We start from the raw sequence: 121,896 nt of genomic DNA on the forward strand, positions 1-121,896 counted from the left end.
AGAAGATTTCAGATGTTGGTAACTCAGTCACAAATGACATTGTCCTTTTGTTATTCTACAAATTCCAAGAAGAATATTTTAATCACATAGAAATGGTCGGTAAAATGGAAGAAGTACAGGAAATACAGGGGTATAATATTACTGAAATGTATATTGCATAATGTATTTTTAATCTCTTGCTGTTGCTACTTATTACCTAACCTCTTCTTCTTCTTCTTCTTCTTCTCTTGTACTCTTGTACCATGTAAGTATTTTAATAGCTTACCCTAAACAATGACACTGTTGTTGACTGAAGTCTAAATTAAAGCTTGAGGAGGAACTTGAAATAATATTACAGACCACAGCATCTGTAAAATTGCTTATTTAATGTTTAAAAGGAAGAAATGAATAACCCAAAAATCAAATGCAACAACTCGCAACTGTTCTTCACAGCCTGACTGGTAAACCACTGTGGATAATTACTGCAGATCAGATTTCTTAACCATATCAACCAGAGCAAAATCTGGTGCTTGTAGCCTATTAAAGGTGTTATTGATAACATTCAGCCACAACAACAGCGCTGTTGTTCGATTCACCTGCCCCCATAGTGGCTGCCAGTTTTTTGCACTTACTTGCTAATGCTAGCAAATATTAATATTGTCTAATCCTAACGCAAGGGCAGTACAGTGTGCTGGGCGCTTACTGAAAAACTCGGCCGTTTTTACGTTTTTTTCCCACAAACTGGCAACTACCAAGACTGTTGAGTGACTATGAGGAACTTTTAAGTGTTAATGAAACAGTCTTGTGATTCATCTGATGATTATAAATGACCTGGAACAGCAAACGAGACCAGCAGCGAAAAGACTGCTATTCTTTTAGTTGTTATTAATGCCTGTGCTCGGGTCTGATCACATATATCACATATAAAATCACATATAAATACAACCTCTTGTCTACTTCTCTTGTATTCAACCTTTTAAGAATGTGTATTACTTACCCTAAATAATTACACTGTCATTGACTGTAATCTAAATAGTTACCCATTAATATCCAAACAAAGCTTGAGGAAGAACTGAAAGAACGCAAAGTAGGATATAACTACTACCCTTTTCGATAAGAAAAAAAAAAAATCTTATCCAAATACAGCACCTGTGAAACTGATTATTTAAAGGGACATTATGTAGTTTTGGGGAAGAAATTCAAACATTATTTACAAAATTAATAAGATAATAAGACAGATAGAAAGGTGGCAGGGTCCACCAAATATAAACAAATTAAAACAGTATGAAATTGTGTTTTCCTTTACGGTCAGTTTGTTTATTCACTTTATTCAGTCATGAAAACAAAGAGACCCTAACTGCATGGCTAACTGAGCTAACAAGCTAACAGTCGTGACAGTCACGGATGGATAAACAGAATACAGTAACGACAGTTAGCAGCTCTGGTGAGATGCTGCCGCTGTAGTATAAATTCAACAGCTGGCCAATTCTTACATATTCTTACATCTTGCACCCTCCACTGTGAATAATATAATAATGTGGTACGCAGTGGGACAATAGGACAACATTCATTTTAACTATGAGATGCAGTGGCTCCACAGAGGTTGCTACAGTACCTACGTAGGTTGTTACGCTTTGTGTTCATTGTCTATGTCAATATTGGTTTAAGGAGACGAGGCCTGCGGGGAACTCAGCAGAAGCAGTTTTGAAACAAAAACAAAAGGAATTACAGGGTTGTCTTATTTTGATTCATCTCTGAGGAAACTTTGCTAAGTAAAATGTCACACTGGCCTCGGTGGCGTAAATAATCCAGTGACCATAAAAATGTCACTTCCCTCAAAGCTGCAATTTCCAGTCGTATCTATATCGTAAATGTGTCTGAAGACTTGCAACAAACAGCCGTCCCTCTCTGGGAAACAGGATTTTTAATGTCTACAGTGTGACTCTGAACTGACAGCTGGGCCTCCCCGCTGTACAAGGCGGGTGTAGACATTATTGTACTTCCTCTATTGTGACTCTCAGAGGTTCACTGCAGTCTGTTATTATCATGTTGATAGGTTTATGGGTCATGACAAACAAACCATTATATTTGCAAGAGATTGCGACAAGTTCATGTGATATGTATAAAATTGAAGGAAGTGCTAAGTTGACAATTCATGCAGCAGCGTGGCACGAGTGATAAGTGCTCATTTTTCATTCTGGACTCTTTTTTTTGAAAAAAAGCAGCAGTCATTCTGACACCGTGGTCCTGGGAACCACACGGGGTCCAATGAGGGTCTCAACAGCAAAATATAAATAATGATTCACCATTTGTCTGATGTAGTGTGAGTAAATATGTCACTGTTTTCTTCACACCTCCACTTTTTAAAGTCAGGCACTGTAGTTTTAATTTAGCTTGTAAAGACTTCTACTCGCCATTGACCTCTAAAATGTGCAATAATTCTACCATGAATCATTGATACCAATGTTGTCCATAACAACAGACCACAGAGACAAAGATCTGGTATTGATAATGAGTTCAGATGATAAGATATTAAATATCAACTGTTTTATGTAACTGATCAGGTATGTTCATTAAGCCACAGCTGTGCATTATATTTAGGCATGGAGTCCAGGATAGACAGGCAGTAACTTTTAAAAAGGTTAATCATGTCGTCAATTCTCAGATACCGTGCAGAGGGACACAACAAACACAGGCTTCAAAGGCTTAACAAAAAGGCCCTAACAGACTTCTAATAACAAACGCAGGATTTAAGAGGAGCGGAGGGCCTGAGATGAGACGGGAAAGCGAAGCATTAACCATAACCATATCTTTGTGGTTTGACACACAAAACATCAATTAATCCCACTTTTGGCTCGTACAAAGAGAGGCCTCATTCACAAACTTTGTCATATGAATTGCCTCAATAAGCCTGATGAAATCAGTGGAAAGATCGAGGCAGAGGCAACGAGCGTGAAGGTTGAAATCGTAAAGTAAAATCATGGTATCAAAGCGACAGGAGTTCTGAAAATTCAATTATAAAAGCACAGTCCTGTACTGGGTCATTGGTGTTGATTAAAAAACTTAAAACTTAGTGATATTTTTCTAAAGATGGGAGGAAATTTATGAACATTCTTGTGAAAGATGGCCAGACCACTGCCCCTCCTGGCTGGTCTGGGCAGGCTTAAAATAAACTGGGCTGGGCTTTAAATAAGAGAAATTAGGGGAAGTGGTTTCGATCAGAGGAACATTGTTAACATTTTAATAGAGGAAGTGACATGTGGATGTGGAGTGCCAGAGCAATGGATTGCACCGACTGCTTATGTTTCTAGGCAATCTGGATCAAGTTCGTCTTGATCGAGAAGAACACCTTCAGAATAAAACCAAAACAAACAAAACAAAACCACCATCGATATCACTGAGCAAGCCAAAGAGGTGGGAAAAAGTCATCTTTCGTCAGTTCAGATTTCTGAGCAGCACTGTCATTAGTGCCGACACGCACGATTGGCAACGGGAGTGAAGCCAAGAGTCTGGGAAGCTTTTTCAGCATGTCAGGTGTGGTAGCTCCAGGAATGCACCGTCTAATCACATGAAAGAAGCACTTATGTCTAATTATGGAATCTCCAACTATCAACTGAGTAGGAGGGGTGAGAGGAGGCAGAGTGGATGGTCATGCAGAGAGCCGGTTTGATTTAATGTTTCTGACTAAAAGATCCATCTTATTTTCCAATTTTCTTCTGAAGAATTCAGTCAACAGCTACTTAAAGCAAAACAAGAAAGGTCTATAGCCATGTTAGCAGCTCGTTTAAGGTTGTACTTAGTACAGAGTGCTCAAGCACAGTGGCTAAAAGCTAATATATTTACTATAAAATGTTAAGCAGTAAAGCTAAAGTGTTAAACATGAATGTTTGTGGCTAATGTTGCCTAACTTCAGGGATGCTATGTAACTGATTACTGGGTTATTTCACATCATTCATTTATCATTGTGCTTGACTTGTGCTACAATTACGCTTCGTTGTAGGAACCCAATCGCCAGAATAAGTATTGGTACTGTACTTTTTCTCAAACCACGCAACTTGAAATTGTCCTTTCTTTACATTTAGACGCTCCGTTTGGTTAGGTTTAGGGTTAAAAACCACTTGGTTAGGGTTAGGAAAGGATCTTGAATGACTTAAAAATATCTGATTTTGTCACCACGTCTCACTTACAATACCCAGCTTGTTGCCACAAATGGCTGTAAAAATACTCGGTTGTGTTGGTGAAATGATCTCGAACAGAGGTCTCTTGCTAGTTGCATATAATGTGAACATAATATGATACATATTGTATGAAATGCACAATACGCATGCAGAACCACACAATGGCCACATTTTATTCAGGCAGCTGAGCTGGTTGTAGCATCTACCATTATTCTGTGACTTGTAGCCACAGTGGCTGTTTCAGGAAAAGTTACATATGCTCACTTTAATAAACCTATTGACCTTATAGTGTCTCTGCTGTTTTTATTCCAATATGCTTCTAAACACGTTTCTATGTGTGATTTCTGGTTTAGGTCCTTTCTGATTGTTTTAACTGCGGCCAAGATTCCATCAGTTCTTACAGGAAAAGTAATTAATAAGGTTTTATATAGCCAATATCTTCTTTTGTTTGTACTCCAAGGCAAAACTCCCACCATACTCCACCCAGTCTCCATGTCAGTTTCTTTCTTTATTTCATCAACATTGTATGCACCAAATGTATTTAACTTCCATTGCTTTGTTTTTCATGTCTCTGTGTGTGTCAGGGTTTGTTCTCTATTACTGTGTCCTTTTGTCAACCAGGATGTGCCTGTACCCTAACACAACACTTCCATGCTTTATTTGTGCCCTAAAGTTGAATTACAGGCAATTCTGTAGCTAGAGTGCCCCCGAAATGACCTTTCGGTCGGCCCAAAGGCCCTGTTGATTGTCTAAATGCCACTCTGTGGCGACCTTTGGCAAAAATGAAACTCTAATCCCGTCATATCCTGCGAACAATAGATATGCTCCTTTTCTTTAGTCAGCACTTTATTTTTTTTCTATCCTTTTCTTCACACCATATCAGGATCAGAAAAGGAAACACAATGTTTAACAAGATTTTTTGGCTTGACAGACAATAGGTGATTTCAGTAGATTTAAGTTATGTCTGCATCAATATTCATAAGGGTTTTAAATGAGCTTGTTAGCTTGCTAAAAGTCTTTAGTTTGTTTCTCTCATAATCGTATTTTTATACATTTAATTTGCAAAGTTTCGCAAATTTTCCAAGGACAGTTGTGTCATGTGATTAATCACTATTCGGTGTCTCCTATAGGGCCAGATGACAAGCTAGCAAGGCTACTGAAAAGCCTAGTGGCGTCCATCTACCTTAGACTTAAAGCTATCTTACTGACAGTACTAGCTAACCACGCTGTTTCTTCACAGGTCTCTTCTCTGGCATCTTAGCTTTGGGATTTAGTCCTAAACTACTCTCCTTATTCATCTTTAACAGATCAAAGGGTCCCTATTTTCTAATCCACAGGCCGTTGACATGTTGATGAAGTCCTGTCCTTACTCGCAAGTTAATTGAAAACAATGCTCACACGCACAGTGCTTCGGCCCAGGCTGAGGGAGCTGTTAGCCTAGGGCTGAGGATAGCCTTGAGCTAAGAATGTGCAGTGTGAAAAGCCCTTATTCATACTGTTTAATTTTGAACAGAGATTATGAGAACTAATATTACCCTTACAAAGGATGCACACATCCATTTATGCAGCCACTTGGGGGGTTTGGGTGAGAAAAGAGGTCAGAACAGCACCAGAAGTCTGAGGGTGGGCACGAATCAAAGGGGCACTTTTACAAGACTTCAATTGTGAAGAAGCTGCAGGCATGTGATTTACATGGAAGTGTTTAGTTTAGCCAGAGGTCTGAATCTAGATTTTTCCCCCAATTTTTTTCCCTTTTCAAAAACATGGCAGACATAGTAGGCTACATAGTGTGCATCTGCGTCCTCTTAGCAGGAAACAGAATTTATTGTCAATGTTAGAAATGCTAGGCAGCCGAGCATAACTTAACCAACAGCAATAGAAAGGAATGAACATTTTACAGCAGATGCAAGCAGCCGCTGTGTCTGGCTCCGGCCAGCAAATGACAACACCTTTGAGTTGGGTTGTAAACTGTACTAAAACACAGTTGATTGAATTTATATATATTGTGCAAGAATGAAACGTAAAGGATAAGTTCACCCAGGAATAAAAAAACAAAATTCAGTCATTATACTCACCCTCATGCTGAAGGAAAGTCAGGTTTTTTGTAGTCCACAAAAAATTTCTCGAGCTTCACAGCAAAACTGTTGCAGCATTCTCCTAAACAACTGAAGTAGATAGAGACTTGTTTTAAGACGTAAAAATCAATGGCTCCATTGGAGTAATTAAAATCTGTGGAAGCCCAAGATCCCAAATTGATTTGAAAGATGGTATTTACACCTTTTCTAAGCTGAAATCTTCACTGTAGCTGCCAAGCTATAAGTGTTAGCATGCACCTTGTCTGAAATGAGTGCACAAGCTCAACCCTGCCAACCAGTTGTTTAGGAGAATGCTCCAACACTGTTTTGCTGTGAAGCTCCAGAAATGTTTTGTGGGCTACAAAACTTCACCTGACTTTCCATCGCCATGAGGGGTGAGTACATAATGACTGAATTTTCATTTTTGGATTAATAGGCTATGTTCTGCTGTCTGCATGTGCCTCCTCTCTCTGTTTTAGTGTTGCTTGTGAGCTTCCGTAAAGCCTGCCTGTTGTCAGTTTTGTAACATTAATTAGTTGATAGATCCATGTTTCAAACTATGCAACGTTGGGCCCTTGAATTTGAGGGTACTTGGCCTGGAAAGTCCTTGAAAAAGATATTAAATTTGATGATTCAGAAGGTGTGGGAGCCTTGCTTATGACATAAAAGCTGCAGGCCTCCCCAACAATATACTGGAAAACACACTAGTTGTGTCAAGTATGTGTCTCCCCTTATATCACATGGCATCACCTACCTATTTTATTAGTTTTGACAGACGTGGGGTTGCAGGGCAAGTCATATGTTTACAATATGGAGAAATAAGGTAACATCATCCTTCAAATAAGAAACAAAGACAAGTTGTCAGACTCCACAACAGTTATCGGTTATCGCCCAAAACACATGCACAAGTTTCAACATGCCTCAGTTCCCTCATCCCTCCATCCATGCATCTCCACTTATTTAGTGGTGCATAGACCTGCATCCACCTTTAAGTCACCATCCCTGAATAGCCTGAAGCAACGTTGGTGAGACAACTTTATCAAAACTGACAGCTACTCATGTGCACTGTGCACTCGGAGTCTGTTGCTCATAAATGGGCAGGAACAGACTTAGACAAACATTATTTAGCATGTTGACAGGTATCATGTTCCTACTTCCCTCTTCTGGGATCCCTGTACCTCCCCCTGACTCTTTTTCCAGTAAACCTATCAGAGGAAGTGTTTTGGACAGAGAAACAGTAAGAGCTTTGTTTTGGAGGTTTTGTGGGGACAGCGGTACCTCCTGCTATCTGAGCACGGCATCGCCAGAACATTGTAACTCCGCAATCGTGCATTTGTGGGCGGAGATGTCACTCGAGCTGTAGAGGAAATAAACATAAGGTAGCTCGGTGTACGTACGTTATTTACAGCATGTTGAGACTCTAACAGAACATGTACGCTTCTCCATATTTATGAGATAGTGGACTACGTCTATTTCCTTTTGTAGATGAACATGGACAAGGTTCAAAAGTTTCTTGTTTGCTTGCGTTCACATATTCACTAACTCAGAGCTTTACATTGCTTCGACATCAGCCATTAATCTCAGTTCTTTGGGCTGCAGGAAGCTGCTCCGTCTTCATTAAAGAGGCACTGTGTAGTTGGTTGGAGAAAAAATTCAAACTCAGAATTTTATTATTTACAATATGAATGAGGTAATAATACAAACTCAGAAATATTTATTTTTTCTTAGAAGTAAAAAAAGGTCCCCAGAACACTGTTTGAAGCTAGAAAGGTGGCAGGGTCCGCCACATATAAACAAAGGAAGGATTAAAATCTCTCCCCCAGAACTACATAGTACACCTTTAACGTGGGGGGTATACCATTCAGAGCAACTTGGGAATTATTTAATAAAATTTTCCAGTTAGTAACCATGCTGAATTTGAGCTGATTTAAAAAAGGTGATACTAAAAAAAAAACAAAAACAAAAAAAACCTTGTAACAAAATGCTTTCATTAGTGGATTTGACAACAATCCTATTTTCACATGTTGATCAGACAGAAGAATGGAATGGAAAAATCAATGTGTGATAATTGATGTGTCTTTTGCAGGAGTTAATGCTTCGAGGAAGTTAAATTAGAGATTTGGTTTCAGTGTGTGAGCCATTAGAGCCTGTAAGAGCGGTCGGTGGCTATGAGAAACGATCCTGGAAGATATTAAATGACAGAAAGAATCTATTCAGCCTTGAGTTTATGATTCAGAACTGAATGGTGTTAAGATATTTTTACAACAAGCATGTGTTTTACAAATGTACCGCTTAAGGGTCCGAAACTGTGGGATTATAAGAAGGCATCTCAGCACATAGAACAGGAACTTGTTATTTCAAACTCACTCATAACTAAACACACTAAAGTACATGAGCAGTTCATCAATCCAAGAAGAGTCTAGACCGCAAGTTTTGCTAAATGACACATGCATCGTCCACCGCATTTTATTTTAGCCACATTTGTTGGGTGTGATTGATTAACTGCGTATCAAATTTTGTTTGTTTAAACGAGCTGGCCATGACATTAATGGCCTCAGGTAAAAAATGGCACAGGAGAATCGTTTGTTGTCTCTTGTTGAACAAGTAGGCCAAACATCACATTAATCACACTGGGTGTTTTGGGTTGGTTTGGACCACACCCGCAGCCAAAGTCATTTGCATGTTTTTATAATATGTGTGTCTGTTTGTAGCCGACCAACATCAACGATCACATCAAATTATGCAAACTGTGGAAGCAATAAATAGAATACGTGCGTTTTACTGAGCCTGTTTTGAATCAGACCAAACAAATAGGCCGCATGTTACATTTAATGGCTTTTAAAGGGGCACTCCATCAATTTTATACATAACGGTCAGTTCACTCATTATGTCAAGGCTGTACCCACAAGATTCAGGGGGGGAGGACCAAATCTGTTAGCTATTGATTTATAAAATATGTTGTTTTACCTCGAAATATGGCCGAACGTCCCTCCAGACTTTTCATTATCTATCATCTTTTTAGTAGCTGAACAATCTGGAAGTGGTGAAACAACAATATGTGCCTGTAATTTGATTCCCTTCCTTTATATACTGCTGGAGCACAGTAGCACAACATCTTTACAGCATCTGCGCTTCTCACCCTGAGCATGACAGGAAAATGGCCGCTGTGTGAATATGGTCCAGTAGTACAACTCAGTAAACATTGAGCGATATTGCTGTTGGATCTGGAGGTCGCTGCCTAAGGTCTATGAAAACAAGTTATGCTTGAAGACTTCGTATGTTTGATAGGAAACCTGTGTAACAGTATAAACTGGTAATGACGTAGGCCGCGCGGTTTGAAAGATAAGGGATAGTGTCAGCAGGGAGGGGCCACATACAAGAAGACGTTATTGGGGTGCATTGTGGGGAAATGTAAGATCTGTGTTTTTTTTTGGAGATTCAGCCATTGTGAGGACTAAAAGTCAGGACATCTTAATTTTTAATTTATTTATTTTATCTTTCTTTCGCAAGTCTCCACAATTTCATGTAGGCAAAAAACTAAACCGCTGAAGTAGCTCCCTGAGGTCTTGTTGACCCTTAAAGCAACATTATGTAGAAATTGGCATTTTGTGCGCCCCCCACAGTTGCACAATACAAATCCCAGGTCCGTAACAGTTTGTCAGACATAGGTAATGTAGGTGCTAACTACAAACAAAACTCATTACATCATAGCAATGTTATGTGTTGAAGCAAACATGTATGTAATGCTGTGATCCTCCCCTCTCACTGAAGATACATAGTGCAGAAACAAGTAACGGGGGGGCGGAGTGGCTGAGACAGAGACGCCATTCACCTTATTACAAGACACTAAACCATCAACATGATTTTGAAGCTGTTATTTTGAGGTTTAAAAAAGTTACATAATGTTGCTTTAATAGTACCACTCCTGTTTGGAGCAATAGTCGTTTGAGCCGACTTGCTGAGAATTTCTTTTAGTTCACGGGGTTACGTAAGTTAAAGGGTCCCAGTCCTCGCTGCTCCTCACTGGTTATACCTGTGAGTGTTGGGATCTATTTTATGAAGCTTTAACTGCCTGTTTTTAAGGCCTTGAATGGTCTGGCCCCTGTCAGGGCCCCCCAGCTGTGGGACTGAGAATGTTAAGCACGCAAGCTCAGTATCCCCGTTTAAATCTCTTTTTAAAAGTCACTTTTATTGCATGGCTCTTTCTCAATTTAATCATTTAGGCCATTATTTAAAAAAAAAACAAAAACGTTTTGTCTTGTTTGCTAGCCTGTACTGTATGTTTTTATTGTAAAGCACTTTGAAACAAGTTATCATGTTTATTAAACCACTTAGAATTGTATGTGCATCAGTCTTTGGGAGAAATGACAGAAAAATCTAAATGCTAAAAAACATCATATGGCAAGATAAATGGAAACAGAACATTCAAAAATGCCTTGTCATTCATCTTCCATATGGTTTCCCCCCCCCAAAAAAAGTGGAGATCACAGTGTGGGGAAGAGACCAATTATGGGCAATTAAAGGATGTAGGGCCTACATAGCAGATTGCAGCAAACAACATTTTTTTATAAAAGATGGAGATGCTAATTGCGGTGAACATGATGCGCCATCAGAAAGCATTCATCATGGTGTGTGTGTTTGTCTGTCAATGGAAAATGGGGTCAACTGAGTCCGCCCTGTGAGAGCCTGCGAGGGCCCAGAAACTGTCATGTGTGTTATCAGGAAGCGGTTATGTGAAGACAAAGGGTCATTGTGTCTTTAATAAATTAAAGGGGCTCTATGTAGCAGGTATATTATTTACTTTATCAGCCATATGTGAGCAGATTGTAACGATGTAAAATAAATACATATATTAAAGCTCCTATTTGCACGATAGTGCTGAAGCTTCGGGTTGGTGACCGACCCGACCTACTGACCTCACAAACAGGAGCTTTAAAATAGCTTGTATGTTGTAAAGTTGTTCATTCTTGGATCATAAACCTTTGTTCACCATTGGCTGTATGACGTTCAAGAGACTTATTGCACAGAACTGGTAATGTGCAGATTCACTGGACGGTGATCTTTTCTGAACATGTTGGTCATGGAGAAGGCGCTCACAAACCTTGTACAGCTACAGTATAATAACAAAGAGCATTTTGGTCTGGTCCAAGGTTGTTGAACTGATCAAGATTCCGCTTTTTTCATGACTGGACTCCCAACTAACCTTGTGAGTTTGTAGTCCTGCAGCTCACCTCCATCACACCTCTGTTATGGTTGCAATTACTTCATTTTATTTCTTCTCTCTTTCGTTTTTTACTTATTTATTTAGCTCATGTTTCCTTTCCATTGTTGTAAAAACTTGGTAATTCTTGGTAACTGGACTGGATGTTTATCTTTGTCTTGATGTGTCAAACTATCTCTGCGCACAAGTGAAAAACAGGTCCCAAACACCTCCCTCCCTCTCTCTCTCTCTCTCTCTCTCTCTCTCTCTCTCTCTCTCTCTCTCTCTCTCTCTCTCTCTCTCTCTCTCTCTCTCTCCACCACTGGCTCATACAAACATGTTGTTGACGCCACAGTCAGTCAGTTGGCCAGTCAGTCAGTCAGAGACACCAGGTCGGGCCGCACCGTCCCCTCTGGCGCGCTCCAGGAGAACAGCATGTTTGCAGATAGGCGACGACTGCTGCTGCTGAGCATCTGTGCCTTTAAAGACTTGTAAGTGCGCCTCCGCCAGAGCCCGCAGTCAACTTCCCTCAACTCCGACGCGAGAAGAGTGGAGCTACCTTAAACCGTAAAGGCTCACCTTCACAGCTAGACCCATGGAATTATAACTATGGAATACCACTGGATACTGCTGTCTGTCTTTTTACACTTAACCTTCCATCCAGGTAAGACATTTGCGCCTGATGCGCCACTTTACGCACGCAACTTGTTGCTGCTCACTTCTCGGTCGTCTCTTAATGACTGCAGGTATGCAGTCAGTTCCTTTTAGCCCAGTAAGACAAAGATAATCCACATTGGGGTGAAGTAAATTGCTACACTTCGCCCCGCGTCGCCCTCATGATGCATTTCTCCACACTTTTCTTTGTTCTGGGAATCGGCGCAGCGGGAGCTGCGAGAGGCTGCCGATAAGACAACCTGAAGTCACTGAAACCTGATGAGGAAAGTGGATACTTCGGCTCATTATCTGGATGCGAGCGCGCTGCTTTAATAATGAATGTTTTATTCAGGGAACAGTTCGCCATTAACAAAAACAAAGTAATTAAAGAGCGGAGGTAAAGTAGGATGATGGATGATGATGGTTTTGATAGTGTGCAGGTTCATGCGGTTTTCCTCGACACTAAGCCGCACATAACCGTCATTATGGAAATATAACAGCAACTCCTGATTCCTGGGAAGCACGCAAACGAGCACCTGGTGTATCCAGGAGTGGTTGGCACGCTTACGCAATGACTCGCCTGTTGTAAGCTTTTGTAACGTGTGTGTGTGACTGTAACACTGAGAGGTTTACGACGTTGTCCTCGCAGTTTGATTTGGGTTGTTTGTGCTTATTCGCTCTGGGCTTGAATCTTGAAACCACACTGAGACCATTTATGGCGAAATCTTCAGAGTCTGGCTGCAGAGGTCAGAGAAGTCCATAAACACTTAATTGTATTATAACGAAAAAATATCCATGTCGTCTCGGTATGTTATTTTTTACTGGATGGCTATTTAAATGTTTGGTTATTTTACAACCTGTGATCTAAAGTCAACCATTTTGTTTTTATTATCTCGTCAGGAGTTTGGGATTTTCCCCAGAGATAGCTTGCAAATTTATGGAAAGCTGTACTGCCAGGCCACACACACACACACACACACACACACACTCCTAACAAGTGCTGCTGTTCAACTTTGCGCTCCCCGTCGGTGCGTCTCTCTCTGTTTTTACCTCCACTTCCATCTGTAGTTTATGGTGCGCCCATTAGAAGCCGTTGATGTTCACGCCTTGTTGATATCGTGAGGGAATATGACTGACTGTCACATCTCCAGGCAGGGTGCGCAGTCTGTGTCATGTGATCCAATGAGGGCACGCCGTGAAGTTTGCCTCGAGCGCGTTTACGCAGGCTACAGACTGAACTTCTGCCGTGTGTTGTCCTCTAAGGTCAGCTTGTTTATTCAGTAAAGAAAATGAAAAGAGATTTTGTTTATTTAGTTTGGTTAGGAATAAAAATGTAAAAAAAAATAAGTCAATAAAGATCTTTCTCTTCTGACCATACAGTGCACCTTTAAGGATTTCATAATTAAAGAAATATTTAATGAAACAATACCTCACATTGAGAACTTGTTGATGCTCCTTTTTATCTCCTTCCTTTCATGTCGACAACCAAACGTTGACGTTAGATTCCACAGTTGTTGCCAAATATTTAGGCATGTACTCTCTGCAAACCCTGCAGCCATCAGCATTATTAACATTCCCTAAATGCATCATGATACATTGCTGTTTGCTGTTCTGTGATTCAGTTAAGTGTTTCAGATGAGTCGGTGATGCCACCACACCCTTTCTATTGAAGTGCGGCCTGTGGGAATGTGGGACAATAAGTGATCTCAAAATCGAAATGTGTCTGGGAGGATGAGAGGGAGCATCTGTGTCCGCCTGTTTCACACTCCTACTGTCGTCTCACCAGTGGAAGCTGCAGCCGCAGTCCTGTTGTGTTTATCACAAGTGGTTTCACTAGAAGAGGTTGAGCGTTGGTTTTTCAGGAAACCAAACACATTACTCATTCACTTTCCCCGCCACCTGTTTTCACTTGGTGCTGCAGATTAAATCTTTGGGTTTGCCCAGTCCACAGTACAGTCAGTTCATGCTTCAGCTCACACATTTGTTTTGTCTCATGCCATCACCCGGAATTTTCAAAGAAGGGATATTTCATGTTTACTTGTGTGTGATACGATTTCATTTCTTTGAGCGATTACAGATTTCGGCTCAGACGTCAAGAGGCTGAGGTTTCAGTCCCCGTCGTTGCACCAAGTCTCTTTACCTGCATTGTGATGATGGTCAAAATTTAAAAGCGCTGTCTGTCGTTTCTTAACAATCCATCGTACAGGGAGAGCCACAGACATCATTAAAGTTGGAGCTGTGGGTGGAAAATAAGAATGTCTGTGTTTCTTTAACACAGTTGTTCCCAACTTGACCCCAGTAGAGTTTTTGTCTCTTAACCACCTTAAAACTAAGCAATTACAGAATGAAACAACTCCCTTGTTGAGCCACTCACAGTTCACAGTGAGGCCATAATCCATGTCAAAAGGTCACAGATAGTTTCTGCTTTGTTTTTAGGGCTCACAAGCCTTAAATGTTAAGGATTCACCGCTTTAACGTAACAATACGTAAATGTCGGTGCTGTCAAGCATTAATCTTTATATCAAAAGACCTCTCGATCAATTTGGGAATGAGAGCCAGTACAAATCCTGTGTGAACAGGATTTGTACTGGCTCTCATTTCAGAGTCTTCGATCCCGTTGTTTACTTGCGGATCAGGGATTGTGCCTTTAAGCTGTTCTAATGCATGTGGATCTTGTGGGGTTGTAGGTGTTGACACATCGTGACTTCGCAGCGGTGAGAAAATGTTTGCAACATTTCCCTCCTGCAGCGCAACCTAACTTTGTGGTTTTTAAAGTCGTAAAACAACAACTATCTCTCACAAATTCTCAGACTTGAGAGCGGGCACACTATGCTTATTTTCATATTCGTAAGTTTTATTTTGGGTCACAACTATAATAGGTTTACAGGCTTTACTGTTAAAAAAACCCATTAGTTTTCTCATACTGTCCAGTGCTGCAGCTCTGTGTTCCCCTGCTGTCTGAAACGTCTCTTTACAAATACCCAGTCTCCTCTGATTGGTCAGTTCGCACACACCTGAGCCAGCATTGCTAACAACAACAGAGCAGCTGTGCTCAATCAATTCTTACGTGCCAATCTAGCCGCTAGGCATAAATTATTCAAATGTGTGACAAGGTGACATAGTGTGATGTCACAAAGTCACTGAGTTACAGGTGGAGCTACTGACGGGGTGTTTCAGGAGCAGTGTTTTCTGTGGGAGAGAGGAGCTTCTGTTGGTGTGGACTTTTTAACTTTCAAGCTCTTTTACATGCACAAGAATCTATACGAATCTTTCACTGACGGAAAGGAGAAAAACGAAAAAGCATAATAGGTCTCCTTTAAAACAAATTTAATCTGTCAAGACTATACATTGCGCTGTTTGAAAGCACTTTTCTTAGCGTAACTATCAGCAATGTGGCCGTGATCGTGCATAATCTTTTCCTCCAAAGTGTGGTCAAAATGGGACTACCTGTGGGGGCTCCAGTGGCATGTTAGATATGCAGTTGATTTCTCTCTCTATCCCATTACAGGCAACACCAAGCCCACCATCACCCCTGCCGGCCCCCACATTGTCGTCTCACTCGGCGCACCCTTAGAGCTGCGTTGCCAGGGTGTGAAGGCGATGCAGTGGCAGCGGGAGGAGCGGCCAAAGGTGCGGGGAGAGAGAAAGGTGGACGGGATGTCCACGCTGCACATCCCCAGGGCTCAGCCTCTTCACATGGGCCGCTACATCTGCCTGGAGGAGAGCTCCCAGGAGACAGCCTCGGTTTACGTCTACGTGAAAGGTAGATGGAAGAAACTGTCGGTCTTTTTTTTTTATAGAACTGTGCAAATAAATTCAGCTTAACTGAAACTAGAGAGCTGAAAGAGAAGTGGAATCTAGATCAAGTGTAAACAGACTGCAGGGAAGAGCAGAGGAAATGTGCTGCAGTGACAGGGAGCAGTGTGTGTGGGTGTGTTTGCAGAGAAAGGTGTTTGTAACTTTGCCCAGGACAGGTACAGTAGATACTGCTGCTATTTATTGAGTGCATGACTGCTGAGCTCTACTGTATTTCCTCCTCTATGTGACTCCACATCCCCTTGGCCAGCTGCCATCTCTGCAGGCTTGTATCATGAGCTGATCACAATCCAAACATCGACATTTGAGGCAACAAGCTCTTTTTACATGAGAGGCTCAGATGTAGCCTTATTGGAAGATGTTCATCCCGCTGATGAACTTGTGCTTCGATTTATGCGATTGGACAGATCGAGATTTCACGACGTGCTGCCTCTGTAGGTAGAAATCACAGTTTAGATGGTTAAAGCTTTGATGAAACAGCTACAGCCAAATTTTCAGTTTGGCAGATCTGTCTTTGTGCCTGCTAAGTCTACGAATTTGGAAGATTTCAGTTTTTGGTTGATTTGGCGACACACTTGGTTACCGTGGCAACAGCAAGCAGAAATACAACAGAAGTAGGGAGGAACTGCTGTATCAGTTTACAGTGCAGTCAAATAAAACCCACATTGTGGTGATGTGTTGTCAAAAAATGACATGTTTGTTTTGTAGATGCATCCTGATGAATGATTGCGGTCAGATACATTGTGTTGCATGTGACACTTCACAATAAAAACCAAATGAGCACTTTTAATGTGACGCAGCAGCTTAGGAAATGTTCACTTTCGGTAATTTGCAGTAACTTCATACAGCTCTGTAAAGAGAGCGAACAGTAAACAGTGAGGCTTTCATCAGTAAGTGTGCTTCCACTTACCATGTTTTATGCAAACAATCAATTTATTCTTATAAAAAACGAGAGGAAATGCTGAAAATTTGGGGAAAATGTATTGATAACAAAAACATGCAACAAAAGACAGTGAAAACAGACATCATGAATAAATCACGACATACGTGAAGCATGCGGATCTCAGTAGCGGACGTCCGTCTTCTTACTGAAGAAGACAAATATAAGATATATTTTTAAGAAATATATTTCTAGTTTTAAGAAATATATTTAAAAAATGTATTTCTACACTTTCTGATAGAATCTTTTTTCTCCTCGCTTTCTCCACGGCATTTATGTGATTTTATACTGTTAACCAGTTACCACATAATGCACTATTACTGATTTAACAGCTACACTGTAGTTACAGTGTATTGCAAGGCACATATCTTTTAATTTCTATTTCCATTAGTACATATACTTCAAGATGTTTATATATACAGTATATGTATAGTAGTAGTATAAAAATATAGATACAAAGTTGTCACATATTATAGTTGTAAGTACATTTGTTTACAGTTATTTTACTTCTTTATTTTTTGTTTATATCTACAGTGTGATATGTATTATTCTAGACTTTAATAGCTCCAACTGGCCTGTCAGCTAGACGCCTTTTAAAAGAAAGACTCTGTATCTTACTTCTGTAAAGTCGTCCCACTCTCACATTTTCTGTCACAAATGAGGGCAATGTTGGTGTCGTTTACGCTGCTAATGCACAGCCTCTTTTCGCTACTCTACCTCTCCTGTCCCCAAACCTGTCTTTGCTAACTGCACAGCTGTGCTTCTCAACTTACCTGAGCAATGAATTATAATATCTGTCCATCAGAAAACTCCATAAACCACCGAAAGTTGAGACGGTTTCACCAAAATCAGTGAAAAAGGTTATAAAGTTGTTTTTTTAAATCATTACTGCAGCTGAATATACAAAAATCAACACAAAGAAGATCAACTTCCGCTGCTGAGATCACTCTTGTGCATGATCCAGGTCCCTCTCTCTCCTCCTGCAATGGTTTAAAGGTGCAGTATGTAAGAATTGGCTAATTGTTGAATTCATACTCCAAACAGATAGGGGGCAGCATATCATCAGAATACCCACGAACTGCTGCAACCCGTAGCAGCTTTTAGAAAGTAAGCTCAATTAGCCATGCAGCTAGCAGTTCTTAGCTGACTTTGCTGACTGGCAGCTCAGAGTACTCTGGAAGTGTTGCCATGCAGTGGCACCGGAGTGAGTACCATGAAGAGAGCGATGGTGGCACTGCAGCCTGGGACCAAACACAGCTTTCAAGACCAACAGAGGCCAGTTTGACGACAGGGAATACAGTTATGAGGGTGTTTACAGTGGCTCTGACAGGACTCTGACTCAGAGAATGAAGACACAGCGTGTTAAGGCAAAGGAGAGACATGAAGTGGGAGAGGTGTGAGAGGAAATCATAGTTGTCATACGGCAAGAAGTCACAATAACAAAAAAGTCATGTGAAATACTGTATGGTGAACAGTGTATCACAGTTGAGTCATGGCTGTCAAAAAAACAAAGCTTCCACCACTGCAGCCCTGCTCACAGCTCTGATACCTGCTTCTATGTGCAATCGCATTTTTCTTGGCAGATCCCGACAATCCTTTCAGAAAACCAATGGTGTTCAAAATTCTCACCCGTGAGGGAGACGCTGCTTCCATCCCCTGCCTGGCAACTGATCCGAGTCTGGACAACGTGAGCCTGGAAACATGTTCCAGTAGAGCTCTGGCCTCTGGTCTCCAGTTTTCTGCAAGCCTGGAGCAAGGCATCATCATCCACAACACACAAAAGGCCTACGAAGGTTGCTATGTGTGCACGGGAAGACTGAGGGAACAGCAAGTCAGATCACATGACTATTTCCTGACAGTAAAACCAGGTAACGTGCTGTAAATACACATGGGTGTGTGTATTCTTGCTCCCTAACACACATGAACATTGAGTCACATTTGTTTTTATTTCTTTTCAGTGCCCGTTGCTCCTCCTGTGATTGAGATGCAGGCACCCAAAAGAGTGATTCTTACCCGGGGTGAGGAGCTCTCCCTCACCTGCAACACGACCAACGTCAACGGAGATATCAACCTAAAGTGGGTCACCCCACCTGGCTCGGTGAGACTCTTCTGCCTTTGCTTTGCTGTGTGCTGCGCAGTTGGTGGCTGATTAATTAGAAAATGCTGCACATGTTTGTCGCTAGTGTTGTCAGTTTGTGAGATTTTAAAGGGCTTTGATCAGACTTAAAGGAGACCTATTATGCTTTTTTTCGTTTTTTACCTTTCCACCAGTGTTTCTTAAAGTCTGCACCAACAGAAGCTCCTCTTTCCCACAGAAAACACTGCTCCTGAAACGCCTCATCAGTAATCCTGCCTTTAACTCTGTGACTTTGTGACATCACGCTACATCACCATGTCACACATTTGCATAATTAATGCCTAGAGGCTGGTTTGGCACGTAAGAATGAATTGAGCACAGTTGCTCTGTATGTTGTTAGTGGTGCTGGCTCAGGCGTGAATGAGCTGACCAATCAGAGCAGGTGTTCATGAAGGGGGTCTTTAAAGAGACAGGAGCTAAAACAGAGCGTTTCAGACAGAGGGGGAATACAGCGCTGCAGCACTGAACAGTATAACTGATGTGTTTTTGAGCATTGAAGCATGTAAACTTACTCTGGTAGTAACCCAAAATAAAATTATGAACCGGAAATGAGCATAATATGTCTCCTTCAAAGTTGGGAAGAGTCAACCACAAAATATCTGCTCTCACTGAGATTCCTGCCCACAACCAGCGGGTTTTCTTTTAATCTATTGTTAAACAGTAGTTTATCATTCAATTTGTGCAGATTCATCATGATAACTACCTGCCAGCTGCATTGATTATCCTCTGAAAATTGGTCGCAATCTTTTATATTATTGAATTATTTGATTTTCTTTGTTTTTTCCAAAATTGGTGTTCTATTTTCTAGTTGGTTTTCTTCCTTTGCACCTGGTATCAGTGGTTATCTGTTCTCATGAATGACAGTAGCCATGTTTCCATGAAATGTCAAGCGAATTTTAAGCGAACTTTTGAAAGTTCACAAAAAATCAGAACAATCAAAATGTGAATCTGGTGCGTTTCCATAAACTGTTTTGATGTGGAAGTAAATGAAGGCTTGAGGTAAACAAACCATGAGACAAAATGGAAAGAGGTCTTCAGGAATTACTTTCGATGGGGCAAGTTGTAATTGTTCTTGCATGTCAGCTGATTCAATGATTATAATGCATGGAAACAGCTGATCAGTCATGTGTGTTGAAGGTTTGCATCGTCAGAGTTTATTTGGCAAATCTGTTTCCATCAAACATTTTGCGCATTAAGTCTGATTCGCAAAAGAGGAAATACACCTCAAGCGAGCGTAAACTTTTGTTTCCATAAAATTTCTAACGTGATATTCTTCAAAATGCGCATAAAAATGCTTTATGGAAACATGGCTAATGAAAGGGGTCAAAGTTCATGCTGTCTAAGCTTCAGGATCTCCGCTCTGTGTGTACAATGTGGACGACCGTGTGTGTGTGTGTGTGTACTCGCATGCAGGCAGTTGTGTGTCTGAGTCAGAATCTGTGTGCTTGGCGAGGATAGACACGCAGACGGGGTTAATCTCTAGAGATCTCTGGGCGTTGACAGGGTGCCGTCTGGTATCCACAGCAACCACCAAAGGTTGACGCTACTTCACATATCCAGACGGAGCACTACACCCGCGTGCGCATTGCCACATTGCACATCGAGGCGGTCCAACATCAAGATGCTGGGAGGTACCAGTGCGAAGCTGAGAACGAGAAAGGGGTCAGCACGCAGTCGGTGTGGCTCGATGTTTATGGTGAGTATGTGAAGAGAATTGCTGTTAGTTAAAGCTGCAGTTTGTAACTTGACTTACTTTGGAAGTCGTGTAAAAAATTAGAATCAAGTTTTTCCTCTTCTTCCCAAAAACGACGTAGTGCACCTTTAAGTCTCTGCCAGAATGTGAATTAGCGTTTTTCCCAAAATCTCAAACATTCTCTAAAGGCACATTTGGTGTGATTCAGTATGTGTTGTCTTGCCACATCTCTTTGGACTGTGAAGTCTTCATATGCATGCGTTGACTTGCCTGTAAGTCTCTGGACCAACACCACGTAAATCATTATGACAACATAAATATAAAATATGAATATTAATACACTTGTGCAAGTCTTGTAACATTATGTTATCTCGTTTCCTTGTTTTTCAGAAAAAGGATTCATCAACCTAACACCCACAAGCAACAGAACCATCCAGGTCCGTGCAGGTGAGAGTTTGCCCCTAAAAGTGGAAATGGAGGCTTATCCCAAGCCGCACACTTTCTCCTGGAGCTTCATGGACAAGGAGCTGAGGAACACCACCGACCATGTCATCACCACACACAGCCACGAGTACAGGTGAAACAACACACACTTGCCTCAAGCACCCCAGTTTTACCACCTAGATGAAAAGGCTCATTAACCTCGTTCAGTGGAATTTAACACCTTTGGTTCGGCTGCAGGTCAGCAGTGGTGCTGATACAACCGACCGCTGCACTTGTCACAGCTGCCTGAGAAAGTCAACTGTAATTCAAAAGATGCCTAGGGGGTTCTTGTGAAACGGGAACGAGAGATGTCTTTCAGGGGGAAAGAAACCATGAAAATCTGCAGTATTACCTTTCTGCTGCAGATAGAAATATTATGTAATATCATCCAAGGCTCATGTTTCGTGGTGCCTGTTTTTAATGTTGAAACGATACAACATTACCTTCAAGTCTCTGTTGGATGTGAATTGTTTATCCCTTTTTTATTATCTGAAAAATCAATAAATCCATGTCAACTGACAGAAAAACATGTAGCCATATGTAGCCTGGAGGATAACTGGAAATGATTTACATGTGCACACTATCTTAAAACAGATGTGCACACAAACACAATAAGACTGATTGTAATCTAAAAAGTAAATATGTGAGCAGCTCTTTCTCAGGCAGCATTGGCATGAGTGGAGGACAATCTGTTCTTTCCTTTCATTGCACAATTAAAACTAATTAAAACACATTTTTACAGATATTGTTTTTTTAATTTTAATTCAATCATGCTAAAGATTCAGTATCGTTATTTTTTTTTAGCTACACCAGTGAGCTGAGGCTGGTGCGACTCCAAACGTCAGAGAGTGGAGTTTACACCTTTCAAGCCTCCAACGGTAACGCATCAGTAAACCAGACCTTCACCATCTTTGTGATCAGTAAGTTGTAATTGTTTTTTTTTTAAAGGTTTCTTGGTCCCTTAAGCCAAATAATGAATTGCACTGCCCCACCTTGCATTAATATTGAGTAGCTGACATGTGGGAATAGGTTTCATGACCTTTTTCTTTGTGTGAAATGAGGTCTTGCTCTCCACCTCACGTCACCCTGTGTCATTCAGACTGCACTATGGTTTAATGCAACTGAATTAAAAACTCTCTCTGCTTGTTATTGTTCTCTTACCTGACATTTTCTGACATTAACTTGTGTTTGTTAGGTAAACCTGAGATTGTATCTCATGACGGCCCAGTGGATGGACAGGTACGCTGTGTGGCAGGGGGGTTCCCCGCTCCTCGGATCACCTGGTACTACTGTGAACAGATGTATGCAAGGTGAGACTTCTATAGACTTCAGGCTCCTCGTTTTTATTCTGGGTTACTACTAGAATAGGTTTACATGATCAAAAAACATATCAGTTTTCTCATTCTGTCCAGTGCTGCAGCTCTGTACTCATGCTCTGTCTGAAACACTCTGTTTTAGCTCCTGTCTCTTTAAGCCCCCACCTCAAATACCCAGTCTCTTCTGATTGGTCAGTTCACACAAGCCTGAGCCAGCACCTCTAACAACAACAGAGCGGCTGTGCTAGATTAATTCTTCATGCTAAACTAGCTTCTAGGCATAAATTATACAAATGTGTGACTCAGTGACTTAGTGTGATGTCACAAAGTCACAGAATTAAAGGTGAGACTATTGACGAGGCGTTTCAGGAGCAGTGTTTTCTGCGGGAGAGAGGAGCTTCTGTTGGTGTGGACTTAAGTGCACTCAACTTTTGAACTGCAGCCTGATGTAATTACGATGAGTGGAAACTGACTAATTTAACAAACCCTCTTCATTTTCATGACTGAATAAACGAACCGACCTTCAAGGACCTTAAACACAATTTCATACTGTTTTACTTTGTTTATATTTGGCGGACCCTGCCACCTCTCTAGCTTCAAACAGTGTTCTGGGGACCTTATTTTCCTCTGAGAACAGCTTGTTTATTCAGTTATGGAAAAAATAAATATTTCTGAGTTTGTTCTATTACCTCATTTATATTGTAAATATTACCTTTATGAGTTTCTGAATTTCTTTTCCAAAACTATATAGTGCCCCTTTAATTTAATTGATCTGCACTTTGTTTGTAATTTCACCTTCAAACTTTCACCAACACATATGAAGTGCAACTCGAGGGTCCTAAAGGTCAAACTAAAGACACATTGGATAGAGTCGGGAACAATGATGACGATGGACCGAGGGATTGTGAGATTTGAAGGGGCTGACTTGTGATTGGTTGACAGTGATAAGATGACCCCCATGTGACAGGGGATTGGAGCGCATTGACTTGTGATTGGTGGGGGCCCGGGTATCTGCCCGGATACAACTGGCCACGGCTCGTCTCGTGTCAAACGTAAAGTGTGTCGAAGGAGGGGCACCCGGTTGCTGTAGCAACGCCAATCCCAGGCAGCACAGGCGATGCATCATAAGTGATAATCCAAACTTTAATTATAATTAAATCCAATTAATGCTCATTAGATGCAGGCACGCAATTGTATGTACAGGAAGTAAGTGACCTGAGTGAACCTATGACAGGAGCAGTGTAGTGACACATGGAGCCCTGGGCCACTGTTTTACGTTTCACTTTGATTTCATGAGCGCAAAAGGAATTCCCCGCATACTCATTACATCTACTGAAACTAACTGCCGGCAATGTTCTGAAATATGAGGAGATTTGTCTGCGGTTCTGCATATTGTGTAAAGTTACTCAACCTCAGACAAGTTTATCCAAGAATCGGGAAAGGAATGTGTGTCTTGTTTTCAGAGATTTAAAGGGGGACAAGTGTCCTGACAAGTGACAATAGTTGAAAAGCTCTGTAATCCCTTCAGCTTTTGTCAACAGTGTATAATCTTCTGCCTTCAGGTGCTCCCAACAGGTGAATGCCACCGTGGAGGAGCAGAACGTCATCACCGTCACACTGGTCAGCCCAAGGTTCGGGAAGACTGAGGTGGAGAGTCGGGTGAATGTCAGCAGGGGACGGTTCAGTACTCTGGAGTGTGTGGCTACGGTGGAGGGCGAGCAGGCCTACACACTCTTTTCTATCAGTGGTGAGGTCCTATGGAGGTCGCGTGATATTGAAGGGGGGCGCCTGTCAGTCTCATGTTTTGTTGCTGAATTGGTGTAATCCTCTGCATGTGCTCACCTTCAGATTAGAATTAAGAGCAGCAGAGTCAACTGTACAAGAGAGGATGACATAGACGTGATCGTAAATCTTTTTTCTCCACCTGATGTTGGTTTCATTCAAACTTCCCAAGCACAGTTAAATATTCTCTCTCTGTGGACTCAGAAACAAAGTTATCAGGGCAGCTGTAAACCCCTAACACATTGGATTTAATCCTCAGCTCCAAATATTTACTAAAAGCACAATACTGCCGAGGATTAACCCATAAACGTGGTCTTACAACTAGCTTGTTCCTCTATAATCTGTTAGGTAAACATTAGGGAGGAGAGATACCTCGGACATGATAAGATGTTGTCGCTCACAGATAGGAATTAGCCTCAGTCCCTTGTTTACTTTATGACTCCAAATCCGCCCTGTTATAACGGCTTCCCCATCTGCTGCACTCTGTCCTCAAAGTGGTGCCAGTGCAGGAACTGAAAGCACAGCAAAGTTGCCTGAGCCCTGGGGACCTGGGGTTTATGCAGGACTCAGGGGGGCTCACTGTGGCTACAGCGGGTATGTGGGCGAGCATTATGATGATGGAGGAGAGTGTCTGTGGCCTGGCAGGACAGGCCTCAGGGAGCGTGTGCCCAGGATTTTTTTTTTTTTTTTTTTTTTTTGCGCTTCACAGAGTAGCAGCAGACCAGGCGGAGGCGCTGAGAGTGTGGAGCGCAGTAGGAGTCTTGGCGGTGCTGGGCATTCTGGGGCTGTGGGAGGCTTGGAGGTGTCAGTGAGCTGCAGCAGCAGAGAATACACAGGGCTTTAGAAACCACTGACAGGTTTACAGGGGATTAGTTCCTGCAGACTCTGCATTCTCAGATTTGAAGTGGAGAGAAAGCTTCTTATCTCTAAAGAGCTTATTACACCCCACTGTACAGAGGAGCAAAACAATAAGGCATCACAAACAGACAGACACAAAAGAACAGAGCCCTGATTACATATAATTACTCAGCGCCACAGCTGTAAAAGCAGCAACAATGCAGCAAAACACTGCATAATCAAAACTGATTGGAAGCGGTTAAACAAAAATAAAGTGCAGAATGTGCAAACAAAATGAAAAGTCTGACAGTATGTAGACATATATAATTGGATTAGTTTGCCGTGATTTGACCGGAGTGGGCTTCACTGTGACTTAGCCCTCCATGGCTTACCTTAATGCCCCTGTGCAATGTCATTTAGAGTGTAAACATGACAAACCATTGACTCTGTCTTTGCTGCTTCTCTTGTGTCTAACATGATCGTATCTGTGTCCCTGCAGAGAGAACTGTTCCTCATGATCTGTTCACCCCACTGCTAATTGGCTCTGTATCAGCAGCAGGCATCCTCTGCCTCGTCCTTATCATGCTCTTCTACAAGTACATGCAGGTAAAACGGCTCGGCTCCTTCTCCTGCATGGCACACCCTCTTTTATCGTAAAATAAGCGGAGCATGTTGAAACCCCATGTTTTGCTCTCTTTTTGCCTGCATCCATGACAGAAACCAAAATACCAGATCCAGTGGAAAGTTATCGAGGGCATCCATGGAAACAACTATGTGTACATTGACCCCACCCAGCTACCGTACGATCACCAGTGGGAGTTTCCTCGAAACAACTTGCGTTTTGGTGAGCGCCCCGCACAAAGTCATCTGCAGTGTGTGTGCCTACATGATATCATTATTTCTGGATCACTGAGATGCACGTCCTGGTTTTCATGTCTTAGGTGTAAATCAGAGTGATATGGAGAGAAATGGTGGTTTGCGCCAGTAATAAATCCTAACAGGGCAGTCTGCATTACATCACCACTGCACCCACAGGCACTTTCATGCTGATTGACAGACACTATGTTTTCTGTGTATATGGACAGAGCATTAAGGTTTTAAGCCACGTCTATGGTCATTACCAACCAACCAGTTCCAGCTCATTAGTGATAAAAACCCCACTCCCTCACTGCAAACACAATATTGTTGACATATTCTGGGTGCCGTTTTTAACAAACCTCCTCAAACAGGATCCTGCGTGTCCTGGTGCCTGCTTACACAGCCCGGGGGCTAAGACTGGTGTCCCAGGAACGCTGGCATGCTGGCTCGGGGCCAGTTTTGTGGGAGGGAAACAGGATGGGGAATAACATGGGTCTGTCTTCTCATCTGCAGGGAAGACGCTGGGATCTGGAGCGTTTGGAAAAGTGGTGGAAGCCACCGCATATGGACTCTCCAAAGCAGATTCTGTCATGACGGTGGCCGTGAAAATGCTCAAATGTAAGCGGCGTCAACACACTTGCAAATGAAGTGGGACAAAGACAGCTTAGCTATTTTGACTGACAAATGAGCATAGTAGCTGTGCACCCTTAAAGGGTTAGACCACCAATTTTACATGTGAAAGTGTGCTAACAGGGTTGGATAGTAGTACTGCATATGTAGTATAAAGCCTTTTGTGGCTCCAGAGGAAGCTGCATGTAATCTGATAAATTGCCCCCCCAGTGGTATCACTAAGTTGCATTGTGGGTAATGTAGGCAGCAGTTTTGAAAAGGAAGAAGAATGCATGGAATAATAAAGATTAAATGATGGAAAATCATTTGGTTTAAACTGTCCATACTGAGTCCAACAGTGTCATAGGAGTGCAATGCTAGGCCAGTGGACAGCTTTTCTAAACCTGGCGCTTACATTACCCACAATGCAACTTGAGTGCCATCAATGGAGGAAAATTATCAGATTACATGCAGGTTCCTCCGGAGCCATAAAAAGGATTTATACTAAGGTGCAATATTAAAAAATTGGCCATCCGTAAAATTCATCCTTCAAACAAATAGGGCAGAATATCACCAGAGTAACTGCTAACTTCTGCTTGCAGCTGCATTTAGCTAGTAAGCTTACTTAACCATGCAGCTAGCGGTCATAGTAGCTGAACTGGCCCGGACTGGGAGCTCGGAGCACCAGGGGGGTATTGGTGTTGTCGTTTACTATCAGACTATCACCCCTTGAAGTACAAACAGACTCGGGGCTAACTGTTCAGCATGCTAACTTCAATAGCTATTTCTGCAACACAATACATAGATGTGTCCGACATAACATCAAGTTTTATTTCTTCACATTCTTTTGATCATTTTGGTTAATTTTGGTTAATTAACCTTTATTATAAGCAGTAGTACTCTTCAAGACCTGTAAACACAATAGAATGTGTAAAATTGTTGGAGTTACCCTTCATAAATAAATAATTTGCCTGTAGGTGTGCAAGCAGGTGTTATTATATTGCTTTGCACAATACCTTTAATTTTTTTAGCCTCCAGAATCAACCGATTTTTTTAAATCTAGATCCCGAAATGTTATAATAGAGCTCAATTCATTCCCTGTGCACATGCTGATTATCTTCCAATTTTTTTACTCGCACAGCAAGCGCTCACTCCACAGAGAAGGAGGCACTGATGTCGGAGCTGAAAGTCCTCAGTTACTTGGGAAACCACATGAACATTGTCAACCTGCTGGGAGCCTGCACTGTTGGAGGTGTGGAAGCCATGTTGTCCTCAGCTATCACTTAAAGACTGTGGAGTGAAAAGAGACTTGTTTTGTTGTAGTGCTTTATTCCACCAAATAACTCTAAACTCTAATCTTTCTTTGTCTTCAGGCCCCACACTGGTGATCACGGAGTACTGCTGCTTCGGAGACCTCCTCAACTTTCTACGCAGAAAGAGGGAATCCTTCATGTGCTTCAAGCTTGAGGAAGACTGCTACTACCACAACGTCATGCCGCAAAGAGACGCAGCTGGGTCAGGTTCTTTTTTTGTGTGTAAAGAGAGGGTTATTGTGTGTGGTAGGAGACAAGAGAATACTAGTATTTACTATCCAGAACGTGCGTAGGATGAGGGTATTTGGACAGCAGCGTGCCTGTGTGTGGCTGTGCTCAGCTGAGACCAGACTGCTCCTTTCCTCTTCACAGTGACAGCTTGAATGGCTACATGACCATGAGGCCTTCTGCTGCTGGCAACCCGCCGTTCAGCTCATCTGAGAAGAGGCGCTCACTACGCAAAGGCAAGAATGCCAGCCATTCATCAAATTTCTCAGTCTTAAAAATACACAGACAAGCAAATTGAAGCAAGACTTAAACCACTTCAGAAAAATAATCATCATCCTGTTTGTCCTCCCAGGTGGCTCCTACGTCGAGGCGGATGCAGAGAGCGCGATGTTTGACGAGGACGGTCTGTCTCTAGACACAGAGGACCTGCTCAGCTTCTCGTACCAAGTGGCCAAAGGCATGGAGTTCTTGGCCTCCAAAAATGTGAGCATCCAATGGCAATGGTCACACTTGATTTTTGGATAAAACGCTGATGTGAATTTCTACAAAATGCAAAGCATGGATCATGTTTCCACAGCTGCTGTAGTAAACGGATCTAAAACGCATGTCGGAGCATGCTGTTGAAAAATGTATTAGTTGTGGAGGCAGGATACTGTCGCCAGTGAGCTCGTGTATCAGTGTCAGCGGTGGTGTGTTACAGATTCAAGTGTGGAAACTCCAAACCAAACTGCATTAGATATAGCACTTCATTCATGGCTCATGTTATATTATTGATTAGTCATGTATATAACATGTATCATTAGATATTAAAGGTGGCGGTGCATTTGTTTTTCAGTGTATCCACAGAGACCTGGCTGCCAGAAATATCCTTCTGACTCAAGGCAGAGTGGCAAAGATCTGTGATTTTGGCCTGGCACGAGACATCACCACGGACTCCAACTATGTGGTAAAAGGCAACGTAAGTCTGCGCTACAGATGTGCCGACCTTGTCTTAAATCAAACCCAGTTTTATGGTTTGGAACTGTCAAACCACCCAGTTTGTAAGATAATAAATTAGTTTGCTGGTTGACCCTGCAGAGTCCAACATGTCAGAGCTACTGTGTAAGCTAACTTCCTTCCTAGCGGCATTTCTAATTCATTGGAAAGCCATTTTTTTTTAATCTCTGTATGTGTTGAGATGAGTCATCCAATGAATAAACAATCTCTAGTCAAAGACAAACAGTTTGGTCTTGAAGGTGTTTTACAAGACATGTTCAAGACCAAAGAGCAAATCCGGTTGCCTCTCTTGGAAATGTTTAGCTAACGTTACTTCTGCTAAAGCCATGCGTCCATGAGCTACCTGGAAGTTCAAACTGAGACTGGTTATAAAAGTGTTTACAAAGTGTCACATTCACACCTGCAGTGTGGCAGGTGCAACTGTTGATTATGTAACTGACCCAACTGACAAAGTTAATGTTGCTGCTAACATGAAGAGTAAAAGAGAGTACAGATCATGGTTGTTTCTGATGTGGCACTTGTATTAAGTGTTTAATAGCAGTGTAAACTGTTAAATTACAGCAAAACAACACAGTATTGAAGTGTTGATGTTTATACCGCTAGCACAGGAGCTTTGTACAATTTACCTGTATGTAGGACGGTCTTACTATTGTTTGCAGTACAGCTTACCTCGAGGCTTATTTGTATTGTACATTTTCAAACAGAACTCATCTTACAACTTAAGATATATATATCATCAGTAAGACATAACTTACTACACCTTGAATCTAACAGTTATTGCGGCTCGTGGCAGGAAAGTAATATTTCTAAATGACTAATTGCATGACTAACTTTGACATGTGTGACAAGTGACGAGCAGACTGTGATCGGTCGCATGCCTGTGATGAGTGTATCTACATTTTTTCATATGTGTAAGGTATTGTACTGTATGGGTATCTCAGATGTGCTGACATGTGTTGTGAGATCCCCAGGGGAATAATGTGCATTCCTGACCCTGGGTACAGTCTGTTCATGCAGGAGTCGTCAGTCACAAACCTTTTTGAACGAGGGCAACTTTCCATCTGCTCACCGTGTGCTTTTCTTTCAGGCTCGTCTGCCAGTGAAGTGGATGTCTCCAGAAAGTATCTTTGAGTGCGTGTACACGTTTGAGAGTGACGTGTGGTCCTATGGCATCCTGCTTTGGGAAATCTTTTCACTAGGTACGTCTATCCATTATCGTGCTTGTGTGTGTGTGTGTGTGTTTGTCTGGCTGTCTGTGTGTTTTCAGAGGCGCATAATGTAACTGAATCTCCCTGCTGAATGTAGGAAACAGTCCGTATCCTGGTATGCCCGTGGACGCCAAGTTCTACAAACTAATAAAAGAAGGATACAGAATGGATGCTCCAGAGTTTGCACCCAGTGAAATGTGAGTTGTCGTTCAAGTAAAATATGACTGTGTGTAAGAAGTGTTGAAGTGAATTGGAAAGACGGAGGAGGTGAGACGATAAGGAATGCACTTTTCGGGAAATGTCAATAACTCTCATCCTGTTGCATTTGGCTTTCTCTGCGGAACAAAATCTGACATGTTAAAACTTTTAGGCATCTTTTGAGAAAACACTCTACACCCACAGAACAAGGAAGGGTGTGTAGTAGCTGTAGACAAATAAAAAGTGTTTGTGTGTTTGTATGCCGCTGTGCAGGTATCAGATTATGAGGTCCTGCTGGGATCCTGACCCCTTCAACAGACCCCCCTTCAGGAAGGTCGTGGAAAGGATTGAACAACAGCTGTCGGATGCCACTAAGCATGTAGGTTGCACCGCTTTGATATTATTTACTTCAACTGTAAAAGGTTCAGCATTCCATTCCTTAAAAATAATGGAGCGGGAAGGCTTCACAGGGCGCTCAGCAGGATTATGGGGTAGTGAAATAAGAGCGACTCCAGGGTAAAAGCTCATATGGTTCATGTGAGGCCTATGGCACAAACAAAAACCGAAAATGTGTGATAATGCTAACCGCTAATCCAAGACTAATGGACCCCAGGCTTATTTAACTGGGTAAAAGCTATGTGACATGGTTCATGTAACAGCTCTGACTCAATGTTTGAGTCTGCACAAAGAAAATACGAAAAAAGGATGCTAAGGCCAACTGCTAAACCAAGACTAATGGACACCAGGCTAATTTTAACTCTGAAATCATCTTAAAACGTGTTTAATTCTTTGTCTTTTTACACTTCAGGTGTTGTAATGTAAGACTGCGGCACCACTTCTTGTGGGAAAACAGTTTTTTAAAGTCCCCTCCACAGTGTCACACATGATTTAGGTAAAGGCCTCCCAGCATGAGCCGATGTGTTTGAACCCTCTCACCTACATTGTTCCATAACTGTCAAACCCCTACAGCTTTTTACAGTTTTCCATGAGCTTCAAAGGGATGTTTGGACATTTCTAGAGACTTAAGTCATTATCTTATTTGTTTTCTTGCTGAGAGTGAGATCAATAGAAGATCAATACCACCCTCATGTTTAATCAAAGTATGACTAAAGTGTTGAATCTGCCGCCAGGAGATTATTAACTCGCCTGGTTCCTTCCAAAGCACAGAAAAACAGCCTTTACCTCCCTTAAACCTCGAAAGCTTGCAGATTGACATGTTATATCTTGTTTATTTAATCCACAAAAAAATCGTACTGAATACGCAACAAGATGTGGTTTTAAGAGATCATGTGCTGGACTTTACTAAACCACAAATTTCATTTTAGTTCTTGTGCAGATGAAACAAACAAGATATAACAGGTTAGAGCGCCGGTAGGTGAATTAGTTTTCTTTGCTACACTGGCTTGGCTCTAAGGATGGCAGTGTCAGTAGGTCAGCCCGCCACCACCATCCATACTGAACCGTAAAAAGCTAAACTCACACTGAACACGTTAAACATAACACCTGCTAAATATCTGAATGTTAGTATTGTCACTGTTGCTGCTTGATGATGTTAGCATTTTGCTAAAAGAGTACAGCCTCATAGATCAGCTAACATGGCTGACTACTCACGCCTGTCAACCAGTTAACATGGGCGCCAAAATGAAAAGCAAGACGTCACGCCGCGCACAGGCGTTGCTCTTTTAACCAGTGTGTCGAGCCAGTAAAACTCTCATTTCACATAACTGCAGCTGTCAATATGGGCAGGCTTTATTTTTATTTATTACCCATTTTCACACTTTTCCTGTGCCAGGGTGAGAGCCATGTTGGTGTTGTGTGAGATGATGTAGTTCACTGAGCACTGTCACGCAGCACTAAATGGTACTATATTATCTTTACAATGAACTGCGACTTTCTTGACAAACGTCATATGTGTAATTCATGAGAAAATCTAAACAGGACCAAAATATTGTCTCAGATGAGTCAGTTCTGACGACAGCCTCAGGGGACAACCCGATACAAGCATTCACACACATACGGCTGGCACTGCACTTGGGAAAATACAGTTTAATTTGAGATGTTTGAAATGGCGCAACTGAAACAATATAAAACCCTAACCATCACAAACTGTGCTCCCCCTCTCCTCTTTCTCTCTCCCACTTCTTCCTTATCTTCAGATCTATCTGAACTTCAGCTCCAGGCTTCCTGTGACGCCCAGAGCCAGGGAGGAGCCCGGTTCTCAGAACGCGGCTTTTCACCATCTCAACTCAGCCGGCAGTAACAGCCCTCCGACCCAGCCCTTACTGGTCCAGCATGAGGTCTTCCTGGAGGGGACGACCCTCAGAGCCCAACGGGTGTAAGGACCCACCCGACCTGTCTGGCTGCCTCATAAAGTGCCTGTAATGTTCCGCCACAGACTGCCCAACCACTACACCCGCCCACCGCCCTGGTACTAGCAACGTTTGTTGTCACGTGTTGCAGACGGAACGGTAATCGTCAGATATCAGCAAACAAAACAACAAAGGAAGAACGGCTTTTATCACTGTTATCACTATTATTGCCTACTGATTACAGGGAGGACAGTTGGACTTATGCTCCCCTGCTCATAGCGAAGAAACTGTTGAGGCACCGGGGAGGGTGGAGGGACATCAACTGTTTCTATACAACTGTCATTACCTACATTAATACACTGTTATCTGTTCATTTCTTTTTTTTTTTCTTTTGAGTTTTTTCCTACACATTTCATAAAGGTTGTTTTGTTGTTTTTTTTAGCACTCCGTATGTTTCTTTCTATCTGTTGGAGACATTTTTATTTTCTTTATATTTTGTGTTTTGTTATTCCTTGTCGTTTCCCTGTCACAGATATTTATGTAGCGTTTAAATTTTTTTGGTTGGCTCTTGCAATTGTTGGAGGAAGATAAAAAAAAAAAAAAAAGCACTCGAGGCACTTGAACGTCACACCATTACACACACCACGTAATGCAGCTTTTGTTTCTTTTTTTGTTTTTATTCTTTTATTGTCAGTATTATTTCCGACTGTTCAGATCTATGTATATGAAGGAGATACTTTTCCGGGGGCCAATTTAAATTGAAATATGGAGACACTGGTATACAGAATAAGCTATTAGACGGCATTCATGCTTGAAGTCCATTAGTCGATTAGGAGATACATTTCCTCTCTTTTTATGTTGGATGTCACTACCTGTAGAGCAAGTGTCTTTATCTGTTAACACATAACATGGATCAGTCCATGATTACTTTACACACACAGTTGTCTTCAGAGATGGTACGCTAGCTTTTCCTTTATGTGCTTGTTGACTGTATATGTGTACATATCCATAGGTGATGACGTTAGTCATTGCTAAATGATTAGCTGGGAAGCGTCAGAGAAAGGAGACACTCTGAGAAGTCTTTAACTCTTAGCGTGCGTAGTAGCTTTGTTACATAGGCATGTAACGCGGGTGTATAGTTTCACTTTTGGACAGCTGGACTGCTGCAGAGTTCTCTTGTAAAGGTGTAAATAACTGTTCAGGTTTATATCGTCGCTCTCCTGCCACATCTAGTGTATGATCTTTGTTTACAAGCATGAGACAGGTACTGCCATTTCTGAGATGTGTTTTCTCTGCTGTTCAGCTTCTTCCCCTTCGTGAAGGACCAGGAACCTTTCTGTCTGTGTTTTCGCCCACGCCGTTGTACAGTATATATCATGGATGGATTCAGGGCGATGCTCATGTTAAAATGCCATTAAGTAGACCGCAGTGTTCCCTGAGGTGACAAGCCAGAGGAAAACGGAGGGTCATGAAGGCCTGGCTGCAGAGATGGTTGGTCATCTCATTGTTCCCCGACCAGTAGCTGGTTTCCTCGCCGTCCTTCTCTTCTTTGTATCCAGCTGTTTCCTCCATCAGAAGTGGGACTTTCAGCACCTCTCAGCCAGTAGTCTGTATCAGTCCAGACCATTATGATTCCCGTCTTCCCACTGGTGGATGTTGTTGTGAAAAGTACCAGGAAAGTGTCCTGCTTGTTTGTATGAACGTGTGTGTGTGTGTGTGTGTGTATGTGTGCGAGCGTGCACGTCTACTTGTCTCTGTGTGCGTGTCTGTATGAATGCAGAATTAAAAGAATTACTGTCAAGAGGTGCCACTACTTAAGATTCATGAAGTCGTTTAGGCTACTAAAAACCCCACCGTCTTACTGCTCTGTCTTTTTTGTAAATATAAATGTGCGTATATTGTAAAGTAATGTCGATGCTTTTGAAGATGTTTATCTTGATGAAGACGTGGTACATTGATACAGAATTTTATGATGCTGTATTTTCTTACGTGTGCGCAGATTTCTGGCTGTAGATTCAAGTGGAAAAGCTTCTTGTGTCTCTGTCACCGTGGTATCTTTCGCTGTGGATAAAGGTGCAATATGTAAGAACTGAATTCATACGCAAATAGGGGGCAGCATGTTACCAAAGTAACCGCTAACTCCCACCCGCTGCAGTAAGGTAGCTAGCTCAGTTAGCTGTGCAGCTAGCAGTTGGGACTGGGAGCTCGGAGCAACGGGGCAAACAGGAGGATCCTGCTCCCTGCGGACAGGACCGCCTCTTTATTGAGTTCTCTGTCCTGATTGGATAAAGTGGGCAGGGATACCAGAAAATGTCTTTTCTCTTGTGAGGAGGAGGTGAGACATTACTGACACTGTGTAACCATGGTTACCATTGGAACATAGAGCTATTTAACACATATTTTTACTTCACTTACAGCAGCTTTAATTTTTGAATGTTTTCAACTAAATACTTACATATTGCACCTTTATTGTTTCGATTTTGGCTAATTCATCATCAGTCATGTCGGTTCTTTTGGTAAATGCCTCAACAAGGCAGGTTTAACTGCTCCTAATGGTCATGTCTGCTCATCAATATTCATGGTAATATTAATTTCAAAAAAAAGATCTTATTGGATATTTCAACCAGGAAGGAGATGTTTCAGAATAATAGAGATTATTTTTCATTTCATTGCTGCCCTTGCATCCAAGAGTTTTTTTCCCCTGCATCTTACTACATATTTATTAAATCTGAGGCTTTAGTGTTACTGTGTAAATTTGATGTGTCGCTGATACATGTGTCAATGTAAATAAAATTGTGTATATTGAATTCCCAATTAAACGTCGTGGTCCGTTTATACACCCTTGCTCACAGATAAAACGATTTGCTCAACACGCTGTCATCCTGTGCATCTATGATCAGTGTAAATCACTTCAAGGAGACCGCTATGTAACTTAAAGGGGCACTACGTAGTTTTGGAGAGGAAATTCAAACAAGAATTTTAATATTTACGATTATAATGCGATTAAAAAAAAAAAACAAGAGGAAAATAAGGTCCCCAGAACACTGGTTGAAGCTAGAAAGGTGGCAAGGTAAAAGCATGTAAAAATAAAATGATGAGCCTGAAAGTGAGCTTAATATGTCTCCTTTAAATTATGCACAGTAATGAATGGAAATATTTTATGGCTGACATGTGGCAGTCATTAAACTGTATTTTCCCAAGTGCAGTGCCAGCCGTATGTGTGTGAATGCTCATGGCAGGTTGTCCCCTGAGGCTGTTGTCACAACTGATTCAGATCACCTCAACTTTGCTGTGAAATGGAGGTTCACCAGAACTCTGTTTTTGCAAAATGCTAATGTAAAGTACAGTAACGGTCCACACACACACACACACACACACACACACACACACACACACACACTATCTGATTATTTTAGCCATTCTTCCCGCTCTCTATTCTCAATCACTTGGCTCCGGCCCAGAAAGGGACATCTGGTCGTGAGGGGGAAAGCCACGAGGCCGACAGCAGCGCTCGGAGCAGACAGTACCGGTGCGTGAGTTTGCGTGGGCAGAGTCCATTGTTTCAGGATCTGACTGATAAGAGACAAGCAGGAAATCCCACCATTGAAGTTGAGTGGCTGTACCGAATGTTTGTTAGTCAGACTTGAGGAAGTTTTAAACTAAAAAAAAAAAGGCAGAGAAAGGCTGAGATGAATCTAGTATCATAGTAATTAGGCCAAACGTTATTTGCTGCAGCACTCGCATTTTAATGGCAATAAATCGTACTTATATTTATTAATCAAGACTTTTATGATGTTGCCCCCGGGCTTGGCTGGCAGGACTACAGTAATAATATACCCTAATGTTCTTTTCCCAGGAACATTTCTAGCTGCAGTTGCTCCTTTCATCCTCATTCAGCACGTATATGCAAATTCATTCAAATGCTTTTGAACCCTGATAAACCTTTCTCCTGTCCTGTCATGGCTTTCCTTGGTAACAGCTACGGATTTCTCAGAATTACATGTTCATGTTGACTTTAGGTTCCAGCTTTTCCTTAAACAGGAGAGCCATCAGTCTCTCTTTCCCCTCGGTAGAATACAAAACTGGGAAGTGATCTGGCTCCAAAAGTAGACTAACTTAGTCTGTCAGAATCAAAAGCTATGAAAAAAAAAAAAAAACAATAAGTAAGAACATGTGCGTGTAACCCTGTGTCTTTCGTGCTTGTGATTGCTCAACTCGCTGCGGTTCCTTGCCGTGGTTGTAAATTTGATAAGCATGTCTCTCTCCTTCCGACACAGTTTGTGGTAAATCTGGCAGTTTAATATGAAACACCTCCTGTATGTCTTTAAGCGTGAGGTAAGAAGGACACACGGACTTAACGATTAGAGGATGTTTATGTCAACCTGAACATAATTTTCTATGATTTGTGACTGTAATTTTAAACATTTCTGGGAATTCAATGATTGTGGCAAATACTCAAGAACAAAATGGCCTTCAGCTTCTACGCAGTTTCCCTAATCAAACATCTATTTAGAGAAAAGAAAAATAACAGTAAACCTCCAGGGCCTCTATTAAATGTTTTTCCATGAAATCATGTGATGCTTGATGCCTTACCTTGTGATGCCGGAGCTCCATTTTATTACTACATAAAGAAGATAACATCTAGCCTGTAGTTGGGAATAAAAAGGTTTTCTTGATTGTATACCAGAACACATTCCCAGACACACTACCCTCCTGAGCTGAATACCGGCATTGTCACAGACTGGTTCCTACATTGACCGACATAGAGTCACTTCAGGTCGCTTCTTCAACAACATAAAACAACAAACCAACATAAAGTCTCTCAGTTATTTTTATTGTGCACTTTTAGCAGTTAACCGATGTGCCGGGGTGAAAAAAGAGAGGCACCGGTGACACATATGGGTTACTTTTCGGGTCAACGGCACTTCCCATATTTGCTCAAGCTGCTCAGGAAACATGCACCCCCTGTGTGCACCCTGACAGAGCCGAGGAGGGGTGCTGCTGCCGCCTGCCAGCCAGAGGAGGTGAGATACACAGACCGCAGAGGGAGCGGGCAGAGATGGTTAGGTGAGGATGGGTAGTGCGTGTGTGTGTGTGTGTGTGTGTGTGTGTGTGTGTGTGTGTGTGTGTGTGTGTGTCTGTGTGTCTGTATGTGTGAGGGGCAACATTTTATCTAAGGTACACTGCACTTCCTCGTGTGTTGAGAGTGAACATTCTGTTCCCAGCAGCAGCTCTGGGTATCAGGTCGGTAACAGGCGAGGTTCAGTCCCCGGCAGGCAGCGACTCCAGCAGATGGCTGCCATGACTCTGTTGTAAATATTAAAGCAGTGAGTAAACTTGGTGGACAAACAAACAACTTTTTCATACTTTGACTTGCAACATACATATTTTCTTCAAATGCGAGGACATGTAGAAGTCTTTGGAGTTTAAATCTGAAAGCTGAAAGGTGGAGGATAGCTTCGGCGTGGTAGCGTGCAAACCTTTGCTAATTAACACTAAACACAAAAAATGCAAAATGTGATGCTCTACACTAAACTTAGACAATGTGACCTGCTTTTACTGTTGCCTACTGTATGTGTTTTATTCTGCTTTGACTGTAGATATGCCTGAGATCATGATAGTTGTTTTAAGCTTGTTTTTTTATTTTAGTTTGCCAACTTTACACCTGGCCGGGAACTACAGATGAAAACTAGTCTCTTGGCTGATTCTAGCATATTTACAGTGATGTTCATTAACATGCACTGTCCCTTAGAAATAAAAATAAATAAATAATAAATAAAATAAATAAAAGGACTGTTCAACTTAGTAAAGCATGCTCTTTATGTATGAATTAACAAAGTCAAGTCAATTTTAGTCATATTGTGCCAATTCACAACAGAAGTTGTACAGAAGCTACACACTGTTAAGTGTCCATAACTGTCTCTCATTAAGCAACCTGTCTCCTTCACCGCTGCACACCAGTCTGACACTGTATTTCATTTTATATTGATTTATTATTAATTACTAATGTTTATTTGTATTCTGTTTTAGATATTTTAACTTCTGCACGTTTTACGCCTTACATCCTCTTTTCTTCATCTCCTATTTACTTGTGTGATTTCTTTTATTTAATGCATCGTCGAAGGCAGCCTGAGAACAAGAATTTCATTGTCAATGACTGCTTTATTGTAATTTTGCACCTGACAAATAAAGAGCCTGAAGCTTGAAACTTAAAGTCAGTTGACTTCATCCTCTGGGCACCATGATCGTTTCATTTCATGGCAAACCATCAAACAATTGTTGAGATTTTTCAGTCTGGAGGTGGAGAGGGTGGACAGACACAGCCATGCCTGAAGCATAGCTGAAAATATATGAAAAATCACATATATGAAAATGTATTTATATTTTGTATGAATCTCAAAGGTTGTTTTCAAATGATTAACCAGCCTTGAAAGAAAAAAAGTTGCATGACTCGTGCGCATTTAAAAGAGAGCCATGTCAGTGTGTCACAGATGTCAATACAACCGTGCAGTTGAGGTAATCATGAATCTGACTCGTCAGACTTGATGCCGCATTGTTTGTGTCAGCACACGACAGGCTACCATAGAAACCCTGCAGCCTTTTTTAATTGGACCATATTTTTTGGCGGCAAGCCAATAATGTGAGAAATGGATTAAAGGATAATGTTTAAGTGTTGTCTTTCAGCTCTGTAATTTAAAATTGTGATTGCTCTTCTGACAGTTCTCACGCCTAAGGTGTGTCACAGATTTAGCTGACTCAACATTAAGCCTTTAGGGTGGCCTCATACTGAGATCTCATTTGAAGGCATTTAATGATCGATTTTGTTCTGTTGTGTAGCTTTAACATTGCTCTTCTGATGAAAAACTCCTCTTCGCTTCATGACCCTCTCTTGTTTTAGTATTTTACCAACTCCCTCATCTCCATAAAACGCTGCTCATAAAACAGCTGTTCAATAGTGCTCGTTCCTCTTGTGAAACACTTTCTGAGCCTTTCTGTGCGCCAGAACATTCCACTGGACGAGAGGATATCGGCTGTCCCATCATCAAATATTCAACTGCTGCTACAAGGCTGACAAAAGCGAGGTATTGAGTTCATTTTAATCTCCGGTTGCCCTTGGATCTGGTGCATCGATCGTGACGTTTGCTCAGAGTAAACGCTACCAAGACATGTCATTCTGTCATTTCGAACTATTGTTCACTGTCCGGTCTTGACTAGAGGGACACTGTGTCTCACCGTGCCACAATTAAACCCCGTCGATCACAGTACATTGTGCTTTACCACGCATCTAATTGCTCTCTGTATTGGAAAGTTGGACGGCCTTGCTTATTACATCATATCATGATGTTTATCTCTAAAGGTCAAATCATCTCCCAGACTACCTCAACGCACAATCCACAATCCATTTTTCACTTAACCCTGGATACTTTTTATTTGCATACTGCACCTTGTAGGACTGGATTTGTGCTGTGCACCGTCAAAATGCAATGAACTGCAAACAACTGTAAAGCTTAACCCTTTCCTGTCTCTGGAGATTTTAAAACTATATAAGCAAAGCTATTTTTTAAACCTTTGTGACACTCTAGCCTTTTTTCTATATGCTGTTGTGTGAAAGTTGGTTGACTGACTTTTATTGGTTTAGAGGAGACATGTTATGCATTTGACTGCATACTGTACAGCTGTATCCACATCAGTGACACAGCATCGCTGAAGTCCTTCCCACCCCGCTGTCTGCTGTTGTGTTTTTCCTCTGGATCCTCATGTGCCTGTTGCTGTTGTGTTTCATTTGCTTGATAGACATGCTGTGAAGATATCAATATAAGTACGTGTAAAGAAGACAGGGCCAAACTGGCAACGATGTGTAATTTGGATTAGCACCCAGCAGTTAGCTTGCTAACACCATACAAATACTATTTCAAAGCTGACACGTTAGTGGCCAGCTTGGCAGTGAGATCAACACTGATCATATTCCTTTTCTAACATGAGTGGTGGGGAAAATCTTTTGTTGAGAAGCGGTCCTTGTGCTGACATTAACGATGGAAGCTACAAACACCAGCAGACCTGGCCGGAGACACGGTGAGTGGCGTTGGCTCAGGCCTCCGTGAGCTGACCAATCAGAGCAGACTGGGCTTTTCAGAAGGGGGGGGGGGCTTAAAGAGGACTGGGTATGTAAAATATCAACCTGTTAATGAGCAGAATATGTGTCCTTTAACTGTTTTCTTTTTTCATTTAGGATGGGTGTCTCGAATGTCTTTAAGGACTGTCTGTAAACGTTTTCTTTGTTTGTGTGTTGTCAAATACATGTGTAATGTACACACAGTATATTGCCATATGTCGCAGTGGCTCAGGTGGTGAGAATGTGAAATTTCAAGCAAGCTGTTCCTCATAGTCCCTTGACCCCCTCACATATGGTGTAAATGAGAGAGGAAATCTGAGAGAACATGCATGACTAGAGGCAGGAAATCAGAATGTGACAGGCTTCAGCTAGATTACACACATGAGCAGCTCCACGCTTCACACCCCACTCACACACACTGATTGTTTTACTATACTCATTTTTATACTGTATACATCTTCTCAACAAGTGTCTGGTAAGATCTATAATAATGCAATATTAACCTAAAGGGTTGGACTCTCTTAAATGGTGGTGAGAAACAAGACGAACATCTACTGCAATGCTGGAGGCTATGTGCACAAAGGCACAATGGTATTTTGACTCAGTTAATCTTGTCTTGTCTAAAACCAAGGTGGTACCATGAATCTCTGCATATTTGTCTGACATATCTCAGTAGATGAGTGAACACCACTTGACACTAAACAACAATGACCTGCCCTTCCCTCCTGGTAAAGAATCATCCATCCATGACCTCTGCCTTACCATTGCTGCCAACATTGTTGTGAAAACCCGTTACTACAGATTCATGGTCCACAGGTGTCTGTTCCTTACTCAGAAGGCACTGTAGTTTCTGGTTCAGGCTCTTGTAACCTCACACTTAAACTGCGCCTCTCTTCTGACTGGTGTGAATGTGTCATTTGACCTCTGCAGGGCATCCAGAATGCAGCAACCTGGCCGGTCTTTAACAAGTTTTCCCACACCACACCGCCTCTCCACACCCTGCACTGGCAACCGGTGGTTGATCAGATCTTTGGCAAGGCACTGGTACTTGCCAACCGTGCTGCAAATGGCTCAGACTTATCTCTCGGAGCTCGGAGTACATGGGGAGTGTTGTTGTTGTTGGCGTTTACCTCTGGAGTTACGGACTGGCTCGGGGCTAGCTGGTTAGCATGCTGACTTCAACAGAAATCTCTCTCACATAATACAAAGACCACTTTGACAGAAATTGATATTTTTTATGTTAAGCTTGTTATTTAAGATATAAAGTGAAAAAAAATCTTTCAGGCCTGAACACGAGCTATATTCACAGAGCCTGTACTCTCTGCTTCACAGGCTCGTTCTGCATGAGAAAAGTACGCAGCAACCAAAAAGCTAATTGCCTTATAACAATGGGATAATACAGACATAATACAGGCAGAGAATTGTCTAAGAAGTTGAGAAAAATATCAGGATAAAACTCATATTTGTTGGAATATTCACAGGAAATAACAAAATTCATCCATATCACTATTTTTAAACGTCTTACACTAACAGCAGAGGGTCAATATAGGGCACTGTATAATTAAAAGGCAGTGATTTTGGACACCACCTGTGTGGCCTAAGCAATACAGTTTTCTGACTGTAGAGACAAGATGCTTTATCATCATTATAACAACATAATGCACATGTGGGAAATGATATCTCTACTGATTGCAGCTGTGCGCCGCTGGAAAAAACAGAGAAGCTCTGTTTCATAATAACAATTTTCTGTCACCTATCACACAACAGCAGGCTTTTATGTATCTCTGTAATATTCCAGGAAAAATGGCTGAGTAACAGCTGGTTTGTATCACGGCACGGAGGTAACAACACGGTGCTGCCAGCTTCACAGGTGATACAGAGACCTTCAAGCCGTGTTGTTTGTTAGAAATTCACTTACCTACAGCATCTGGAATGTGATGTTACATACCAGTCTGTGAGTGGATTTCTGCTTGTTTTGGTTCGGAGGTGATGAGAGTTTCTTTCTTTACTGAAGCCCCTTTTAGCTGAAGCAGATGCAGCCATTTCCAGAGGTTTAAAAGGAGGCCTGAGGCGGTTTCCTTTGTCCCAGTGCTGTTTGATAAGTGGATGTTAACAGACACTGACAGATTTTTATCACAGGTTTTGTATCTAACCCCTCTGTACCTAACCACAAACAATGCAAACAATGAGGTTAGCACTTGTGGTAAGTGTCAACATTAGGAACACTTTTTAGCAATGCAAATCCTCTTATTGTAGTTTTATTGGCTCGTTGCGAGTGCTGCAGGGATACAGAACGTCACAATCATTTCTGAGGGTTTTTTCTCCATAACATGCAAGTGCAATCATGTCTGGCAAGAAATATTGAGCTGGTTGTAGCTCGTCTGTACATGAATGTGTAGAGGCTAAAGTCATCAATCTACTTGGGGGGTACTTGGTCTGCAGTGGTATTTGGGTGGGTGGTGCGCATCAAGTGGCACCCACATGAGTGCCAGGACCCATGGTTTCCCAGCAACACACTGCATAGTGACAGGATGATCAATGTTATTTACTCAACCTCTCGTTCTCCATATTAAATAAAAAACAAAATACTTTAGCTTTAATAATCCCCCTTAAGCAGCCTATATCCATCACTCATTACTTCACCAGGACCTTCAATAAAGCTGTTGTTTGTGGGGCAATGCTCCCATTAAAATGGGATACAGGGCAAGCCCAAGTGGCAACGTCGGGGGCTGACAAATGAAGCCAACACAGAAGTGCCAAAAACTGAAGTTCCTTGGATGGCCATTTCAGGCTGGCTCCGAAAGCAAGTCAGCTCTCATAAACCCGCATATTAAATCAACATTATGTGGAAATTGGATTTCCACATTTTGTGCGATTTGGCACACACTGACTCACGGTTTCTGAGAGCAACACCACTGTGGTCAACCAAAAAATTAGTCAGATGTAATGTAGGTGCTAACTACAAACAAAACTCATTACATCATAACAATGTTATGTGTTGAAAACTTGTATGTTGAAGTAAACATGTATGTAACGCTGTGATCCTACCCTCTCACTGAATATATTATATAGTGCAGAAACAAGTGATAGAGACACCATTCACCCTGTTACACGACACTGTACCATCAAAATCATTTTGAAGCTGTTATTTTAAGGTAAAAAAGGTACAAAGTGTTGCTTTAAAATGTCTTTACAGCAGAACAAAACATGTTTACAGCCTGGTAAAAAAAGGGTTTTGATATTTATGGCTCATTTTCATGTTCATGACAGCTGTTTGGGGGGATATTGTCATTGTTTCTATTAAGGCTTACATTCGTGCATAACTAAGGTCCTGACTGCTTTAAATGACAGCCATCTGCAAACCATGACTACAGCTAATTAAAGTTACGACACTCACCCTCTCGCCTGTGTTTGGGGTTTGGAGAATTTTTTATGCAAATATGGAGTCCAAGACAGAATTAATAAAACTTTCATTTAGACCCACTCATATAGAAGCTGTCCTTTGGAAATTATCTGTTCACTTTTTAGCTAACTTCCTGTCCGTGTTGCAGTTAGCAATCCCCTCCCTCCTTTCTACACTTGCACGACTTCTTTCATTTCTTCGAGGCAGCTCTCTTTGTCTCTTTCTTTTCTTCAAGTGTTTTTCTTCACTAAACTGTCACCAGGAGTTCAGAATTGGTAGCGTTCCCTGTTCTGCCATTGCAGGTGGAGGTACCAGAACAGGAGGATCGTGCTCTCTGCGTCTTCCCCGAGCAGACGGGACCGTCTCTCTATAGATTTCTCTCTCCTGATTGGATAAAGGGGACAGGGATACCTGCATGAGCGGCCAAAAACTCTATAACGGTGATTACCTTTAAAAAAAATAACTTACAGCAGCTTTAAAAAGATGTTTTTAAAAATACACCACACAAACTTTCATTCTGGCTCCTCAGTGGATGTCTTTTGAACATAGAGATGTGAAGGAGGACTGCAGTTTTGGAGTCTAGGGTATTATCTGCTGGTTTAATTTCCAAGGTCTGCGGTCATACTGTTTACTTTACTGTTTCGTGGAAATTCTGTCACCTGTACATGATTATGAGGCTCTAAGTGAGTGTTTTTCTTCATCTGAGGTATTGTGGATGGTAGGTATTATGAGGTCTAACATCCCTGAAAGCAGAGTGCCCTCAGGATACTCTTTGTTATTTTAGGGATCCGTGGTTAAAGCGGTCTCAAAACTCCACAGGATGTTTGGAGGTCATCGAGCAGAAAAAGCAGATCCCTGTTTGAACTTTTAAATCAGACTCTGTTTGCTCGACGTCTCGTGGTTTTGTTTTCATTTAATAAAATCTGAATTTGGAAAAAATAAAGAAAATATCTTTTGCCAGTCATTTTCACATGTACACATACTCTTCTAAAATTGAGCTTTGGAGGTTTTAACACAAAAAACTTCTACGTGTTACAAGAAAAGTCGATTAATTATTCTCTTGACTGGCTGCTCTTATGTTTTGCTTTGTATGTCTTTGAAAAAAAAAAGCATTTGTGTGTTTGTTTTTTGATGAATTCATGAAATGTTGTTGAAGAAGCTGAATGGTTTCATTCCCCATAAAATTTCAACAGTGAAACTGAGCCTGAACGACTTGAGAGGATGGAAGTCTTCTGCAGCTTTCCCACTGGCTGTAGCGTACACAATGCTGTTATCTCTTCACCTTGTACAGTACGCACCAAACATCCTGTTTCTGCATTCATTATTTTGGGGGTAAGGATATCAGTCTTCCTTCCCTTTCAATCTGAGCTGTTTACAGCTAAATAAACATCCAGACACACACATGCACTCATTCTCCCTCATTCTCTCATCCCTCATCGTTCAAATCGCTGCGAGCCAGATTCACTCTCCCTCTGCTGTTGCTAAGCCAGAAATACAAAACATTTGCATTTTAGCATTTTCTAAAATTTCAAACTATTCCTTTAAAATGAGAACCCTATCGAATATGAGAGAGGAAACTAAATAAACAAACTCTCTTTGTTTTCATGACTGAATAAACTGAATAAACAAACTGACCTTAAAGGACAATGCAATTTCATACTGTTTTACTTTGTTTATATGTGGCGGACCCTGCCACCTTTCTAGCTTCAAACAGTGATCTGGGGACCTTATTTTCCCCTCAGAACAGCTTGTTTATTCAGTTATGGAAAAAATACAGATTTTTGTGTTATTACCTCATTAATATTGTAAATATTCAAATTCTGAGTTTGAATTTATTTTTCAAAACTACATATTGCCCCTTTAAAGAATTACTTAATATTTTAACTTAAAGTTACAGCCTCATAGTCATTTTTGAGGGTACACTGATGGACACATCATCTCTGCCCCAGGTCTCTGTGATTTACAGAGTTTCCTGAAAGCAACCCGTAACTGCTGTGAAGTGTATAGCTAAAAGTTAGCTTTGTTAGCTGACTCTGCCCCGGAGCAGCAGCACCCAGCTCAGAAACCTCTACGGACATCTTGGCAGAAGCGAAGAGACCGAATAGGATGCTGACAGAGGAAGCTTAGAAGGAAAAAAGAGACGGTGACAGAGCAAGAGGCCAGACAAGAATAAATCTCAGATGGGCTTTTAGTCGTTGGCGATCAATTAAAGGCTGTGAGACATTAGTTGGATTTCTAAGTTATGTCTTATGTTGTTGCACTTGTGTTACCAAAGTTGTCAACTCACTAGCATGCAGTTTTACTTCAAGACATGCGTTTTCAAGAGATTACATGATTCTGCCAAAAATGCACCCAGAAATGCTGCAGTACACCAGAAAATGCAGGTAAAGGAAGACTAACATGGAGCTAATGTGCACAACCTCAAAAATGTAACTGGCATCAGGTGCCATAAAGGTCCATGGTTAACTAAATGTAAATAGCAAGGAGCTAGCAGGGTGATTGCACCATGCCAGTATTGAAAAAATTATAAGGGAAAACACATCACATTAAAACATGAGCAGAAAACTTAATAACAAACAGGGCGCCACTCAAATCTTTAGAAAATAGGATAATGGGATACTGACAACTACAAGTGGCCACTGCTGTTTACAATTGGAAAGACAGCTGCAGTAAATCTGGTCAATGGCTCAACTGTAAGAAATATCTTTCTGGTAAGCAAATGATTCACTTGTGTCGACTGTTCTCCAGACATTTATAGCTCAAAGAGTTGAGAAAATTCCATGTGGGCGGGCTGTAAATAAAAGCCTGAGGTTGGAGTCATGTCGGCAGAATTCATCAAGAGCGCACATTCGGTCCGTTTCTACAGAAGATTAAGGCCAGGTGTGAGAAAGAAAAAAAAATGAGAGGAGGATTTTTTTTTTTCATAATGCACTATGCACACTTGTGAATAAAGTGGAAATGTTGACCCCTGGCTCTGCTACTCGTCTGTATGTCCAGACCTGCTGCCATGCAGGCTTGTGCAGCCTATAACTACCTTACAAATGAAACGTTAGCTACAGTAATAATAGTGTTAACTTACTGTATTCAGCCAAGACATAAAAAAGCAGACAGTCCTGTGTGAAAGAGGGGTCAAAAACTACAGTAGGCCTCTTCCTAGCTAGAACGTTGAAGCTTTATTATGTCTACTTAGACATCTGCTCAAGGTAAAGTTGGACTGAGGTTGTGCGAGGACACTAAACAACATTTTCTAATAATGAGAGTAATGATGGTGCACAGGTGGACCTAATATAGACCACATTGACCCCAGTGGCCATTGTTCCTTGCCGTCATGCATCAAATGTTGTACTGCTGTGTTCCAGGTCATATAAACAGAGGGATTCTAACAAATCAATGCCATTTCACCGCTTCCCAATTGAACAGCAACTTAAAAGAGAATAAATAGTGAAAATCTTGAAAGACTTTGGCTAACATTAGCGTGAAATCCACTGTGTTTTCCTTCCAGGCTCAAATAAATGCGTCCAAGATGTGCGCTGATATTTTAGCGTTCATTTTCACTCAGGAAGCGGTGAAATGATAACCTGCCAGATTCCTTACGTCTATACGACTTGAAATCTGGAACACGGCAGCATGACATTGGAGTTTCCCAGCCTGAGCAAGACCTCAGAAAGAAAATGGCTGCTGTGTAAGTATTATTTTGATATTTACAGTGACATGTCGAAATACAAACTGGAACTCTGAAGTCCTGAGTTTAATAAAGCGCGACAGGTAAACTGAAATGATCAAATCAGTCATGGCCCGGTGAAACCACACCTGGGAGGTGCTAGTCACACAGAGTTTGCACACAACAACGTTGTCTTAATAAGACGACTTGTTCAGCGCAGCAAGGGAAAACACCTGTGTGGGTGCGTGAGAGAGCAGAGAAATGCTTTCTAAAGGTTGGTAAATAACACGCAGGTGTTAAGATTCCTCTTCCTCAGAGACTTTGGTTCCGCCTGATTCACTTCCTCAACTAGACTTTATAAAGAAATCCATTTGAATTTCCACAGAAGTGAAAGTCGCACCTGCAAGACCACATTTAAAAGTCATATTGATAACATTCGACAGATCAAAAAATAAATAAATAAACATCTATAGAGCTTGTAGAAAGGTGTTGAAACGTTTGTCGGGTCCAAAATGATTCTTTTGTTTATGTTTGTGTAAGAATTCTGACAGTTGGGTCCAGCTTCTAACAAGGTTTGTGAGCCAAGTACAACAACACCGTTGGTCAGAAGTGGTATCTGTTTCTAACCCCTCCATCAACAGCTCCACACAATGTGCCCACCATACTGTTAACAACATTAACATTAGCTCACATTAGCAATGTTAACATTAACTAGCGAGCGTTAGCGACGTTAGGTAGAGCAACAATCTGAGGGGGGGCAGATGATTGGAACATGATGATTCAGTGTTGTAACATGAATGCAGTGGAAGAGGGGAGACGGTATGCTTCATTTAGTGGCTGGGTAACACCATTAAGGATTTCATGGCAGGATTTTTTTTATTACAAAGTCGTTTTTTGATGCTCTGAAGTTAACTTGGCGTAAACTTGAAAGTTCACTAACTGACACTCGGCCTTTATCTATTTACCCTTGGTGCAAAATTGTATGTTATCACGTTAAACTTTTTCAGCAGGCTGGCTTTACAGCACCAAAGACATGTTTATACCCAGTCCACAAATGGTTATCATTACATTCTTTATTCTATTAGTAGTAATAGTAAAAGTAATGGCCCAAAGTCATAATTTTTTATGCTGCCTTAAAATGTTTTCTTGTAATAGGATTGGCATTTCAGCCCGTAAGTCAGTCCATTTGATTTTATGATTTTGAGGAATTTTGAAAGTTGTTGCCGTTCCTGCGCTCCGAGGGTTGGAGAAAACACACATCTGCGGTGTAGCTGGGGAATGACGCGAGTGTCCAGTGAGAGCAGTGATAACCTGAGAGGGTCTCCTTCCTGTACAGCTGTGCCTGACCGGCACAACAACACTTGTGAATGAATTATTCACCGAAGACACGTGCACATACACTCACACACACTCAAGGGAGTACCGGTGACACAGATACTTCTTCCCTTGATATGCAGTCACTGTAGTTGAACATGCCTTATTTTACAAAGGAAGGAACCAGCAGTGTTATCATGTCAGAGAGGAAAAACATCCTGAAGGATAATACTTTCTTGCCCCCCCACCAGCACTACCTCAGCCCCCCTGCCGGCTTTTAATATCCAACAGCTGAGTGACCTCATGAGAAATTTGTGAATGGACGGTCCGGCCGGTGCTCTTATCTGGCTCTGCAGATTTCAGCCCCTTGCAGGACTATGAGACACAATAACAGTGAGGCAGCACATCCTGTTTCACAATACATAATGGATAATTGTGCAATCAGTTGTTGTGAATACGCAGTTAAGTTGCGTAGGAATCGTTCAGTTCATGCCCTGATACCAGCTGCAGATAGCTGCATTACACTAACAGTCTTTGGCTGGAGCCATGACATTTTTACACCCTCACCCCCTTTGCAAACAAAGTGATGGAGATAAGAAGTATCAGGTGGAAATCTGAGGCTGTTAAATAAACTTGTAATCTCCTGACAGTGTTTGCTCACAGTGGATCCACATGTATAATCAACTGAGACGCATTTTAGCATCGCTATCTCTGAAATGTCTGAATTGATACATTTATTTAATTACATTCATGATTTTTCATTTTAAAATAAACACAGATGTTTTATAAACTTCTTGAACCTTATTGTATCAAACACGAGCAACATATCTTTACCATAAAGGCTCTTTAATGTCATTTATTACACATTTTTCTCATGCTATAGTTATGCTATTCATCTGATACAATAAATGTACTAATATTTATTATTTTACGCCCCATATAATATCTGTTTCCGTTAACTGTCTCAATCCATACCAATAACTACAACTATGTTTCCTGAAAGTACCAAAATAAGACTCAACTGTAAGGGGGGTTTAATAACTGAATAGAACAAAGCAATAAACCCTTCACAATGTGCATTGTTCAGAGTCTACACAGGTGTTTATATTAATAAAACCTGTGTTTGCAACTCGCTGGTTTCTGAACCATATATAAATATTTCAAACAGTTTGCATTACTAATGACTGGTGTGTTTGGATCTGTCAACTGTCGGTTTAAGCATGACTTCAATACAATGTTGTGTTGGCAGATGTTTGGAAAATGATTGTGTCAGGTGTGTGTTTTATTACAGCATGCACGCGCAGTAAGTCTGTCATCTGAATTTATCCAGGGAGGAACCTTTGTTTCGGAATCATGAACATGTCGCTCACTCTTGTTTTTCCCCGTCTGAGACGAGACGCTCCGAGGTGTTGATGGCTCCTGTGTTGAACCCAGGGACGGGCTGCAGATGTTGACAGTATCTGTCAATAACTGTAGGCACACAAGACACTGAATGATGGATGGGTGTTGCAGCACACTTGCTGCCACAGACACCAATATAGATCAGTGGTTTGTTTATCTGACTTCACTGATAACAAATAATTTAGTTGGAATTTGACGCTGTTTCATGACATGATAGTTCTTCCATGAAAGGGACGATGCTGGATCTGCTTGTGCATATAACGGTCTCTAGCTAAGGTGCGCAATTCTCCCCCCTGGGTGATTCTCTGATCTGATAATGTGGGCTCAAGTGTTGTGTCCAGACCAATAAACTATCACATCCTGTCAACGCTCTTAAAGGCAATAGCCCCAAGCCAAAACACACATCATTCACTTTTGAGTATTTAGTCTTGAAAGAGTATGATGCAATGCATCCCAAGCAGGGGTAAATGAACTCCAGAGGTTACTTCTGCAGTTGTTTGGAGGTGTGTGGAAAGATTATGAACTAGCTCAACTCATTTGATTATTTCATCCTTGTGATGTGGTACATGGACTCACAGCTAAACGCATTTACCAGTGTTGTTAAGCTTTTCGTTTTCTTCAACTAACTTTGAAGCTCTTCGGCTTCTCCGGTGATCACCACCTTCGAGTCCAGCTCTGCTTGCCACCTTGCCACCCAGCTTCCAGCACCTCTGCCACCAGCCTTCATTCCTTTGCTGGATCCTCCGTGTCTCCACCACCGGAGCCTCGGCCTACGCCACAGCAAGTCTCCACTGCCACATCTGCAGTACCACCTGAGCCTGAGTCTCCTTTCACTACCACCTGCCTGTGTTCAAAGAATAAAAGCCCTTGAACTTTTCCAGTCTCGGTGTCCACTTTTGGGTCCTGCATACAACCTACCACGGACCATAAAATCCTGTTTTTTTTCTGTTTTTAGTTGTCGCAGTTTGGTTAGGTTTAGGCAACACAAACACTTGGTTAGGTTAGGTTAGGGTTAAGGGTTAAAAAAAGGTTACTGGGTCTTTAACTACCACTGAACACATGTGTGTCATTCCTTAGATGTGAAATACTGAAATGCATTCAGATAAATTCCTACACTGGTTGAATGAATGAACTTTTGTGTGGGTGTTTTTTTTTTTACAGGTTTTACAGGCCATTGTGTTCATTGAATTCCTCTCCAATTAATGAAAAGATAATTACCCCCTTGAAGCCAATTTAGCTGTCAAACTCACAAACCACAGGTGTCAAAACAAAAGCTCACCTGAAAGCAGTTGCATACACTCGAAAAACAAACATACAAGTATAAATCTTTTTGAAGAAGATGTTCCCTGCAGCCCAGCAGCGTATCCTGCAGGCGACTGGCAGTTCAGACTGACAATTACATACATCGTTTACAGTCGGTGGCCAGAGGCACCAACAGAACTCCATGTCACCTCCTCCTGCCAGACCTCAGCTCTCCTGCCAGACACAAAATGAAATGCACCAGCAGCCACAGGCCTCGCGTGACTACAATAAATCCTCCAATTTATTCTGCCCTAACTACATCAAGCTCATTGTCAAAATCAAAAATCATCAAAATCATCTCACCTTCTAATGTTTATTCCACTGCTTTTGTCTGAGAAAACTCTGATGCACCATTTCTTCCGGGGCTCCAGATTCTCCTCCCTCCCTGCCCCCGAACCCCCAAATGTCACAGGAGTTGATTTTTCGCTAAATTGTTGTTGTGTATCACAGAAGTCAATCTGAACTGCCAGCGAGAGAGTGACAGGCTTGTATAAGCAGCCTTTAAAAAGCTCAGGGCATATGACAAGAAGATGAGATAAGGCTGCTACGGGCCTGTCTGTCGGAGAAACAAGCATATCTATTGAATCAATATGTTTGTGTGTGTGTGTTGTGTCCGAGTGTGGTGGTGTATTAAAATGCAACTAAGCCCCTGTGTTGATCGGTAGTGGTTGTTTTTCTCTTTTTCTGGCCAGGTTAGGTAGTTATTTGTGAACTGACAGTCCACTGACAGAACCTGGCAATAGGAAATTACAATTTGTTATCTCTGAGTGACATTAATCCCCAGACGTCTGTCGGTTTGAATCTGACAGTTTAACAAGCCAGTCCATCAACTCCATACTGAGGTGTGTGCGTGTGTGTGGCCGTGTTCATGAATGTGTCTTAGATTTCAGCTAATCTTTTCTGATGTGATTAGACAGATGAGCGGAAAGAGCAAGGTAGATTTTTGTCTGTGCGTGATGCTACGCTCTGTTACCCTGCATGTGTTTTTTTTCTGTTCACATACCACATGTTACGTGGCATCAGGATGTTGGGTTGTAAAAATTTAAGGTGTGCCATCAAGTGACAAGATATCCTGATTGCTGCTCTGCCTCTCTGAGATCTCAGACTGAGGCAGAGTTTGTGAGGGCTGATGTTGGAGCATTACTACCCCTTAGTGGTGGGAGTTATAGCTTCAGATGGACTAGAAGCTAAATGGTCTCTCTGCGTCATCCCTCTATCAGATCATGTGTAGTGCATCTGCACTTACGAGTGGTAGAAACTGCACATTTAAACCACTTATCATTACAGTACTTTTCTTTTTTTTTATCCATTACTTAACTATTTTAACATTTATTTAATAGCCTCTAGCTATTTTGGTCATTTACATTTAGCAAACTACTTAACTGTAGACTGTAGGCTAACTTGTTCCACTGTTTATCTATTACTTTTAGCTATTTCATCTATTTATTCACTACTTAACTATTTTAAACATTTATTTTATGCCTTAGATATGTCAAGCCAAGACTATTTCAACTGTAGGCTACATCTACTACATTTAGCATTTTTTTTAACTGCGTATCCATCACTTTTAGCTATCTTAAAAGTGTATCCACTAGCTCAGACCTACTTAACTATTTCAACCATGTATACATTTTCACTTTTAGCAATTTTTAACCTTTTATCAATTAGGCTAGGCTATTTGTAGCAACCATGTCATCTGGTAATCCATTACTTTTTTATTTATCTAATACTTTAGCTATTTCAATCCTAACTTTTAGTAAACTATTTAAAGACCACTTTTAGCATTTCTCAACTTTATATCCATTACTTTTAGCTAGGCTATCTTAAATTTTATTTTAGCTAGCTATTTTAAGTATTTATCTATTACTTTTAGTTTCTTTTTTTTTGTTGTAACTGTTTATCAAATAGTTTAAGATATATTTTTAACCTGTGTAGGCCTATCCATTATTTTTAGCTATTTCAACTATTTGTTCATTAATTTTAGCTGTAACTGTAAAACCTCCTTGCTTGCTACCTTGCACCTATAACGCCGTGTTCAGGGCCTGCAGCTGACTCAATTTGTGGATATTTATGACATTAATAGTGCTGAATAAAATCCACTTTAAAGAGATTCAAGTCAGTGATTTATTTTTTTATTTTCTCATTTCGAATCAAGTGAGCTGATCCACAATCTCACCACATACTCCCCTGGTACCTGGAATCAAAGACTAGGCTATCTGTCTGTAGCATGTGTGCTCTCCCTCCACTACAGCAGCTGGTAGCGATCATGCTACAGGTGCTTAACTATGCTGGGAGGGTCTGTCTGTCTGTTTTCCTATTTATCTGTCTCTTCTGGCTGCATTTGGTGAGCTGGCAGCCTGTTTGGCAGGGTATGTACTATTACATGAGACTCTTTTTGGATGCCAAGGTATTTCCTGCCAGTGCAGAGCTCTGCCTTCAGCCTGTCTGTCCATTCCTGAGGAAATTAAACTGAGTTCCTGCGGTAGAAGATGTCGCCCCTTTGTTCCAGACGCAAGGCCAGAAACGATGTCTGTTTTCAGCATTAGTCTTATCAGCAATGCTTTCATATTAACCTGGCAGCTTCTCATGTAGCAGATATCCACTGATCAATTGTCTGGCATGCTGAATTGAGAGATAAGAGGGGAAGAAAAGTGACATGTAATTACACATTTAGTACAGTAGAGGGCACTGTTGCTCAGTTATCACTAAACAAAACCAATACTGACACCTATTCAGAACATTTGATTTTCATATGTGATTTCAAAGCTGCACACACCTTTTCTGTCTATTTTCTGTGAGTAAAGGGTTTCTCAAGCACAGTTCCTTATAGCTGCTATTCCTGTTTTCTCTTAAGCTGCCTCTGTCCCTGTCTTGACTATAGCCACCTTCAGTAGTCCCCCCTGGCCTCTTCCAGTGGGAGGATTTTCTAAATTTAACCTCCCAGTATTACGTGTGGAAGTGTGGAAACAACTCCTGAGAGGTTGTGTGTCGTTTCCTCTACTACTCTATAATTAGCTGTGTTTGTTGTCCTTGATTGCAGACACAATACGTTGTGTTCTCATGCACCATCACCCACCCAGACTGACCAGCTCCTCTGACTTTCAGGCCGAACATCCTGGCAGAAAAGTATACCAGGGTTTAAACAATTATCCTAAACAAAAGTCATGAACAATAAGTAATAATAACAAGTGGTAGCGTGAGTATGATGCATGATTGCGAGTCCTGGAAGTGTGGGGGAAAAAAAACATCCAGGGTCCAATGTGGATGCTGTTTTTCTCCTGTTCTTTCAAATCCAGCTTTCTTAAATCTACCCCTCTACATGTACCCCCTACACTTTGTTTGTTGTCATACTGGCCCACACTGGCCTTGGCAGGGCTATTGTGGGCACTGTGATCTGAGTGCAGCTAAGAAAATACCCAAGGTTGAATGGACATTGTTCCTATAGGATACACACACACCCACACACAAAATGACCAAGGCTGGGAAAGTATTGTTTCCTTTGCGTAAGGCAAAGAGAAAGGAAATGAGACAAAAGAAAGAAAGAGACAAACACACATGGATCATCATGTTTGGGATGAACAAATAGTGGCAGATATGGGAGACTTTTCAAGCAAAAGAAAAACAAAACACACAAGATATATCTTAATCTGTGGGTATTTTTATTTTATAAAACTAGTTACATTTATTGCAGGTTAACTAATACACTTTTAATAAAATACTGTAAGTTATATGCGTAAAGGAACTGTACAAATGTGACCCTAGAGTCATTGTTCTGATTGGTCTGTGAGAACTGTCTCCTTGACAGGATTTTTGTTTTGGTTTTTTTGTGTTTTTTTTTTTTTTTTTAAAGAAAAGAAAAAGAAAGAAAGAAAACATTTGCTGTTTCAATTGTCTAAAAATTCCAGATGCCATTTCCTGCAATACAGGAAGTGGGTGGATTGTGCCTGAGGAAGTAGGCGTGTCCTCATGTCTCTGCTCCCCAGACCTTTAACTCGCTGTGTAAACATGATAGCATTCCTCCGGCTGTCCAAAGAGAGCTGCGCTTACAAACTTATCATACAACCTTCATTTTTTCCCTGCTGACTTATTAACTTATCTCCTATAAAAATATCTCAGCGCCACAGTCGTGACCCGAGCTGCTCTATTGCAAGTGTTGTGATTGTTCCTAAAGTGGGAAGCCTGCGGAGGGTAAACAAATACCGAACAGTGAAAAGACTCAGGGTTAAGCAGTTGGGACTATGTGGGGTCAGACGGGTGGCGTGCTGTAGCGGATCTCCACGTTGAACTTGTCGGGCGTCTTGGGCAGCGGAGGCTTCTTCAGCATGTTGTGCTTCATGATCACCTCCTCGTTAGCATAGATCGGTGTGTCCGTGTCGTCAGAGTGATACCCTGACTGGTATCCGCTCGTCTGATTGGATGACTCAGAGGCCAGAGACTCTTTACTCTTACAGCGCAGCAGCTGGCTGCAGAGAGAAAACAGGAAGGGTGCATATATTCAGAATTTGATATGCAGCTAAAACAAATGAAGAAATGCATAGTTACTGTGTGAGTAATAGTGGGTGTAATGTGATGTAGGTTATATGCTGATGCGTAGTCGTCACCTGAAGTTGGGTGTAGTTGACAGGTGTCGATTTAAACCCTTGACCTCCTCTGGTGAGAAGCCCATACCACTGTCTGTGTGACCCTCCTGTAGAAACACCAAAAATGTAAATGAACACTGGTGTGGTTGGTGCCACAGAGAGAAACACAGGGACTCATTCATATTCTTTAGTTTCCACTTTAGTTTGTAAAGTTGGACTTAAATAAGTTATTTTCATTATCAGTTAATTTGCTTAGTTCTTAGAAATTAATTGATAAATCAATTAATTGTTTAATCTATAACATATCTTTTTTAATAGTGAGAAATGGCCCTGACAATTTCCTAAAGCCCAAGATTTTGTCCGAAACTCAAATACTATTAGTTTACAATCGCATGAGAAGAAGAAAAGCACCCAATCCTAACACTTGTTCAGGTTCTGCTGATTGAAATTGAAATAGTTGTTTCAATTCAGTTGCAAAGACGGACTTATAACTGATTAATTGATTCAGAGTATTTGGTGATTCATTTTCAGACAATCTACTGATTGAATGAATGATCGATTAATATACTCATTATTTCCCCTCTATTGCAAAGACTGACTTATTTCACACAATGTGCCATCTAATATTAAGAAAATCATCTTTAGCTCTAATTTCAGCGTCATTTCTACTGAGTTACATGATGAACTTCCTCTGAGAAAACATTAAAAATAATCATGGATTTAATAGAAAGTCAGAAAGACAGGGAAAAACATATGTGTATCAGTTTATGGATGAAGAAACTAGTGAAAAGTACACTGAACTGCCAATTTATTAGGGTCATTTGAACAATCTAATGCAATCCGATAAAATGCTTTATAATATTCATTATTTTGACGTGTCAGAGAAGGTTGATTCACCTCTATGGTAATTAACCAAAAGTCCTACTTGAGTAAAAGTAAGGACATTGTGCTAAAATATTACTTTGGTAAGAGTCAAAGTCGCCCATTGGAATAGTACATGGGTAAAAGTCTTAAAGTGTCTGTTATTAAATGTAGCAAAAGTGTCAAAAATGCAAGTAAAAGTAAATCATACATACATTTACATGGACGTATAAACTGTAAACCATCATGCCTCATGCGATCTGCAAAGTAACTACTAACTAAAATTGTCAAATAAATGTAGTAGAGTAAAAGTACAATATTGTCATCCAAAATATAGTGGAGTGGAAGTATAAAGTAGCAGAAAATGGAAAAACTCACATAAAGTACAAATATCCCAAAATTAAGTTTATTAAATAATGAATAAATTAATTAATTAATTAAAATACTCATATAAATGTACTTAGTTACATTACATCGCTGACTTTGTGATGGTGTTTCCTTAGACCGCATTACATCCAATGTTTTTCTAATAGCTCTTGTATTTTATACAAAATTAGATAGAAATGTCAGAAGACAGAAGATATAGCCTTTTCTCACAGTAGTGAGTAGATTACATCTGTTTTGTGAATGTGTGTGACCTGCAGACTCACACTCACCATAACGCTGCTGTGGGCCACAGGGATGTCCTCAAACGTCTTCACACTGAGGGGCCGACTGCACCTCTCGCTCTGCTGGGACGGTCTGCACGGAGGAGACAAGCGATTGAACCAGATTCTCCATTAACTTTTAGAGGTGACAGTGGAGAGGGAGATAATGATGCTGACCTGAGGGACGGCGGGTTGTCATAGTGGAGCTGAGCTTCCAGGATTTCCCCACTTTGGGGCTTGCTGTAGGGGCTCCTGGGGTCGGGGGTCAGTGGAGATCCTTCGGTGTCGCCGCCCGCTGTCAGAGGGATGTAGTCCTTCCCGTCCTGGAGAACAAGACATAATCTAAGCTCAAATACACGCTGGATCAATTCATTCAACATAAGTAGAAGACATAATAAGAAGAAATGCATTCAAAATATTATAAGTAGAAGCACAAAGGTGGGAGCATCAAAATATACTTGGAGTACCAAAAAGCAAAAGTACTGATTTTTCAAAATAATGTATATTATATTATTGTATTATGATTATTGGTGTGCATTTCAATAATGTAGGTGGTAAATATGGGGCTCATTTCAATGTATTATTATATATTTGACATATATTATATTACATACTGCTTGGTAGCTTTGGAATTCCCCCCTGAGGATCAATAAAGTCATTCTGATATAAAATCATAGGTTATATTTTATATTACTGATCTGAATCTCAAAGGTAACTAGTAATTAAAGTTATCAAACAAATGTAGTGGAGCACAAAGTACAGTATTTTCCTCAGAAATGTCGTGGGGCAGAAATATAAAGCAGCAGAAAATGAGAGAAACTCAAGTAAAGGACCTTAAAATTGGGCTTCAAGTTCAATACTTGGGTGAATGTACCTGCCTTTTGCTGTGATAAGCTTTTCTAATCCAACCCGTTTGCGTCAGCCCATTTTTTTCTGCTGGTAATGACTTTCTAAAGTTCCTGGCATGACTTGGCAGTGCTCAGTGAATGGGTGTGAACTTGTTGCAGCTGTGTGGTATTCGGGTTTTACACATAAAACACTGACAGCCATAACAGCAGCATACTGAGGGGCTGAAACTGAGGCATATCTCCAAGGTACTAGTTCCTGTGTGATTGATTTCTCCACGCCTGTTTAACTTTAAACGTTTTCTGCTGTTGAGACTCCACTGTAGATGTCATAAAAATACCAAAAGTCTGAAGTTATTTATGGACGCAGTATCAAATACAAACAGACCTGCTGAGCGCTGGCCTGCAGCAGGTTGCCCAGATGTTCGACCAGCTCTGTGAATGTTGGCCTGTCTGTGGGACGATCCAGCCAGCAGTCCAGCATGGTCTGGTATCTATGAACACAAGGAAATTCGATCACATTGGAGTGAGTAACATCTCTGGGATAAGTTAAACCACATAAATCAACTTTCCCCTCACATCTCAGTGGTGGCGTATTCTGGAGGTCTCATCCTGGTGCCCTCCTTCAGCCTCCTGCAGAAAGACTCGTCGATGCAAACACCAGGATAGGGAGAAGCCCCTGTAGGAGATATGAAATAGGTGATTTTGAAGGTATACAGTGGTCTTTGTGTGTAAAATGTTACGTCTACTGATGTCTCCTGCTGATAACAAGGCTTACCTAGAGAAAAGATCTCCCAGAGAAGGACCCCAAAGGACCAAACGTCACTTTGCGTGGTGTACACCCGGTCGAAGATGGTCTCAGGGGCCATCCACTTCAGAGGGAGACGCGCCTGTAGCAGGATCAAGATGTAGGTTTAATTGCTTCACAGATCTCTCAAGTGTGAGATTGATCGTTTTTTTGTCAGCTTGCGGGACTCACATCTCCCTTGCGGACATAGTCGGGGTCTTTGTAGACATCTCTAGCCAGGCCAAAGTCGCAGATCTTCACCACGTTGTTCTCTGAGAGCAGGATGTTTCTGGCTGCTAGATCTCTGTGGATACACTACAGAGCAACAACAACAATTCACAATCACACATAAAGTGCGATGTCAGAATAAATAATAATAATTACAGTTTTACCTTGCGGGAGGACAGAAACTCCATGCCTTTGGCCACCTGGAAGCTGTAGCAGATCAGGTCCTCCATGGTCAGATGGTCCTCGTCGGAGCTCTCTGCAGCACAGGAAGCATTTAAAAAACATAAATGTGAGCCTTGAACAACATCCAGAATCAGTGATTGTGTGTCTTTCTGAGTCTTCTTCACCACCTTCCTGAGAGTCCATGCTGCTGCCTGAAGCCATGTCTCCAGCTCTGGTGCAGACAGCCGTTCCTGTGCAGATGTCCAGCTGGGCGATCTTCCCCAGACCCAGATCCCCTTCGGACATGTCCTCCTCTGCAGACGCCCACCTCTGGCTGTCCACACGCTTTCTCTGTTGACCAAAACACAAACATCAGTGTAAAACATAATGAGGAAAAAAGTCATCATCCAGACATTTTTGTTTTATGTTAGACCAAATGATGCAACTGAGGTGCGTTGCTGTGTAATTGTATGTGGTCAGTGATGTGACTGTGTGCTGCGGTCTGGGCCAGATGTTACCACATCAGAGGGTCGGTTGCATGAGGGTTACACATCATTTACCTTGTAGGGGCTGTACTCTGCACGCTTGCTCTTCAGGTAGCTGGAGAGGTTTCCATGTTTACAGTACTCCACAATCACCATCAGTGGGCCTGCAGAGCAAAGAGCATCAGGATCAAAGTAAGAAGGATCAAAGTACTCATAACTTCACATTACAGGACCACAGAGGACATCTAGAGGCTGATTTAATGAGAGGTGTGAGGCATATTAGAGGGAAAGGAAAATAAATAGCAGTCACCTCAAATAAACAGAGATAAGTTAGTGTTTGCAGGCGAGGTGTAATTAGGTCAGGGACGCTCGTTAAGTTCCATCACTAGCTCTCATAAAGAGGAAAATTACTCAGGACACAAAAGGGGACGAAGTAAGCAGGCTTGTCTCGATGATAACTCACCTCCGGGCTTCGTGCAGGCTCCCAGCAGGTTGACCACATTGAGATGATGTCCGATATGGATGAGGATTTTCAGCTCTGACATCAGGGCGCGGTACTCGCTGGATGTTGCTCCCTCTGTGACACAGAGATGCATTCAACTGTTTGCTGTGCTGTGCATGTGCATGTATGGAGAGAAAGGGAGGACCAAAAAAAAAATACCAACCCTTCAGCATCTTGACTGCAACAGTGGTGCACGTGGTAACCTTCTCGATGCCAAAGGCGGCCGCTTCTACCACCTGACCGAACGCTCCTCGTCCCAGTGGGTCACCTTTAATGCAAAACAGTTGTCATGAGGACACAACGTGCAAATACTACGATATTTTTTATCAGATGTAGTACACCTTAATTAACACCACCTGTCATAGATTGTGTTTATTTAAGTTTATGTTGAACTGGAATTTATGAAAATCTTTTAACTGCATCAAAGTCGATCATTTTTAGCCTTGCTAGCAGCATGGCTCTAACGATGGTAATGTGAGTCTGGCAACCACTTAGGTTGCCAGACTCACATTACTGAAATATCTTCCAACAACAGTTGGACGGACTGCCATGAAATTTTGCACGGACATTCATGTTTCGAATTAATCCTACTGACTGGTCTCCTTCCATGATGTTGATATTTTTGGTTTTGAGTGAAATTTTTCAACAGCTACTAGACTGATTGCCATGAAATTTGGTATACACCGGCAATGGCCAAGCAGGGAAAACTACCAATTCCATCGCTGCCACTGACGGCTAAGTCTACCAAACACGGCAAGAGGAAAACAACTGCTTCAAGAAAAGTGAGGAGTTGTGCAAGTGTGGTGATTCCAAGAGGAGGGAGGGAATCGCTAACCGCAAAACGGACAGGAAGTTGCTTACGAAACAATGACAACAATTGCAGCAGTTTTAATGTCCTTCCCACTCTTTACTGATTTCGTAACTTCACTCTCAACCCTAACCCTTATGAGGTCAATGTTAGCATGCTGACACTAAACTAAATATCAGCATGTTAGCATCATCATTGTGACCAAATAAGTATGCGAACATCGCTGTTGACTCTTTTCTTACAAGACACGGACGGACATAGTAGCTGTGTCTCCTTTTTAGGTTGTTTGTCCAAGTGTCCGAGCTGGACGACAGATCGACAATGAGGTCAGAGCAATGCTGCTGGCTAAGGCTAAAAATAATGTAACTGTTAACTCTTTTTCAACATCATGCGATATGATACTTTAAAAACCCTTCTCGGGAAGCTGTCTATGTTTGTCCTCTCTCTGCAAGAAAAAAAAACTCTATGCCACTTTTCTGCCTACAGTTTTCTCTGAGTTGACTCAGAGCTGTGTCTCACCTAGCTTCAGCCTGTCCCGAGGGAACTCCCATTTGTTGGCGTCATACGTGAGCCTTTCACACTGCTCATCCATGGGCATGTCCTCCGAGTCCAGGATCATGGACAGGTAGCCCGTCTTCAGATCCCCATTATTCGGCTGAAACAGCGAGAGAGAGAGAGAGAGAGAGAGAGAGAGGAATGTGTGTGAATTAAAGGGACATTATTTGTTTTAGCTCTTCCCTTTCACTTCAATTAAAATGTACAGCACTTTTCCAGTGACTCTGGTGCCCCTCCAGTGAAAGGGGCCCAAATCTGTGCCGCGGGTCTACGTGACTTATGGGAGCAGAGAGTGGCCTTGTTGTTCCTGGGCACAAAGGACAGCAGCCACCAAGAGCCAGACCAGTCACTTCTAATCAGTCACTCACTCCCACAGTGTGTGTGCCTGTGCGTGTGTGTGTGTGTGTGTGTGTGTGTGTGTGCGCTATAGCTGTAAACCTGTTTTTTAATTCATTATCAGCTCCCACGTGTGTAACTGGAGGGAAAATCCGAGGAAGGAAAAGTATGGCAAAGAGAGGATGAGGAAGTTCTTACTCTCTTTCTTCCACGGATGACGAAAACGATTAGTAACCAGAAAAACATGGCGATGACCACTGACCCAATGGGAACAATCAGCTCCACATTAGTCTTTTCCTCTGCACCTAGAATAAAAAAAAACAACAGTATGAGTTGCAGCAGTGTTCACAAACAGAAAATGGATCATAGTAACTAATCTGACAAATTGGGGACCCGTTCTCCAGAGACAAAACGTGGGACGTCCGCGGTGGAATGTCGATTATAATTCCGGCGGTGTGGCTTGGCAGCGCTGCGTGAAGTTCAGACAGGTTTTGTCATTGTCTTTGGCATGTCACATGTGAATGTGTGTGCGTCTGTGTTTGGGTTGGAGGAAGGAGCCTGTTGGAATCTGGACTGTAAACAAGCTGATATTTTATCTAGTCATAACAAATGGTCAGGAGTCAGCACCAACAACTACAGCCAAAGACAACTTGGAAACGGCCTATCAGTGTGTAACTACAAGCTGTAATGGACCGTCTCTCTCCGGTAGAATTCAGCTGAGCGAAATTACTGGGGGAAAAGAGGAGGTCAGAAAAAGGTTGTGTAGTTTTTCCTTCGCTGAAGGGAGGGTAGAAAGCAAGGAGGTATTTAAATGTTTAAAATTCAACCACCCGCCCCACCCTGATAACTTTCGAAAAAGTCCCTTAGTTTTAAATCGCTTTCTCTCCCTGTAACTCCCTCACATGGAGACAGGAGGGTAGAAGACGGGTCTGTCCTCTACCCTCCCTCGTTAGCGGGCCTGGCGCCTCAGCCGGGAGCTACTGTAACTGGGTCCGCATTCTGCTGGCGAGGACCAGGTCACGTAGGCCCTGGTTCTAGTCAGCGCATTTGTTTGTTTGTCGCTGTGTCTCTGTGATCAGGACAGAAAAGAGTGGACAGGAGAGCAGAGGCTGGAGCTGGGGCAGGGCTGGCCTCTCCCTTTGTCCTGCAGTCTCCTCATTGTTTTGGATTTAGAAACTCCCAGGAGGATGTGTGCAAACCGGGCCAACTTCCTGTCATGCGGAAGCAAAGTTATTCTTACTCTACATGTTTGATATCAGAAATGTCGCATGTGTGATGTGAACTGGTGAAAAGTTGAGGCCAGATGTAAATACAGGGTCTTTGTGAGTATTGTGGGTAATGCCAAGAGGCTAAACTCTCATGCGTGAACTATGAACAATATAATCTTGACTCCCATCAATGGTGTATTACTCAACAGGCCCAGGGTGCCCCTGTGCCAGAGCCTCTATTTGAAATGATTGTTAGCATTTATTTTTTAGAAAAGGAAATCAACAGTAAAGCTAGTAAATAAGTACAAAGACACACTTAACTACTAACAGAGACGCAAACTACGGTAAAGTACGGTTTTTAAAAGCACCCACGAAGAGAAACAACACGACTACAAGGAGACTCTAGATGACGAAAGGAAGTACAAAAAACTACAAAGAGACCCAGAACATGTACTAACAGAAGCAAAACAACCACAAAGGACACAAAACACAAAAAGACCCAGAATGACTACAAAGAGAAGCAAATTGTCTACAAGGAAACAGAATTAAAAGGATAAAAGATACTCCAGACGACCACAAGGACAAACAAAACAACCAAAAAGAAACACAAACAATGACGAATACACTCAAAATGACCACAAAGGAGACACGGACGACTACAAAGAGAAACAAAATAAGGCTGGGGGCCTCAGTCCGAAGGGGCAGGGGCCTTTCACTTGCCTGTGCTCAGGGGCTCCATTGTCTGATAATCCATCTATGCTATCAGCAAATAAGAAATACAACACCTGTACCAGGTTAGTGACTGACCTTCAGTGGTCAAAAAAGCCTGTGCGGTGTCACAGCCCCGGCTGTTACAAGCTCTGCAGGTGTACTGACCGCTGTCCTCCTTCTTCACACGCTGGATTGTCAGAGTGTGGTTGTTCTGGCTCAGGATCACACCTATAAGAAATCCATACTGTCTTCTTAACAGCTGTGGCAACTTATGAAGTGAGTCAGCAGTCATTGATGTCAGTGTTCGTCTCACCTGAGCCCTCCACCACAGTGTGGTTGTCTTTGGTCCACTGTACCGTTGGGTTAGGCATCCCGACTGCGTCACAGCTGAGACTGATCGTTGCGCTCACATTGACTTTTTGATCTGTTAGATTATTAAGTATCCTTGCAGCCTCGTGACCTAAAATCAGAATCAAACAATATTCATTTAAAAACCAGTTCTATCTATCTTACAACATCTGGAAAAGTCAGTTTTAGTTTTGAAGCACAAGGAAATAATCATTTATCAGTTTTATTATACATTTTTCTCACTTTTGAGCGAAAGGCGGCGTAGCAGGCAGGTTCTCTCCTTAGTCTTGATGTTTTCTACCTGACAGGCGTACAGACCCTCATCCTGACGGGAGGCATTGGGCAGAAGCAGCTCCACGGTCACGTTGGTGCCCTGCAGGCTGGACTGCACCCCGTGCTTCAGGGGCCTCCGCTGCCTCGTCAGGGAGCGACAGGGCTGCACCGACGCGATCTGCTCCGACGCGGAGACGTTGGTCACACGGAACCAGGCGAGGTTGCCGTAGATCAGCATGTCCGCCTTACACTGCAGAACCACATGGTCCTCCTCTAAGGGCTCATTGGATGGAGACACACTCACTTCAACTCCACCTAAAGATAGAAAAGCAAGAATGAGAACAGCTCACATGTAATCATGGTTACAGAGCGAGACAGAAATGAAGACTTACGTGTCACGCGGAAGAAGATGATGTGTGAATCCTCTCCGACTTTGTTGGCAGCCGAGCATCTGTAGAGGGCGTGGACCTCAGCTTTCTGGATCTTCAGAGAGCTCATGATTTTCTAGGAAAACGTGTTTGCTTCGTTAATAACTGCACATTAAATATAGACAAAATGCAACAACCACTGTTTGGCTGATAGGATTCTTATGGCGGTGGACAGAAAGGGGAATGGCGTGCAATTAAGAGGACTTATTTACCTTTTGTCCATGATCCGTGGAAATCATAATTTGCTCTACAGGGTGGTGACCAGTGCCATTGCTGATATCTCTCCAACCTGTACACTTTGCTAGCTGTGCTTCAGACTCTGTCAGCCCTGACCTGATGGGCAATAAAAAAAAAAAAAAAAATGGAAATATGATATCTTTTAAAAGGAGAGGTATTATGCTTCTTGACATCACCATGTCACACATCTGCATAAAAACTGAACACTAAAGCATGTAAACCTATTCTAGTAGTAACCCAAAATACAATGATAAACCTGATAATATGTCTCCTTTAAAACTTTCCTCACAGAAACGCTTGAGAAACCATTTGTCCATGTAAATGTAGGTGTCGTTCATGCACGCAAATCTACAATCATGTATCTGTTTTTTTATGCTTTTTTCTTTTCTACTTTCGCTGCGTTAGGCTTTTTTTTTTTTTTTTTTAAAAAACCTGTCAATCCAAATAAAGAAACACAGGAAATGTTTGAGTATTTTCTTGAATAGGACTGTAAAAGTGTGTGTGTGTGATAAAGGGCGAAACAAAGTACACAAGGAGAGGCCCAGCTTCAGCAGGAAGAAGCTCTTTTTTGGACAGAGCGCAGGACAGGAACAACAGGAAACATAGTGCAGAACTGAGGAAGAGCTCAGATGTGTAGGCCGGAGATAAGGAACCTGCTGATGGTCAAAGCAGCCACTCACACACGCCTCCTCCTTTCTATCAACGCTCGTCAAATCACTGCGTACCCAAGGCAGAGAGAGCTACACGGCTTGAAATAGAAATCTCTGATTGTGTAACATCAGTAAACACATTCTGAGTCTGAATAATTGACGTCCGTCTAAAAATGGACATTGTGAAGAGCGTGAATCACATCCGCCGATCTGCATCGGGTCAGAGGGCGCTCTCATTGTCTCTTCTCTTGTTTTTGTCAACATCACGAAAGCAGCTATTCCCCCTCCTAAAACAACAACCTGTTGACAATGAGTGACTGAGAAACAACTGAACACTGTGTGAATACACAATAGGAAGTCCTCTTTCTCTCTCTCTCTCTCTCTCTCTCGCTCTGTCTTTGTTGAGAGGTGACTTACTGGAAGGCCTCTGTACAGTCCTTTCTGGGCATCCACTGCCACTCGATTTGTGCAGGTGTGGGAATCCCACGAGCCGTGCACCTCAGGGTGGGGCTGCTGCCGTACAGGTACACATCCGTATCCACCGCTACCTCCTTCTCAATTATGTGAGGAGGCACTGTAGAGGAAGACATCTACAGTTATCAACACAGTCTCTTGAGCAACAGCGTCAGGCAGCTCAAGTAGAGATAATAAAAAAAGAGAAAGGAACAGAGAGTACATGCCATTGACAAGCAGCTGGAAAGAGCGTCTTTGTTCCTCTTTGGTCATCTTATTGGTCAGGACCACGGTGTAATTCCCGGCATCCATTTCTGTGACTGCGCGGATGATGAGAACATCACTTTTCTGTTTTATTCTGTAGTCATCTTTCAGTGGTTGGCCATTTTTTAACCTGGGCAGACAGAGGAGAGCATAAAGTGTCTGGAGCAACATGAATGAAGGCCACACAAACTGTGATTTTTAACATGTTGCCAAGACTATTTACTGTAGTATGCATTTAGCTGGTTAACTGTATAACAAACTGCAACTAGTGCTTTTTATTATACAACTTATTCTTCTCCTGTGAACGTACCATTTAAGGCTGGGGTCGGGGTATGCTGAATACTTGACAGGGAGAGATGCTTGACTTCCCACATTTACCTCCCAAACCTTCGTCCACGGCTCTTTCATGTCAATGAAAGGCTTCTCTGGAAACACAAACAAAATCCCAACATGTTGTTACAAATTATCATCAACGAGATTCAAAACTTTATTGTACGGAAGACTATTAGGGCCAGGGATGAGGGAAAAAATGAGAGGTGGAATTTTTTTTTTTTCATTATGAACATTATGACAGGTTGTTTCTGCTAGGTAGCTACCAGGTCGTTGGCTGCCATTGTTTCACTGCTCTGGAAATGCAAGGTCACACCTATCTCATTATCATATGAGACTTTAAAAGAAATGTTTCATGGGTAAAATAAGGAATAAATAAATGATTGAACTTCGGCAAGAAAAAAGTAAAATACATGTGAGTGGTTATTGGTAAAGAAAACATAAAAAAGTCTTTTGTTTTTTGTAATCGATTGATTGGAGGTTAAAGGTGCTATTTGTAAGAAAAGTTGATTTTTGAGTCTCATTCCTAACTTGTCAAAAACTGAAGCATTGGGATTGTGGGTCGGGCCGGCTGCCATGCCATTTTTGAGTTGGGAAACCCAAAGTGTCTGTATTTGACCGGCTGGGAATGAGACTAAAAGTCACATTTTCTTACAAATAGGACATTTAAAGGAAAAGTGTGCTTTTTTTGTTTTTCAATATTTTATTTGTTTGACTTGTCTGACAACCTTAGACCTAATTTTGTCAGCTTCAGGGCTCCATAAGATAACAGCTACACCAAAAAGCACACCAGGACACCTGCGCTCTCTTTAAGAGATAAAAACACATGTCCTACGATCTCTAAGTTTGCATGTCTACAACATCGCGTATTCAGTACACCTACCAAACACTGTAAGAGAGGCTGTGGCGCTTTTCTCCATCAGCCCACTGGATGCGGTGCAGGTGTATTCTCCAGAGTGATCGACTGTCACGTTCTCCACTGTGAGCTTGTTGGACAGCTCCAGGGAGTTCCACAGCTTTCTCTTGTGGGGTGTCGCGTGGGTCGGCCTCGAGCCATTCACAGAGGTCTGACATAATCAGAAACAGACAACTTAGAAACATATTGGCCCAAACCGCCAAGAAGACAGAACATCACAAACACATCTGGTCACCTATGCACTTTGACTTGGTGTAGAGATAACCTGAAGGATTCCTGAAAGCAGGAAATAAGGAAGATGTGCAATGACAACAGGAAGTGAGATACTCCACTTCTGATATACCTGTCTGTATGTAAAAACAGGCTGATGAAGCTTATTTAAAGTAGACAAGCTCTTTAAACATCACAGAGAAAGAGCAGGAAAGCGTTATGCACTGACCAGTGCCTGACCAGAGTGCGTCCAGTTGAATTCGATGCCCACATTGAGCTCAGTCTCGGCAGTGCAGCTGAGCTCCAGCTTTTCCCCCACAGACAGCCAGACTTTCTCAGGGGTCAGGGTGAGCTCATGGATTTTGTATCCTGCGGAAAAGGGCGGGAAGATACGGGAGTCAGTCAACGGCCTATTGTTCTCCTGGGGCAACAGACTCTCCCTCACGAGTCCCCTTTTCACTTCAGTTCAATAAAACACACTTTTTGACTAATAGAGTTGGTAATTTTTTAGCGTGAATCTTTTTTTCTGTCTTACCAACAACAGCAACGATGTAGAGGGGGGACTTGAACGTCTCATTTCCAATACGAGTCTGGCAGGACACGACACCGGCGTAGCTGATCAGATAACTGGGAACAGTGAAACCAGTCCTGGCGTCCCACAGAGAGTCCTTCCCATCAGGATGAAGTTCCTTATTTGGATACTTCTGACACACACAGACATTTATTTTGAACACGGCATTTTTAAAGCCCATTTTACACATGAGCCCTTATCTGACTGTGTAAATAAGAAATAAGATAAGAAATAAGATTGCATTGCTTTTTAAAACACCACATTACGTCAAGGGGCTTTAAAGGGGCTATCTACTGGTTTTACAAATTATACTGTGAAGTTTGCATGAGAAAATCTGTTTCAGTTTGTCTACGTTTATTGTATCTGTCCCTATAAAACCAACGGTTTCTAAATAAATAATCAAGTTTACACATCAAGTTGAAAACAGCTGCATACTGTCTGTATAATCTGTGGCTCTGGAGGAGCTTCCTAAAGTCTGAAAAACAACCCTAATGATGTCATTCGGGTTATTGTGGCTATTAAGGATCAGGTGAAATGATGCCACTGGTTGCATTTCGGCAAAATCTCTTTTACTTTCATTTTGATTATTCAAATTTTATATCTGACTCTGTGTGTGTGCATCCCCCATCTTTATGAAAATTAAATACTGCATAGCAAACCTTGAAATTTAGATGTGATTATTTATTTTATATCAAAGGGTGCAATATGTAAGAAAAAAATATCAACCATAAAATAAAATCATCAACAGAATGTGACAAAATAGCAGTTTTGACATGATGACCATCTGAAGTTAGCATGCTAACCAGCTAGTCCTGGCCCGTCTGGGTCCAAAGCTCCTGTGCTAGATGTGTGCCATCAGATAAACCATATGAACACCAACACTCCCCAGGTGCTCCGAGCTCTCAGTCCGTACTGCTAGCTGCGAAGCTAACTGAGCTAACTAGCTAACGGTAGCTACACTATTGTGACTTCATCCTACAGAAGTTCCCTCAAGCTTGCACAATACTTTCATTTTGATTTCACCAAGAATCGACGTGACGAGGACAGAAACAACCGTTCCTTACAGTGTGGAGCGTCACGTTGAGGTTCTCCACTGAGCCTCGGCACGGTATCACCACCCGCTCTCCTTCACGGATGAACACCACCTCGTATTCTTTCTCAGACGGCACAAATGGCATTTTGTAGTCTGAAATCAAATCAAAGGCACAGGCATCAGATACGTGTTTAAAGAAGGTGAAATCAACGCAAAACAGTGACAGGGCCAGAGCAAAGAGGTGACCAGGGTGGCCTCCCTGAATTATGATTGGTACAATTGTTTTGTGCAGTAAGGGTCCTTTAGTGGCCCCTACAACATGAAGTATTCTGTACTTTAACCATAATTCACATTAGATGACTGTCCAACATCTATTTGCTGAAGCACATCTGCAAAACATTCTTCTGTATGACACACCATCACAGCCAAATAAGTATAAAATGAGTTGTACCGTGGACAAACACATAAGCTGCTGCTGAAGTCTTGCCATCTTCGACTTTCAGGTCTCTGTAGGAGCACTGGTACTGTCCAGTCTCATTGACAGTCGCGTTGGAGATCCGCAGCGTTGTGCAGAAGAGTCCTGATCCGCTGCAGTCACTAGTGGAGAAGCGAGTGCTCGTAGGAGGAGTCGTCCACCTCAAGTACTGCCGACCTCTGCCGGATCAAGAGATAGAGAGTGTTTCAACACTGTGCATGTATGGGTCAGTGGATGGACTGAATCCAGTGAGGTATTCTTATACATACCTGCATGTCAGCTCCAGGTTGTCAGATTTGTTCATCCTGTGGACGCCATAGATGTTCAGCGTGGGTGGATCAGGCATAAAGCGCAGTTCAATGGCTGCAGAAAACAACAAACAAGTCAATCACAGCAAACACAATCAGCGCTGATGATATCAGTCTGCACGGCCCGAGCAAATAAAAGCTGCATAAATGGGTCAGATGTTGTGGTTGTTTTAATCAGGTCAAATTCACAGGCTAGAAACTGAAAGTACAATACAGGAAAAAAAAAAAAATTCAAAAAAACAGCTTTGTAACTGACTGTCTGGCTACTTGGGGCCCTTTTTTTTCACTGCTGCAGAAAATGGCGGAGCTGTGTCAAAACAGGAAGCAGGGGAAGATGGGCCTGGTCAGGCTGAATAGCCCAGCACAGTGTGGCCTAGGTGGGGTTCCTGTTTCTGAGGATACACGCTGCCCTCCACCTCCCCGTGAGGCCCTAAAGCACATAATGTATTGTATGGAAAAAACACATTAGGCTGACCCAGTAGGAAATATACACATCTGACCCCTGGCTCTGCACATATTCATATAAACTTGGATTATGAGCGGTTGAAACTAATTCTTCTTTATCAAATGGGCGCAGATTTCCCTTCTTTGTTCAACATTTATTATCTGAACTGAAAAGAAGTTGACTGACACACACTATCATACTTCTTCCATACTCACCACAAAAGTAATGAGCAAACTTGACTCATAAAGTCATAAATAAAATATTAAACTGAGAGAGAAATAAAAAGAATCTGATAGAAATGATCACTGTCTACAAACTTATTACAAAAGTCCTTTAATGTGTTATATAGTTAAGATAGAAGACTTAATGAGTTTTTTAATTAATTTTCTTACCAGCAACACAAGTGATTTCCAGAATAATCCCAAACAGTAAAAAGACGGAGACTGCCGGAGCCATCATCCGACAGAAGACATGGACACGCTCCTCATGAACACCCAATAAAAATTAAAGAAAATAAAAAAAACTTCAGCGCTTCTGTGATAATAATCCCACACGCTCAGTACTAGTCATATAACTTCCGATGCTTTATATTCCACTCCCGGGAACAGTTTGAGAAAGTCATGAGCACAGGCAGCAGCAGCAGCAGCGGCGGCGGCGGCAGCAGTGTGGTGGACAGCAGAGGGTAAAGTGCGGCTGTGTGTCCCCATGGAGCTGAGGCTGAGGCTGAGGATGGAGAGACGCGCTCCGGCCGAGCAGCCTGCAGGAGGAGGAGGAGGAGGAGCGTCTGTCTGCTGGAGCTAAACACTAACACATGATCAACGCTGCGGCGCGACCTGTTGCACCTAACACTCAACTTTCAACACAGATTTACAGGGAAATGTCTTATATTTAATCAAATAATTGAGTCACTTGGGGAAAAAAATGGAGAAAAAAAATGGAAAAGTTTGAGATAGCCTGTCTAATCGATTGATATTCTCTGTGCCAGAGATTTAAAAAAGCATAATTTAGAAAAATACATCAAAATTGAGTTTTTTGCAAATTAACACTTCAACTGAAGAGCAGCTAATCTCCATTAGCCTATAAAGTTGCTATAGCTTAGCTACTATTAGCCTTGGCAACACCTTTAAGTAGTCTGAGTGATCATAGTTACACCTATAGATTATTTAAAGGTGGTGTTGATAACATTCAGCCATTAAACACACAGATGTAACTGTAAACTGTGACGCTTGGGATAAAGATCACATGCGGGCTGCCTCGCCCGCGGGAAGTGGGAATGGGGTCAATAGGCGATTTTTAGCGCGTTGAGTCGCGTTTAAAAAACCCTGTGTAGACCCACTAATTTTGGTGGAAAAGCGTTATCAGAAGCTCAATTTGATCTCGAGCCTTTCTGGCAAGTGGTTGCCAGTTTGTTGTAGCTAATGTTGCAAATGCCAGCTAACGCTAACGGCACTTAATAGCATTAGCACGGTATAGAAATAGGCTTAGGCTACTCTTTCACGTTTTTAACGTTAACTTTCCGTAGTGAAAGTACAAAAGTAGCCTATTAGCAGCAATTTAGCTACTTAAAAATTGCAACCAGACTAAATGTAGATTCCTGCAAAACCACAGATAATTTGAGTCTTATATCATGTTTTTTCAGTGGTGTCGCACTTGCAAATGTTGAAATGCAGACTTCCCGCCCTTGTCAAGATACGCTCTGGTTTCAGCCATGTCAACTGTAATTCCACCACCATACCCTCCACGTCCCAATATGAAAGTCCAGTAATAAACATAATATGAACGTGATATGACACATTTTGTACATAGGATGGTATGTAGCTTGACACGTGTGTATGGACGCACCATTTGTGATTTGTAGGAACTAACTGCTAATATTTTATCCTGGTGTCTGGGCTGCAAAGTCCAAGGTGTACTTTATGATAATTTATATTATATTACTTGAATATCTTTTAAAAAATATGATGCAGTCTCACTTTCATGTTAATGCTGGTGAAAGTGGGGCTGATATTATCCGATCGTCATATTTTGTAGGCCTATTATTGGTTAATGAGTAACTAAATCTTAAAATTAACAGTGGAGTAAAAAGTATTTACATAACATGTACAAAATGGTACACAAGTACTTTTTTAAATTGTAGTTGAAATTGAGTTTTCACGCCCAAGAAAATGAAGGATGATTTACAACACAAAGGAAGTGTGACTGCTGTTGTGCAACCAAAACAGGAAGAGGCATTGTTTTCCCTGGTTGCTATCTCCAGGTAACAGTGGAAGAAACTGGAATAACTGTGGAGTCTCCACACAGCAGAGAAGAAGAACCCGGCTGATGGAGGAGGCAGAGAGGGAGAGTGAGAGAAAGTGAGGTAAAACAACAGTGAACGGACGGCATTCAGTCGATGGAGAGCACCAATGATGTGTCAAAGTCTGTTTCTCAACCTACTTATTAACTGGGTGTTTTACTTTCAATAGCATTGAGATCGGGGTTTCTAGATCAAACTTTCTAGATCAAACTGAGATTCTGAGAAACTGTTTTTCTTTTAGACAGTAGCCAGGCTGCTAGCTTTATCCATGTTTCAAATTAAAAAAATACTGGTCGTAACTTAACAAGCTTAAATTACAAAAGCATTCATTTTTGAAGAAAAAGAAAATATTTAAAATGAATAATGTAAACCTCTGTGTGCTCACCAGTTTACAAGTAGAAATCATATAAGTTCATGTCTGATGATGATGATGATGATGATGATGATGATGATGATGTTTTAACAGGACTTCAAAATTGCCCTGAATGTGATGAATGAAGCGTTTCACCTGACGAGGAGGGGAAGGTTTGTGTTTGTTTTGCTGGCATGGGTTCAGGAGTGTTGAGGGAGATGATGGGGGAATACGTTACGTGCTAAATCCACATGTTTCCTGGCCTGGTCACTTCTACAGGGACTCCCCGCTTACTAAACCGCCCACCCTCCTCCTAACCAACACTTCCTGGAGGGCACTCCACACCGAGTGCACCTCTGGAAAATCTGGAAACAGAAGACATTTTCCATTTTTTTTTCTCTCTTTGTCAATCCTATCATTGTTTTCCACAGGAGATGATTGCTTTGAGCTCTGGCCCGATCAAAGATAAACATAAAAAATTATTTCGAAAGAGTGCTGGGCGAGGAAACGTTCGAGGTTGTGTGGAACATAATAGTCATAAGATATTTGTATATTTGGGTTATACTATGAGGGCTATCCAGGGCTGTAGAGAGGTCTGCAACACACTTTAAATACAGCATTGTGTCCTCTTTTTCAAACTGCTGAAAAAATAAAAAGGATAGTTTCTCTGCTCTCTGCTCATTGACTTTGAATTGTCTTGCCGCTGTTTGTGTTTACGCTTGGAGATCACAAGAGGGATTTCAAAGGTCAGAGTCACACGAGTCAAAACAGAAAGAATGGGCACGAAGCAGAGAGAGAATCTTTACTGTTGCGACTGAGACAAAAACACAATACACATGGCATCTTAGGAGAGAAGACAACAGGCCTACACAACTCAGCTTAAACAAGAGGAAAATAATGTAACATTTATATAACTGGTGCATGAAATAAAGTTAAAATAACTTTATGAAAAGCCAACTGGGAAACGGGTTTGGTCACCCATGCAAAGAACATAAACAAGCCTGAACTGATAACATATGAAAAACATAATGCCACAACAGTGTTCACACCAACACACAAAGTACATTCAAGAGGTAATTATTGTAGCTCAGGACCCTGCCCAACCACTAAAATATAATACACTCAATAAATCATTAAATAAAAAGCAGATAATAAATGTGCACCTAGAGACGAAAATGTGTTAAAAGGCAAAATCATGCTTAAAATGATAAAATGTTGAAAGCAACCCATATCTCATGAAACAGTAAATTTTGTTTTGATTTATCAATAAGTCAATAAATCTATTGAATTTTGATAATCAAGTTAAATGATCTGACAGTTGTTAGTAATGTGGCTAGTAAAGTTTCACAACTGTGTCAAATTGGTTGTCTTAAAGGAGACTTATTGTGCTTTTTCTTTTTCCCCCTTTCCTTCAGTGTTTTATATTTGTTCTTGTACATTTAACAGATCTTGAAAGTTAAAAAGGTCACACCTACAGAAGCTCCTCTCTCCCACAGAAAACACTGCTCCTCAAACGCCTCGTCAGTAGTCCTGCCTTTGTGACATCACACTGTCACAAAGTCACACGTTTGCATAATTTATGCCTAGTGGCCAGTTCAGCATGTAAGAATTAATTCAGCACAGCTGCTCTGTTGTTGTTAGCAGTGCTGGGTCAGACATGTTTGAGCTGACCAATCAGAACAGACTGGGTAACTAGGAGGAGGGGCCTTAAAGAGACAGGAGCTCAGTTTCAGACAGAGGGGGAATACAGAGCTGCAGCACTGGACAGTATGAGAAAACTGATGTGTTTTTGAGTATTAAAGCATCTAAACCTATTCTAGTAGTAACCCAAAATAAAATTATGAACCTGAAAATGAGCATAATATGTCTCTTTTAAAGGTCCTATTTGTAAGAAAAGTTGATTTTTGAGTCTCATTCCCAACTCGTCAAAGACTGATGCATTGGAATGGCGTCCGGCACAACCTACAACCTCAATGCGTCAGTATTTGATGAGTTGGGAATGAGGGTGGTATGAATCTTCTCATCTGACTCCAATGAGTGAGAGTGTGTTTTTACATAATTTGACTCTTGAAAGCCTCAACAGAATGAAATAAATGTATATATCTGAGTGTAATTTTTGCTTTTCTTTAGCGGTGTTTATTGTAGGAACACTTAAATATGTTAACCAGATTATTGGCACAAGCTTGTGGATATATCATGTGTTTCAGGGGAAAGAGAATAGAGTCAACAGTTTCCCAGTCTCATCTGTGCTATATCAAAACCTTGTCTCTGATATTTTGGATTCTCACTTTATGGTATTTCATGATGCCAACAGAGCACCAACTTGACTGCAATCTTCAGGGGGCCCGGAGAGGGTCCAGCTCTTGGCACAGTAAAAAAGAGGAGGACATTGAGGGCAGGGCAGAGGGGGAAGCAGGCAACAGTCCACACTTCCTCAGACAGGATACTGTGCTCCTCTAAGAGGCATCCTGCACTCCAATGCCTCAAAGGCCTTTCACAAAAACACACTTCTTTTCCTTTGACACATTACTACATTGTGGAGAGGAGGAGGAACAGGCAGGAAACTCGTGAACCTGTGAGAAGAAAGCTCAGCAAAAGCTGAGCATGAGTGAAGCACCGAGGCCACAAGGTCAGACATCTTGTTTGGTAACGCTGTCCTGAAGATCAAAGTGTGAAGTGATGCAGACTTTGAATCCAGACACCTGCTTTGAACAATCACATGTAGGATAGAAACATCCACAACATCTCCGAGGGAAAGTTGTTCTTTTTACCACACATGTATGTAGTTAATAGGATACAGTTTAACGTTGCTGTACATCGAACTACCCAACAGAGTAGTATGAGGTCCACGTCCACTAGTCACAGTGCTTAAATGAGCGTTAATGAAGCAGTAACAATAATCAAACAACATAATGTCTTTAATAATATAACCCTCTTAAGGCCATTCTGGACATTCTATCCATCTTTATACTTCTGTTCCACTGCACATCAGAGACAAATATTACAAATAGTACTTTTTACTCCACTACATTTGTCTGACAGCTTTAGTTACAAATTTTTTTTTTAATTTAATAAACTAAAATGCATTGTCATGAAGCCAAAAAAACAGGTTGTTTTCTGTGGACATTAAAAGTTGACCATTAAGAGATGCATGGTTCAATGAAGATCTTTCTCTTCTGATTAAGATTTCTTCCCCAAAAACTACATAGTGCACCTTTAAATCAGCTTAATCTTGAACATCAGTGGTAAAATACAACATACACATTAATGCAGCAGTTATAGTAATTCAAAAACATCTAATATAATAGTAAATAGTTTTGGTAATAATGACTTTACTTGAGTAAGGTTTTGAGTACAGGATCTATGTATTGTTGCTTTAATTTATATAAAGGATCTGAATACTTCATACACCACTGCAGGTAAAAGAGTATTTCAGTCTGTTTTACACAAATAAAGACTCATAATGAGAGCTGAAAATTAATTGGGAGATTATTTATTTGTCATTGATATTCAACCATGATCAAAAAAATCTTTACAATATTTTTTTAGTCAAATTTTTGTATTTGTTTATTTATTTATTTATTTATTTATTTGAAAACCCCTAGAGGCTCCTAACAGGAATCTCACCTCAGAATTACAAGCAAATACAAAAGTCCTTTAATATACAAAAATAAGCACAAGTAAAGCATAAGGTAGCCTACATGAAACATCAAAAACATAAAATAAATGGAGAAAGAAAATGATGAGGGTCTGTGGCCCTATGTGCGTATGTGTAAATGTGTGAGTGTTTATACGTTTATACATACATACACATTTGTGTTTGGTCAACTACTAACAAAAGAAAGAGACCAGATGGTCAAATGTTCAAACTTAATTTCAGCTTCTCAAATGTTTACCACTTGTTTCTGTCTTTAATTACATTAGACTAAATATGTCTGGGTTCTGATAGCCAACTTGACAGATTGTTGACGATGAAAATAATCACGTATAATGCATTTAACGTTGTAAATTCAAAGTCAAACTGCAGATTTAGAAATGCATGGCGACACATACACATAAACGTTTCATGAAGATGAATAGCCATTAAAATATATGAGCTAATGCTAAAATATTAGCTTTAACTGCAGTAGGGTTATTGCATGTGACCATATGGTCCATTCTTACATGTTGGCTCCACTTGTGGTGATTCAAGTGCTGCCACCTGCTGTATCATTTCCTAACATTGTTTGGAGTCTGAGTCCGAAGTTAAACACTCTTCTTATTGACACTGACTAAAAACACACCTATTTTAGACAATCAACTGGAAACGTTTTAATCTTACGATTAAATCATTTCATGGCATTTCCTGCCTTCATATTTCATCCGGAACTGTTGCGAACGTTTCCCGACGGACTCTTTTCTGCGTCGCACAAAACAATGTCCACAAGCTGAGGAGCTGGAAGATGAGTTTTAGCTCAGGCAGCTGGAGATTTGCTGATGTTTTGTGGGCTTTTTTAGCTTTATGTTTCCTTTTAGCTTTCTGCGCTCACAAAATCTCACCGTACCTGCCGAGAAAATATGAAACATGTGGTCTGTACGTGTTATTTCAGGATCTTATCCGCTACGGAAAAACAAAACAGACCCTTAAACGAGACGAGTGGCTGCGTGTGTTTGACGTCCCTAAGAGGTAACTGTGGTCTTACAAACAACTAAGCTAACCTGAGAAGCTACATTATAATGTATTTATAACGTATATGTATAATTTATGAGTTTTTGATACATTTTAACTGAAGTTTTAGGGGGTTCATACCCCCCAGCGGCGTCTCTTACTCAGGTTCACCCAGTGTTGGCAGCAGGAGGTCGGTCAGGTGCCTCCCAGAGCCTCGCGCTGCTCTGGTGGCTGATTTAGGGACCATCAATAAATTACACTGTTTGTTTGATTTACACAAAAACAATGTTTCTTCATGCTGACTTGATGATATAAGTGAAAATGATAATTAAAAAAAATGCTAAACTGATTTCATGTAGCACAGTTATTTTGATTGCTAATGTGTTATGTATTTACTTACTTATTTTACTTATTTGCAAAAATATTTTAAGAAGACAATTTTTTTTTTTCAATAGCTTCCATGTCATGAGACCCAGTGACTCCAAACTAATGCTGATTGTATTACTAAATGGCACAAATAAGACACATCTTCTTCTATTTTATAAAATATATCACTATTATTTCTGTCACTACACAGGCCACATAGGACACACCAACATAGCAAAGTGGTTGTAGCAAACTGAACAACATGTTTTTACAGTTTTGAGAAGCAGGTTAACTAGAACTGTTTCTCTCATCTTCAGGTGGTTCTGGCACTTCTACGCCATCTCTGTTGGATGGAACGGTCTTCTCCTTACCGTGTACCTAAACTTCACATTTCAGCATCAGTCCTTCCCGTCATGGCTGACTGGACTATTAGACTTTTTGACAGGTGTACCAACCACTAACAGTCAAGGTAGGCTGTGTTAAAGCACGTGTTTCCTGTGTCACACTGATGCTGTTTGATGTTCACACTGTCTGTCTGTAGTCCCACAGCTGTCTACTCTGCTGGTGCAGCTGCTGTTCTGCATCCACTCCCTCAGGAGGCTGCTGGAGTGCCGGTTTGTCAGTGTTTTCTCTGATGGAGCCATACACTTGGTGCAGTATGTGTTCGGTCTGGGGTATTACCTCATACTGGGGTTGACGGTGCTCTGCTCGGACCGTCTGGGAAAAGGTTAAACTGAAATCCCTTCTCTATACATTGACTATTCGCTGGTTCTACTATGTGGTGTTGATGTTTGTGTTGTTCTTTGTAAGGGACTGGACCTCTCCTCTCTCAGTTGGACTGGTTTCATGTGGCAGGGATCACACTTTTCCTTGGGGGCTCACTGATGCAGCATCAATCCATGGTCCTGCTGGCCAGGCTCCGCACTGGCAAATCAGGTCAGCTTGTGCATGTGTCTTTGCTTAAAACCAGTGCTTCTGTGTATTTTGTGCCTTTTACTACAAATGTTGTATACTTAATAACTGCGACCATTTCCCAAAGTACCCTAATTATTCGATTCTGTAGATATCTACAGACTACTAATGGTTTGCTTTCTTTTCAGGATGGTAGGATACACAAAACAGATAGCAGCTCAGATTAGTGCTTATGACAGGAAATCCATCATAGCGGACATCATAGTAACTGTTATTGTTGTGGGGGGTTAGGGTTAAAGCAACTTTGACTAAAGAAGAGGCATAAAATAATTCATAGTTCAGTTATTTGTATTTATATAATTATGTATTTTTTTGGCAGCTGAAAACAGTGGTATCATAGTATCACCGTATCAAGTTGCTGTGTAGGACTGCAACTATTGATTATTTTAATAATCCAATAATCTGCCAATTTTTTTTAATTTATTTTTTTTGCAAATGATTAATTGTTTACTCTATAAACTGTCAAAAAAATGTAAAAAAAAATATGGTGTCTTAAAATTGCTTCCTTTGTCCAACTAACAGTTCAAAACCAAAAGACTCAACTCTATTGCTACATTTAATGAGCTGGAACCAGAAAAAAGATTTGACATTTTTTTGGTGCTGGGAAGGTTGTGTACAGTGAGTTAATCAGGGGTTTATTTGCTGGAAACAGCTGCCTGCTGCTCCTAGAAACCAGGTTGTTGAGAGCGAGTTGTTGTCCAGAAAACCTAAAAAGGGCAAGAGGGCTCTGTTAAGCTGGGGGAAACTGCAGAGTTGGCAATGATCCTCTTTGGGTTTATCACAATGAGCCACATCTTTCACCTTACACATGTGATCTATATAAAATTAATGATTAGTACAGCTTTGATGTATAATAATCATATGAATGGTAACAGTCTGTCAGTTCCAGTTAACGGCTGATGTATTTTCTGTTTGTTGTCCTTTCAGGAACAGTGGAGACGCTGGCTCACCGAGTGCCAAATGGAGGCTGGTTCGAGCTGGTGTCATGCCCGCATTACTTTGCCGAGCTGCTGATCTACGTCTCACTGAGCCTGGTTTTGGGAGGACTGTCTCTCACCTGGTGGCTTGTTGTCCTTTATGTTTTTTTCAATCAGGCGCTGGCAGCACAGCTTTGTCATGATCTTTATATAACCAAATATGAGTCATACCCGAGGCACAGGAAAGCTTTTATACCATTTTTGCTGTGAATACTTTGTGTTTACGTTCTTTATTGGGAACTGTAACGTCAGAGAAAATGTCAGACACGTCTGTCGAACTGGAGGTGTGGGACTGAAAACTCTCCTCTCTCGGCATTGACTGACAAGGTGCTCTGGACCGAGTGAAGCTGCTCAATAGCCAACAGGAAAACATTAAAGATAGTTGACAGCTCCCGAATGCGAATGTGAGCAAAACTCTCTCCAGGTGAGAGGTGAGCTGTTTCTGAGAGACTGATATGAAGAAATAAGGAGTGAGACCATAAATAACTTGCTCATTGCAAGATCTTGTTTTTGTGTCAGTAAGGTACATTCTAGGGTTGCAGCAATATACCCGTTTTAAGGTAAACAGTGGTATGAAAACTGACTGTTATCGTCCCCTGTACATTTAGTGTTATTGAGTCAATATCGTATCAAGTTTCATGTCTGTCAGAACATAATATCTAGTGAAATTATTATAAAGTTTTTGTTCAACCAAAAACACTGTTATCATTCCTTGAATGCTCATTGTAACTGATGAAAATAATAATTCTGTTATACTGTATACTGTGAAACAGTTTTGGTACCTTGAAACTCTCATACTGATGCAACCCTGTTACATTCATCAAATAATGGCACATTTTTTATTTTTCAACACAATTTCATTGTAAAATAAGTTGTTATGTTGATAAAATGAGGCAGTTTTAAAATGTTTCTTTATTAGCAAAAAAGTTTCATTCTGAACGCTGGGAGAAATCAGACTGAGGCTTTGACTGAATATTTGTCTCGTAATAGGATCGTATAATGACACCAGTTTAATTCGTACAACGAGAAGTTTTTCTAATTAAAGACGAAATAATTGGGTGTGTTGATTAACATGTGAAATGTGATAAGTTTATTGTAACACCAGTTATTTTGTTAACATAAAAAAAATCTCATGGTTGCAATTACAATATCCTGCTGTAGTACAGTACAAACATTAGGATGACATGATTTAGTACTGTACCTGTGATTTCAAACTACAATATAAAAGCTTGTTGCAAGATAAATAAATGCTCACAGCCAATAAAAAGAAAACTGAGCACGGGAGTGGAATCTGTCTCATGTTTAATTACTTCATGCATACTGATATATTGTAATTATTTAGCCATATTTTGTGTGCTGTATATTTGGAGTCTACAGTTGGATTTGAGGAATCCACTAGATGGCAATTTATTTGATTGGCTATAAAACTGTAACTGATACGATAACTTCAACTGTAAAAGTGTGTAGAGCATATATATGTTGTGTTTTACTAGTTATTGTAAATTAATAACTCCAGATTGTAACACTACTGCAGTGGACAGGTTCTTGCAACCACTGAATAAACATCTGGCAAATAAAAATACATTAATTCTCAAATAATATTTTAATATATTTAAAGCTCAAGTCTTTTAAATTTGTGTATTTAATGACTCAGTGTAAAAAAAAATCATGATAACCTAATTGATTTTTATTTTTTTTAATGTCTTTCAAGCCTGAACTCGTTTTCAACTATACGTGCCTGATGTGGTTACTGACAGGAAGACTGTCCAATCACTGAGCTGCCCTGTGCGTACGTCACCACACACTCCTACGTCACTGCCTTTACGGTCCAATCATCTTCCTCGTTTGGTCCATAACGAGGCAGCAAGATTCTAACTTCCGCCCTGCGCTGGCTCGGTCGGTGTGATCGTGACGTGTATTAGCAAGGAGTCCCTCAAATAGTGTAGGTTGCTAATATGAAGTTAGCCAGTTTTGTTGCCGATGATATTAAGTGATTCGCGGAAGGCAAATTAAAGCGGAGACGGTCTTCGGTCGGTGTTTTTTTTTGGAAGCAACAATGCCTCTCACGGTCGGCGGAGGAAACGGACGAGCTGATAGAAATGTGATGTGCCTCTTGTTTCCGCTCGCCGCCGTGTTTTTGTTGTCGGTCGGAGTTGCTGCAGTTCCAGAGGAGCACAAAGCAGCTGTCCAGGAGCAGCCCCCGCAAGAGGTAAAAGCCCCAACTTCATTGTCGCCAATTAAAACGTGTACCGTCGTGTGTAGGCGAGCAGTTTCTGTCGCCGGTGCCGCCGCTGCTCCCTAGCGCCTCCGAGCTAGCCACCAAATGCTAACACCTCTCATGTTGTGCTCAGGGTGCAGCTTAAGAGGGTGAAGTTAGTCTTTCGTTTCTAAACGTGGCTAGCAAAGCAAACATTTGAATGAAAGTTAAGATAACGTGACTGTTGGCTGACATTGTGTAGCCACCAGTTTTGTTTACATTTCCTATAATGTGATTATAAGCACGCGGCCCGAACATACAGCTGACCAGGACACAAGTTTGACTTTCATAATAAACTGTGTGTAACTTGGCTGACTGTCACTGTGTGTCACTGGGTTCCTGTTTTATTTTGCAGAAAGCCTCAAGTCCCCATCCAGTAGGCCCTGTAGTTTCTGAAGATGACTCCAGCAAAGGAAACCTGGGCTTCATCCATGCCTTTGTGGCCTCCATCTCTGTCATCATCGTCTCTGAGTTGGGAGACAAGACATTTTTCATTGCAGCCATCATGGCCATGCGTTACAACCGTCTCACCGTGCTGGCAGGTGCTATGCTGGCCCTGGGACTCATGACTTGTCTCTCAGGTTTGTAGAGGTTGGACTTTTAGTTCTGCACATTGAGTTATTCCTCCATTTTCTGCTGTGTGAAAATCAATAATTGTTGTATCCACCCCCCCCCCCCCCCCCCCCCCCCCCAGTGCTGTTTGGCTATGCCACCACCATCATCCCTAGAATCTACACATACTATGTGTCCACCGCTCTGTTTGCCATCTTCGGTGTACGCATGCTGAGAGAGGGGCTGAGAATGAGTCCGGATGAAGGCCAGGAGGAGCTGGAGGAGGTGCAGGCAGAGATCAAGAAGAAGGATGAAGAGGTAAGTCAACTTTTTACACTCCTAACTCAGACAGATCAAGCTGATAACTCCAGTGTGACTTAACCATTATGATAAAGTAAACACATGTGCAAGCAGTATCGGTTCTGTTTCTGACTGGTAGTATCGCTTCCCTCTCTCCCCCCCCGACTCAAAAATGGTTCACGTTACTTCCTCACCAGGAGGAGGCTCTTCATACCTGACCTTAACATGCGTCCTGGGTGATCCGATCACCAGTGACCAGATCTGTGTACGTCACTTTACACCTGGCATTACGATGTGTCTCGAGTGACCTCTTGTGATTAGATCTCACTTCCCCGCCGTATATGCAAATAAACCCGTACATCTCTCAGTTTGCAAAGACGTAATGCTGTTCTGACCGGTGGAGCAGCTGTAGTAGCCAACACACTGGGACAAACTGACCTGAGAAGGCCCAAATAATCAAGGATTAGTCAAAGACATTCCCCAAAGTTTCTCCTAAAACTCACAAAATTCCAATTTTTTCTAAGGGAGGCTGGGGATCTTTCTTCACAGACAACAAATAAGTATAGATTACTGTTTTTTTACTGAACAACTGTCAGAATTGCACAATTTTTAAGGAAGTCTGGGGATTTTACAGTGTTTCAAAATGATCTGCTGTCAACATTGGCAGTTCAAAGAGACTTCAATCTGCGTTACAGTGAAGGCGGACAGCTGTATTGTGTGTGTTTTGTTTTTTTGTTGTTTTTGAGGACGTCAGTTGAGTAAGCAGTCCTTCGATTTGAGTGTGATCACATGCGGCCCAGATCTGAGTGATCAGATCTCAAATGCGGCCTCAGTTCATCTTGGGAACATTCACACCTGTAGTTGGAGCTGTCCACTTGTGAACAGATCACTCAGGATGAATGTTACACTTGGTCATGGGGTTGCTGCCCCTCAGAAGAAGATAATGTAGTATTTGCACATGCAGGGAGCAATTAATCTCATGTGTAATTAATTAATCTAAATATAATCCTTGAACTCATTTTTACTACTCTGATCAGAGGCATTTTTTAAATTAGATTGGAGTTGTGTTTAAGGCATTTTTCTTTTTCAGCAGGCTGCATGGGATAATGAGGGTTTTACTGTTCAAGCCACAGTTGTTTTGGATTAAAGTGAAGTTTCCCAAAGAGATCTGTCTCAGATCTCATGACCTGACCAGCTAATCTGCTGTCATAAATGCTTCTCATTATCTTGGCTATTCCTACCTGTTATGAGTGGCCACTGTACCGTGCACTGTAGAGTGGAGGAGCTCTTGACATTTTTCTACATGGCTAGTGACTGATGTTGTATGTAGAAGAGTGAAACATGATGCTGTTCTAAAAATACTCCCATATCTCAATATGTTAATGAGCATCACAACCTGTTTTTAGTCAAATCAATGTGTCATCTGTTTATCTGTACAGCTCCAGCGATCCAAGCTGGCCAATGGGACTCCAGACGTGGAGGCTGGGTCAGGGACTACAATTCCTCAGGGAAAGTGGCACAACTTCATTTCACCCATCTTCATCCAAGCCCTCACCCTCACCTTCCTGGCAGAGTGGGGGGACCGCTCGCAGCTGACCACTATAATTCTAGCTGCCCGGGAGGTTTGTTACATTAATTTTAAAGGCACATGCTGTGTGTTTTTAATACCTTAAAGAATATGTGTGAGTGTTTTAAATTTACAGTGCAAAACAAATCCTTTGTGTATCTATTTGAGCCATATCACAAACTAAACATGCCCCTCAGTGCTCTGTTGATTAAATATTTAGGAAAGGTAACATCATTTTCCATAGCATCAACATGAAAGGGACTTTTTTCATTCCCAGGATCCGTTTGGAGTTGCAGTGGGTGGTACACTTGGACACTGTATGTGTACAGGACTGGCTGTGGTAGGAGGGAGAATGATCGCCCAGAAAATATCTGTCAGAACAGGTGAGAACGCGTTTGGATTGATTTTGGTGTTGTATTTTAAAGGAGTTTTGCTCGGCCATATTTTCATGATTACAGCTCATCCTTAAATATACTAAGTTGCTTTAAAACACAGCACATCTCATTCTTGAATTTGAAAGTAGTATGAGCAGTAGTCCCGGTCAGGTTGAGAATAAATACAATAGTAACAGAGCTGGTCTTATGTGTTTAACAAGTGTTAAACAGTAATGAACCAGTAATTTGATATTAGTCTTTGGCAGACTTGAACACGCTTTTCAGCACATGTATCATTTAAATTTGCTTCACACAGTATCTGATCTGCTGGAGTGGATACTTCTCCAGTGTTGGCAGGTTTCAGTGTAACGTCAGACCGGAACAGAACATCTTTTTGGGTTTTGAAATCACTGCTAGTTTTGCAACAAGACGAGTTGAAACTTGCAACCGCTTGCAACGTGCCAGTCTACAACGTTTTGAAAACTTTCCAGTTCACACCAACGCAACCAGACGAGCTGATGTGTCATCTCCACAGCAATGGCTATACTTCTGTTCTAACTCCAGGCTTTGTTGTATAGCTGAATATAATCAGTGTCTTAAAATATAAATGAGCAAAGTCACAAGTTGCTCGCTACAGTTGAGTTTCTAGTAATTATGAAACCACAAGAATAAAATATGTGTGTGCGGAAGAAGAAGAAAAGCAGTGAAATTAGCAGTATAGCTCTAAATGTAACATTTTGACTGACTTAACTGACTTACCCAGCTGACTTGGTGCTGATTGGCTGTTGTAAAGGGGTGCGTGCATTACCTTCTCAAACCATCGGCTGGCTTGAGTCGAGCCGAGACGGGCCAGTTCACGCTGCTGCAACTTTCCCCTGTAACATTCTAAAAAGGCCTCGTCTTGTCACGAGTGTTTGGTCTGGGCTGGGCTCTTGTTTAATCTTCCCCTCATCTGTAACACAAAGTACATACACACGGGTTGTTTGTCTCATAATCCACCCCACAATTAAAATTCCTGTCTTCTTGTTTTTGCTCCCACAGTTACAATCATTGGAGGGATCGTTTTTCTGGCGTTTGCCTTCTCTGCCCTGTTCATCAAGCCGGACGCTGGATTTTAATCGGACGAAAAAAAAGACTTTCAGGTTTCCTCTGTACATACGTGTAAAATTTGGTAAAGTTGCTGTAGAGAGACTGTAGTTTTGACTCTGTGTGTGTCCAACTGACATGTTAAAAAGAGAGCTTCAGTCCCGTCCTCGTCTCCTAGCTGCTCCACTACAGACTGTAACTCTCGTGGACTTCTAGGTATTAGTTTATTAAACCCTTCCCAGGAGTCTAACCTTTACTACACGTTAAAGCCTCATGGGAGATGTAGCTGTTGAATGCTAACTAATCAGTGTTTTTAGTTAGATTCCCAGCTACTTTAGGATGGAAAATCCTTAAACTTTTCATACAATGTGATGAATGAGAAGATAATGGTTACGGAGGCGAGGCTGGGAGAGCGGGGCAGGACTGTAGCTCTCCATCAGAGCTGTATTCACATCACAAGGTGTGTGTGTGTGTGAGAGAGAAGACGGGATTGTTACTGATTGCTGCCCTCCGACCCATCTCTCAAAGGTTCTCTGGCTGACACAGTGAGTCTGACACGCAGTACTTCCCTCCTACTCAGCTGTCTCAGTTAGATACTGAGTCCATTTCAAAATCTTTGCCTTTTCTTTTTGTTTTATAAATGTTTGAATGATTATTTTTCTTTTGTCTATTTGGAATGAGCCCTGATGCTGTCAGGTGTTGGGTGACAGAATAATAACCTCAGACCTAAAGAATGAAAAAAGATGTGGGCCTACGTTATGTAAAACTTTTAATTTCCCGCTGTGTAGAAAATGACTGAAAACTGAACCAACAGCATATAATTAAGATATGAATTGAGTTTTTATTAGAGGCAGACGCCACTGAAATATTTTCCCATAGTTACTCCTCAGTCTTTTAGAGAGACAGAGACCTGAAGCACTACAATACCTCTGCGTCCAGTTGTCGCCGTGTCACCACAGCTTCAAAACAGCTCACGTGCACCGCTTCCAAAACGCTGATCACATATTGGAGATATCGATCGAGGTACTTAACATTTCCTGCTTCCAGTTTCAGGCGCCGATTGTGAACAAAACACAAGTCAGGTTAGCGGCCACCTCCACGCAGGTTAACTCTTCCTCAGCGTTTAAAGCTATGTCCAGTACGAACCTCACTGCCTCCATTGTTGCTGCTTTCGAATCAGAATCGATAGGTACAGAGCAGACGGGTCACCACCAAGTATACCAGTATAAGTCACTCCTGCCGTAAGCAGCTGCGTTGTAGCTGCTGTGACACCTTGAGCGCAGCGATGTAATTCAACCCAAGTTTTCACCTTTTATTTAAAGCGGTATCTATTTATTTAGCTTCATTTTCTTTCCTTTTTAAGCAACTGTACTGTAGAAACAAAAAAAAAGGAGGGAGGCACAACAAACGAGTGGAGATATTTTTGTAAGTGAACAGGCTAAAGCTGCATTGTCAATATTTGACAGACTGCGCCCAGCTGTGAAATACTTCTGTTTGTGATACAGGTCGGTTGAAATGCCTATAAATCTAAAATGCTCAATAAAAATGTTTCATGTGTTGTCTGATTTCCAAACCAATCATTTGTGCCGTGTTGAGCTGACACCGTGTTGGAAATGCGTAAATGAGAAGAACAACTAGATTCAACAGAACACCGGAGACATTTCATTACAGATTTATTTTCAAATTGAAGGGGAGCAAACGATCGATACATTTGCCTGTAAAGGTTATGTTTTAATTTTATGAACAGTTTGGCTCAAGAAATAAATGCGAGGCAGCGAGCACACACCTGTGGAAAGTGCTTTCAGCGTGAAAAAGAATGCATTATTGTTTATTATTAACTATTGTTTATTGAGGGTGCAATGACGCATGCACACCATGTAATGTAATGTTTAATCCAAGTTTAATTCCAGTCAGAGAGCTTAAAACCAGAGTGCCAAATTAACTTCTTTATCCACTGACCAAGTGCCTGGTGAATTCTCATAATTTACCAGCCGAACAGTAGATCACTATTGTTTTTTCTGGCTGGTGAGTGAAGCGGATCTAGCAGCCACTCGCTTATTCTGCCAGCGTTTGGCTGGTGCTGAATTGGAGCAATGCGTAAAACTGAACAGCAGGCGGCAGTAGTGGATGTGAAGAGTGCAAACAAATCCTCCGTCCTTGTGCCGAGTGCAGCAGGAGAAAATAAACTCAGCATGTTGGCGTTTCGGTTGTGGATCTGCAGAGAAGCATGTAGGACAGAATCCACAATATGGCACCACTTTATAATAAGGCCTTTCAAAATAAGTATCTAAAGGCTTTAATAATGGTTATTCATTATTCAAGAAAGAGGTGACAGGATTAATCAGTTGAACATTTGGTCAATCGACAATTACTTGGCAACTATTTTGATAATCAGTCATTTTTCAAACAAATGTCAAACATTTGCTGCTTTCCTCCTCTTTAATATAAATCTAAATTAAATACTTGATGAATGAAGATGTGATCTTAAAGCTGTGGGCACATTTTCTGGAATTTAACACACTTTTCAATTAATATAGAAAACAGGTGTCAGATTAATGAAGAATGAAAGTAATCGAATATCAGCTGCAGCCCTGTAACGAGGTTAATTAGAGGTGGCAGGCAGAGCTGTACGATATGATCCAAAAATTATATTGGGATTATTTTTTGGACAGATATTATGTTTGCGACATGATTTCACGATGAGTAGAAATAATTATTTTTGCGTCACAATTTTCATTTTCACTGATGAAACTATTAAAATCATGATAATATGATGACAAACATGTTTGCTTATACCTGAAGGCCAGGACAGCACTCGATAACTTCATTATAATTCTGTTTGGTCACATTTTACCTTTATCAAAAAACTGATTTGGACATTTTACTTGTCCGTATTGCAGTTTCTATATTTTTTCGAGTTTTGATCCATCAGGTCTGCAGTCGTAAGGGCTGCGGCTAATAATTATTTTCATTATCAATTCATTGTCATCTGTAAAATGTGAATAAAGTAAAAGGTGCTCATTATAATTTCCCCAAAGTGATGTCTTCAAACAGTCCAATACTCTTCATTTACTGTCATTAGTGACAAAGTAAAGCAAATCTAAATCCTCTAAATTTAAGAAGCTGGAAATGTGTTTGTGACACTTTTGCTTGAAGAACGACTGAAACGAATAATTAGTTATCAAAATAGATGGTAATATATTTTCTTTTGATCGATTATTTTCTTTCTTTTTAAATCATTAATCAGACTTTTCTCTTTTTAGAAAACATGGGATGGGAGTTTTCACAGCCTGGTAACCTAAAAGTTGTTTAATTCTTATTCAGCATTAGTAAATTATTGGCTGACCATTAATAAAAATCAGTTTCAACTGAAATGAATGGGGCTTTTTTGGAAAGTGGTGCCAGATGTGTCAAACAATACACAGTGTTAGCGTCTGGGCTAAGGTGTTGTTGCATCGGTGACGTCACAGCAGGTGTTTCACCAGCACCTGCTCTGACACCACTGACTCAGTTGCAGATTAACCCTTTAGTAACAGCAGGTGTGTGCTGCCGGTGAAGTGTGTCGCAGCAGTAAATTTCATGAGCCAAACAGGAACGCCACACAAACATGAACTGAGAACGGAGCGAGAGAGCACTGATAGACATTCAGAGTTTTCTAGTGTGTACATCAGAACACCACAACATTTACCACAACGCACTGTGTCCTTTCATTCAGGGCTCGCCTTCTGTAGTTTCCCTCTCTTTGGATAGCAAAACAATTTCCCTCACATCCTCCAATCACCTTCCGTCAATTTCAACAGTTTCTAGCATGAAGGAAAACAATTTGAGCGTTGGGTGAAGATTTAAAACAACCCTTGAGTTTGATACAAAGTCTTTGCATAACCACATAAACCAGCTTCTTTCTGGGGGTTCAACAGTCTTGCGTGTATGTCACAGTTCGTTTAAGATCCTTCATGGTATTTTTTTTTCACATTTAGAAGAGGTGTCCTCTGTGTTCGACGTCACGTTCATACTCTAGCATCATGAGGTCTATTGCGGCAATAGAAAAATAATTAACTTCTCTTATTTACTGCATGTCTTATCATACATTGTGCAAAAGTCTCACACAGCCACACGTCTCCTCATGTTAATGATATTTATAGTTACATTCTTGGAGGTGTATTGCACCGCAGGTTTTCTTAAAGTGTTTGGCAGAGAAATGTTGTTGTTTAAATACTGATATGTGTTGCAGCACCACATGTGATTTTAAAGGAAAAGAAGAGTCAAGACTACATTGACTCTGACTACAGTAGATCCATCTTTATGGAACGGCACAGAAACAACACAGTGGAGAAAGCAGGTTTTAGGGACCGTATGTAAATGGTTAGACGGGAGGCGGGGTCCGACAGTGGGCAGTGTTACGTATTTTCAACACTTTATGAAGGGTGAGGCATTTTTTTTTTTTTACAAGCCAACAGTTGCCTTCGCTTTATTCTGCATTGTCACATAACTTATGGTAAAATCAAATGTATAATACGGAGTAAATCTATAAATTATTGCGTGTTCAGCGGGTGCCATGCCATTGTTCCAGCAGCTGATTATAATCTGAAACCTCAAGAGTGCAAAAAATGTTCCATTTGACCCAAAGCCCATTCGTCGAACAACCTGTTATCCTGAAAACAAACGCCCATTACTCCGAAAATACACTCTCTCCCTGTAGCTGTTAGTTCAATGACAGCTGGCCCTGTCCGTGGTGCTGAATCGGCAGGGTTTTACCCTTAATAGGTTATCTTCAGCAAAAAACGATCGCCCTAACCCTAAGATATTAAGACCAGACTGTGCAGTGGGATAATGGGCTGTTCAACAGGACTATTGGGGTTTCAGAGTAATGGACCATCGGAGCAACAGGTCATCCCTGTTTGTTGTGACCCAACCTGTGCTTCTATTACAAAGCTCCTGCCTCTACCATGTTCACTCATTCAACTGGATTCATCTGTAAACAGGACGCATGTTTAGGTTTCTTATGTTTACTGTAGGTTCATTTTGGAAAATAGCTGATTCCACTGCTGATGTGCAATTCAGGCGATGTGAAAAAATATAATTTTTAAGCTTAAAAACAGTTTTTTCTCATGAAGGAGAGCGTTTCTGGGTTTTTTTCTAAGTCAAGTCCAAACTAAATATTAATAACTGGAGGGGGTCTTGCTTTTTTAAAAAGGCAAACATAAGGCTCATCCCCCATCCCCACCCTAATAATTTTCATACAGTCCCTCAGATGCGTTAACTGCACATTGAAAGCTGAATGAGTGAAATGGATTAATTAAGTGGCCGTACACTCGACACTGGACACAGATGTGACCAACTACAAAAACAAAAATAGCCCAGTCGTTATGATGATTAAGCCACAGAGGGGAACATGACAACTGCTTTAAAAAAAAAAAAAGAAGCAATTACATAAATATGATTCAAGCCAAATGTACTCTGAGAGGACTGATTTAAAATAATGTGTGACAGTGACAGTCCCACTGACTAAACATTTGAAACAGGCGCCGAATACTTTGGAGTTCAATGAAAATGATTAATGTCATAAGATCAAAATCAATTTTCTACATGTTCAAACACACAAACTGAGCTGAACTCACGGTCGTGTCACAGTGGAGTAGCAGCTGTTTCATGCAATAGTTTATTTCTCCACTGACAAACTCAAACTGGGTCAACTTAACCGGTTAAAAAGGCTACTTTGGTGCGGGTCCAATATTCCAAAGCAACAAGGCGCAAACAATTTATTTTTAGCATTTTGTCCATTGCTACTCAAGGCTAGGATTAAACCAAGCACAACCTTTATGGTGCATCACATTTTGCACAGAGGATGAATTATGTTCTCTGTGTCAAACTAAAGATGTAAAATGATGCGCGTATGTCTATTCTGTATGTGTTTCGGCAGACACTGTAGCCATGTGTCGAGCTCAGCCAGTCACTTGACACAGATGAAGAACAAGCTGAGCTGCCCGCCTCATACCATCTGACGGTGAATTAGATCAGATGGTGAGGAGGCTGCCAGGCAGGCCCGCTGCAGCAGAATGTGTAGGGGGTCTGCGTTAAAAAGCTCATCAAAGCTTACACTTCCAATTTAGCAAAACATGTCTTCATACGTTTCTTTGTGGATTTGGCCTTTTTTATAATGTTCCCCACAGCATCATATAAGGGTCATATTCCATTTTAATGCTGCTATAATCAATATTTTTAGATTAACAATGGACCACATGGCTACTAGTATTACTACTACTAGTACTACCTAATATAGTGGAGCATTCAGCAGCCGACGAGCCAGATATTTCTCTCAGGTGTTGGTGGAGACCAAAAACTGGCTAAAAGAGACTCAGATGTTACTACAAATAAATGCTGATATTGTTTTGTGCCTGCTTTCGTTCCGCTGCTCCCAAGTGGTGTGTGAACATGCAGAGAATTGCAAAGTTTTAGATGGATTAGCTGAAGTAATGCAGCTGTTTCATTGGAGTATGACAGAGAACCAGAAAGAAAAGTTCTCATGAGACAAACTCAAATCCAACCACTAAGTAACTCTGGTTAGTGACAGGACTGACTGAAAGTCCCCCAGAGAGAAGCGGAGGAGGAAGTGGGGAAAAAAGGATGTCAGGGCTGCTCTCCTTATTCTGTTTGAGATAAGTGGCTTAACACCGGATGGATGATGACACTGCCAGTGAAGAAATCGTACACAGTAGCTCAGTTAGTAGAGCACGCATCCCATCTACAGAGGCCGTGTCCTTGCTGCAGCAGCCCGGGGTTAGAGTCCGACCTGCGGCCCTTTGCTGCATGTCATCCCCTCCTCTCTCTCACCCTGTTTCCTGTCATCTCTCAAGCTGTCCTATCAAATAAAGCCATAAAAAGGACAAAAAATATATACTTTGAATCATTCCACTCAAGCCAAGTTTGAGTTCAAGTTTTTTTAAATTAAATATATTTTGAGGAATAGATATTTCTTTAAATGAAGGTACCATACAGGCATCATGGATGGCTTAGAAATGGAGGGATCTCAGCGGAAGTGCTAAATATGAAGGATTGTGTTGGAAAATTCAACTTCTGTCATCTTCATTCTCAATATTTGACTCAAGTTGAGTTTAGTCTTTAGTGTGTGGATTTTAAACACGTCTTATAAATCTTAAAAATACTTTAAAACATTTCTCTCATTTTGCCTTTTTTAGGAAATTCTGTGTAAATGTGGGTAAAGGATTAAACAAACTGTGACACAACAAGCAGCATCGGCGTCGTCTACTATGCAGACACACAAACGCATCCCATAGGAGAAAGGAAGTCTGTGAAAATATCAGCCACTGAGCATTTTAAGATCTTTTTTTCTGAGAGTACTAGAAAAAAAGCATATTCAAAGCTGCAAAGAACAGACTACGCATTTCATTTCATGCATCATATAAAATATTAGTTCTTTCTTTTTCATATTATTTACATTATATATTACACATGATGTTCTGTACAGTAAAAGTTCAATCTACACCACGTTCTTAAAAATATTTTCTGACTCATCATATTTTTTACATGAAAAACAAGAATAGGAGAAAACATCCAAAACAAACAAGCCTCTGGCTGTTCTGCAGGACGTCCATAAAGCTTGATAGAAGCTTCGCTGCATTGACTGGAGAGCTCTGCATAAAATAATCCTGTGAGGGCACACACACACACGCACACACAAACGCACACACACACACACACTAAACACACAGGGAGAGGGCCACGGGAGGGGTGTGAGGGAGAGTCCATTACAGGGATTGAGGCTCCCTGTTTTCTTGGAGAAAAGGCTTCAACCCAGAGCCGAAGCCTTCTGCCGGAGCCACAGAGGGCCCAGTGCGGTTCTCTGCATCACTCTGTGCTCAGGAGTAAAGTGCAAACAGCAAAAGATCCTTGTGAGGGGAGGGAAGCCAAGGCCTTCCCCGTCCAATCACTTCTCAGCCACTGAGGCCTGGTCTCAGTGCTGCACTTCCAGCAGAACTCCTCTTTAGATCCCCGTCACAAAGACACCCACGTCTGGGTGTGGCTCAGTCCACGTCTGATTGGCTGCAGCCAGCTACTGTTGCTGCGTCGCAGAGCGATCAGACAAACTATCCGCCCTGTGAGGGGCCAGCTGCTGTTTCTGCTGCTGTAACTGCTTCTGCTGTTGTTGTTGTTGTAACTGTTGTTGTTGCTGCTGTTGCGTTGTGGCAGTGAAGGCACCCTGCTGCTGAAGAGGGAATGCTGCCTGCAGGATCAACTGGGTGGACTGGTTTCCATGAAGAAGCCGAGGAGCCTTGAGCGAGAAATTTAGATGAGTTAGTTCTTAGGAAGCAAAGGAATTACTGCTGACTCATGTATAGATAGATTTCCTTAAAACAGCACTAAGTTACAGTGGCATAACAAACTCACTGTGGCTGCTACCAATGAAGAAAACTGTGATATTGAGACACAAACAAACATCTCAATAAAGTAAGGCTGTTTGAAATAAAACCAAACAACAGAAAGTCGCCTAGTGCAGCCTAACTGTTCACCTCCAGCCAAGTGTTACCTGTAGGAACTGTGTCTGCTGCTGGGCCAGTGGAGCCTGCCCTGGCTGCATGGCTGTGACCTGTGACTGCTGCTGTACCTGCTGCTCCTGCTGCTGCTGCTGCTGCTGTTGCTGTGGCTGCTGGGAAATGCTGATGGTCTGGGTTTGGCCCTGCTGAGGAGCAAAGGCCGTCACCACTTGACCCATAAACATTGTTGTGGGGACCATGACTGCCCCACATGCCATCTGCCCCGTCACTAGCTTGGTGAGCAGCTGAGGGCCTGCAGGAAACCTGTCAGAAACAGGAAGTGGGCAAAGGAAATAAAGTCAGGAATAATCTTCATCTGCATTGTAGAAACGCTTTTACAACATCAAATGAAAATGGTGGGCAGGATGATGGTGCAATCAGTGAACCTTTGCTGTGAAGGAAAAAAAAAATAACCATGACAATAAAGAGGGCAACTTTTAAGTGAAGATGCAAACCTAATCTGAGCTGAACGGTCCTGTGCGAATGTAGCCACAGCAGGAGTGTTGGGTACAGAGTTCTGAGCCAGGCTTGTTGCAATCTGGACCACGTTAGAGGAGCTTTGCTGAGGGATCATCATTGTGTTGTAGAGGGACGCAGGCAGTTGATTCTGTTGAGGCTGCAGGGTGAGAGACGACCTCTGAGACTGAAATACACAAAACCAGAGTAAGAGACAACATCTCTAGCAAACAAAGGAACAAAATGAAGTGAGGAATAAATGTGTCAGTTCAATGAACGTGGGAAAAAGTAGGACAATTTAGTTATTCTGACCTGTGAGAGTGCAGTGCTCTGTTCCCGTAGGAGTGTTTGTTGCTGCGTCTGGGGCTGGACAGCATGTTGTTGCTGTATGCTGTTCTGCAGAGGCCCTGCAGACACCACCTGGCCCTGCATGCTGAGTGTTCCCCCCTGCTGCACAGCGTTCCCCTGGGCCAACTGCACAGAGCTCAGATTTAGTCCTCCGGCTCCTTTCTGCAAGAACATCTGAAACATACATCACAGATGCTGACTCCCTCTAAAGCTATAACAGTAAATCCAAACAGTAAATAAAGAAAACAATAGAAAAGCACAACATGATATATCTATTGGGCCACACACTCCTGAGCAAGTCTCACCTGCAGACTCTGTCCCTGCACTCTCTGCAGCTCATCCTGGATCTGACGCAGCTCATCCTGCTGCCGCTGAATGTTGGCCTCGATCATCCTGGTCCTCTGCTCCAGCTGATCTTTCAGGTTTTGCATGGCTTCTAGCTGGCTGCAGAACTGCACCATCGACTGTCAAAGAACAGTGACACAGCGGGAAGTGAAATGCCAGCTGCTGAGGTGGTTCATGTGAGAACATTTCTATCAGGCACAGCATGAGATGAGTAATTCATTCTAAACACTGATTCAGTGTCACGTTATGTTTGCAGACGTACGCCGGCTTTTTACCGGCAGTATGTTGTCCGACAGATGAAAATATCACGGCAAAAATAAATAAACAAAATAACTTAAATATAAACTGTGAGAGGGCAGGTAGGACAAATCATAGCAGATCATAGCGTTTGTGTTTTTTTCTTTTATTTTTCCATATGGCTGGAAAACAGCCAACAACAAAATCTAAATCTAAAGGTCTAATGCTGATCAAAATCTGTTTCTTTAAATTGATCCTATTCAGACAATACATTTTACAAGATCAGAGCAAATTCTGAATTGATGAACAAAATTGTTAAATACATTTTTCACACACTTGTCTCCTGCCATGGAACAACAGATGTTAACTAGCTTGTAGTACTTTCTCTGATACAGCTAAAGCTGCGCACTGTCCCTGTCAAATAAACAAATTAAAAATGGACAGAATCGGTTAGATTTTATAAACATCTTACTTGGCTGCTGGTCCCAACTTCTTGCTGTTGAGGCTGCTGTTGCGGTTGCTGCTGCTGCTGCTGCTGCTGCTGCTGCTGCTGCTGCTGCTGTTGTTGTTGTTGTTGTTGTTGTGAAACCATGGATGGTGCCATGTTCTGTCCTGTATTTTGGGAGCTCATCGATTGCTGATAAAGGAGACACCAAACAAAAAAGCATGAGGATCAGTTAAGTCCTCTTTTTATCCCTAATAGAGCCATTTGACACCAGACTCTGTTATTGTCCCTTCACTGACCTGACTGCTGATAGATGATCTCCGTTGTGACGTCATCTCCACAGCAGAGATTGACTGACGACGTGGTGTACTCCTGTCCGCCTGAAGCTTCATCTGTGATGCTGGGGGAGATTATACAAACACAACACTCAGAAAAACTAAAAAAAAAAAGAAAAAAGTAGTAGTAGAAGTGTCAACAGCTGTTTGTTGATGGAACTTACAGGCTGGGTCAGACACAGCGGTGTGCGATGATTTGCGAGACGAGGCCGAGGGCGTCCGGCTGTGGTTGAAGCGCTCTAGAGCCTCCTTTAGGCTGGACGTGTTAAGCTGGGACTCGGAGCCTGAGTCCTGGGACTGCTGTGAGGTGGAGCAAAAGACAATACATTCACTGAAAACCATCGTCACAGATTACTGAGCCATCATTTCACAATTAATGTCGACAGATGTCTCACCTTGTCTACTGTGATATCAGGTTGTGATTCTTCAATTCCAAGTTCTCTGCGCTGCTCTGCTCTTACTTCAGCATAACTGTAGAGCAGAGACAGTGAATAAAATACACTTATATGTAACATTGTGGTTAAAGTTACAGATGTGGTACGGATGCATTTTTCAACTCTTGTATGGAGGAATGTAAAAATATCATCCGTTTAATCTTCCACGTACCTTACAACAGTGTGAGTGCAGACGATGAACTCTGGTCTTGAGTTCCACTGGTGGTAGGTGATGTAGTAGTGGGTCTGAAGCCAAATCCACTGCTGCCCTTTGGTGAGGAATCTGTAGTAGCAGGACTTTCCTTTGCCATATTGCATTACTGCAGATACACAAGGAGGCAGAGCAGAGTGACATTCAATATCTGAAAGCTAAAAAAAAAACCTGACAATCGTAGATCAGCTCATATTAAAGGCTAATTCTGCCAATTTTAAACATTAAAGTGTGCTTACAGGTCCTATGGGGTAATACTGTTTATGTGAAAAAGTAGAATAAAGCCATTTGTGGCTCCAGAGGAAGACGACAAAATTTCACAGTCACAGTTTAAAAACAAATGATCAAAATCAATACATCAGAACCAAAGATATCACCTTTTTATTCCATGCATTCTTCTTCATTTTTATAATCTGGTGCCTATATTACCCACAATGCAACTTAGCCACCGACTGCCCTCACTAGAGGCAATTTATCAGATTATGCAGCTTCCTCTGGAGCCACAAAAGGCTTTATACTTTTTTCACATATGCAGTAGTACTCCCCAAGACCTGTAAACACACTTTAATGTGTGTTAATGGTGGAATTACCCTTTATTGAAGTCTGAGAGAAATGTACTCACAGTGTTCGTGGCATTTGGCCAGAGTTTCCAGGTCGTCTACATGGTAGTAGTCATACCCTGATGTACCCAGGACCTCAAACGGGAGATAACCTATAATGGGTGGAGCCCTGAACAAATAAAGAAAACAGTATTGAGATGAGTCAGTGATTGACCTCTGGACAGCTTCTTCTAATGTTAACGTACTCATACTGTCCTATGAATAGGTCATCACGCACAGTCATTAACGGGCTATTAATCAAGTTCACAGATGAACCTTTAACTCGTCTCCATGCTCTTTTCATCGCCGCTGCAGCAGCAAAACCACATTTAAAAAGTATGTCGTGAGTACCAAAGAGTTAGGCTGCTTTCACACCTCCACACCAAGAAAGACAGACACACTGTTGCCTTTTAGTTCTAGTCCAGTTCAGGCGGAATAAACATAAAGTCATACACACTGACAATTCACTCACTGAAGTGACAGGATCCACGTGGGGAAAATCTCATTCTGGTAAATGACACTACTTGAAACCAGGTATGCTGTATTTTAAGCGTTTATCTATTTTCTTCAGAGTTACAAATTGCTCATAAAGAAATGACTGATTCAGGTCAGTATTAGTCAAGACTGAAACTGGACCTCATGCATCATAAACAGTGACTAACACACAAAATGGCATTTAGTATCATAATAATATGGGCTTGTTTACTGTGCAGTCACGACATTTCACTTGTCTTGTTGCACCAAACAGGTTAGGTGTGAGAGTGTTCATTGGTAAAACAAAAACATGTAACGCAAACACAAACAGCACAGCAACAAATATATTTTGACACATTGGAATAAGGACTGTACCTGTGGTCCAAGAAGAGAAACTTCCACTCTAAACTATGTCTGGAGGTGAATTCCTCATTTGGCTCTTCTACAGTGCACATCTCCTGTGAGGGGTAGAGGTGAAGTGCAGAATGTATTTAGACATTTTCTACAACTGTTTAAAAAACACCTTTACTAAATACAAAATGATCTGAGCGAATGCTGAGCTGAACACGAAGGAGTCCAAAGAACCAGATTTTAGTATTTACATTCCTCTTCTCCCGTTTCTCTGGTATTACTTTGCCTCACAAGTCTTTATGAAGTTACTGCTTCTCTTTAATTTAGGTTCTGCTGACTCAGTTTCAGTAGCCCCGTCTTGTGTATTAATCCACGATGATGATGGGCCAGCGTTTGATTTTATTCCACACTCATGGTCACCCAATTTCCAACAGACTAAATAAAATTAACAGTATCTCTTTAACTCAGCGGGAAGAAAAGATAAAGTGTTTTTAAACAAAGAAAAGTGGTTGCCAACCGAGGCAACAGGGGACTGTACACAATGGTTGACAGGAGCCCAAATGTGTTTGCCCGGGGTGTCTGGGCAACCGTTACTGTCGAGTTCTGTCCTAATTAAAACTACCTTTTTCAAACACTGTGACAGGAAACTGAATGTGTGTCAATCAGATAAAAGGAGAACTGAGACACTGAAGAACGAAGAGTGACTTCTTACCTTGATGAACTGTGGTTTGGCAAGCCTCACGGTAGCTATGAGACACACTCTGTCTTCAAAAGCAGAGTGAAGCGATCGCTGAATCACTCCATCAAAACCGTTGCGGGTACAGTTAGGCACTGGTGACAAACAAAACACAGAAAGGTTTACAGCCTGGAAGACTGAACTCAAGTTTCAGACAGCTCATATGCAGCAGTATAACTCACCATTATTCAGGGACTTGAAGTTTCCAATGAACTTGACATATTCGTACACAGGGGGCTCTTTGGGGTCGATCGTCCCTCGGAGCATGTGGCAACAGAACTCTAGCTGATTTTTAGCTGAAAAAATAAGAGTTGAAGAAATGAATTGGCACTAGAGATGACTAAGCAAACCAGTAAATAATATAACAGCATAATAAGATAAATGGAAATGCAAAGATTCCACTTCATCTACTTTCAGCTGCAAGAGTGGATCATCTGTTGCCATCATGCCAGCATGGAAATCTGATTCGTTATCCGCATATTTGATTTTTCATAGGCTTTTAACACCAGATGCCCTTCCTAGTGCAATCCTCCCTATTTATCTGGGCCTGGGACTAGCAGGAGGTGGGGATCAAACCGCCAACTCTGATCAGTAGACACCCTGCTCCACCTCCTCAGCCACAGCTGCTTAAAGTAAAAAAAAAAAATCCACTTACTTTTCAGATATTCAGGTGTCAGTGTCTCTCCTTCCATGATATGAGAGGACAGAGCCTTGTACACGTCTGAATGCTCCCCCGCAGGCAGGAAGTTCAACAGGTTCTGATCCACAAGATCAGACTGAAACACATGAAATATCCGTAACAATGATAAATCCTTGAGCTTGTGTGAACAGGTGGCACAGTTGACACGTGGGCATTGTTACAGACTTGTAATACTGACTCTTCACATGATACTCACAGGTAAGTGTTCGAGTAGGGACGTCACACTCTCAGAGACGTAGATGATATTCCCGTCAGTCATAATTGCAAGGAAAAATCCATCTAATGCCTGACGGAAACAAAATGTACTCTTTTAATTCACTCACATTCCCGAAAAAAAGAACAGAACATGTGAAGACTCCTGCACTCCTGCTCTTAACTTACCTCCAACATCAACTGAGTGAACTCTTCATTACTAAGAAAAGGAGGCTTCCAGTCTTGTCTGATCTCCGTTGACTCTGACTGAGCAGCGATTTCTGATAAAGGAGACATGAAAACATGTCAACAAACGGGTCCAGATGAAGACGGTGACTCACAACGCAACAAATCTTCATGACAAACCGATGATCAGTTCCTCACCCTTGTGCTTGTGCAGAAAGTCGATGCTTTTCTGCAAAATAGTGGACTTGTCCATCTTGCGGGTGTTGCCCGGCAACATGGTGCCCAGCTCCTTGATGAGGACATTGAACTGGTCTCTGCGTTTCTTCTCAGACTTGTTACGGGACACACTGTGGGTTCAGACACAGTAAGATCAACAACACGTTTTCTCTTGATAAACTAAACTAACAAAAGACTACAACTGCCTCTATTTTGGGCAAATACGCCACATCAACAAGACTAAGGACAATACGATATAGCCCTGCTTAATGTTTGACAGCAGGTAAGTTAGATGTATCTTTATATGCAATCTTGCCGAGTGAAACTTTCATAATCACACAAATCTGGATCTTGGATCTGAATACAGCCCACAGGGATCTTACCGTTTTGCTTTGTCCTTTTCATCTTCTTCCATTAACCCATCAAAGATACTGCTGTCATCCCTGCAGAGAAAACAAACCAACAGTTGAAGAACATCCTCTGATATGTGTTCTCCAATAATCTTTCATGAGCTCTTAAGAGAGTCCTCTATAATGCATTTTTTATTTTGAGGGAAAAGCAGGACAAAAAAAAACTGGAAACATAGACACAATTGTTTTTAAATTATGTAACTGTTCTAAATAATTCATCTAGTAAAGAAACAGTGCATATTACAGTGAATGAATGGGTTTTTGGATTGTTGATTAGAGAGAAAAGGGTGTTTGAAAAAGGTATTGGATAGACTACAAGTTCAATGCAACTGAGTAAAAAGAACTGCAGGTAACTCAAAGTTTGACTCACTGGTCAATGCTCGAGGTCATTTTGTATCCTGTTCAGGGTCGCAGTGTTGGAGAGGGGTCTTTTAATCGTGAGGTAGACATTTGTGAATGAACCTTTGAGAAAGAAAGACCAAATAAAATGTTACAACAGCTTCATCGCCTCCAGGTGATTCAAAACAGCATCAAACCAGATTGTAAAACTGAATCTTACCTTACTGACAGTTTAGCCAGTCCTGTGAGAGGATGAGGAAGGTGCTGCTGGATGAAGGTGGGGTCTGGGTGGACACACTGTGGTGATGGTGGAGCGCTGTGAGTCTTGGAGTAGAGTCACGGAAAGTTTCCTCAATCAGAGGGCAGAGAGTTGACAAGAGGTCTTTCAGAGTTTTTCGTCTGCTTCGGGTGTGAGTGTGGCACATGGCAGCAACATCTGAGCCTAGAAGAGGTAAGAGAAACAGATATGTCCTTAGACTAGTCCACAATCCTTTTATGTAATGTTATCAATTTGCCTGCATATGAACGGTAGAATGCAGTGTACCAAAAGTGAGGGTAGCTAAGGAGAAAAGATGAATGCGATTAATTATAACCACAGCCGTGCATATAAAGCCGTCTAGCCCGTCTAATATGAGAGACAGCATCGGACATAGCCAGATGGCCGGCTATCCCCTGATGCTCTGTGACGGTCCTTTCTTTAACAGCCGTGCTAAACTCAAAGTGGTGCAGCAGTCAGGCTGAGGGTTTCTACATCCCAAAATGGCACACGTCACACTCTCCAATTATCCAACTTAGGCTAATGACTGCAGCAAAAAATACAAAAAGGTAAGCACCGGGGTTGAGTACAGGGGGTCTGTATGAGGGACTCTAATGTGATGTGTGACAGTGGAGCCCAAAAATGAGAGGCTGTGGACAATGGCTTTACATTTTCCACCACCAAAACTGTATCAGATTTTGGGAGAGTAAGGAAAGTGTTTTAATATATGAATGTTTGTGAGTGGTTCCTCTAATTTAAAAGAGGCAATTTGCCATAACTTCCAGGAAATAATCCAAATAATCAGGGATCATGCTTGAATGTATTATTATGACCTGGATACGGCACTGCCACTCAGCCTTGCTTCAAGGCGACAACTTGACGGAGAAGAATATAAAAATGTGGTATGTAGATATGTAAGTTTCATCACGATATGATATTATATCGATTCTTTGGATGACAATATGATATTTGCCGATATTGCAAAGTCTGCCACGATTTCGATTCAATTCAATACAGGGGGGCCTGCTATCGATATGACATGATATCATATGCCCATTTAACACAATCTGTTATTTATCAACTCACAAAAAGCAACTAAAATATGATTTGACAATTTTATTACTGAACTCTTCAGTGGAAATATTATTTTATCAATGGTTCCTTTAAGTGGAAAACAATCTATTCTTTTTAATAAAAAGAAAGCCCTGTTTAGAAAGGAGTTGTGCATCGACGGAAACCATGACACAGACGTGCCATGGAATTTTCAAAATAAAGGCGTAGCTTAACGATGGCGGCGATATGAGTCGATGTTTTCACTTTGCATCGATGCTATTGGAACGTTGAACACTGAATCAATATATCGATCCAGACCGATGTATCGTGACACCCCTACATGTAGAGTGTTTCACTGCTCAATGATTAAATATAGGCCAAAAACAAATATTTCTAAACCTTTGTTTGACTGGTCTATTATTGAACACGCCCGTCACTCACTGTACCATCACACTCAGTACTGTCACACTCCCTGCCTTCCCATAGCACGCCACCCACCACCACCATAAGTAAATTCTCAACCCGTGGGAAACGCTGTCTGCAGTCATAGTTTGAGCCCATCAATGACAGGCAATGCATCGCCCAACTCTATTCTCCTTCCGCAGGTAGGCCTACAATAGATTGTCAAATTAAAATGAGAAGGCCCGCTGGGTCTCTAGCCTAAATATTTGACCCATTTTATTTCGTGAACCAGTTACCGTCAGAACCTGTGTGGGAGGTTTTCTCACCATAATGGCCTATTTATGGTTTGTTGGTGAGAAAATCCCTTCAGTGTTACTCTCCACGGCTCTCTCATGGCACGAATGACACTTCCATTCATACCATAAAAATGTTTTTAATATTTGAGGGATTTTTATTTTTACATTAGCTCATCTATTCACATTCAAAAAGAGTTTAACTGAGGTCTGTTATTGTGAGCAGCATTTGGGTAAGCCAGTCAGCAGAAAACACAGCTGCGCCTACTGATAAAACTGGTGTAACCACACATTCCCATTCATGGCAAGTCCCCAAAATACCAAACCAAGCCACCGCAAGCATCACAAAAATGGAGCTCTGTTTCTTGATTTGACTTCATCATTTCTGTTTTATGTTGTTTGGTTGTTTTTTAATCTGTAATAGAGCCTAAGACTATTGTTCCAATTTTAGAAACAATAAAAGATATTCTCAAAAGACAGTATAATTGCCTACATAGAGGCCCAATCCCAATACACCCCCTTCCCCTACCAATTAGCTCTATGCCTCCATTTTCATGCCTAAGGAGAGGGTATCCCAATTTTTGTTGGGATAGAGGGTTAGGGTGAATTATTAGGGCTTCATGGCTCTCAAAACTGAGGTTTTTCAGAGGCACACTTCACACCAATGAATGTATTATGGTCTTTTTCTTTATAACAAGCATAAAACAATTGCTACTAGTTTGCTGATGTCTCAGTAGCTAGCTTGTGCATTATTATTGCTGATTTGTGCATGAAAGTCACACATTTTAAAATATTTTATTGTTGCATTCCCCCTTTGAAATTTAACTAAAGTCCAGCAGCAAAATTGCTGCAGTTGGTACCGCTCCCCTTATATCAGTGCAGACTGGCAGGGTAGGAGCACGGGTTGCTAATATTAAGCCTATAAAGCACCGCTAGTGGCCATGTTCTTTTTATTTGATGACCTAATTGATAGCGTGAGGTTGTGAACGAACTGCAAGCATCCCTGCTTTTCTTTCTCCATCAGTGGCATTGTGATAATACCAGGATTGCCACAGTTATGAGCTGAAGACGTCATATCGGAAATGTCTGGTCACAGCTGTTTACATAAACACAATCAACGTCAACTGATGATGTATGAGGGTCTTGAAGGGTTGTTTCATTTCATAGGGGGAGAATCCAGCCACCACCACATGTAACTCTGTTCTAACGGGCAAGGGTTCACTCAAAAACGAGGGTTAGGGGTAAAAATTGTAAACGGGATTTACCCAAAGATAAAAAACTAAGAATAAAATACATGAAACAGACCTTGAGGATTTGATGTCAGACATTTTTTAACTGATGAACAATTGACCAAGGATCACAACACACAGCATATGTTTGAGGGAAACCCCACTCAGTTGTGTTGAGGCTTAAATTAACTTTCCATGCCAGGTTCATCAAAACAAGGACAAGAACAAACACTCTGTGTTTACACCTTCATGTTAAGACACGCAAGGGAAAAAATTACAGTAAGTGGCAGCGTAGGTTTTATCATGGACCATTGACTTTCAGCTATGCATTGTTATTTTACAGCTCACTGCATGTGACCCTTAACGACACATATAAGCTGCAGAGAATGGGTGTCTTATCTAAGATTACCGTTTTGTCAACACAAGTGGCCAAATACATCTAAAAGGGAGTGGAGAGTTCTAGCAAAGGGCTTTCTCTACGCACTGAGTACTGACAGAACAACTGAGGCATGTCAAGCTGACAGGAACGCAGACCAAGACTGAAAAAAGGCAAAAAGAAACAGTGGATGCCAGAAAACTTGAGTGATATGAGAGCAAAATAAGAAGAGGAAAGAAAATGTTACCCACTGACACCAGTGTATCAGCAGCGGCTGCAGCAGTAGCTGCAGCGTAGAGTGAGTGTTGTGTAAGCGGGAGAGCAGAGGTTGTATAACTGTGATGTCATCCGTGCTTCACTGACCTGCTGGCCCAATGACCTACTTTCCTCCTCCTCCGATCTAACTTAATCACAGCTCCACAGGCAACACCTTCCTGTTCTTACCAATAACACTACGCTCCCTGTCAACACAAATCCTTTAAAAGTCGAAATTTTTTCACAGCAAGTACCTTCACAAAAGGCGTGAGCAGGGAATCACACTGTCTGCATATCACATTTTTTTCGTTTAATCACATGATATGCCAAAGAGTCCCGGTGATCCCTAAGCCTCAGCTTGCATACGTCAAAGAAAAAAGCGGTGCACACGTTTGAAGGTGCTGAATTTTCAACAGTCAGTTTTTAGTTATGTCAACCACACAGACAAACAGACGTATTCAAATGAACACACCTCACACATGCACATGGAGTATTTTTACACTCTGAATCACATCAAACACATCATGTTTTTTCCATTGCTCACACAGCATTGTTCAATGTGTGTGTGTGTGTCTATGTGGGTGTGTGCACGCATATTCAGATGTAGGGCAGCAGAGCTCTGAGGATATGAGTCACTCTGAAGTGGATCTCTGGCGCCGCTCGTCACGCACCCCGCCACACCCCGCGCTGGGATGCCAGCGCAGCAACGGTGCCAATGGGCAACACCATAGCAACCGGCCTCAGCGTACGGAGTGAAAATAGCCCGGCTGAATTCCTCCGCAGCTCAAACTCCCTCCGTACACTGACAACGATAAGTCTGTGGATATAAAACACTGTGACAGGTCGACCTGTGCAGCACTGCAGTAACAGTGTCTTGTAAACATTACAGTGATGTTCTTTAATAACAGTATGCAGTCGACATCACTCTGCATCATTCAGAGGGAACCAGTCACAAGCATCCCCCCTCCCTTTTTCTATTATAAAGCAGAGTCTGGCCATTAAGGAGAGTGCTTTTACTATTAAATTAGTGGACATGGAAAAATGAAGGGAAAAAAGATGAGGTAGGAAAGGAACAAAAGGAAGAAAGCGTTTATCTAATGAATCAGTACGTTCAGAAATTCATGTACCCAGTGATGAAACAATCCAAATGTAAACCAAAGACATGCAATCAGTGTTCACCAGGGATACAGCTTTTGTACTTTTATGCTCCAGCAGATAGGATAACTTCACTGCATATGAGAACACTGCACTGCTTTAAAATTTAAATGAGGATGCATCATTTTTTAATTCACAATGCTATCAAGTCAAGCTTCTCTATATCATGTTATACACAGTTTATCAAACATAAAAAAAAGTAAGAAGCTTTTGAAACATTGTGGAACTTTCATCCCTGAAACATCTGATTGAATATGTTTCTATTTGTGTACATGTGTACTCCTGTATTTTGTTTTTATCATTATATATTTTAAAATGGCAAATAAAGAGTCCCAAACGAACAAGGTTCAGTGAAATGTCACAATGCGCTGTCCCGTTCCTATTTATACCATTCAAGCCTTTGCAGCCTCTCTCACTCAAACATTTACCAGGTGACATCTGCCAAGTTTTTGAGGGTTCAGGGCTTAAGGCCTTAGGGGGGGATATTGGGATTGTGCCCGAGTCTGCAACCATTCTAGAGGCTCTGTAAGGTTGCACCTGAGGTAAATGCTAACACTAGCATGGCAACTTGCTCACAATGACAAGCTTAACACAGATATTTAGCAGTTTAAATGTTTACCATTTCCACCATGTAAGTTAGGGGTGCTCCGATCAGGGTTTTTGGAACCGATCACCGATCACCGATTTTTGAAATCAGTATCGCCGATAACGATCCCGATACCGATACCAGAGCCTCTATTTTGAATTTGAAGCTTGCTTTTTATAGTGTAGCATTAATTATCAAGTTATTTAATTAGGTTACCCTTGAACCTGTATACAAAGCATTATTAAATTAAAGACATGAGGGTATCATGAATTGACTCTTTTATTTGCAGGAATTTGCAACATTGTACATAGTTGAGGCTCAGCTCAAGACTGTATGCTCCTAAAAAATGAAACAGCTCTACGTACACCACCATGTGAACATTACACTCTATAGAAACTGTAATACATGTAGTTGCCTTCCAGTAAAAAAATAACACACACATATATATATATATTGGTAACAACAACTTTTCTTTCTTTCTTCCTTTCTGGGGAAAACAACTGGGCTTATTAGATAGAACAGGGCATTTATCAGTTTGCTCCTTGTAAATATATAAACATTAAAGGAAATAGCCAAATAAATAAAGTCACACAGTCCTTGTAAAAAAAATAAAAAGAAATAGCCAGATAAGTAAATAAAGTCAGACAGCCCTCACAATTCACCTGCAATTAACAAACAGACAACCAAAAAGTGCAGAACAAGTGTAGCAAAATACAGTAACAATTATTGTACCTAATACAATAATGTACCTTTTAATGAGGTAGCTTTTTATGAGCTGAGAGAGAGAAAGAGAGGTGTCTAGAGTTCAGACAGACAATGTTTTATTATTTCCTTTGCTTTCCTTTGCAAGCAGCATCACTGGCAGATTTACTTTGAGAAAGATGAGCATCTCTGCATTTTTTGCAGTGAGCTTATTCCTCTTTTCATCTATAATGTTTCCCGCTGCACTAAATAGTCTTTCACTATCAACACTTGTGCACGGTGCACAGAGATAAGCTCGTGCAGCTTGTGCAAGCGATGGAAAGCGGCTTCTATTGTCCTGCCAAAAAGTAAGTGGTGTTCTGTTTTGTGGGATGACTGCCTCAGTTAAGTAGAGATTCATCTGTGCTGATGATGGGTTGCCCGAGTCAACACCATCATGTTGTTCACTGTCATCCAGTAGTTCTGCATACATAGCATGCAAGGAGCCATCTCTTGGTACCTTTTCTGGTGGCTCAGAACCCTTTGCCTCACCACTGTGCTCCTCTTGTGGTCCAGCAGCATCAGTCAGACTCAGAACATGAGAGAGAAGCCCACGGATCTGTTGCTTAAGTTCATCTGAGAAATATCTGTCCTTGTACCTAATTTATTAACAAGAGAAACAAAGAAAAGACAAAAAATTAATTGATCCATTTTATGTATGTTGTCATAGGTTATTATGCTATGCTGACAAGTTGTGACAACCATACTACATTATTGCCATTATAAAGTTTTTCATTCACTTTAGCCAAAGCTAGATATGCATCTGAGTTGGAGAGCCTACTAGTGTTGTCAGAATAGTCTCATTTTTAATTATAAGTCTGAATGTAAAGTTTTAAGTTCAACACGAATGTACCTTCTCTCCCTCCCCCCGTGTCTATCTCAAACGCGCGCACATACTGACCCTGTCCCCCCCCCCCCTCCTCCTCCTCCTCCACCCACACACACACACACACCGACAAAATTTATGAATGATGTACTCACCTCGGATCGAGGACTGTAGCAATGGTGTACAGTGGCTCGGATTCAATATCACTGAATCTCCTCTCTAGTGCGTCCAGCAATGTCGCTTTGGAGGTTTTCACTCCTTGATCAGTGTCCGCTGTTTTCCGCAGTAGACGACGTAGAGCCCGGGTGGCTGGTATCACATCTGCTTTTGCATGGCAGACTTTTAAATGCCGTATTAAGTTTGTAGTGTTGAAATTGCGCGTCTTATCTCCTCCGCGACTGATTCCCTTTGAGCAGACACAGCAAACAGCAAATTTAATGTCCTTTTCTGACACTTTGTAAAACTTCCAAACCGGTGACGCCATCTTAACTCTTCATCTGTAATTGTCTCGCGGTAATTGTGTTGCGCGGGTACTGCGTCACATCGGCTCTTTTGATCGGTGAAAATTAAAAATCCGGTCACTTCCGATACCAGGTATATCGACCGATGCCGATCGGGTTGCCGATCGATCGGAGCACCCCTAATGTAAGTTTATCATGTCAGCATGCAAAATTTTGACTTGACTTGAACCATCCTCTGGGGACCATGAATGTCTACAATAGGACCCAACTGATTAATCTGCCAGCCAATTATTGTCTATCTGAGAATAATCGTTATCGGCCAAAAGTTGTCTGATTGACGCAGATGTTAACACTTGCTGGTGACTTTACTTATTATGTTGCTTATACACCTACCTATTACCTAAATATAAAGATTATAATAAATTCATCATTTGTAAATATAAGCTGAATTTATGTAGACATGCCTTGCAGTAGGAAAAATGCTTAATGTCTGAGTTTCAAAATGTCCCACGTGACTTTAGACATTTGTAACACTATTTTTTAAATCAACCAATCGGTTATCAGAATTTTTTACTTCCTAATATCGGTATCGTCCCCCAAAAAAATCGGTCAGGCCCTTGTCTACAACATTTCATGGTAATCCATGCAGTAGTTTACAAGATATTTTATTTTGGACCAAAGTTGTGCTCCAATGAAAGCCGCCACCCCAGAGTCATGTCCCTTTTACCCCTATTATAACTAACAACACAATACATGTATAACATGCATAGTTGACAGTCAACCATATTGAGTATATTGATATCAATACAGTACTGATATAAATACTCTCAACCAGTTAGTTCCCCAGAAAAAGTCATCAGTGCATCAGTTTAGGCCCGGGAGGTAAAATGTTAGAACATTGTTCAATAGAAAGTTCAACAGTTTCACTTAAATGCATTAAATGCAAGCTGCTACGAAGGCACATTACGAATACGTCCTGGCTCATCATATCACCTGAAAACGGAGTGTGCTAACAGTGACACGCAATCAGCCAATCATTAACAGGTGTGTTGTTCAGCTGCACCATGGACATAACAACATGACCAGAGTTTCGGAGAAATGTTTCTGAACGCTATCGTCAAGTTTCAAAGTTTTATTGTACATAATTGTGTTTTTAATGTCTGCAAATGAACTGTCAATGAAACACAAATGCTAAACCGTGTCGGATCACGGAGACCGAGCTGGCCAAGTGACAGGCATCAGATAAGTGGCAGGGCAGCGGGGCGACAGCTAGGTCAATACACCTTTAGATCCTTAGAGTCTTTAAACCAACACAGAAAAACAGCAAATTCTTACATTTAAGTAGCTGGAACCAGCAGATGTTTGACATTTTTTCTTGGAAAATGACTGAAAGTATTTATTATCAAAATGGTTGGCAATTTCTTTTGATTGAATGATCAATCAATCAATCAATTATCGCAGTTCATACTATGTGAGTTGCAGACAGGGCTCACTAATCGAGCAGCTGTCAACTTAATTGCTCTTTTAGGCCATCACATACTGAATATGAGGACTGTCTGGACTCATTCAATTAAACAGGAAGAAATGGTTGTTTTTCAAAAATATTTCTTTTAAACAGTCATCAAATAATTGACAGATCATTTTAGCACTATTGTTAACACTCCCTAAAATACCTCAAATCATCCCATATATTATTGATACATTTTTCAAAAAGGGACATTTTTAACCCCTGTAAGCAGACAGAACTGTCTGGCAAGCCTTTAATCACATGGCTAGGTAAACTCTGGTGTCGTAGCAACCCTTGTTTTTTCTTCATCATCTACGTCACATCCTGACACCCGAGAGCAGGATTATGAAACCCTCAAAGATCCCAGGTGTCACACCAGACCACAGCTTTTACATGAATTCAAGAAAGGATTCAGTTCATCGGTTAAATCTTTTAAACTCACCGATACTGGTAGAAACCTCTCTGTATACTGTACAGTGAAAAAAAAAGGCTTTGTACTCTGGTTAGGAGCCCATAAGGAGGAGGGGGTGTTCTTCTCCATCAAAGTGTTGGGAAATATCTAGGATAATGTTATGCAGTTTTTAACCGCCGGCAAGCAACAGACTCACTGCCAACGAGGTCACACATATCAACAGAAACACAACGAATCCTCAGTCACACATCCTGTCTGAGGCAGCATCAAGGTGGCATCGGCACAGGGATCAAGGATGTGATTCCCTCGGTTTACAGGCGTACACGTTTCCTCGTGACTGGGTCATGACACGCGACCGAGGGTGATTTTAATAATGTCACGGTCATTTGGCCTGCGCGCAGTAAAATCCACAGCGCAAGCTTGTCAACACCGCCCACCACACTGCTGCACAGTTGTACCAACCGAACCCTCAACGCTGGACAGCCAGCTGTGTTTCCACTCGAATCGCACACATCCACAGGCCCGGCAGCACAAAAGGATTCTTTGTTTTGCATTTTCTCTCCACAGCCCACAGACAGGAATGTTTGAGAGGCAAGCAGCAGTGGTTGGCAGGGGCCCCTCGACTGCTGCTGGCCTCCTCTCCCAGCAGAGCAGGAACTCAGCCAGGGGCCTCATACGATGCCAAGTGGGTCATTAGAGTTCAGAAGGACGACTGGCAGCACAAGAGAAGCAATCGAGAATGACTATCGACCTACAGTTCTGCAAGATCACAATCTATGAGCAAAATTTATGACCGACATGTGACCGCCAACAATTAATCTGGTATATGAACGCTAATTATGCTAACCAACCGACCGCTCAATCAAAAGCACATTTAGTTCCCACAGTATAATGCAGCAGTGCTCTAAGAAAGTTAAACCAATAGATACCTATATGATCTTGTCCTTTCCCAGAAGACTTTGCACCATATTTTACTTTCCTCTACAGATTATTGTGTCAAGTCACGCCAAGCCTACACAATCACACTTTATTACCTGCAGCTAATCTTAGATAAGGAGCTCTTCCATAAATTAAACACGATTCATCAGGCAGAATCGGAAACAACTGATACTGATCCGATAACCTCACAAGGCTCATACAGTATAAACACGCAATGTAATAAATGCTGTGAGTTGTAGTTGCTGTCGGTATTATTGTTGAAACAGTCATACAATTCATTGATTAGTTGACTGACAGAAAATAAACCAAAAATATTAATAACTGATTAATGAATGATTAATGATTAATTCATTAATCATTCGCTGATCCCAGCTTCTAAGATGTGTGCTGCTTTAGTCTGCATTTAATTTGAAGATCTTATCTTTCATTGTAGACTGAATGAGCGTTTTGGTCAAACAAGAAAGTACTCTGAAGACGTTACCTTGGGCTCTGATATGATGGGCATCTTTCATTATCTTTTGACGTGTTGTTTTTGTTGTGAATCAGTGATGAAAATAATTGTTAGTTATAGCTACAGCCATAGCTGGCATCAAGTTTGTAAAAAACACAAACATTTTTTCATGAAAAGTCTCGCTGCCTACTTGGGAATTTGGTTCCTTCTTTGGTATGATCGAAACAAGGCATCGCACCAGATAAGGCGCAGAGGAAGAGCGTACAACATTTTTTGTTCAGCATTTTAACTGATCATGAGAGACTAGAAAGTGAAGCACTAATTACTGTGTTTTTAAATAATTTTCAAGCTGCAAATATGGCTGAGAAAAGAAAGCATTGGAGCTTCACTTCATTTGTAAGAATGACTGGACGGTTCCACGCCAAAGCTTAAGGCTGCCACAACATTAAAAGCACCAGCAGGTAAAGCGAATAACATTGATCATCTCCTTACAATGCAGACAAACTTTGGTCCTGGCACTCATGTGGATGCCACTTGACATGCACCTCATACCCAAACACACAGACCAAGTAAACCCCCTTATGGCAACAGCACCCAAGGAACACGACAAAGAGCTCAAAATCCCCCCGATCCAAAACCAACTGAGCACCTGGAAACGCTGGAACAAATCTGAACCATGGAGGCCCCAACTGTAACCTGTAGGGTCTGCTGCCAATGCCCTGGTGCTGTCTGATGCTGTCCTCCTGTGTCCTTGTTTGGTCAGAGCTGACTTGTTTTGGCATGTTCCACGAATGCTCGATCGGATCTGGGGAGTTTCGAGGTTGACACCTTGAGCTCTTCAGTTCATGTCTCTCGCACCGTTCCTGAGCAGTTTCAGTGGTGTGGCACAGCACATTGTCCTGCTTGAGGGGCCACAGCCTTCCAGAAGTACTCTTGCCATGATTTACATTTACATTTAGGGCATTTAGCAAACGCTTTTGTCCAAAGCGACTTAGAGTAATTCATACATACAATGATGGCGGTGGCTGCCATGCAAGGTGCCGGGTTCAGTATCTTGCCCAAGGACACATCAACATTCAGACCAGGGGAATCGAACCAGCGACCTTCCGATAACAAGACGCTGGCTCTACCCCTGAGCCACAGCTGCCTCATGATGGGGTGTATTTGGTCTGTCATGGTGCTTGGGTGGGTGGTGCATGTCAAGTGGCGTCCACATTATTGCCAGGACCCAAGGTTAGCAGAACATTGCATTGTAACGAGATGATCAGTGTTATCCACTTCACCTGTTTGATCCTTTTAATGTCCACAGCATGTTATAGGAGTGCAAAGCTAAATTGATAAAGTTCTCTTAACATGACACCAGCAATCTTATGTGTCCAAAAGGTGCTAAACTCAAATAAAAATAACTACACCTCTTACTACAACATACTTGGATGAACCAGCCCTTTGGGTGAATACACTAAAACAAGATAGATATTATCATTAACATCATACTCAAGAGAGGGTTCAATCCATAGTTTACACCTAATTTGGGATGCTGAAAGGTTAACAGGTTAATAAGAGGCAAAGTCAACACACCGTTCAAAGTGATGTTTGGTTTACATTAAGATTTGGGTAGAATATGGTTTAATTTAGAAATTATATATTTTGGATCAACCTTGGGACGTAGATAAACACAAGCAAGCTAACACACACACGCAGGCATAAACCCACAGCTGGCAAAGGCACGGGAATAATAGCAATGGGAGCTAATTAAGAGTATCAGCAAATAAGGTTGCAGAATATTATTTTATAACCATCCGTTATCCGAAAAATGCTGTGAAACACTCTGGTGACTCAGTCAACACCATCTCTATTCCATATGCATTATATTCAGGAGAAACTACGACAGCCTGCAGATCAAAAATAGACTGAAACATGGATGAATAATGCCTCTGTGACAGCTTGTCTTGGCTAGCCTTAATTATCCAAGACTGTCCACCTGACTGATCCTAACACAGTCCACTGCCGCCAAGATGTCTTACCTTTTGTCTTTGAGTGATGGTTAATTAAGTAACTGCCTTCACGTCCTGATGGATGAGCCTGTAGTAAACCCGCGTCTGAAATCTTCACCTGTTGAACAGCAAGAGAAAACAAATGAGCGGCTGAGATCTAAGAAACTCACAACTGAACAGAACTAAAACATCTGGGTCATCGTGAGCCTCCCACAGCACTGCAGAAATAAGAGAGCAGCTCTGAACACACACACACACACACACACAGAAACACACGAGTGTCTCTTGGATTCATTCACAACCCGAGCCCCTGGCCATCAGCTGAGAAGGGGGTCTACTTCTCTGCAACGTAAACATAAGCATCTGCTCCGAGAGGTGCAGCAATTCAACTTGCTACTTTGTACTTCTTTGTGTAATTATTGTATATTGTGTGGTGCGTAGGTAGCGTGTATGCATACGAGTGTGTGTTTGAACACCACAACTTGGATACTTTATAACCCATGTCACGATAAAGGAGTTAATCATACTTAGTATCATAAAAAGGCGCCAGTATCCTACTGATGATAATATACTGACCTCGATCTACAATAACAATTATTGAAGGAGTCCTGCTATAAAACATACTGTAGGTAGTGTATCCACGTGGACAACACAGAAAAACTCTCACAGTGTTTTCTACAAATTAAGAACTTGAATAGCAATTACAGTATTTATTAGTCAATCATGCTCTCCTTAGTGGTAAGAAATGAAGCAGAAGAATGTAGAGTGTATACCTCCACCAAGGCCCAATAGTCCCTTTTAATTCAATCCAGCCTAATCCAATATAAAATATAACATGCTTAGTTCTGCTAGATCCGGATTTTGATTCGCATCAAATTGTAATCACTAGATCAACAGAGACCAGCCACGTACAGAAATGTTGAAAAACGCCCTATCTTGTGAATTAAAGGGGCACTGTGTAGATTTGGTGACGAATTTCTCTGATTTTTTATATTTACAATATTAATGAGATAATAACACAAACTTAGAAATATTCAGTTTTTCCATAACTGAATATAAACTGAAAATAAGGTCCCCAGAACTATGTTTGACGCTAGAAAGGTGGCAGGGTCCGCCAAATGTGAGCAAGTTACTTGTCCCTCATAGCAGTTAGGTCAGTCATAATGGTCCTTTGAATGACAACAAACACAACATCATATCTTTTGTATCAGTTCCAAAAAAGTCCAATGAACCTGTTAATGTCTAGTCTAAGTACTGAGGAGCTAGAGGTCCCTGTTGTACCTCTTCTCCCCATCACTTTTGAGGGAAAACCCAATAGACTTGACCCATTTCTGTTTGATCATAGTAAAATCTGATAGTGTAATTCTAAGACAGTTTTTGATTGCATCTGATCTCCATGTAGGTCAACTTTGCTCCATCTTTACAGGAAACAACTACTGCTTTTAGAAAAAACACTGAGTAAGTGTTACTGTAGTCGTCTCATGAAAATTTAAAGGTCACACATATCCAGTGCATTCGTATTTATTTCACTTGAATGACAATAACATTGTAATAAACCCAACATATAAAGTAAACTGGACTCTTACCCACAAACACAGGTTGCTGTGCTTGTGTTGTGGTCGTCGTATCCAGCCATTGAATCAGTAACCCACTTTAACGAGTTCAAAAGTTCATCTCTCAAACAAGTCTCCCACTGCGCCTCATCAGCTAGCATTACTGCATCATCGCTGCCTCCTCTGAGACAACCTCCAAAGACGTGTGTCATTTGTCAAGTAACGGAACATTATTTTGACGGCTTGGTCGGTGATAAAGTGGAAAGAAATAATTGCTGGCAAACTCCCTGAATCTGACTGGAGTCTAGGAGAGGAAGAATCCTCTCAGCTGTCAGAGAAAGGTCAATCTGACACAAACAATCCTGTGTAGCAAAAGGATTTTTCTGCAGCGGATGTTGCTGTCACTGGATGTTGTGTTTTCAGGATAGGAACTAAAGAAAAAACTAAATTTTAGCAGCTCATATAGCATTAGTTCATTTATGGTAAAATATTGAATTAGAAAATATCTGTCCAATATCCCTCGTAGACAGATTTTGAGGATAATGCTTGTATTATTTCATCTCGTCAACACTTTTGCCATTAAACTCTGTTGTTGCTCAAAAACCCATTAAAAACACATAAAAGGGTCATACAGCTGCAATAGGTAACATATTCCGTCATTACAATGAACATGGTCAGTGGTGTCAGTGGATCTGGAGGTGTGTTAGTGATGGCTATCAAAGGCCTTTTAGGTAAAAGCAAATTATATTCTCCCTAATTAGATCATTTACTGCAACAGTGTTAACAGACAACAGACAAGCAGGAACATATGACACAGCTGTCTGCTTCAGCAGCCTAACAACAAAAAAAAACATTGATTTCAACAGGAAATATATTTCAACACACAACAATAATTACTGCATGTGCCGCAGACTGCAGACCAAATATTGGTGTCACCAATGTATCTGCTGCAGGGCCGTCAGCGGGAAACGTCAGCCTGTAGCCATAACAAGGCTCTTCTCGTGAAGTCAGCATATTAAATGGCTGTCAGTCACGACAAAGTCACATGCCCTCTCCTAAATCTGCAGCCAGTCACATTAAAAGAAGTGAAAGCTAAACGTAGTTACCCTGATATTTTACACAAAGCCATAACAAACACGGAGGTACCATGACTACTTAACCTTTTTTTTTAACGATTATATTTAAAATTAAAGGGTTAAAAACAACCTCAAGTGTGCGACCCATCATCTGTCAGGTCTTCAATACAAGTACAAACCCCTCTGTTTCCCCTCGTAACCGGAGCCATGTGTTTTTGTTTTGTCCCACGCTACATAAATTCTGGGGTGGTTATTTTATGATCGACCAAAGTTCTGGGATTTGATTAAAAAAAAAAAAGATGTAGCTTTGGCAGGACATTGTGTTTTACTTGTAAGGAAAACTCCTAAGGCACCACCTATTTCTTTGTGGCTTTGCACTTGAGTTGAGTTGCCTTGTGTCTGAAATGTGCTACACAAATAAACCTGCCGTGCCTTAGAGATGTTTTGTCTAAATACTCGGTGAAAGACAGCGCTGCTCAATTATTTCGTGAATGGGATTCTTTCATAGATTACTTAAGACCTTCACCCCTGACTACTTCATCCTTCCCATCTGCTCCCTTTTCTGTTTAGTTTTTTATTTAGTCTACATTTATATATTTCTTTATTTTTTCTTCTTTTTTATTACAAGGTTTCAATGTAAATGTATTGTCATTTTCATGTACTATATTTACTCATGTACTATACTTTATTTTAAAAAGATTATTGAAAAAACTCTACTAAAAAGCTCTAGTATACCTGAACTTTTCAATGATAAGTAACAGGGATTAAACTGAAAAACACTCCAGATGACAGCAAAGTCAGGGTCACCTCTGACAAAGACCATGTCAACACGCTTAGTCAAGTCTTTAACCTCATGATATCAGATTGTAGCAAACACATGGTTGGCCTTGACTAATAAAATAAGTTATATATGTTAGACAACACTATTTTTAACGGTTGTGAAGCGTGAAAGCTGCTGCTACTCCTCGATTTGTGCACCACTTTGGTTGGTGTAGCATGGGAAATTTCTCACTGATGTCAGGAGGGCGATAACCCTGAGGTTATGACGCCGCACAACTCATCCTTGAGACACTTTCAATGAACAGTTGTAAAGCCACTGCTCTCTGCTCAAGGCCTCGACTTTTTACAACTTTTTACTCCACCTCAGCTGCAGAAGCAAAACATAAAATCTGTAATACAGACTACAGCAAGTCCCAAACCTCAGCATTCATTAACAGGTCTCTAATCAGTTTGGGGTGCTCAAATCTGCTGATCATCAGCACTAACTGGGGATATATACAGTACAGTGCCAGTCTAATGAATGATTCAAGCTGCCCATATTAAAAGCAAAGCCGGAAAGTATTGCATCTGATTCAACACTTACTCCTTTGTAACAGAAAAGCCTGATATGACAGGCGTATAGTAATTACATTATTAGGCGCAGCACGTAATAATGTAATCTGCCTTATCTGATAGTGTTGTCAGTCCCACCCCAACTTCTTTCTGAAAAAAACAAACTTGCCAGTGCCCTGCTGCCGAGTTTGCACGCTATATTTTTCTCATAACCACAGTGCATTGTACATTACACGCATACATTGGATGAATAAAATGTAAAAGCAGGTGAAGAAACTTCATAAATGTGTAGCAATGTGTAAAGGATGCCAAGCATGTCGGATAGCAACGATCTCCCAAAGCAAAGAGAGCACGGACTTGATAGACTCGCCTCTCCTTCGCCTGCAGCCAGCAACAAAAAAGATGTCAAAGTATTTTTCTGTGCTCCAGTAACAGCTTCAACAACTCCATCGTCAAACTTAATTACAACATCTCTGTGGTGTTTAAACATACCTGTGAGGCATTAATAATTACCAATGGCCTCTTTGAAGGTATAACTCTGATTGTGGTTGTTTTTCTTTTTTACAGTCACCTCGGAATAGACACTTTTCACAGCAGATGGTGAAAATGGTCTATAGACAATATGTAATAAATAGTAAAAATGTTTTTTATTGACATAATAGACAAGTATTTACACACCTGTGCTGATAAATACTAATGTATTACCCAACTCTGTCGTCAAATGACACTGAAAGGATGTTACCGGCCTTTAAAATGAATGAAACCATTCAAACATTAAACTACAGAGGACGTCAAATAGCTCCATTAAACATCATATTTGAACTTTATCGCCACATATCACATTGAACTGTAATAAAATCTGATTAAAGGTGTTTAATTATTAAAGCGATATTCTTTTAAAATACTTGCTTTCATTTACTCATAGTACGAATGAAGTTCATGTATGCAATTAGGCTGAATTAGAAAAAAAACCCACATAATATCTGAGCTGTAGTCCAAGCTATGAAACATGAATCTGACTCAGAGATCCAATGTGCCCATTTAAGTCTGTCAGTGTCAAATAATTACTGAGAAAAACATCCCATTACTGCAAAACACACAAGATCCTGTCCCCTTTTTCTGATGACATATGAAGCCAAAATGAAACAAATACAAAAACATGACATGCACAACTCATCATCTACCTCCTGTCATCTAAAAACAGGTCAATGTCATATCTGTTATCTGTTATCAGCAGAAAATGAACATGCAGAGAAAAAAACAAAAAAACAAGACCGGAGAGAAACGCAGCTGCCACAGATCTGTTAATTAACACCGGGAGTAAACAGACATACATGTTTAAAAAAAAAAAAAGAAGCAGTGTGTGTGGAAAAAGACTGTGACGGTGAGATGTGTACGGTTGTCAAGTACGTGAAATCACCTGAACTGAAGTCAGTCTTGAAGTGACAAACGTAGGTACACACGTCTATCTGTCCGTCTGTATCTCCCCGCTGCCGGTGAAGCCGGCCGGCACAGCGGGCAGTGATTGCTAGAAGGCTAACGCCACCTAGCTCGCATGCTAACGTCAATTACAGCAACAAAAACAACAGATTTGTAGTTTGCCACACTTACTGCGACGTATGACACACACTGCCGGAGGCACCTGTATCCGTTTCGCATCAGACAGCCGACTTTCCCCCCCCCCCCCCCCCTCCGCTGGCTGGCGACTTTATAATGTAATGTTTAGCGAGCGTTTCAACTCGTCCGCAACAATGTACCGTATGTGTGTCAGCCCGCTTTTAGCCGGAGCTAGCTAGCTAAGCTAACGTGCAGCATTAGATAAGAATGTGGGTCACCGGGCCTCCGGCCAGTCTCTGTCACCAACCGAGCCGAACCAGAACTGTTCCGTTTGCGGCTTTTTTTTTGTACGTGTGAAGCCGATAGCACACTGATAAACGCGATATGAATACGGAGCGGAGAGTTCACCGGTACAGATGTCACACTTACCCCGACACAGTCTCCCCTCTCATCGGGATATCCCCGCACCC

General features: G+C 41.4%; 5 protein-coding genes across 8 annotated transcripts; 3 read left to right on the forward strand and 2 right to left on the reverse strand.

Annotated features, from left to right (window-relative positions):
• The first annotated feature begins 11,862 nt into the window (after nt 1-11,862).
• Nucleotides 11,863-35,616, forward strand: kita (KIT proto-oncogene, receptor tyrosine kinase a). Of its 2 annotated transcripts, none has more exons than XM_073475980.1 (21): nt 11,863-12,096; nt 15,595-15,849; nt 18,426-18,710; nt 18,801-18,940; nt 20,483-20,675; nt 21,063-21,249; nt 21,960-22,075; nt 22,351-22,465; nt 24,034-24,218; nt 25,590-25,696; nt 25,808-25,934; nt 26,462-26,566; nt 27,699-27,809; nt 27,931-28,072; nt 28,243-28,334; nt 28,451-28,581; nt 28,934-29,056; nt 30,182-30,293; nt 30,400-30,499; nt 30,774-30,879; nt 32,657-35,616. In XM_073475980.1, the coding sequence occupies exons 1-21, from the start codon at nt 12,042-12,044 to the stop codon at nt 32,837-32,839; spliced, it is 2,970 nt and encodes a 989-aa protein (XP_073332081.1). In that variant the 5' UTR covers nt 11,863-12,041; the 3' UTR covers nt 32,840-35,616. The 2 variants fall into 2 exon arrangements, with proteins under 2 accessions (XP_073332081.1, XP_073332082.1); XM_073475981.1 differs by having other exon boundaries at nt 20,504-20,675.
• A 20,235-nt stretch (nt 35,617-55,851) lies between these two features.
• kdr (kinase insert domain receptor (a type III receptor tyrosine kinase)) lies at nt 55,852-72,472 on the reverse strand. 2 transcript variants are annotated; one of them, XM_073476025.1, is made up of 30 exons: nt 72,052-72,472; nt 71,176-71,269; nt 70,883-71,085; nt 70,463-70,584; nt 69,363-69,528; nt 69,057-69,196; nt 68,585-68,768; nt 67,682-67,796; nt 67,335-67,501; nt 67,072-67,228; nt 65,980-66,100; nt 65,732-65,843; nt 65,310-65,654; nt 65,032-65,178; nt 64,815-64,946; nt 62,998-63,104; nt 62,428-62,563; nt 61,264-61,368; nt 61,062-61,175; nt 60,674-60,762; nt 60,302-60,464; nt 60,116-60,207; nt 59,916-60,038; nt 59,715-59,826; nt 59,516-59,615; nt 59,325-59,430; nt 58,269-58,414; nt 58,101-58,185; nt 56,605-56,690; nt 55,852-56,466 (listed from the first exon to the last, which is right to left on the reverse strand). In XM_073476025.1, the coding sequence occupies exons 1-30, from the start codon at nt 72,116-72,118 to the stop codon at nt 56,250-56,252; spliced, it is 4,053 nt and encodes a 1,350-aa protein (XP_073332126.1). In that variant the 5' UTR covers nt 72,119-72,472; the 3' UTR covers nt 55,852-56,249. The 2 variants fall into 2 exon arrangements, with proteins under 2 accessions (XP_073332126.1, XP_073332125.1); XM_073476024.1 differs by having other exon boundaries at nt 69,363-69,531; nt 72,052-72,395.
• Nucleotides 72,473-78,736: 6,264 nt separating this feature from the next.
• On the forward strand, nt 78,737-82,554 carry srd5a3 (steroid 5 alpha-reductase 3). Its single transcript, XM_073476406.1, has 5 exons — nt 78,737-78,973; nt 79,639-79,790; nt 79,863-80,048; nt 80,132-80,257; nt 81,221-82,554. The coding sequence occupies exons 1-5, from the start codon at nt 78,750-78,752 to the stop codon at nt 81,478-81,480; spliced, it is 948 nt and encodes a 315-aa protein (XP_073332507.1). The 5' UTR covers nt 78,737-78,749; the 3' UTR covers nt 81,481-82,554.
• A 596-nt stretch (nt 82,555-83,150) lies between these two features.
• tmem165 (transmembrane protein 165) lies at nt 83,151-88,971 on the forward strand. The gene is made up of 6 exons (XM_073476070.1): nt 83,151-83,479; nt 83,883-84,108; nt 84,222-84,397; nt 85,819-86,001; nt 86,224-86,329; nt 87,362-88,971. Exons 1-6 carry the CDS (start codon nt 83,327-83,329, stop codon nt 87,436-87,438), a joined length of 921 nt encoding a protein of 306 aa, XP_073332171.1. The 5' UTR covers nt 83,151-83,326; the 3' UTR covers nt 87,439-88,971.
• Nucleotides 88,972-94,727: 5,756 nt separating this feature from the next.
• Nucleotides 94,728-121,533, reverse strand: clocka (clock circadian regulator a). 2 transcript variants are annotated; one of them, XM_073476069.1, is made up of 23 exons: nt 121,481-121,533; nt 115,939-116,026; nt 103,193-103,414; nt 103,004-103,095; nt 102,607-102,666; nt 102,206-102,354; nt 102,011-102,102; nt 101,826-101,915; nt 101,585-101,705; nt 101,112-101,225; nt 100,906-101,024; nt 100,218-100,300; nt 99,392-99,498; nt 98,731-98,878; nt 98,520-98,595; nt 98,289-98,424; nt 98,089-98,189; nt 97,817-97,981; nt 97,068-97,226; nt 96,727-96,936; nt 96,414-96,601; nt 95,952-96,222; nt 94,728-95,696 (listed from the first exon to the last, which is right to left on the reverse strand). In XM_073476069.1, the coding sequence occupies exons 4-23, from the start codon at nt 103,021-103,023 to the stop codon at nt 95,478-95,480; spliced, it is 2,628 nt and encodes an 875-aa protein (XP_073332170.1). In that variant the 5' UTR covers nt 103,024-103,095; nt 103,193-103,414; nt 115,939-116,026; nt 121,481-121,533; the 3' UTR covers nt 94,728-95,477. The 2 variants fall into 2 exon arrangements, with proteins under 2 accessions (XP_073332170.1, XP_073332169.1); XM_073476068.1 differs by having other exon boundaries at nt 121,290-121,516.
• Between the last annotated feature and the right edge of the window lie 363 nt (nt 121,534-121,896).

Source organism: Pagrus major, chromosome 11 (assembly GCF_040436345.1).
Source record: "Pagrus major chromosome 11, Pma_NU_1.0".
Taxonomy (NCBI): Eukaryota; Metazoa; Chordata; class Actinopteri; order Spariformes; family Sparidae; genus Pagrus; species Pagrus major.

Excerpts from the sequence above, each read along its gene's own strand:
- kita (XM_073475980.1), top strand. The coding sequence starts at position 12,042 with ATGGAATACCACTGGATACTGCTGTCTGTCTTTTTACACTTAACCTTC. Across the intron at positions 12,097-15,594 it reads ACACTTAACCTTCCATCCAG|GCAACACCAAGCCCACCATC; the intron begins GTAAGACATTTG and ends ATCCCATTACAG. Across the intron at positions 25,935-26,461 it reads TCGAAACAACTTGCGTTTTG|GGAAGACGCTGGGATCTGGA; the intron begins GTGAGCGCCCCG and ends TCTCATCTGCAG.
- kdr (XM_073476024.1), bottom strand. The coding sequence starts at position 72,118 with ATGATGGCTCCGGCAGTCTCCGTCTTTTTACTGTTTGGGATTATTCTG. Across the intron at positions 69,532-70,462 it reads TCAACGTGACGCTCCACACT|AAGTATCCAAATAAGGAACT; the intron begins GTAAGGAACGGT and ends TGTGTGTGTCAG. Across the intron at positions 61,176-61,263 it reads TGCAGTCAAGATGCTGAAGG|AGGGAGCAACATCCAGCGAG; the intron begins GTTGGTATTTTT and ends TCTGTGTCACAG.
- srd5a3 (XM_073476406.1), top strand. The coding sequence starts at position 78,750 with ATGAGTTTTAGCTCAGGCAGCTGGAGATTTGCTGATGTTTTGTGGGCT. Across the intron at positions 78,974-79,638 it reads GTGTTTGACGTCCCTAAGAG|GTGGTTCTGGCACTTCTACG; the intron begins GTAACTGTGGTC and ends TCTCATCTTCAG. Across the intron at positions 80,258-81,220 it reads GCTCCGCACTGGCAAATCAG|GAACAGTGGAGACGCTGGCT; the intron begins GTCAGCTTGTGC and ends TTGTCCTTTCAG.
- tmem165 (XM_073476070.1), top strand. The coding sequence starts at position 83,327 with ATGCCTCTCACGGTCGGCGGAGGAAACGGACGAGCTGATAGAAATGTG. Across the intron at positions 83,480-83,882 it reads AGGAGCAGCCCCCGCAAGAG|AAAGCCTCAAGTCCCCATCC; the intron begins GTAAAAGCCCCA and ends TTTATTTTGCAG. Across the intron at positions 84,398-85,818 it reads TCAAGAAGAAGGATGAAGAG|CTCCAGCGATCCAAGCTGGC; the intron begins GTAAGTCAACTT and ends TTATCTGTACAG.
- clocka (XM_073476069.1), bottom strand. The coding sequence starts at position 103,023 with ATGACCTCGAGCATTGACCA. Across the intron at positions 102,355-102,606 it reads GAAAAGGACAAAGCAAAACG|TGTGTCCCGTAACAAGTCTG; the intron begins GTAAGATCCCTG and ends CTGAACCCACAG. Across the intron at positions 96,937-97,067 it reads TGCAGGGACAGAGTCTGCAG|ATGTTCTTGCAGAAAGGAGC; the intron begins GTGAGACTTGCT and ends TGTATGTTTCAG.